Source organism: Natator depressus, chromosome 1, assembly GCF_965152275.1.
Source record: "Natator depressus isolate rNatDep1 chromosome 1, rNatDep2.hap1, whole genome shotgun sequence".
In the NCBI taxonomy this organism is placed as follows: domain Eukaryota; kingdom Metazoa; phylum Chordata; order Testudines; family Cheloniidae; genus Natator; species Natator depressus.
Window position 1 is genome coordinate 52563417 of NC_134234.1, and position 144179 is coordinate 52707595.

A 144179-nucleotide genomic window follows, 5' to 3' on the forward strand; every position below is an offset into this window, starting at 1 on the left:
TTTCAGCACTAATCCCCTCGTCGGGGGTGGAGTAAGGAAATCGATTTTAAAAGCCCTTTAAGTTGGAAAAAAAAGGCTTCATCGTGTGGATGGGTGCAGGGTTAAATAGAGGTAACGCTGCTAAATTCGACCTAAACTCGTAGTGTAGACCAGGCCTACTGAGTCAGACACCTGGTGAGACAGAAGCAGCAGGAGACAGTCAGGAGAAGGGCAGGAGATGAGAGCTGCCAGCAAATGTGTGTCTGGGACTTGGGAGAAGGCAGGAGAGCAACAAGGGGGGTGTGCTGGCTGGTATCCCTGAGCCGGGGTCAGAGGGCTGAAGGCTAGGAAGCAGCAGAGGGAGTTGCCTGCTGGCTCTCTACTGGAGAGCTAGAGCCAAGGGCAGGGGGAGCAGCAGAGGGCCTTATCTGCTGACATCTCCAGAGCTGGACCCAGGGGAAGAGTGAGAGGGCAAAGGGGAGTGTCAGATGCTCCCCTGGTGAGAATGCTTTCAGCAGAAAGGCTGTGGGAATGTGAAAGGGGAGTTTCCTGCTGGGAAGAGCAGGGTTGCACTTCAGCAGGAAGGGCTGGGCTGACTGTCCCATTTGGGGGATGGAGGAGGACTGACAGAGTCTGGGTGTGAAGGAAGGTGACTGAATATGGTATCCGCAAAAAGAAAAGGAGTACTTGTGGCACCTTAGAGATCCTTCACCTTCATCCGATGAAGTGAGCTGTAGCTCACGAAAGCTTATGCTCAAATAAATTGGTTAGTCTCTAAGGTGCCACTAGTACTCCTTTTCTTTTTGCGAATACAGACTAACACGGCTGTTACTCTGAAACCTGAATATGGTATGTGTTAGGTCAAAGGCAGAGAGGACACATGGGTGGTTTTTTTTGTTTTGTCAATGACTACTTGCCTTGGGATGATAAATGGGCTATGCCTTGGGATTCAAGATTTGGACTATTTATGCTGTGGCTTTGATGATTTCCGCAAGACAGCTTGAAATGGGGTCCTTGGCTTACCTGAGGGAAACCGAGGCAGGCACATTTGTCATGCCATGGCTTGCTACATGAGTGTGCTGAAGGCAGGGCTGTCCTATGATGGTGTCACCAGTTAGTCTGCATACAGTGAGAAACTCTAATGGACAAAACTCATGCTAAGGAGCAACAGCAACTCTCCATACCCCCCCCCCCCCCCACAGGAGCCAAGCCACGGGCGAGCTAAATACATGAAAAGGCTGATTGAAGATTCCATTCTGCAGCACTATTGTACTTGGGCATAATATCTTTAGCGCCAAAGCCCTTTTAGGGACGTGATCATGTAAAATGCTCAGCTTCCATTTACCTTGGAGGGAATTGAAGGTGTTCAGCGTCTCATGGGATAGCACCCTAAATCAATATAAAACCCTTAGCACTGCTGTTAATAAAATGTTCTTTTTCATTTAATGGTCAGCAAAACCAAGCTATTAACTTAATTTCACAGAGTTATATTACCATGTAAAAAGTACTCTACCAGGACTTAAAGTGAGCCAGTGTGCTTTGTAGTGAAAAGTGAAAATTACCAGCTTGCTAAAACGGTTAAGAAAAATATGACACAGTGCTCCCTGCTCATTTGACTGAGCAAGCAATGTTTTAATCACAATAAACAGAAGTATCTATACATATAATGTACTAAGAGCAAGAACATAAGTAAGCACCAGATGCAGTTGGAAACATGAAATATGAGGCAAAGTCTGGAAATGTACTAAAATAAGATATTGGAGTGGAGGGTGGGAGAGGAATCATAGGAACTGAAACTATAAACAACCTAGAGTATATCTGTACCAGGCTGCAAGCAGGTAACAGAACCAAGACAATCAGACTTGTCATTGCTCCAGGTTTTGCTGTCACAGAGACTGTGGTACCTACACCCTTTTCTGTTATGCGCTAATTTTCTAGTAAATCCAATCATTCTGACTCATTTGGGGTCTCTTTACTTATTTTAGGCATTCAAACCAGTCAAACATAATTAATTAACACACACATACATAACAATTATTGATTTTTTGGGGGGGCTATTGAGTATTGTCTCCTGACCTTTAAGATGTCTAGGAGAACTATGTGAAGTTTACTTCCTGTGTCTTATTCCAGTCTGGATGAAATGAGACAAATTGAAAACTGATGCCATAGAAAGGCGATAGGTTACTGAACACGAGCAGTTTCAGGGGATGGAGTGCTGGTGAAAGGAGTCTGTGCAGAACTGATCCGATGCTTTGAAAGAATGTATAGGTTGGTGAGTTTTTAAAATGGAGCTGAAAGCTTGAAGGTAAAGCCACAAGATGGTTGACACTATCGCTCCTGTCAGCCGGTCTAGCTTGTAGGGCAGGCCTAGGCCCTCTCCAGGAAATAATTCTAGTACTGGAGCTGAGGCTCCTACACTAGACAGAGCTGGATCTGGAAGCTTCGTGCGCCTCTCCAGCAGCGTGGGTGTCGGGGGGCTATCTAGGCTGGGTGGAGTGTAAGCAGGGCAGGCGTGAAACTACTCCTGAGTTATACCGATTTAAAGGAGAGGATTATTTTAGAAACATTTAGTTAAACTATTTAATGGCAAATATGACAGCATACAGTAACTTATGGGGAGCTTCTTTGTTTCACTTAGCCTTGTTATTAGAGGGTTTTTTCTTCATGAACATATGGTTTTATTTAACTATGGTAAACCAGTAATTTCAAGTGAAGGAAATACCTTCATAATGGAATATAGTTACAAATTCCCCAGCATAGAGCAGGCTAATGCTGGCTGTATCCTAGCACTGTAGAAAAGCTTTGTTCAGTTAACTTACTGATGTGAATGGGGACTGTAGCTAGTATTGGGCAATTTTAACTAATAAATCCTGTGCATATGAAGTCAAAAAGGATTTCCATGACACAGCTATGGACATAACCAAAACCTCACAATGCAGATAAGAATCAAGGAATAATTACTATGGGGTGTACAAGAGACAGTAATGGAGATGGTAGGGTAGCACTCTTTAGCACGCTGCAGATGGTGACTTAGAAAAGGCAAAACTTTGAAGTATATGGAGTTAATATTAGAGCTGCAGCAAACTGTTCACCCTAACAATAAAAGAGGGCAAACTTCTTATGTCTATCTTCCCTCACTACTCTCATTCCTGTCATAGCTGGTGTGTCACCCAACTCACTGCTTACAATTCCTCGCTGGTTTCTCGAAACTCTGATTTCCCCTTCGGTCCTCTCCTGTCTTGGCAACAGCTATGATCTCTCCTATTTGCTGTCCAGCACAAATGAGGAGCTCTAGGAATTGTTCTTTCCCTTTGAGGTGCAAAGCATCCTGAAGTTCTCGCCCTGGGGCAGTGAGAATCTGCACCACCCCAGAGAACAGGCTATGGACAGATGTCACAATCAAGTCCTATATGAACTTGTTTTGTTATGTTACAGGCAGAGTTGGTAGCTACCTAACACTTTCCATTATAACAGTGTTTTCAGTTACATTTAACCTTGCTAAACTTTAACTGTTTCACGTGAAATTTTCCATGCTGGTGTTTGCCTGAAGTTGAATAATAATGATTGTGATTTATTATTACTATGTTTCAGCTAAAATGCTTCAAATGATTCAGAGAACGAAGTTAGGGGGAAATGCACAATTGGTCTTAAATCTAGCATTTCCTAATGTTCGAGTGCTTGAGTCTACAATCTTCACAGTCTTTTAGTTACCATGCAATAAGTATGTTATAGCTATACACATACTATTTTAAAAAAAAATCCTCATGTATTCTGACTTGACCATCTTTGTAGCTGAGAGTAAAGAGAGTCTTCTGAATATAACACAGGATTTGAAGTCGGGTGTCCTGGCTTCCCAGCTCTCTACATACTTTTAGTATGACCTTCAGGACATTTTTTAGTCCACATTCCACTGAAGTCAATAGGAGTCTTTTCTTTGACTTCAGAGGAAACTGGATTGGGCCCTATATTTCTGTATGCTTTACGTTCAGTTTTCCCCATCTCACAGGTGTATTGTAAGTGTAATATTTGAAAAGCATTTCAAGATTCTCAGATGTAAGCTGCTATAGAAGTGCATGGGATATGAGACCTTTACCAGTCCTGCCTCTAATATTATTGTCCTCCCTTTCCATAGGCTCAGTAGAAATAAAGAAAAAAAATAATGCAACTAAATACAGTCTTTACAGCAGTATATGTGGCGGGCGGGGGGAGGGAGAGTCCTTTGAAATGTTTTGAGTCTCTTCCCCACATGCTTTGCAACCTAATCAGCAACTAAAGCTGACAGGGAAAACAACATTTCTGTTTAGCAAAATAATCAAAATTTCACATTTTTCTTTCAATGTGGAACAAAACTCAGATTTTTGGGGGAGGGGTGGGAAGGGGAACAAGAAAGGGTGACATTCACCACCCCGGATTAACCAGTAGCCTAGTGAGTAGCACACTCCTGTGGGAGGCTCAGGTTCAATTCCTGACCAGCTCTAGATGCAACAGGGCAATCCAGACAAAGTTAGGAAACGTGAAGCTTTGAAGAAAGTTATTTGATAGTGAACCAATACAATACACTGGAAAAGCAGCAGTGCCGGTTGGGAATCTTCTGGCAGAATGGGTTTTCATCAGAAAAGACTGATTTGTTGAATTGGAAATGGGTTTTTGCAGAAATGTTCCGGTTTCAATTAACTTTGACTGAAACACAGGCAGGGTTCTGACAGAAACCTGCCTTGCTCCCTGCCACCTTACCCTGTTGGGGAGCCTGGGATTCCAGGATCCATGTCTCTAAGGCAGCCCTGCCATTCACATTGTCCTCCCAGGGCCAGGGCTTCCAGCTCTCTGCCACCAAGCTGGGAGCCCTGGCTCCAGCAGGGGTTCTCAGGGTCTAGGCTTCCGACTCTGCAGCAGAGGCTGGGAGCACCAGCTTGAGATGGGGCTCTTGGGTCTTCTAGGCTCCCCATTATGTGGTGGTGCAGAGGGGGCTCCCTGGACTGCCACTGACTCCCGGAAAGCAATCTAGGGGGCTGCAGAAGCTGACTCCTGTTTCATTTTGGAAAAACCAAATGGAAACACTTCCATTTTTCTGAAATGGACAATTTTCAGAATTTCCTTTCCATGGGAAATCTTGAAATTTCTAATGTTTGTTCCAATTTGGATTGAGAACTGTTCAGAGTTTCCCAGAAAGTTTAGATCAATCTCATTCAGTAGTCTCTACTATCAGTCCAATATATTATGGTATGTTTCAATACATAGTTAACTGACTGGATCAAGGCCTGCTAGAGGTTTTCGTCTACATGGTTTTAGTGTTAATATTAACCCCTGTTTTCAATTCCCTTCGTCAGTTTAGAAAGCTTGTCAATAGTTTTACTTTATCCTTGATTGGGAAAAACAGGTTCTTTTGAGAGAGAGTGGTTGTTTCACTTCTGATTATTGTTCCTTGCTGTCCCTAAACTTATGTCTCAGCTTTCTACTCTATTTTCACACTTCCGGAACAAAAACATAAACGTAAGAACTGATTGTTCAGAAACTTGCGTGCAAGTTACTCACTGTTTGGAGTCCAATTGTCTGAGTGTTCCAGACAGCTAAGCATTCACTAATTTGCATGTCAAAATACACCCTCCTTCCTTTTATCTAGTAATCAGTTAAGTACTAGTTGAAAACTAAGTTCTCTATTTTCCCCAAATGTGTATAGATAATGTAGCTGTGCATTACTTTGCAAAATGTAACATCTAGAGAGGCCAGCTGCTTAAAGTACTCTCAAATCTGTACATCCCTCTCTAAGGATAACCCTGAGTTTTGGAAACCAGTGCTCTTATTTATTTTTTTAAACATTGGTTTGATTAGCTGCAGCTTTCTGAAATGCATTTCTCATGAGCCTTAGAGCTAATGTCCCACAAATTATTGGAAAGACTTATTTCTCTGTATTGCAGAGGACCTTCTCAGCTTATGCTACCAAATACATAGAGTGTGTGTTTGTAGTAAACTTGGTTACCCTTTAAAACTTGGAATGCATGTTTGGGAAAAACATGGAAAGCAGCAATATCTATCATACGTTCTCAGAACAGCCATACTATCTTGGTTAAAGCAATTGTCTATTGCTGACAAAGCAGTTGTTGGAGTTACAATATATACTAAAATTCTCCCTCCCCCCCCCCCCCCCCAAAAAAAAAAAAAGTTAATCATGGAAAAACAGGAAAAAAGAGTACCAAGGTTTTGGGTAACCACTTTAGATATAAGTGCATGTTTTCCCTTGGGTGTAATTAAGTCAAGTGATAGTACATTTTCTTGAGGAAAAAATTAGCAAAAGAAACAAATCCAAAGTTTGTTTGTTTTTTGTTTTTTTTTAAAGCCATGAGTACTTATATCATCAACTAAAACTTCTTCTACATAGCCAAATTATGTATCTTCCTGATCAAAAAGAACTCAAGCAACTTACCTGGGCCTTAGCCCTGCTAGTCCATGCTGATGCAAGTAGTCACATTGACTAGCTACCTGCTTCTCGAAGGTGTTGAGACTAAACTATTTCTATTTGTAAGACACTTTGAAAACCTCTGAAAAGTTGCTATAAACTCACCTCATTTATATGTTGGCCTAAGTAAGGCCTTCTCGTGTGATTAAGGGTTTGCAGGACCAGCCCCTCATACACTAATCAAAACCCATGAGTTCAGTACAGTTCCTAGGTTTGGTAAAAGTTCCCACAATTAATCTCTAGTTTTGACTTTGTATGACCACAAATGAGATCTTAACTTTTACTTTCCTGACTGTGGTGCTGAGAGACCTAAGCTCCCTATAAAGTTAAAGCATCAAAAGATTGAGCCGTAAATTAAAGGCCAGTTTCAGAGACGTGCATAAGGAAACCAAGGTCAGTGTTCAGGTATCCATTAAGCATTCAGTTAAATGCAATTGCACGCTCAGATAAACAGGATTACTTAAAAAAAAGGCAAATTAAACTGAATATCGGTGTTTAATAAGCAGTTGTGATGGTTCTCTGTGATTGAGTCACCTTGTTATCCCCTGCCTCTAGCACGGTAGCCTTGCCCAGGGTGACAGGGCATCAGCTCACTAACACCACCAGGCTTTCATCTGCTCAGGCGTGCTTTTCTGGGCCATGCCAGAGCTGTCTTCACCTTGCAGGTTAACAATAGGCAGTCCACAAGTCCTTTTGAATTGTTCCCTTGTGATATCCAGCCCCAGTCACAGGCTGCTCACAAAAATCCTGTATCCTCTGCCCCTAAAAGGAGCAGTGTTCCTCCGTTTACTAGTTTTACTTAAATCACCAGTCCTATATAAACACAGCACTTGTAAGCACTTAAATAAAACTGTTTTTGTTTTTTCATAAAAAAGAATGGAGAGTTAAATAGAAACACTAGAGTGATGGAAACAAATGGTCACGTTACAGAACAAAATCATAAAACGCAAACTGGGTCTACGTTTATTAATAGTTACCTTTCCTATCTACTAAAGTAGATTTTTCCCCACAAGCTCAATCTGTTGCAGAGCTGACTGGCTTCACAGGAACCAGGATCCAATTTTTAATGAATGTTCCTGGTCCCCAAAATGTCTCCCCATTGAAAGCATCCAGTCCTAGAGTGCCTTTCCTCACTCTGTTATACTAAAACAGTCTCTTGTTTTTATGCGTAGTCAGGATTGTTCTTTGTTTGTCATGTTGCTTTTTAACCTCCAAGTGGTTTGGATTATTTGCAGTTGTCTCTGATGGTTTTTCATTGAAAGTCATGATGGCGCAAGAGTAGACAACTGAGCCTTAAATTACATTGCCGGCTAACCAGGATGGGGTGAACCTCTCTCCTGCCTGAATGGGTCATCCCTGAGACACATCTTCTGAATAATTTGCAGTCCAAGTCCGTAACCCATACTCGCAATATAATTACATAATTCTGTAAATGTTACCTGTAGATGCATCTCACTAAGGTTATGAATCTTGACAAGTTACAAGCTTTCTATAGAAAACTTACGTGTTATGCTTAATGGATACATATCCTTCAGTACACTTATTTTATGTAATGAGTTTGTCAGGTCTGAGATGAGTTATTTGCAAGGAGCCTCAGTGTCACAACAGTAATAAAGCATGAACAAGAGGCTTTCATGCTTTGTTTTGTGCTTTATTCATTTAGGTCCAAAACTTGTCGTGAAATCATACAATTTCTGTTTGTTTTTTTTAAAACTGGTTAAAACTTTGTGCTTGTAAATACAGTGTTCGAACTGCCCTTGCTTACTAGCATATTGAGATTGCAACATTTAGCAACTCATTTCACTTATTAAGCTTATAATTCTTAAATACCAATGTCTCTGAAAGAACAAAAAGAAAACTTGATCTTTGCCTGTGTACTCTGTTAGCCTTTTATCTTTTTCTGGAACAGATGATGGTCATATGCTTTTGTGTGTAGTAGACCATGTGGGGTGAGGAAGAGTTTTGCAAGATAATCAAAAGTGGCTGGAAAAGTCCTATGCTAGAAAAACACAGGAATGTTGTGTATGATTGGGAATGCTGTATATGATTGTGAATGATGCCCTTCCTGTTCCAAACCCCAAAATGCAGGAGGGTGAAACATTCCCATTGCTTCTATAGATGATGAAGGAACTAGCTGAAGCAATCTTAGAATCCTTAGCAATTATCTTTTTGGAGAACTCATGGAGGATGGGTGAGGTCCCAGAAGGACAAAATGGTTCCTGTCCTTGAAAAAGGGAACAAAGAGGACGCGAGGAATTACAGACTCGTCAGCCTAACTTTGATACCCAAATAGATACTGCAACAAATTATTAAACAATCAATTTACAAGCACCTAGAGGATAATGGGATTATAAGTAATAGCTAACATGGACTTGTCAAGAACAAATCATGCTTAACCAACCTAATTTCCTTCTTTGACAGGGCTACTGGCCTAAGGAATGGGATGTAATATATGTTGGTGTTTGGTTGTTTTTTTAAGTCAGGTTTTTGACATGGTCCTCCATGACATTCTCATAAGAAATCTAGGGAAATATGGTCTATATGAAATTACTGTAAGGTAGGTCCACAACTGGTTAAAAAGCCATACTCAAACAGTTATCAATGGCTTGTTGTCAAATTGGGGAGACCTATCAACAGGGGTTTCACAGGGGTCAGTCCTGGGTCTGGTGCTAGTCAATATTTTGATAATGACTTGGATAATAGAATGGTGTGTACACTTAAAATGTGCAAAAGACACCAAGGTGAGAGGAGTTGCAAGCACTTTAGAGGACAGGATTGGAATTCAAAACAACCTTGACAAATTGAAGAACTGGTCTGATTTCAAGAATATGAAAGTCAATAAAGACAATTGTAAAGCACTATGTTTAGGAAGGAAAAAAATAAAATGCATAACTGGTTAGGTGGTAGTACACTGTAATCATCTGATCTTTTCAGTAGTATCACAATGTTGAATGAGTCAACAATGTGATGCAGCTGCAAAAAAGGCTAATATCATTTTGGAGTGTGTTAACAGGAATGATGTATGTAAGACTTAGAGGCAACTGTCCCGCTCTACTCAGCACTGGTAAAATGTTAAGAAATTGGAGGAAGTCCAGTGGACAGCAACAAAAATGATAGCTTTAGAATACCTGACCTATGAAGAAAACTTTTTTTTTTTTTTTTTTTTTTTTTAAAGGTAGGTATATTTTATCAGCTCCCCCCTGACTCATCTTTTCTCAAGATGAATCTTCAAATATGTTAAGGGCTCTTTTAAAGAAGATGGTGATCAATTTTCTCCAAGTCTCCTGAAGGTAGGACAAGAAGTAATGGGCTTAATCTGCAGCCAAGGAGGTTTAGATTAGATATTAGCAAAAGCTTTCTAACTATAAGGGCAGTTAAGCTCTGAAATAGGCTTCCAAAGGAGGTAGTAGACTCTCCATCACTGGAAGTTTTTAAGAATAGGTTGGACAAGCACCTTTAAGGGATGACCTGGATTTCCTTGGCCCTGCCACCACACAGGGGCCTGGACTTGAAGACTTCTCAAGGTCCCTTTCAGGCTTACATTTCTATGATTTTGAATGAGCTTTGAATCAGACCCTAAATATCTGATGTATCTGCTGAAGATAATCACAAAGCTCTCATTGACTGCAGTGATGCAGGATCTAGTCCTAAATGGGCAAATATGAAGGTATTTTGAAGTCGTTTAGGGTGGGATTCACAATGGAGACTTGGCCACCAAACTGCCATTTTTAGGCACCTAAAGCCAACATTTTGGTCTTACTAGCCTTCACAACCTCAATTCAGCTGCCTAACACTGTAGGCCCCTATTGAAGTCCACAAGGTGTTTAAATTTCAGCATCTGGGCTTCTGTCTTGCCACGTCAGTCTGATCACCCGCCCACAGATTGTCACCTAACTCACACCGAAGCACCAGCAGGTTTTACAGACTGGGCATTTCCTCACCCATCTTGTCACTGGGCCTTGCCCAATAGATATATTTTGAGCACACCTACCCCCCATCTCCTCAACCTTTAGTCCAGTGGATAGAGCACTCACCCAGGTTTTGGGAAATCTGGGTTTGAATCCCCTCTGCCTGATGTAGGGAAGGGACTTGAGTCTCCCACCTCACAGGAGTGCCCTAACTACTGGGCTAAAGAGTTAGTCTCATGCTGGCCCAATGGGTAATTGATTATTCATACAAAGTGAAAGAGTTCCAACAGGGGCGAGAAAGACCTGCCTCAGAATATACCTTATACTTTAGTTGTTAGGGCACAATTCTGAAAGGTGGAAGACCTAAGGTTAAGTCCCTGCTACAAATCAGCCAGAATGGGGACTCAGCGCTCCCATATTGGGGGAATGCTCTAACCACAGGGCTACATGTTGTTATAAGGGGAAACTTCCTCCACCTCCATTTTTCTTGAAAAAGGGCCAATCTTGCTTAGGTACCTAATTCCAGGAGAGGGTTCACAGCTGTGAATTCTAAGTGGTCAGAGGTCTAGGCACCTAACTTCCTTGGATGGGCAAGACTTAAGTCACACCCATCTCCTCAGCATCTCCTGTTGGCTAGCTTAGAGCCTTTTTTAGGCACCCAGCTCTCCCCATGCATTGTATAGGGACCTTGGGCATCTAACTCAGGGTTGTGAATACCACTAGGAAGCAGAGAACCTAAAAGTTAAGAGCTGCAATGCTCAGCATTGTAATGTCTAAGTCCACCATGTGAAACCCAGTCCTTATTGAATGTGAATGTGGTTCACATGTGCCCAGATTTTACACCTGGCTAACAAAATGGCAATCTCCTATAAACTGCTGTGCAACAGTGAAAGTGATACAGTTCCACATTATGAATAAAGAAGTTCATTTATTCTTTTCTTAGGGAAAATTAAAGCTGTTCTTTAAAGAGTCTATTGCAACGTCTAGCTTTTTTCCCTCTTCTGACCACCTCTGGAACTCCTCCAGCTGAACCTTATTATTTCATTGGTCTGGGGTTTTCCTCCTCATTTCCGATCTCCTTCTTAGAGATTATTAACGAGGGATAGCAAGACAAGTTGTAGCTATGTCAGAAAGAGGTCAGGTATTTTTGCTGACACAGTATTTAAAGAACAGTCTTAATCAGCTGCTTGTAGAGAGAGGGGCTCTGGGTTTTGTAAGAATGTTAAGAGTGTAAGAAATCCCCCTTTTACATGACGGAAGTGTTCTTCTGTTTTGTTTTGCTATGTGATAAATAGTTGTACTGGAAACTGGTTATAATGCTATCTGTTTGGGTTGTATTCATGAAAAAAAATGTAAGGCCTATGCAAAGTATTAATGTATTATGTCAATAGATATACATGCATCAAAGTTATAGTTAAGCTTGGCAGAATTTTTTTTTAATATAGATGTTTAAGCATAGTTTCATTTCTGTTGATGTTTTTTGGGAGTCAGACAATAATTACTCAACGACAGTGTTGTGATTCAAGCAGTTAAAGCTTTATAAACGTTAACACACATTGTCCGTATCACATGTCAAAACATGTTAAGTAAATATCCTTAAATCAAACTCTGAGTTCTCAAGCAGCATTTGCCTATCTGTAAATTTCAGTTATCATTGATGGGAATACTTTTTCATCAGTTTGAGTGTGCATGGTGAAATTGACATTTACCAAACAAAATCAGATCCTTCCAAGCCTAGTTATAGTGCACTGTACACAATACATATGCAGAGACTCTGGTAAGTGCTGCACTGAATCCAGCAACATAACACAGTTAATTCTTCCAGCATTACAACTGAATTGAAGCCTAATAATTACTAGTGAACAGTTAGGAAACCTAAGTATTCCTGAGCTAATTTAATTGATATCTTTATTTAAACTGAACAGTGTGGCACTGATCCCTTTTCAGCTGGCCTTTGGCAGCTGCCTCGCCACATCATGCACCCCCCCCCCCCCCCCCGAAAGCTGTAGGTCATATAGAGTGGCAGTAGCTCTGGTCACTTTTAGAAGACCGAGTGTGTGTGTGTGTGTGTGTGTGTGTGGGGGGGAAATATGTTGTGTCCATTCTTCCAGTCATTAGGGTACTCACCCAGGATATGAGAGACCCCTGGTTCAAGATGCCCTATTCCTGGAGAAGGGATTTCAATAGGTGTCTACCACCTCTCAAGCGAGTGCCTGAATTATTGGGCTATAGAGTCTTCTAACTCTTTCTCTGGTCCAAGTAATATTCAAGTATGTCACTGATTGTTTAAAGTGGAAAGACTTCAAAAGGAGAGTGTGAGGGAGCCCCATCAGACGATTGCCCTAGTGGTTAGGGCATTCACCTGAGACGTGGGAGATCACTATCAAATCCCTTCCCCTCACCTGCTGGGAGGAAGGGGGACTTGAACTGGTGGATCATCCACATCCTGTGTGAGTACCCTATCCACTAGACTAAAGATTATGAGAGGGCCTCTTCTTCTCCACCCCATGGCAATTTTGTTTCTCCCACTGTATTTTGCCCAGCTTCATGGCTCACTAGCAGAGCTAGGCATCTCCATGTGACTAGGATTTAAACACCTATCTGAGGGGTGAGGCTTAGCACACCCTCTCTGGTGGTGTCTCCCATTGGTTAGCTTAGGCAGCTCCCCACTTAGCCTGCTGGCTTTGTGGATCTCAGTCTAAGGAACCTGTCTCTTCCCATTCATTGTAAAGGGAGCCTTGGCACCTAACTCACGCTTCATGGATTGCTTTGTTTCTCTGAATATTTTTGAGGTACCTAAATGTTAGGTGCTCTGACACTCAGAATTGCAAGGCCTAAGTCCCTTGGAGGATCCCACCCTAGATATCACCTAACATAGCAAGGCCTTGATCCTACAACTGAGAGGGTGTGGGTGGACTGCTGTGTCCATGTAGAGCCCCACTTAAGTCAGTGAGGCTCAGCAATTTATCAGGCGCTATCAACTGAAGGACAGGGGCTCACATTTGTGTTTGTGTGCATCCAATTAAAGACCAAGAGCAGTGAGACTACTAGAGGGTCAGATAGCATGCAGAACTGAATTATGTTGCAGTGGCATAAAAGGCTGCCAGTGTGTTGTACCAATAAATTAAAAACCAGCAGGATCTTATTAAAGGGAAAAAGGCAAAATACCACATTTATTGTGAATACAGAAAGAATCATAGTAAGCAGTTAGTTACAGCTGTAACATTCCATTCAATCTCATCTTTATTCACTCATTCATTCATACAAACACACACACACACACACACAGGTTCTGCAAGGTTGTTATCATAGTAAGCAGTTAGTTATAGCTATAACATTCCATTCAATCTCATATTTATTCACACATTCACACACACACACACACACACACACACACACACAGGTTCTGCAAGGTTGTCATCATAGTTACCAGCCTTAGAGTTGCTCATGCCAAGCCACTGGCCAGGTGGCCTGGACATGAGGAGGGAGCAGGGCCTTGTCAGATGCTCATCTGATGCTCCTGGAAGTTGGTTTGCAGAATCAGACCCCAAAGTTCTCACTTTTTTAGAGTCTATTTTTATAGGAATTTCTTCCTATGCCAGTCTATGGGAATTGCTTCATCATGCTGTTGCTGAATCAATCAGCAGATAGCACATTCCTGACGGCTCCGTGCTGCTAGATGTTATCTTGTTCTTTGGTTCTCCCATTCTTGAGGCTGTTGGGTGGATTCCAGTCTGCCCTCCGGGGTCCTCTGGTTATTTCCACTTGACGCCTTCTTCAGCCGATGGACACTGGATTCTTAGGCTGGCACCTCCCTGATCATTCAGTTCTTATCCACACCAAGCATCCATCCTCTATCTCTATTTTAATCACAGTTGTTAATACAACAAAAGGGCGGGGAGTCTCTGGGTGCTGTGTCTGTTGTTAGAGTATTGCTTTGAGTCTCTCTCTGTGAATTGCTTTGAGAACAGACTCTGTCTTAGAATGTACTAACGCAATTAGCAGCTTGCAAGTTTCACATACAGAGGGAGAGAAACAGTACCAAAAACCAAGAGACCTCTTAATTAGTAATACCCTGGAATTTAAACTATGGGGAATCAAACTCATTTGTGATTTTAATACAGAACTTCTTTAATATGATCCAACAAGTGTATGTCATTTATGTTAACTGATGCATCATTAGTTCAGAGAGATTGAGCTCCTTGAGTATATCTAGTTATCTTAACACAGAGAAGCTTAAAGGGTGGCTTGATTAGTCTATAATATCTACATGGGGAACATGTATTTAATCATGGGCTCTTCAGTCTAGCAGAAAAAGATATAACATGATCCAATGGCTGGATGTTGAAGCTAGACAAATTCAGACTGGTAATTAAATTTTTAAGTGAGAGAGAACAATTTAGCAAGAATCATAGTGGAATCTCCATCACTGACAAATTTTACATCAAGGTAGAATGTTTTTTCTAAAATATACACACTAGGAATTATTTTAAGTAAGTTCTCTGGCCTGTGTCAAACAAGAGGTCACACTAGATGATCACAGTGGTCCTGCCTGGCCTTGGAATCAGTGAATCTAGTACATTTCCTTGGAATTTAGAGAGTGTTACAATGCTAGTTTTGTATCTCTTTAAATTGTAAATAAACTGATTTACTGCTTACTAATACATGGGGATTATGATGCTATTTATAAAAATATTATTTTGTGAAAGTTTTGGATTTTTCTTGTTGGGGTGCCATTAAAAGGCAATTAAATAACAAGATCCTCAAAATGCATTCACAGGAAAATTTCTAATAAAGTTTCTTTGTAATGATTTACAAACAAAGGTGGGCTTTGGATGAAAAACCAATATTTAAAGAAGATAAGCAATCCTGACATTAAAGAATCATCATGTTTTCCATAACTCACCCCCCAGCCACCCCTTCTGATAGATTAAAGGGTTGAAGGGGATAAGACACACATCTTGATTTATATGATAGAAATATAAAATGAAGGATTAAATGGTTAATTTAAAAGCTTTGTTAGCTATATTCTAATGATTGTTGTTAATGGATAGTGAATAAGTACAGATGAGGTAACACGTAGGCCAAGGCCTTGCAGGCATGAGTATGGTTTTGACAGTTCTTCTTTTATGTAGAATTGCTGATCAGCTTAACATGATGCTTTTGCTGACAGAATAAAGGTAACGTTGTTGTGTTGGAAGACGTAGGTAAGAGATACACAAACATGTAATGACAAATGAATCCTCCCTTTTTGGGGAAGCCTCAGAAACAAGGTGACCTAGGAAAACCTACCCCAGAAAAATGCAAACCCAGCAGAAAAAAAAAAATGTGGGTGAATAAAGCTTGTGCATGAGTAATGACCAGGTTACCTAAAACCCAAAGAATTGATGTGTTAACAGCCAGTAGCATAAAGATTACGTAATCAATAAGGTAGAAATGTACAAAAGACCTAAGTGACTATAGGCCCAAACGGAAGGAGAAATGGACCAGAACTTGAAGGGTGGGACTGAAGGACCAGATGAAAGGATCAGAGAAGGCGACTGTTGTGGAAGGACTTCCAGTGCCCTGGAATACGGTAACTTGGGCCCATTTACCAATTCTGTTTTGTCTGGCATAAAAGTATGACCAGACACTGTAAGTGACCATAATTCTGTCTGAAACAGTATAGGTAAAAGCCTACATTGGGTGGTCTTGTGACTCAGTTTCCTAAACTTTACCCCCACCGCTCCCTTCCCTTACAATATTGAATTAATAAATCCAGATATCTATTTAGAATTATACTTTTTCATTAAAGCTGCTGATGAATTTTAATCAGTGTTTTACAGACCATTATTTCAAACACTTATCCTGCTTTCTTTGAAGGGAACTGCAAAAAGCCCCTCATTATTGAATGGCAATGAAATATCACCAAGTAACACAAACAAATGCCAGATTATAAATAATCTGAAAAGACATAACTGGTTCAGAAATGATGCTGGTGCAAGCGTTTACCCTTAGGGCCCAATCCTGAATTCTCCACTCAGGTGAAGTATCACGTTAGACTACCATAGGACTACACATGTGTACTTGTATGCAAATGTCTGATCTAAATATCTTTTAAAATTGCATTAGGTTTATATTGCACCTTCACTTTCCTTTTTGCGGTGACTGCTGCTTAAAGTTTAGATGGAATAAATAATGAGATCCATTAGCAGGCACTTTTTTCGGTTGGGGTGGCTCTTCACACGGTCCTATGAAAACATACTCTGACTTTCATGAATGTTTGCCCTTTGAAGTTCAGAAGTTGAATCAAAAACTTCCTAGTTACTAATTGATGCAGCCACTGAAATATAGAGGACAAAAGATCAGGAGCGTCAGACTCCATCTAAGGCCTATTTTAAAATATGCCATCCAGACAGTCTTCAGCATTCCAATACATGGCCCTTTATGAAGTTCAAGACAAAATCTTTTTGCATGTCTCTGGTGGTTCTTGAGGTACCCAGGACCTTGTTACCTCCAGCATGAGGAAGTCCTGCCTGTGCCCAGCAGGCTGTCAACTGGCAAACACCACCAGCCTTTCAGACACTCAAGCATTCACCTTTGGGCTACGCCAAGCCTGTCTTTGCCTTGCAAGTTAACAATAGGTGCAACCCAGTTACAGTCCATTTGAATAGTTCCTCTGTGATATCCAGCCTCTGACACTGGCTACTCTCACAAATCCCAGATTCTCTACCCCCAAAAGGACAGTCTACCCCAGTTTTACCTTAAACCACCACTCCTGTAAGACGCATAGCACTTGTGAGCACTTATAAGAGAAAATTAGGGTTATTTAAGAAAGAATGGAGAGACCTAGAAAGAAGGGAGTGATGGAGAATAGTTACAACACAAAACAACAATAAAATATGAACCTGGATCTATACTTATTAATAGGAAAGATAATTATCTAGCAAAGTAGGTCCCCAGCCCCAAAAGTTGAGTCTGTTGAGGATCTGGCTGGCTTCACAGGAACCAGGATCCAGTTTTTCATGGAAAACATCCCAGCTCCTCATGATGTCTCCTCAATGAAAGCATCCAGAGTGCCTTTCGCCACCCTGTTTTACACTGAAACAGTCTTGTCATTATTCGGGCAGTTCTGTCTGTTATGTTTTTATTTCCTAGTGGTTTTGATTGTTTGTTTGCAGTTGTGGCTGATGGTTTTGCATTGAAAATCTTGGGATGGAGCAAGGCTAGACAATTGAGCCTTGCATTATACCACTGGCTAATCAGGGAGAAATGACAACTCCCATCTATATGAGTGGGCCATCATTGAGACATATTATCCTCTGGTGACTAACTTTTGCTCCAAATCCATAAAATATACTTTCAATATACATACATTACTCCTTAAATAATACCTGTACATACCTCTCATCATGATTATGAATCTTCACAAGTTAAGAGCTTTCTGTAGATACTTTCCATGTTCAATTTTCAGAATGGAGAGTGGAAAATAGTGGTGTCCCCCAGCAGTCTGTGCTGGGGCCAGTATGGTTCAACATATTCATAAATGATCTGGAAAAGGGGGTTAACAGTGACGTGGCAAAATTTGCAGATGATACAAAATTACTCAAGACCGTTAAATCCAAAGGAGACTGCAAAGAGTTACAAAGGAATGTCACAGAATTGGGTGACTGGGCAACAAAATGGCAGAGGAAATTCAAAGTTGATAAATGCAAAGTAATGCACATTGGAAAACATAATCCCAACTATACACACAAAATGATTGTGTTTAAATTAGCTGTTACCACTCAAGAGAGAGAGCTTGGAGTTACTGTGGATAGTTCTCTGAAAACATCAACTCAGTGTACAGCAGCAGTCAAAAAAGCTAACAATGTTAGGAACCATTAGGAAAGGGATAGATAAGACAGTAAATATCATAATGCCTTTATAAATCCATAGTACTCACACAGCTTGAATACCATGTGCAGTTCTGGGCACCCCATCTCAAAAAAGATATATTAGAATTGGGAAAGGTACAGAGAAGGGCAACAAAAATAATTAGGGGTAATCTCTCTTCTATATGAGGAGAGATTAAAAACACTGAGACTTTTCAGCTTGGAAAACAGGATACAAGTGGATATGATAGAGATCTATAAAATAGTGATTAGTGTGGAGTAAGTGAATAAGGAAGTGTTATTTACTCCTTCACATAATACAGGAACCAGAGGTCATCCAATAAAATTAATAGACAGCAGGTTTAAAACAAACAGAAGGAAGTACTTCTTCACACAACGCACAGTCAGTCTGTGGAACTCATTGCCAGGGATGTTGTGAAAGCTAAAACTATATCAGGGATCAAAAAAGAATTGGATAAGTTCATGGAGAATAGGTCCATCAATGACTATTGGCCAAGATGGTCAGGGATGAAACCCCATGCTCTGAGTGTCCTTAGCCTCTGTTTGCCAGAAGCTGGGAATGGGTCACAGGGGATGGATCACTTGCTGATTGCTTCTCCTGTTCATTCCTTCTGAAGTATCTGACATTGGCCACTGTTGGGAGACAGGGTACTGGGCTAGATGGACCGTTGGTTTCCCCCAGTATGGCTGTCCTTCTGTTGTGTTCTTAAGTTACTGTTTATGCATAAATACCCTGCAAGACATGTTTGGTGTAATGAATTTGTCAGGTCTGAGGTGAGAGTTGTTTGCAAAGAATAGATCCTTTGCTGAGGAGCTTCTATGCCACAATGTGGGACAACTATTGGTCTACTGGAGTGTGTTTGCCTCTGATCAAGAAGACAATCAGTTTTATTTCAGAGTCTTTTTCAGGAGCATGGGAATTTTTTTTTTTATCTGTGATGCATTTAATTGCATTTCACTCTGTATTTTTGTTATATCCTATGTATTTGTCAGATTGCATTTCAGACTGTTTGGCTTTATGGGCTAACTCTCTCTGTTCATGGAGAAGCGGCAACCTTCTCTGCAGAGGAAGTAGTTCAATTCTGCTGCACATAGATGCTAACTCCATGGGTGCTCTGGGGCTGGAACACCCAGGGGAAAAAAATAGTGGCTGATTGGTGGCTTGGGAAGGGGCTGGGGGAGGGTGGAGACCAGCAAATGGTGGGCAGGCGGGAAGCCTTGGGGAGGGGTGGAGCAGGGGCAGGAAGAGGTGGAGCAGGGGCAGGCCCTCAAGGGAGGGGGTAGAGCCATGGGGGAGGGTGGAGCACCCCCGTGGAAAAGTAAAAGTCAACGCCTATGCTGCTGCACATTGTGGAGACAGGATTTAGGGACCTCAACTCTGGCCCAAAGCTGTGGTAACTGCAAATCAAAGATCTTGGAGAAGGACTCAGCTGGTCGATCTACCTCAGCACAGATCTACTGGTTGGTCCCTGCTTTGTAGGTGGGCACTATTCCATGACTTAGTAGGAGAATTCCTTCCTGCCAGTTCTGTGGGGGATATAGCACTTGCCTCTTCATTTCTCAAAGCAGAAAACACTGATGTTTAGGGAGAATCCTAATGCTGATGCAACTTTTATAACTCACTTCACTTTGGGCCTGCCTGTTCCACCACCCAGCCTTGTTTACCTCTTTAGCAGCTGTCACTGTAACCCCAGGCTTGTGTTTGAGGCGCTCCAGGCTCTCTGAATGATTCGCTGAGTTGTGTGAAACTGTAAATCTTTCTCTAGTGCTAAATGGAACAAGGAAACTGTTAGTATAGTGCTTGCTTGAGCTTTGCTTGACCACATCCTAGTCAATGGTAAATTATCAAACTCATTGAGGAACTGCCAAGGAAATTGGAATGGCACCAAACTTCTAGACCACAGAATTGTGAGGTACAAATTGCATTCAATTCTGAGTCAGCTGTCATAATTTGTATAAACAGTGGCACCAGAGCTAGACTTAACCTCTAATAAAATAAACCCCAGTGTTTAAAAAAAATAAATAAAAAATAAAGCTGAAGATAGCAAATTTATTGAAAACGTAAGCAATGTCAACTTGACTATTATCTAGGGAAGAACATTTTCACTCATAAGATGAAACACATTTGACTCTTAGCCATGACTATTTTAATGTAGGCTAAAATGCTACAAAACCAAATGCACAGAAGGGTGCTGGAGAATAAGAAAGAAAGATCCTTCCCTAAACCTGTCTCTTTCTAGTAGTGACTTGAATTGAGCCCATAAGGCTTTGAAATGTTCGGACAAGATTTTTTTTCCCCACTTCTGGATTTTTGGGTTGGCCCAAACAGGAAGTGCCAAAGTACCATGACCGAAGCTTTATCTGGAGTTTTCCCAGCTGTGGTCAGAAGCAAAAGTTCCAGAAATCCTGTAAATCTTATTTGGTGAAATTTCCAGCCTAGTTATGTAAACTCAAGACATTTGGATAAATATAACCAGAGATTTAACCAAATGTTAAGAATCTCATATTTTGCCCTATGGCAGAGTGTGTGGCACACTGCATGTGTACTATGCCTGTACTTTGACATCCAGGGTCAGCTTTTCCAAGGGACCACACGCTGCCTTTGATATTTTGCCTAATTGTATGTGCAAAGGCTGGTTTTGAGGTATGAGGTTATCCCTCCAGAAATTACCTAAAAAAACTTTTCTATGCATTTAAAAAATGACATAATTAAGTCCCACAACTTGGGCCCTTCCAGAGGCAGAAGTAAGTGCTGGGTCCCACGGGGAGTCTGGGAATGTTTCCTTTCACAATGGTATCAAGTTGCCATTTCTAGTCGTACAGGATCACAAGGTAATAGAGAAAAGAGATGATTTTTCACATATACAAAACTGTGACTGCAGGAGCAAATCTTGCCTGTCCTGCTGCTTAGCAAGTCATCTCTTTTAGAGGAAATTCTACATTTATGGGGAGAAGAATGAAACACTTCTCAGACTGACTGGAAAAAAACAAAAATTGGCAGCAGTTTGAAGATTCTCAAGAGTGGAGTATTAAAATAAGTCCCTGGGGAGATGGATTAAAGTCTGAACCAGAGGCCATATAAATCAATGGGATTCTTTCAATTAACTTCAGTGGTTTTTGAATTAGGCTCAAAGGATACTATGATCAGTGGAATGGGGAGCCAGAGAGCCCGTGTATCCGGGAGGGACTGGTAGTGACAGGACACCAGAAAAACAGAGATGTGGGAGTCAGGCTGGAAGCAGCTCAACCACATGGACAGAGCAGTGAATAGGGTTTAATCAAGATCCACTTTTTCAACTTTACCTGCATTCATTCTCATTCTTTGCAATCGCAAACGAAACACACAGGTCAGGTGAACTGGTCAGATGTGCGTGATCAATGTATCACATCTGCTGTTTATTAAATGGATACTACTTCTGCTCTACTCCTGGTTTATCTCTGTCAGGGGTTCTCAAACTGAGGGTTTGTGAGGTTCTTACATGGGGCGGGGGTCGCGAGCTGTCAGCCTCCACCTCCAACCCCGCTTTGCCTCCAGCATTTATCATGGTGTTAAATATATTAAAAAGAGTTTTTAATTGATAAGGGGGGTCACACTCGGAGGCTTGCTATGTGAAAGGGGTCACCAGTACAAAAGTTTGAGAATCACTGATCTATGTAATTCATGGCCCTCACTGTGGCATCTGAGTGCATACAGGAAAACAGACCTTTCAAGATATTATCAGGAAATAGAGGCAAATAGCCTAAAGGCAATAGATTGACTTTTAGTTCAATTCTAAAATGGCCATACTGTAGGAAGCTATAAGAAATGTGAACATGTACCTTTATTTCTCCCTATCTTTCTCCCATGTATAACTGCATATTTATACTCTTTTCCTTTCGCCTTTTTTGTTGAGAATTTTTCTTTGATACAGTACTGGTGTCTTGCTATGTTTATGGCATTCTAAGGATGTGTTCATATAATAAGACAATCTAAAAAAGAGAGCACCTACCCGTAGCATCTGCAGTAAGGAATAGCAGAGGTGGGAGTTCTGAAGGAGATGGTAATGGGGGTTGCGGAGAAGGGTAATTAGTGTATAGAGGAAAACAGATACGATACCAACTTTAAAAAAAAAAAAGCCGGGGGGCGGGGAGAGAAAAAGCAACAATGTTGTAGGTAATTCCCACCCAGTAAATGTGTTCAACTCCCTAGTGAATAATGGACTAAACACTAAGGGAAAACATTTTTCAGCAAATAGGATGACAGAGCCAACAGAAGATGTTTACAAAAAACAAGCTGTGCCAGAGAAACTTCATTTCTCACTTTGATCAAGTCACAAAATGAAAGCAATGAAAGGACTGCACTGAGTCCAGTGTAATAAATTTAGACTTAAAATGGAAATCAATTGATAACGCAGTTTGGATTGGCTACAAGCACTGTCAAATGGACTGAGAACTAATTAAAGCACCATTAAGAACGGGTACTGACAAAAAGCTGTGTATCGAGTTCTGAGAGCTATGCAGAGGGAATTCACAGGAACCACTATTAAACTTGGGTTTATTTACATTTTTTATTAATTATCTTAACTTTGCAGATGATACTAAATGAGGAAGAATCTAAAATACTTATAGCGGTGCCAGTAAATTACTAAAGAAGAATACTATGGCTTAGTGCATCTGGGAGAAATAGTCCAATCATATATTCAAAAATATATGTCTGCAATACAAGATAGTGGCAAAAATCCGGTCTGATTTTTTTTGGGGGGGGTGTGATGTGGAGTGGGGCTGCATATAAAAATATTATGGAAAAAGGAGCTGATAATTCTCCTGTGTATGGATAGTTCATCTAAATGGTTGCATGTAGTTTTGGATAAATTAATGCAAGAAAAACAGGTTATCAACAAGTAAGGTTTGTCTGTGGCAAGCCAGGATATAAGTCTACCCCACACTAGCCTGCTGCGCCCTAGGTCACTGTGTGGACTTTGCTGCCACACCTTCAAAATCCTCTGATGTGCTTTATCTACTTCCATCTCAAAGTGGGGCAGAGGTGCTGGGGGTACTGCTGCACCCCTTCGTTTGAAGTGGTTTCCATCATATTCAAGGTTTACAGTTTGGTTCAATGGCTCTCAGCACCCCCACTATATAAAGTGGGGTATATCAAAGCGCACTAAGGAATTTTTAGTATGTGGCAGCAAGGTTCACAAGGATGCTTAGTGCACGGCAGGCTAGTGTGCAGGAGGTTTAAAACTGAGCTTGCCACAACCGAAGTGTTCATATAGACAAGCCCTAAGTCTCCATGTGGACAAGCCCCAAGAAGGAATTGGGAGAAGAACAATAAAAGTGACTAAGATCTGGAGTTAAGGGCCAGACTCTGCTGTTTATTTCCACCAGAATAACTAAACAGAGTTTAAAGAAAAGGAGGACTTGTGGCACCTTAGAGACTAACAAATTTATTTGAGCGTAAGCTTTCATGAGCTACATGTGAGCTGTAGCTCACGGAAGCTTATGCTCAAATAAATTTGTTAGTCTCTAAGGTGCCACAAGTCCTCCTTTTCTTTTTGAGGATACAGACTAACATGGCTGCTATTCTGAAACCTAAACAGAGTTTAGTTATTCTATCTATGATTAGACTAAGGGCCTAAAAGCTGGTGGTCCAATTTAGAATTAAGGCTTAGGCTATGTTTACGCTACAAACTACAGATGTGATTCCCCTGCTTATGTATACATTCTCATGCTAGTTCTCTTTGAGCTTGTGCAAATATAAATAGCAGTGTAGCCACGGTAGCATGGGGAGTGGCAGCAGAGACATGACTGAGCTGTGTCGAGTACAGGCCCACGGGTTTCAGATGTGTTTGTACTTGGCACGGCTCACCTGTGCCTCCACAGCTACTCCCCAGTGTTGCCGCGGCTATTCTGCTATTTATATTCAAGCTAGCTCAATGAGAGCTAGCGCGAGTATGTGTAGATAAGCGGGGGAATCACACCCCAAGCTTATTGTGCAGATGTAGCCTCGATCCTTGTCCAGTTGCAATAATGGGAGCAGGACTGTGACTGAGGGGGTGTATATGATCTGGAACAAATACTTTAATGATAAAATTCCCGTACCACTAAGGGAGTTTGTTAGATTGGTGCAAGTCTAAATAACAAATGGAACCGAATGGAGGAAATAATGGATGTAAAAGCATTTAACATTTTCAGAAAGTGATTCCTGTTATGTTGTGGAATTTCTAATGAAAGTGGTAGAAATTATATTGCTTGATAACAGTAGTGTAGACAGAATATTCTGAACAGTTAATTCAGTACTCATATAGGGACAAATAAAATTGTGCTTTATTATTTTCAATTAATTAAGATTTATTATTTTCAATATTTTCTAGGTTATCATGACAACATTTGTATCTTAAAAAAATGCACCCAGAAGTTAATTAAAATGTTCTTTTGCCTACTGAAGAAACTGAAATGCGAGGGCTTATTGTAAAGTGAGGAATGCCCTTAAATCCCACTGAAACTGACAGGAGTTTGGGTGCCCATCACACTGCAGAACTGGGCCCCCTACGAGAACTTAGGGGATGTCTACACTGCAATTAAAAACCTCCAGCTGGCCCAGGCCAACTGACTCAGACTTGCGGGGCTCAGGCTGTGGGGCTGTTCAATTGTAGTGTAGATATTTGGGTTTGGGCTGGAGCCCAGGTTCTAGGACTCTGCAATGTGGGAGGGTCCCAGAGCTCAAACTGCAGCTTCAGCCCCCAAATCTAAACTGCAATTAAACAACCCCTTAGCCCGAGCCCCACAAGCCCAAGTCAGCTGGCACAGTGTAGACATACCCTAAGAGGCCAGGTGCCAAAAGAAACAATCCAGTGATGTTTGTGGTGAAATGAATTGACAAGTATGAAGGTAGAAATTTGAGACCATTTAATTTCCTTGTGTAAGTTTTAAAGGGATAGACTGCTGGTAAACTATACAGCTGATATTGTGTGTGTTTGGTACATAATTTATTCCAGTGAAGATATTAATATGCAAATAAAAATCCACTCTCATCTTGTGTTTAATGAAAACATTTAGTATCAAGAATATGACACTGGCTGTTTCAAATCTTCATCATAATTCCATGCAGAACACAAATACATTAAAGCTAACTTTTTTTAAATGTAGATGTGGATGATGTTTTCCAAGATTTAGTAATCAGTTGCTCCTTTTAATGTAGTCCAAAAGTATATATTTAATCAAGGTAAATGGTGAAGGCTTGGAAGTGAAAATTGTGTCATGTAGAATTTAATACATTTAAAAATATTCAGAATGGAAGTATTTTTTTGCCACTAGTAGTATAAAACTGGTGTAACTGAGAGGAGGATCAAGCCCATAGTGTGTAGGTCCAAATAATTCCCGTTGTTATGGCAGAACTGATTCAGAAAAAAATAAAGCAAGCATAATTCTTTTACTAACTCACCTCTGGTTAAAGACCAGATTGTGAACCCTTCATTCCCATTGGTGGACAGTTGACTTTAGAAGGACTAATTATGCTAATAATTGCTAACCAGTGGGAGGAAGGGATTCATAATCTTCTCTTAAGGGTAAATTTCTGAGGTGGGAACATTTGTAAAAGGAGACAGTGACAGGGGAGGAAAGTGTTATTTGGGTCTGGACTACACATGGAAAAGTTAAACATTGTGTTGGTTGGGCCATCATGAAATTGTCTCTGAAAATAGGAAATGTGGACATTCAGTCGGGACATTTAGTGTTACTACTGGCATGGCATATCCCCTGCTAGAGACCCCCATCAAGGGATGTTTTCCAAAAGGCAGGGGAAAGTGGGAGGTTTTTTTTTTTAACAGAACAAGACCTTCCTGAATCTAGGTGTGCCAAATGTCTAATCACACAAACCCAAATACTCTTGCCTTGCCCACCACCTTCTCTGAGGCCCGTCTCTGCTCACTCCATCACCCCCTCCTTCCATCACCCACTCTCCCCAACTCTCACTCACTTTCACCAGGCTGGGGCAGGGGGTTGGGGTGCAGGAGGGGCTGTGGGCTCTGGGCTGGGGCTAAGGGGTTCAGAGTGTGGTAGGGGCTCAAGACTGAGCCTGGGGCAGGGGTTTGAGGTGCAGGAGTGGGTGTGGGGTGTGGGCTCTGGGAGGGAGTTTGGGTGCAGGAGGGGGCTCAGGGCTGGGGCAGGGGGTTAGGGTGTGGGAGGGGGTGAGGCTTCTGGGAGGGAGTTTGGGTGTGAGAGGGGGTTCAGGGGTGGGGCAGGGGTTGGGGTGTGGGAGAGGGTTTGGGGTGCTGGCTCCAGGAGGGGGCTCAGTGCTGGGGCAGGGGTGCGGGCTCTGGCCTGGCGGCGCTTACCTCAGGCAGCTCCCAGGCAGTGGTGCAGTGGGGCTAAGGCAGGCTCCCTGTCTGTCCTGGCCCTGCACTGCTCCCAGAAGTGGCCAGCACATCCCTGCATGGCCTCGGGAGGGGGCTCAGGGGGCTCCACGCACTGCTTAAAATCTCCCAGTGTGGGTTCAGTAGCCTCCAGGAGATAGATCCAGATTTCGGGAGACTCCCGGTAAAACCGGGAGGGTTGACAGCCCTAACTGGAACCCTGTGAGTCAACTGCAGTTGTGATGTGGAGGGAGTTTAGGAAAAATGTAGGAGAAATATCTTGGTTGACAATGGAAGTTCTACACCTAATCTGCATTTGTGTTAGATTTTCTGAGAAATTTTTCAGACTAGAAAATTGGCAAAATAATTATCTAATAGTTTAAAACTTGAAGCCTTTTTCTGTTGTTTTTTAAATTTCTGCATGCTTATAATGTCATAATACTGGTAGATAATTACTTTGTGATTAGTTATACCAAAACTTATACCAGATTTTTGTTTAATCTCTTGGGCCATATTCAATTTTCATCTCTTGCATAAACGCTACTGAAAACAACGTGGTTTTCGTGGGCTAACTGAAGGCCGACTATGTCCCTTTGTATAGATCTGGGATTTGATTCTCCTATCAATTACAGTGTTGTGGATCAGAAATAATTCCTTTGACATCAAGAGAGTTACACTGGTGTAAACCTGGTCTGAGAAGAGAGTTAGGCCTTTTTTTATCATACGGTGATATTGTTAAGATTATTAGGACTTGTTTTGTACAGATCTCACAGCACAGAAAAAGTGGTTGAATAAGAGTAAGTAAGCCAAAGGAAAGATGTTAAGAACTGAGTATCATTTAGGATTTTTCATCATAATGCTGTCTTCCACAGTCTTACAGTATCCCTTTTACAAATGAGGGGCCAACACAAACATAGCTGGGAAGGGTTGCAAGTGCTTTGGAGAATAGGATTAAAATTAAAAATGATCTGGACAAACTGGAGAAATGGTCTGAAGTAAATAGGATGACATTCAATAAGGACAAATGTAAAGTACTCCACTCAGGAAGGAACAATCAGTTGCACACATACAAAATGGGAAATGACTGCCTAGGAAGGAGTACTACAGCGTGGGATCTGGAGGTCATAGTGGATCACAAGCTAAATACGAGTCAACAGTAAAACAATGTTGCAAAAAAAGCAAACATCATTCTGGGATGTATTAGTGATTTGTGGAGGAGAAATGAATCTGGTCAGATCGATTGTTTATAAAAACAAATGTAGCTTCTCTTATAACATAGAAACAATTTCATATTTTGGAGACTTTGCAAGATGGAGGAAAATCACTAATTTTAAACAAATTGTTGTTGTACAGCACATCAAAGAACAAGGCTATGGAATTCCGAAGAGGTTCTAGTTTCCACACAAAACAATTCAGGGCAAGTAAGATCATATTTTTTTAATTAAATAAATGTTTACATTAGGTATTATCAATCTTATTCAGGCTCGCAGCTGGATGCATCTTTAAGATTTGGAGATCCCAGCAATGGTTTTTGGGAAAAAAAAAAGAGATCTGTCTTTTAATCTCTGAGCCAAATTCAGAGGAGATGTAAACAGAGATAAATTCCATGTGCATAAATCAGTACAAGTTAGTTTAACTTATGTGCCAGAGGAGTGGAAATAGGTCAAAAGTATTTAGTAGACAGGGAAATAAGAGGAGGCATAAGTTGAAGTACATGCAGGGATTTTATATATCCTATTACATTTTTATTGTTGTTTGCCATGTTGGTCCCAGGATACTAGAGAGAGAAGGTAGGTGAGGTAATATCTTTTATTGGACCAACTTCTCTTTGTGAGAGACAAGCTTTTGAGCTTACACAGAGCTCTTCTTCTTCAGATCTGGAAAAGGTACTCAGAGCGATGATTAAATACAAGGTGGAACAGATTGTTAAGCGTAAGGAGGTAACACATTGCAAGAGACCATTCAAGGTGAAATGGGCAATTAACATCTCTGAAGTTATATGATATCTGTTCCACCTTGGTTTTAGCTGTGACACTCTGAGTACCTTTTCCACATCTGAAGAAGAGCTCTGTGTAAGTGTGAAAGTTTGTCTCTTTCACCAAAATAAGTTGGTCCACTAAAAGATATTACCTCACCTATCTTGTGTCTCTGTTAAATTATTAGTTACAATTTTGTTGAAGGGCTCGTCGGCCAATCCTTGACTAGTCTGTGCTCTCCAATGCTCCAACTCCTTCCTCTTCCTCTGAGCCACCAGCAGAGATTGTGTGCAATGTGAAGCTCAGTGCTAAGCATGGTGTCTCTGCACCTGTGCAGCACTTCCCTAATCGATCCCTTTCTGTGGGAAGCAGGACTGCACCAGTTCTGATTCCAGGGGATCCTTTGTGACTGCAGAGAAGGGGTCAGGATTTCCCCCTTAATCACTAAAGCCAACAGGAAGTCTTAAATCATAGTTAGTCTCTCTAGGCCTGTGTGTAGAGCTGAGTGAAATGTGTTTGGCTGAATCTTTTTTGATTGAGAAAAAAAACATTTGGGTCAACCAAACATTTTGCAAGTTCACGTCGACTTTGCCAAATTGTGTCACTCAAACACCTACATTTTTTCCCCAAAAGCTTCATTTAAACATTTTTCGAAACAAAACATGTTTTGTTGATTTGAATGACTTAATTTGAAAACTCCAATTTTATTAATTAAAAACACTTTTGAAAAAGCTCAAACAATTCTTTTTGAACAGTTAGTGTCTGTTATTCTCTCAGCTCTACCTGTGAGTTTCAAAAGGTGGAATAAAGAGAGTCTTAAAGCATGGAAAGTAAATACAAGAATGCCATTTTGATATCCTGCTGATGGCTTTCAGGTGACAGAGGCAGGTTTTTTTCCTGAATAACTGAATTTCAATAATGGGACTCCCTGTGCCATATTTACCTATATCTAATAGTAGTAGTTCCACTCATCCACCTGTCTCTTACCCAGTATTTAATCCCAGTTGTTTTTCTTGGTCTTTTACTTTACCTACAGCATTTAAATTGTTTTAAAAAACAGTGAGAGCCACTGATATAAGATTTTAATATTGTCATGTCTTTATTTCACTCATTTTTCACTTTCTATTTGGGGGAGGGGCTAAATATTTTTTTCAACATAATAAACTAACTGACTTTATATTTTGGGGAAAATACTAATTTAGAGATCCTAGACCAAAAGCATTTGTTTTGACACCGTTCTCAGATCAAACATTAAAGTACATACCAGAGTTGTACATTTCCAGTTATTCCTGGGTTTCTCTGATTACTTCAAGCCCGACACTCCCAGTTATTCCTCCTACACTTTGCAGTTCCTTGGATGATACTGACTCTTTCCCAGTAGGGACATCACAGACCCCAGGAATAACCACAACCCTGGGTAGTGTCTGGCAGCTTGGATATTGCTTCCCAAAATGTACTGAAATGAAGGCAATGCAAAGGTAAAATGGTGCTCGATGTTCTAATGAGAAACACCAGATTAGCACAAACAGTAAATGTGTTGTATTGGTAACCTTAAATGTGACAAGAGAATGGAGGGTCTGATTTTTTTCCTCTCCCTCCATTTATTGTGGGAAAATCAGGTGAAACTCCTCTGAGGTCAGTGAAGTAACAACAGTATAAAATTAGTATACCTGACAAGAGAATCAGGCCCGTCTACTCCATGTCCAAGTCCTTTCCATTTCTGTGACAGAATTGATGATTCAGAGAAAAATAAACGAAGTATAAATCACTATTAACTAAATCACTGCTGGTTAAAATCTAGCTTGTGAGCCCTTCATTCTCACTGGTGGATAATTAACGTTAGTAGAACTAATTGTGCTAGTAATAGTTTGCCAATAGCAGTAAAGGATTCATAATGTGTCCCTGAAGGCAGGTTTCTGAGAAGAAAGGGAGCTAGTGATGAGGGAAGAAGTTATTTGGAGCTGAACTACACATGGAAGACGTTGTTCATTGTGTTGATTTGGTCAAGAGGAAGTTGTCTCCATATTAGAAAATGTGGTAATACACTCTGGATATTTAATATTTCTACATATGTAGCATTCCTCCACTGCGAGAGTCTCCCATGCCTTTGAGGAATATCATTTGTCGATGGGGGGAAGAGGGGAATTGGGAAATAAATGGTTTGAGTCCTTCTGGTAAGGACTAGTGATGAGACACTGCATCTCCACCACTAGGCCCCTCACTGGTGGGGTTCAATCCCCAGTCCTTTTTAGTTCACCTACTGGCTGCATGTAAATGCTGATCAGACAGCATGGACTCAAGTGCCTGCAATATGCAGATGACACACAGCTCTGCCTGTCCTTCACCACATATGGTCACTACCATTAAATATCCTAGTGCTAGGATGAGATCATCTCACGGATGAAGTATGGCTGGCTGAAGCAGAACCCGAACAAAATGTAGGTGATGCTGGTGGGAAGAGGAAAATATTTTGAGGGGTTTTCATGGTATAGACTCCTTTGACTGAAAGTTCACATCCACAATTGGTCAGATCAGTATATAGGCTACGAGTACTCCTAGTGTTCTTGCTGACACTGAGCTCTCAGCATTGCAATGACTTTGAATAATTCTTTCTACCATCTCTCGGTGGCTTCATCCTGGTGGATGAAGGCCTGGCCTCAGCTACTCATGCTTTCATCACCTCTCAGATGGACTACAACAAAGCACTATATCTGGGCATGAAACCTTCAGCACTTTGGAAACTCCAACTAGTACAAAATGCTACAGCTTATCTCTTCAGCAACACAGGCTTCTGTGAGCACATCATACCTGTCCTCCACTCTCTACATTGGCTTCCCTTAGAGGTTTAAATCAAGTTCAAAGTTTTGGTGCTTATCTTCAAAGCACCCCATGGACTGGACCCAGGATACCTAAACTACCGTTTACATTTCTGGTATGAAAACGATGGTTGACAACTTTTTTCCTCTGTCACTATAGAACTCTCAACAATAAGAGTAGATAAACAACTTTCTCTGTGGGTGGTCTAAGACACTGGAATGAACTCTCCCAGGAACTAAAAACTATCTGGAGCCTTAACACATTCCCCTTGAAATGCAAGGAGCACTTCTTTGACGTTTCCTTCTCTAATAAATAACAACAGCTACATGTGTTTATAACAAAGACTCTACCACAAGAAGACACTCCACTCTACATGCTTCTCCCTCGGAGGATGAGAGATACTGGTCCTGTCCTGAAGCTCTTCCACCTAATCCAACTATAGTGATTTCAGCTTCATTTAGTGGGTAGGAGAGGTCTCATCAGAATTCCATCAGCTCTGTTACTGTTTTGTGCTGCTTCATCAAAGAGTTCTCTCTACATTGCTCCCCATTGAGGAGCCATCACAGTATCCTCCAACAGAGCAGCATCCTTAGTAAAGGGGAGCCAGTAACATAGAAGACCTGAGCAAAGTCCTTGCTACTTTTTCTCCTTTGCCCTCCCAGTTCAATTCCACTACCCAGCCAATTCTGAGTTTGTGTACAGTTACTGTGATGCCCAAAGTGTCACTGGAGAAATTCTGGATGGAATATTTATGCAAATTAAGCTCTCTCTGTAGCCTTATGTGTGGTATGTGCTTTGAGAAACATTAACCCCACATTTAGTGTAAATGCCTGCCTGGTGGCCCTTAACCACACTTTTGGGAGCATGGAAGGCAAGGAGGACCTCTACTTTATGTTCTGCAATGCCAACAAGAATATGGGCGAGAAGGTCTCAGTCTATATAAAGATGTTGGAGAAATTGTTATAGCAGGGATGGGCAAACTTTTTGGCCTGAGGGCCACATCTGGGTGGAGAAATTGCATGCAGGGCCATGAATGTATGGCTGGGGCAGGGGGTTGGGGTGTGGGAGGCAGTGCGGGGTGTGGGAGGGGGTGCGGTGTGCAGGTAGGGGTTCAGGGCAAGGTGTTGGGAGAGAGGTGGGGTGTGGGCTGTATGAGGGGGCTCAGGGGAGGGGGGTTGGGTGCAGGAGGGGGTGCGGAGTGCGGGAGGGGGCTGAGGGCAGGGGTTCAGGGTGCAGGAGGGGTGCGGCAGGGGACTCAGGGTGGGGGGTGGGGGTGCAAGGTGCAGGGAGTGGGCTCTGACCTGGCACCACTTACCTGGAGCAACTCTGGGGGGACAGCAGCGCCACGCCGCTAAGGCAGGCTCCCTGCCTGCCGGGGCCCCGTGCCACTCCCGGAAGTGGCCGGCACCACGTCCCTGTGGCCCCGGGGGGCCAGAGGACTCCGCACGCTGCCCTCACCTGTTGGTTCCACACCTGAAGCTTCCATTGACTGTGCAGAGCTTCGGGTATGGAACCCACAGGTGAGGGCAGTGCGCGGAGCCCTTTGCCCCCCCCCTCCAGGGGCCACAGGGACGTGGTGCCGGCTGCTTCCAGGAGCAGTGCTGGGCCCCCAGTGCCACAGAGATGGCAATCCCCCGGGCCGGATCCAAAGCCCTGAGGGGCCAGATCCAGCCTGCGGGCCATATTTTGCCTATCCCTGTGTTACAGAATGCTGTGGTAAAGTGAACAGTGAATCCTAAGTGACTATACCATACCCAGCTGGCCCAAATTGTAAGGAGTGCTTTATATAAAAAATGGATTTTAATCAAAATTTTGGCGAACTGAGGTAGAAGAGAGTCCTCCAAGTTACCACCCAGCTAATGAAAGAAATCAGAAGAGGAAGGAAGGCAGGCAGCCAAAGAAGTTTATTGAGTGAAATCACCCAAGCCAGCTGGCACAGCACCAATACAAACACCCAAAGTACTGATGGTGAGCACTGAAAAGTAATTTACACAACAAGCTAATGCTCTGACAAATAGATAGAGGAACTAGAGAGTAATATCAACTCTTCCAAGACTTCAAGGCACAAAGAGCCATAGACTGTGGTAATCAAGAAGACAGCATTCAAAACCACTGTCCCATGACAGCGGAAGAGCTTTTCTTCTTCAGCTATAGGTGAAATGCAGTGAAATATCAAATAAAAAGAATCCCACTTTAGTGTACCAGAAGTTGAGGATCAGTTGCGGGGTAGAATCAGGAAACTAGCTAGGGGCTTGAGAAGGGAGCAACTCAGGTACCTGGAGCCTAGAGGCTCCTGCAGAAAGATTCACTAAGGCTATGTCTACACTACCACGGTAAAAAGAAAAAAGAAAAGGAGTACTTGTGGCACCTTAGAGACTAACCAGTTTATTTGAGCATGAGCTTTCGTGAGCTACAGCTCACTTCATCACAGGGCCTAACAACATCATAGGGCCTAACAACATCAGCCACACTATCAGAGGCTCGTTCACCTGCACATCCACCAATGTGATATATGCCATCATGTGCCAGCAATGCCCCTCTGCCATGTACATTGGTCAAACTGGACAGTCTCTACGTAAAAGAATAAATGGACACAAATCAGATGTTAAGAATTATAACATTCATAAACCAGTCGGAGAACACTTCAATCTCTCTGGTCACGCAATCACAGACATGAGGGTCGCTATCTTAAAGCAAAAAAACTTCAAATCCAGACTCCAGCGAGAAACTGCTGAATTGGAATTCATTTGCAAATTGGATACTATTAATTTGGGCTTGAATAGAGACTGGGAGTGGCTAAGTCATTATGCAAGGTAGCCTATCTCCCCTTGTTTTTTTTTCCTACAACCCCCCCCCCCCCAAGACGTTCTGGTTAAACTTGGATTATTGCTGTGCACATTGTAAGATGAGCTATTGCCAGCAGGAGAGTGAGTTTGTGTGTGTGGTTTTTGGAGGGGGGTGTGTGTGTGGGGGGGGGGGGGTGGCGGTGGTGAGAAAACCTGGATTAGTGCTGGAAATGACCCACCTTGATTATCATGCGCATTATAAAGAGAGGTTTCAAAGAGGGATGGGCTATTACCAGCAGGAGAGTGAGTTTGTATGTGTGTCTGTGGGGGGGGGCGGGGGGAAGGGTGAGAACCTGGATTTGTGCTGGAAATGGCCCTCCCTTGATGATCACTTTAGATAAGCTGTTACGAGCAGGACAGTGGGGTGGGAGGAAGTTTTGTTTCATGGTCTCTGTGTGTATATAATGTCTTCTGCAGTTTCCACAATATGCTATGCATCCGATGAAGTGAGCTGTAGCTCACGAAAGCTCATGCTCAAATAAACTGGTTAGTCTCTAAGGTGCCACAAGTACTCCTTTTCTTTTTTCTTTTTACGAATACAGACTAACACGGCTGTTACTCTGAAAACTACCACGGTAAGTCAACCTATGCTACACAACTCCAGCTACATGAATAATGTAGCTGGAGTCAATGTACCTTAGGTCGAGTTACCGCGGGGTCTGCACTGCGGGGGGTTGACAGCAGAAACTCTCCTGTTGACTTACCGTACTCTTCTCATCGGGAGTAGCGTATAGGCGTTGACTGGAGAGTGATCTGCTGTCGATTTGGCGGGTCTTCACTAGACCCGCTAAATCGACCACCGGTGGATCGATCACAGAGCATCGATCCCTGCTGTAGTGTAGACATATCCTAAGTTGAAATCCCATCAGGACTGATACGGCCTTGGCCAGAGGTCATTGTAAGGATTGACGGGACAGAATGTAAAGCCATACTTGACACCAGATCCCAAGTGATCATTGTGGTGCTGTAACAGATTGCCAGCTCAGGCTAGAGCAATAGGGCAATTTACTGGAGTGTGTATATTAGATAAATACTAAAAGGTCATAATGTGTTCAAGCCAGTTCACTTGTTAGAATAGAACAAAGGGGGATGTTATCACATTGTATTTACATGGCATATGCCTTGGTAATTACATTTGCTCTAAATTCATGAAAACTAGTGAAATGTTTAATGAAGACAATGCCATTATCTATAAACCTGTTGATTGCTATTTCATTACATTGTACTTAGTTAGCTCTAGATCAAATTGATGTATTAGCATTTAGATGTGAGTTCACTTAATCTGTAAAACTACCAGATAATTAATAAAAGACTGTCTGGATGGCTGTAAATAAATGCATTATCTCTAAATTCCCCATTAAATGGGATTGGAGCCTCAGAGCTGTAAATGAAGAAACATATTAACTTCAAAGTATGAGTCTTTGCATTTGTGACCAGATGCCTGGGAGAGCCAACAGAGGTCACTCAATTAGGGTGAACTGCAAAGAATGGGGCAGACAAAACCTCAAAGCTGGTGGATATTTGAATACTTAGCTTTACCAAGCCATCACTAAACAGCTGCTGTTATACCTTACTGGTCACTCAGAAGTCCAAACACAGCTCCCTTAAAGTAACCCAGCCTTGGGCTTCCACCTAGTTACCCAAATCAGATATGATGAAGATTAATGAAAATCCTATTCACCATATAAAAGAAAAGGATGTACCAATCCCAAAGGATTGGACATGTTACCTCCCAGATTAATGAATATTCCAGATCTTACCCAAATACACACTTATAGCCAATTCTTATTAACTAACCTAAAATTTATTAAAAAAGAAAAGAGAGAGAGGATAGGTTAAAAGATCAGTATACATACAGACATGAGTTCAGTTCTTGACGTTCAGATTCACAGCAGGGATGGTGAGCTTTGTAGTTGCAAAGAGTTCTTTTAAAATTTAGTCCATAGTTTATAGTTCAATGTCCAATATTATTTCAGGGCATTCCAGTTTAGCACTGGGATCTTAATCCTTATGGTTTAAGCTTCCTCTGTATGAAGCCTCAAGCAGATCTGAGATAAAAAGGATTAGGACCCAAGGATCTTTTATACAATTTCAAGCGTTCTTTGACAAGTCGGAGTACCTCGGGGAACAGTAGGTAATTAGGTTGATTTCGAAGTAGGTTCATCACCGGTACTTAGCTATATGAATTAACATAAGGCAATTGCCTGTTCCTCCACCATTCACAGATTATTATTTGCTATACATTTCAAAGAGAGATGAATATAGAGAGATCCCATGTTTACAATTCATTTAAATGCTAGGATGTTCTTTTGATCTCTGAATTATCAGAATACAGCATAGACAGGGACTGTTGATTACATTGTTGACCACTACCCATATATATGTGAATACACAAAAACACAAACATTATCTCCCCGTATGTTTTTAAGGGTTGAATTTGAGTCATTTATCCTGCAGGATGTTTAACCCTATCTGGCCATGTGTCACAGCGTTCAAAAATGGGAAATCCACAAACTTTGCCTGCATTTAGTCAACAAAGCAAGAGACCATGCTGTGCCAAGAAGACTTGCCAGACTGTTGTCAACTATAAGGAGGAACCCTGGGAGCAGTTCTGTGTCTCTGATCTATTTGGATGCTATTGGGGGCATTCCAGATACAAGACAGAGGTCCGCAAAGCTATTTTGGGCAACCCTGAGAGACTTTTGGAGAAACTAGCAGATACTACATCTCTGCTATCATTTGGTCTACTAACTTAGATTCACCTGTAATGTATTTTACCTGCTTTAACCTCTCAGTAACTCTCTTTTTTTTTCTTAGCTAATAACTCTTTAGTTAATTTACCAGAGAAATGGCTACAGCATTGTCTTTGGTGAGATCAAGTATATTCACTGACCTGGGATAAGTGACTGGCTCCTTGGGGTTGGGAGTAACCTAAAGTATGGTGAATTTTTGTTTTAATAACCTTTCATCATAAAGTCCAGTTTGTCTGGGTGGCAAAAAGGGGCTGGAGAACTTAAGCAGACTCTCTGTGGCTTCATGGCAAGACTAATGTAGTAATCCAGGAGTCACAGGTGTTACTGGCTTGGTGAAATCTAATTACCACCAGTTTGGGGTGTCTGCTCTGTTTTCTGACATTCTGAACTGAGATTGGCACTCTCAGCTAGAAACCAGACCAGACACCATGACAATTTTATATTTCAGTCTTTTTACCCAGAGATGCTTAAGCATGCAATACAACCATTGACTGGAATTGGCCTGTGTGGCCATAGTAAGGAAGAAAATTCCTACCAAAGGTATGTCATAGTGGACCTGCAATTTCCTGAGAAACTTGTTGGAGGTCAGATTCGTAAAATTTAAGGCCTTCTGTATAACATTAATTTAATCCAAATTACCCCAATATATTGAGGCCAATAACCTGTGTTTGACTAAAGCACATCTTCTGGAAAGGCATCTGGTTTTGATTTGAAGCCATCAAGAACTGGAGAATCTTCCACTTCCCTTGGTAGTTTGTTCCAAAGATTAATCACCCTCACTATTAAAAAAAATCTTTAATTCTACCACTGATTTGTGTTACCACGTGCCAAGCTAGATGCTGCAGGGCAGAGATGGGGCCAGCTCTTTTAGCTAGCTACAAGTTCAACATTCAGTATCTATTTGGGAGAAGCAGCAATATAAATGCTGATGCGTGGTCCCAGCCTTCCAAAGCTCCAGAGGCTGTTGTACTTTCTGCAATGGAGTAAGAGCTATTTGTAATACAAGTTGCCTAGGGTAACTGTTCCAAAACAATCTCCAAAGAGCTGTCAGAAAATCTTTGGGCTTGCCCCATGGAAGTGCTCCATTAGCTGCACTGAACCATGTTGTGTTTGGATTCATCTTCATTGCTTAAGTTCAGAACTGCTGACTGGCAAGGAGTCCAGTTGCAGGATAATGACATCTGTGACACTCTGATAGCTGGATTTCGCCCCTTCTTTTTAGCAGTGATTATTCCATTTACCCCAGAGGCTAAATTACTGTTGAGAAAATGGAGCAAACTTAAGATGATTAATGGATTGCTGCACTGAATATCAGCAGACCCTCTATAGAATCAGGGAAAACGCCTAGTACTGCCAAGGTTGTACACAGCCCTTGCCTTGAGAGCCCTGCATGATGACTCTGGGCACTTTTAAATGGAGATGCATCATCAATATGTTGCCCAATGGAGAGAGAAATTGAGAGATGCTTGCTACCTGGGTATGGCCCATAAGAACTTTGATAGAAATAACCCCTCACATGATGCTAGGGCATATTCTCAAGAGCCACGGGACAAAATCTAGGTGTTACAAATTCTGGGTGTTACTGGCAAATACAAGATAGCTGGCAGATAGAAAACACTGCCTTACGTAGTAATAGAAAAAACGGGACATCTTCTGGTCTACAAGATCAAATCTGAAATGGGGCTAGGTCAAATAAAAATGACGTCTGGAATCTCTTATTACCTATAGGGGAATTAACAAGCACTTCCTGAAAGATGTTGTAAGTGTGACTGGGTTATTGGGCTGGTAAAAAGATTAGCTTGCAACGCACTGCGCGTGGTTGGTGAGGATCTGGTACATATAGTTAACGGACTGTGGCGGGAGTAGTAAGCTTCTTCAGACCCTGTGGAAAAAAAGGGAGGAAAAATTGATCTGGTGTCATACTGGGAGTATGATTTGCCAGGTACTTGAAGGATATAAACCCCCAGGAAGGAAAAAATTGTGTAGGGTGGCCCATGGCAGTAAAATCTGTAATAATTGGGTTTGTTTTTCTTCTGACGTGTCCTTAAATGGTAAGCTCTTTGGGACAGGAACAGTCTTTATTATGTTTGTACAATGTCTAGTAGAATGGGTCCTTGGCCTTTCGAAGTTATTGCAATGCTGCTGCTACGAATTCTACTACTACTTCTCTGCTTGAAGGCCACTTTGTGCTATGGTTTGGGATAGTCAGTGGAAAATTCCCCATGTTAGGGACCCCTTCTTCTGCAGAAATGTCTTTGTTGCTTGCTGTACCAGCAGTCCCTGCCCCTCATGGGGTAAGTGGAAGAAGGCATGCATCTGATGTGGAGCCTGCATGTGGATGAGATTAAGAGGAGATGTGGAGGAGCAGAGCTCCACTATGCCCAATTCTCTCCTGGGAAAGATGGCACTGAATTAGGGAGTTACAATGGGCTTCTTGTGGTTCCCTATAGCCATTCCTTCTGAGCACAGCTCAGAGTGGAGAATCCAGGCTCAAATCTATACTACTTGGAGATTTGACTATCATCTAATCGTTGTGGAATGAAGTTTACCTCTGTGTAGCAAACCAATGTAAGGGCTATGAAACATTTAAGTACTATTTTGTCTGAACTATACTGTGTTTAATTAGTCTGTAAGTTTTCTCAGACCAGGGGAAATATTTTGTACCGCACCCTGCATGATTAAAGAACTCAATACAGATTAATAGTGTGGCACAATCCTGCTTTTCCCAGCTTTTGTTTCTGTGATTCTGTGATTTTGCTGCACGATCATGTTGAAGGACGAGATGAACTCTATGAATACATTTGTTTATACACAGATATATTTTGATATTTCACCAAAATGGGAAGGAATAATGAAAAGCACAAAGTATTAATACAAATTTCCCTTCTCAGCAATGACATATTTTAAAATTTTCTCCAATATAAAAATCTTTAATAAGAATTTTTTATATGGGAGACAGAATCTGCTGACATACATGCACACAAAATTAAAATACAGAAAAACTGTGGCAGACTCAGAAAGGATAACAATTCATGCTCTACAGCATAATTTGCATTAACCTCTTTGTTTCAACAGTTTCATCCAATAGAGTCATCTCAAAAAATAAAGTGAAGGTCTTTTTTAATTGCCTATTGCTACAAACTCCTCCAACATATCAATTTGATCAATGTTTAGACGGGAGGGACAGCAGGGAAAGCTACAGAAATATTGATATCCACTGACCTGTCTACCAACATAGACATACACAGTCATTTAACATGAAGATACCTGGTTGTAATTTTAGAAAGCACAGTGCTGACTGAAATTCTGTATCTGTAAGAAAGTGATTGCATTTCACATTTGATTTTGTGCAGTCTCTCTTCCCAGTAGCTTATTCCTTTGATGTTTCAACTGCTTTATTTTGGCATCTACCATATAGGTCTTCTGAGGCGCCATACAAATACAAATAACGAGTCAAATTATACTGAGAATCATGTGGCTACAAAAATATAAAGGACATGCCGTGCAATCATCTACAGACATATGTATGTTTTAATGATAACCCTTATTCCTCCTTTATTTACCCACTTCAGGCCAAATTCTGATCTTTACTCACAGTGAGTAGTATCTCACTTCACAAATAGTCCTAGTGAAACAGTGGCACTCTTCATGTGGTGTGGTACTACTCTGTATGAGTAATGGGCACAATATCTAGCTCTGCCTTAGAATGCAAAGAGGGACAATGTTTGACTAATTTAGAGCCCTGTTCTGAAACCTGAAGTAGCATTTACATGAGTAACATTGACTGTAATAGTTAGTTATTACTTGACATCAGTGAGGGGTTGTAAAAATGGGCCTTAAGACATATATGTGCACGATTAGCCTTATGTATGAGGAGTATGGTTAAATTTAATGAAATTACTCTTGAGTAAATTTAAACACATGCTTAAGTAGTTGCAGAAATAAGCCTTAGATTGTAAACTCTTCAAGTCAGACAATATCTCTATTTAATCTTTGTAAAATGCCATGTAAAACTGTGGCACTGTATAAAAGCTTAATAAAAATGATAAAGGAAAACAACATGTGACCATTTGGACTGAAATTACTCAGTTTTATACAACCATTAGATCAAACTGAAAGAGTAAAATTATAGGTAACAGTAGTAAAGGTATATTAAATATTTATTTGCCTAAAATATGAGGCAACCAATGTTACTAGATCTGGTCAGAAAATGTCTTTTGCTCGTAGAAATGTCAACTCTTCAGTGAAAAATTTAAGACCTAAAATTTCTGCAGAAAACCAAAATACTTTGGTTTGGAAATATTGCCACAGTGCCTCATGGGAGTTGTGTTCAGGTACCAAATGTACTTGTACTCCGCAATAGGCTGAGCTCCCTTGCTGGACTACATTTCCCAAGATGCATCACTGTCTCACCTCTTGGTGAGGGGAGGTAGTGCATCATGAGGGTCCCAGGGCCACAGTGCATCCCGAGACACTAGTCCAGCCCATAGAGAAGAATACGGATGTAAAGTAACCAAAGTACAACGTCCATGAGGCATTGCAGCAGCATATCCAAATCTAAATATTTTGAGTTTCCATTCAAAAAACTTTTTTTTTCAAGGCATTAGAATTTATTGATACAACTGAAATTTTCCTCAGGAGACATTTGTCTCAAAATTTTGTTTAATGAAAACCACCATTTGCTACTTTTTTAAACAGTTTTCATGGAAAATTTGTGACCAGCCCTCATGGTTACATCTACTGTACCTATTTTCTACTACGACTGGGAACATTAACTTTTATTCTTGGTCTTGCCAACTGTGGGATTCACTGCTCCCTGCATTCCATTGGCCCCCTGGGGGGTCTATCAGGCTTGCACGTGTCTGAATCAGCGCACAATTCAGTGTAAGGAAAAATTGTGTGAGGGTGGCAGACCACAGGACTGCAACTGCTTCCACCTGCACAATTACTTAATCCTGCTTCAGTACCAGGGATGGGCTGGATGACCTCCTGAGGTCCCTATCAGTTCTCCATTTCGATAAAACTGGCCCACAGGCCACATGTAGCTCCTGAAATACACCACTGCCCTTAAGAGTTTATTTTCACTCAGTTTCTTCATACGATCTAGTGAAAGTCTGCCCATTAGAAATAAAGCACTGGAAGTTTATAGTAAAAATTAATTTGTAATTCAAATTAATTGACCTCGTTTCACCTTTACATTTTTTTAAATAACATACTCTGCATAAAATGGTGTGTGGTTTTCATGGTATGATGAGGCATTATCTTGAGGGTCTGAAAGAATGTACTAGTTTGTGGTTAATTTAACCAGAGACCACATGATGCATTGCAAAATCTCACAGAAGCCAGGGAACTTTTAAAAGATGTGTTCTCGGAACAGATAAGATCAAGTAATGTAAATGAGAGTGGTAAAGGATAAAATTCCATAGAGTTGGTTAGAGAGTATTGTAATAATGGTAAAAAATAGACAGCATGACCAACACAATAGGCCTGTACTTTGAAGCAACTGCTTAACTGTCATCCAGGAAATGAACTTAATTGGGAATAAAGAGTGTACTTAAGAAAAAATAAATGACAAATCTCGGTTTGCTGAATTGCATAAAGTAACATTCTCAATCTGGTCTTCAGCGCTCCTGTATGTTGCAATAGAGGATCTGTTTGCCTGGCCCAGTTAATTCCATTGCTGAATTATGGGCTGCTAATGTTGTGAAAACTAATAGTGTGCTTCAACAAATCTGAGCGCATAATAGGTATTTATTTGGACTCATTTTATAGTACTATCACAAACATGAACATTTTTGCAGTGTCGCCTTTGTGTTGTACATTTCAGGAAAGACAGATTAGTGGCAGAAGTGTAATAAATATTCACACGCTATTTAAAGAAATAAAGCCCTTTACTGTAATTGTAATTATATATATATATATATATATACACACACTAATATTTTTTTATGTTGCATCAGCTGATTGTTAACTCGGTTACTATCAGCTTGCTTTCTACTGTATGGATGAAGCTTAAGTATTAAACTTACACCCACTTTTAATTCTTCTAAATAACTCATTTTGACTATTTTAAAATTTGCCCTTATTAGTATTCAGGTTAGAAACTTTACAGTTTATAGCATATGTACATTAAAAACATAGTTCAGAATTTCCCCCCTTGCAGAAATGCGATTCCTTTGTTTACAGAGATTGCTAGTAGTGTTAAGGTCAATACCAACAAGCCATTCTAGACATTACATTCCTAACGACTAAATTTTTTCTTGACACTAAGTATAAGGCACTGTCTTGACCCTTTTCAGACAGCCACAGTGATAGAAGTCTGCCTCTAGCTGAGTGAATAGGACTACTTTGGGACATATCAAAGCTGTTCTGAGATGGGCTGGCAGGTAGGGCTTGAGAAGAATCATCTTTAATTTCTTTCCCAAGGAATCGAGGCCCTCAAATTCCATTGGTCCTGGGAACCTCACACTTTAGGCTTCTTGCACAGGACTACACAATGCTGCCACCCAATCACAGGCTCTCCATAGGTAGGGTAAGTGTGCAGCTGAGAAAAATTGTCCCTGTAGGTGCTCACTGTTGGAACCTTCTTGTAATTCCTTGACTTAATGCTTGTGGACCCTAATTGTGATCCCATTACTGGAAAGCACTGCTGTCAAGCTGGACTTCAGTCTTCCTTCTGTGTTATCTGTTGGATGAAGACCTACATCTGGTTGATTATGGTGTATGTTGTGTATTGATAAACCTCTAAAGGTACTGAGCCCATATCACTCCCGCTGAAATCACCAAGCAGATTATGCTCATAACTTTAGCTCATTTGCAAGTCAATTATTGACACTGGTGGAAACAAAAGGGGAAAAAATTGGGTAAGAAACAAGCACATGCTGATAGAGAAGAAAGGCACCCCTATGCAAAACATTTTACAAACTTGTAGCTGCTTGAGGAAGTGGGGAGAGAGAACCACTGTTCTTAGTTCCACAGAAAGATTCATAGCAGTGTCAAAAACATTTAGAAACAAAAAGATTGCTGGAAAACAGGAAAAGCCTTGAGTATTGGAAGAATCTCCCCTGAAGTGGTTCTCTGGGAGGTTAAGGTAGTTGGCACTGAAAAACTACCAGGAAATAAATACTCATAAGAAAAATGTAATGATAATCTGATCCAAACAGTAAATGTAGGTACATTGTTTTGGCATCACTCTGCCATATGTAAAGTCTGAATAGACCTGGGGAAATTTCAGTATCTGAGGGAAGATCTACTGTAGATGGTGCAACGGTAATGCTCATTGGATTGCAGAAGCTGACCAAGGGCAAAGTTTGTGCATTTGAATGACCCAGGGGTATAAATATAACAATTAGGTTGGCTGCGTGTCATAGGATGACATTTTTTTATATTGGCTAAATTTAAGCATATTACAGTGAGATAAGCAGACTCCCACTGAATTTCAAGAGAAACTCAAGCCTGAGAAAAGTGTGGGCTGGTTCAATGAAGAGAGTGAATAAAGCAAGAGAATAGTTTTAGAGTTAGATCTAAGTCACTTTGACTCCTTTGACAATCCCAACATCTTGCATTGCAAAGCTAATGTTTGTTTGTCTCTCCCCTTTATACATACCTTCAGAGGCGGATTACGGTTTTGTGGGGCCCTCGGCCAGAGCAAGTGAGGTCCCCTCCCCACCCCTTCCACCTACAGTCCCCCCTGACCCTCACCCCAGCGCTCCTGCTGGGGAAATGGGGTTGGGGCACAGGGGCTTGCCCCCCCTCCCCCCCGATCTGGCACTCCTGTTGGGGAGTGGGGTTGGGGCACAGGGGCTTGCCCCGCTCCCCAGCAGGCATGCCGGGTGGGCAGAGTGGGTTGGGGCATGGGGGAACGCCCATTTTTCTGGGGTTCCCCAATTGGCTGGGGCCCCTGGGGATGGGCCCCGTTAGCTAATCTGCAACTGTATACCTTTGTCACTTTATAGGGCACAACGCAGCTCAGTGAGGGGATATGTCAGTCCCTACCCTGTAATCTTGAGTGCCTTAAATGCTCTGCTGCTGTGACTCAGCCTGAGCACTGACAGCAGCAGACACGGATGAACCGAGTGTCTGCGTGTTAAGAAGCTCTGACTCAGCACTTTGCTCCTACTTGTTACGCGCCGGGCACACTCTGGTATCTGCCAACTTTGGGAAGCTGACCTCAACACCACACACACCCCCAGTCCCAAATTTTGCCAAAACCGTGTGCTCTGCAATGTCCAGTCATTTTCTGGACCTTGCAGAGGAATAGTGTGGTTTGTTTGCTCCTCTAAAGAGACAAAATGCAGTTTATCACTTTATCTGGAATAAACAGTCAGTTCCGTTCACACACAGCACTGGGATGGTTTAGATTATAAGTAAAACAAGTTTAATAACACAAGAAGATAGGACTTTAAGTGAGTTCAAGGATAAAGTGTAGAGTTAGAAATGGTTATAAGAGAATAAAAGGAAAAATGCTTTCCAGAGACTAAGACTTAACAATACCGTAGTCTCGGTTCAAGGTAAGAGTCTCACCACCCTTTCCCCTAGCAATATGGCTGACATCCACCTATCCCTTGGTCAGGCTCTCTCCCCAAAGACAAAGTGCTTGGTTCCTTTGTCTTCTTAGGTGAAAGATAATTTGGGGTTCTTTGCCCCTCTCTTTTACAGTCCAATCCACCTCTGAAATGGATTCTTCTGAAGGTTACCCACCAAAGTAAAGTTCTCTCAAGCTGTGGGGAAGGAGAATGGAATCTGGTGGTGAAGGAATTTCTATGCAGGTTTCTTCCCGCATTGGAGTTTGCTAAAATGATCTGCCTCTGCAATCTCCTTCTCATGCAGTGATGCTCAGTAGTTATCTCCTCCCCTTGTTAACTTAATGATTTTGTTTACCTTCTGTGTAAATACATTCCCATAGTGTTTTAATGTACCTTCCAGAACCACATTGCTTTGTCTAAGGTGGGGTAACTTCAATCTTGCCTGGCAGATTCACTTTAAGAACATAATTTCCAATATGGTTGTAACTTAGAATTTGTCCTCCATAAATGCACCACCCGACAATATTAATGATCAGTATGCTATTAGTTTTCTATTGATATCTTACATGACACCATTTAGATACAGGTTATAACATTCGTGAATTGGGGTACACTGAACTGGTTGGGCCAGTTGAAACTCACTTTCAGATAGCAGTGAGTCCATGGCTCTCTTGCATTGGGATGCTGTTAGGATCACAACCTTAATCTCAACTTTTATTGTTTCATTGTTGTTGGTTTTTTCCTCCCCTCAGCTACACAGTGTCATTGCTTTCATTAAGGTATAAATACCCGTTTCTACTTCACAGATACATTCTGGGCATAAGCTAGTGTTTTTCAGTCCTCTCTTTCTTTCCATTAATAACGTCTAGATTTCTTTTATGCTACTTGCCTGCAGTATATATGGTCTCACTTGATGACACGTTCCATACATGTTGGGCCATTATTCATCCTTTCATTTTAATAAATTTACAAGCAATGCCTTTTTCAGCTTCTACTCCTTACAAAGCGTGCAGATGAGTAAAGCAGATATTCCTCATCTCTGTGTGTAAAGTGGGCAGCATGTACAGACCCTCCTTCTTTGATGAAAGAGTGATCTTTGATGAAATGGTGGATGGCTTTTGATTATTCTGAATGAAATAGTTCTGCCTAGAAACCCTGTTTACTCTTATCTTACCAATCCTGTACATCTTATTCTCTGGGTGCCCCTAATGCAAGTCTCTTCAGATTTGAACACTCTTTCAAACATTTTCATCCCTGCTAGTTTAAAACTGAGGTAAGCCTAAGTGAGCTGGAAGCAAAATCTAAATACTGAAGATTGATTCTGACATTAGATACCTTAAAAGATGCTGATGAAAATAGCTGGATAGTGAACACCCTGTGCAACTGGCTAATGTTCATTGCATTCTTCCTTTTTTGGGTGAAGCAGAAACACCAAGGCTCAGTGAGACAACGTAATCTCCGGATTTAGAAACATGAAATACCTTCTGGATAAGTCAAGTGTTTTCCATGTTTGTTGAAGAGAAGGCTGGACTCTCTTTAAGGAGCCTCACACCCACTCAGGTTTCAGACTGCAGTAGTCTCACAGATAAGAGTTAAAACAGCAAGGGGTTTCTTTCTGGCCTGCCTGTCTGGGGCCATAGTCAGAATACGAGGTACTCAGTGTGATTGCATTAGCATCTGCATTTGGGAAAGAAGTAGCCAGAAAGTGAGGAAGAGAGTATAAATGAGTTGAACACATCTTTGCCTCCTGATTTCTAATCATTTTCACTTTAAAAGGGCCATTCTCATCTAGGACAGCTATTATGACACATTTACAGCTGAGATAAATAGCTTGTACACTTACCTCCCCCAGCTCCCCAGTTCTCTAAACAAATATAAAATGTCCTCTGAATTTAATCAGGGTGTTAGCAAAAATAATGGCAGAAATAATCTCCATCACCTTGTGAACATGTCACAGTTGCAGGACTACCTCTGTTCCCTCTCTGATCTCTCTGGATGTGTCTAGACTGCAATAATTACTGTTGATATTGGAACACACCCTAAATGTCCTTGTTCTCGCACTGATCCTGAAGAGCCTCATGTAAGTGATGGTCATAACGGCAGTCCCTATGCTCTCCTGAATATAGTAATTGTTCCCTGCCAGTATCCTCATGAATATAGCAACCCCAAATAGAATGGGAAGGAACAAAAAGAAGCTAGGGTCGTGTTCCCAGTCTTGGAGGACAAGAACATGCTCAGCCTTGCTAGGCTGTGGCACAGTGGCTGGTCTTTAAGAGGCATAATACCCTCCAATTAGAGCTAGTTGGCTTTTCTTTCCCACTCTGGAAAATTTCAGTGACTGTGGTAGGGCTGGAGGGGAAATTTTTTTGTCAAAGTATTCCATGGAAAATTTCAACTTTTTGGTGGAAAACTGTAAGTTCTTATTGGCCAGGAATGTCTCACTCTGTGTATTTGCATCTGTAGGAGGTGATCCTTGTTAAGGCCTCTATTTATATTACAGTAATGTCTAATAATAGTATGCCAACAGAATGCAGAATACCTCCAGTGCAGACCTGTCCTGCTTTAAATGCCTATATATTTGATATATGCTAGAGAACACTAGTAATTTTAATACACAATACACTTAGTAATATATCTTAATCTGTTTTCCAATTACATATGATTTAGTACCAGTCACTGATTTTCAGATACTCCCAGACTTAATTCTTATGAAAATTCTCCATCATTTCAGTGATAGTTCAGCCATGCCCTCACCTAAGATTGCAAATCAAACTGAGCTATACAACTACCATAGAAAAGAGAACATGTGTTGGTAACGATCAAGTGTTGGGACTGAGAAATACCAAAAGCTTCACCCCTCCTCTAATACCATGTACGTAAAATTTCAGCTCAGATTCAAACTCTAATCTAATGAGGTTTTCTTTTTGCTTAGGAGAAGAGTGAAACAACTATTGAAGACTGGGCAGAGAGGAAAAAAAATCTTATTTTAAAAATAGGTTTAAAATGGATCCTAGAGAAGCTGAAAAGCAAACACTACAGGTGAAATCCCAGCCCTATTAAAGTCAATGACAAATCTCCCACTGACTTCCCTGGGGCCAAGATTTCACCCAGTACTTCTGGTCACTTACTGTCTACCATCAAACATACTAACAGCTGGTAAAATCCCATACCTACTGACACCTTTGTTTCTCCTATATTACAGTACATTGCTTAGTGACCGATCTGACACATATGGGGCTTAACTAATTAACATCTGTAAAATGCTGAGAGATTCTTGGATGAAATGGGCAGTTAAAAGTGAGTGTTGCAGTTATAAATGCATTAAAAGTAGGGCAACTAAATTAGTATAATCTATAATTACAGAAGTAAAAATCTCAGAACGGTTGACTAAAGGAGCAGATGTACATTTTGCCATCCTGCTGCATTTGTTATTCTTTGAATGTAATTTTACAGCCCAGAAGTTTATTTTTTATATATATAGCCAATCTGGTCAGTAGCCACAAAGGGCTAGATTGTTGCTTTAGAACCTGCTCTGAACCAGTGTATAGCTGCACCACTGCAAGAGGGAAAGACAAAAATCTTATAAGACTAGCTGTGTGTTGCAATCCTCTTTGCTGTTTTTTGGGTGCTGAGTAGATGGAAGCAGTTTGTCAATATTACATCTTAGGGCTTGATTAAAGGGCCCCACAATTTCAGACTACAGGGGTATGGATTGCTGCATGCACGAGTGCACTGCACAGTGGACGCTGCTGGCGTGAACAGACAGGTACCTACTTTGCATTATGTAGTGCTGGCGAAAGAGGACTATGTCAACAAGTACCTTAGTTCCTGATGACAGGTACCTTACCACAGCGGGTGAGTTACAGCACAGCGCGCTAGTTCGCACTGCAGTTCACACCCCTGTACTCTGAACTGCGGGGCCATACAGATGTAGTCTTAGTCACACATTATCATGTTTCTTAGCAGCAGGTCTAAGACCTCAACGATGGATGATTTCCACCCTTATCAAATTTCAAAACTAAACTAAAATATTAAAATTACCCCCACAATATTAAATCTTGCTGTTCTGGACCAAGACAAGAAGGGTGGAATTTGGGACAAAGGAACATACAGTTTTCTCTCAGGCCCTGAGGCAGACTGCAGTACTAGGGTTGCCCAGCAATTCCAAATATTAGGCAGGCCTGCACACGGCATCTAACACAACCCGTATAGAGGATCAGGAATTTTGTGTATTCAGCACAGCAAATTCGACGGTTACTCTCTTAGGCTTGTGTGAATCACATTTGCTATAGTTGGGCTATAATTTTAGACATTCAGGGTTAAATATTCAAAAGGTAGAGGCCAGGTACATATAAATGTTCATGAAAAAGTTCAGCTGTGTTTGTGCTCATGATCTGGTCACGCAGATGAGTTAAAGACACACATAAGATGCGTAACAAGCGATCTGTGGATGTCTTTTCCTGATTTGCAGTTAAATTGTATTAATCACGTGAGCAATCACTGATGCCCCTTTGTGAGTGGTTGTTTTGTTTTTGTTTCTGGCATGGAGCTTGGGCTGCCACAAGTAAGTTAAGTGCCTCAAAGATAAGTGACCTAAGGATGGGCTTAGTGCTTTGGAAGGACATATTGTTGAGCACCCCTAGGACCTTTATGTTACACAGGCTTTTCCCAGTATAGGTGACAGGAGAATAATTTAAGAAATGGATAAATGCATCAGTGTATCTGCTCCTAAATGACGTCTTGTAAACCCAAGCTAAGGCAGTCACAGAGAGTGTGTCACTAGGTGAAATTGACAAAAATAATTTTCTTTCCGAGGCCTGGTTGGTGGTGGTGGTGGTGTTTTCCTGATCTCCACTATACTTCCTACTTCGAAGCATGGGAAAGGAATCTTGGTACTTGGTACAACAGAAACAAATACATTGATAATGCTACATTGTTTAAAAAAAAATCCTAATCTAGGTTAGTCAGACACAAACCAAATCAGTCTATCAGTTCTACCAAACAGCTATATGCAACTAGCCTCCAAACATCCCTACATGCTGAAAACTGCAGAGGGGTGGGAACCTTGTCCACTGTTCCTCACACGTTCTTGTCACCTGCTGGAAATGGCCCACCTTGATTATCACTACAAAATGTTTTTTTCCCTCCCGCTCTCCTGCTGGTAATAGCTCACCTTACCTGATCACTTCCGTTACAGTGTGTATGGTAACACCCATTGTTTCATGTTCTCTGTGTATATAAATCTCCCCACTGTATTTTCCACTGCATGCATCTGATAAAGTGAGCTGTCGCTCATGAAAGCTTATGCTCAAATAAATTTGTTAGTCTCTAAGGTGCCACTAAGGTGCCTTTTCTTTTTGAGGATACAGACTAACACGGCTGCTACTCTGAAACTTGTCCATATATGATGATGAAGCCCAAACATAAGGATGCTTTGGGAGAATATAAATAAGGGCATCAAAGAACTGTCAGGTCTCTCCATCCCAGTAATCCCTAAAACATCTTTCTGTCATTTCTACCTATGTGACTAGAAGGAGTCCTGTATGGATTTTTGCTTGCATATACTGATGCCGCTCAGGAATTACTGACCAGCAAAGGGAAGAAAGCTATGAGGAAGAGGTCCAGGCAGAGTAGGATGGAAACGCTTCACTAGACTGGCCAAAGAATTAGTAGAGGTACAACAGGGAATAATCCTGCATTGGCAGGCAGATGGACTAGATCATCTTGTTGGATTTTTCCATCTGTAACACCTCTGATGCTTTGATTCATAGCTGCAGAAATAATAAATACCCTGACTATATGTCTGTCTGTCTGCTTTCCACACCTGTGCAGAGAGACAAATCAGCTCTTGCCAAGTTGTAGAATCTATTAAATTTCCTCCACATAAAAGGTGCAGCTCCCTCCTCCCTAAACTTAAAATTACTCTGACCCATGTCCCATAGTGAAGAAGGGAAAGAGATACACGCTGGGTAGTTAACAGGTTTCTGAGGGGTGAGGGTAGTGGGGCATTATTGTCTAATTAACGTTTTGGATTATTGTCACTGCAATAATTACAATTCCTCAAATACTACAGAATAGCTAATACTTTACTACTTCACTATAACTGTATAAGTGTTAACTAATGCTGGGATTTTCAAAGGTGCTAAAGGGAATTAGGTGTCCAACTCCTATTGAAATTCAATAGAATTTGGCTGCCTATCAGTCTATAAGGAGGAAAAGATAGGGGGAGTGTTGACTGGGTCTTTTCCACCGCCCAGAATGCAGAGTCCCAGACAGACTCTTGAGCTGAAGAAATATGTCATTTATTTGCTGCTTCAATGCATGATCAGTCCACTGAAGCAAGGTCCAACATAGGGTTAAGTGCAAGCACGCCCACATTCAGCTGCTCACCTTAAATAAACTGTTACGAAATTATTCATTGTATATTGTATAACCCCCTTATCTGCCTAGCACTAAGATTAGTTTGCTAACTCGGTTGTTTACCTGATCAGGTTACGGGCTCAGCTTTTTACCGGACTGTTCTCTTTCCTTGCCCAGACAAGCAGGCATCTTTTCACATGTCCCAACACCTAAAATATACCTTCTACATATTACATTCTACAGGGAGACTTTCAAAGGCACAAATAGCAGATAGATGCTAAACTCCCATGTAAAATCAATGGGAGTTAGGGATTTAACTGCCAGCTGTGCCTTGGAATATCTCCCTCATATTCTGTGGTTTTTATATTAATACCTTGTACCTACTTCAAATTAAAATTATTTTTAAAAATACATGTTTTACTAAGTCTACTCAATATGGCTGCAATATCATCCTAATTCAGAGTTCATGTCACGGTTGGCAAGCTGACCTGTTGAAAAAGCAGTCAAACTTCTTAAGTAAGAAAAAAAATTGGATTAGCAATTAGAGGACTATCTGATGAGACTCAACCCAGATAATACTGAGATAATGCTTAGAAAATAAACCCCAGCAATAATGGTTGAATGTATATGTGGAATGTACCCACCTATTAAGCAGTATTTCTCACAGAATACATGTGCTATTCTTTGTGATCCATTTGATTTCCATGTGAGGTTTCAGATGTTCATTTTGATCTATAAATCCTTTAATTGTTCTGGTTGTGGCTACTTGAGAGGAGAGCTAGTTGGGAATGTTTTGACTAAATGTTTTTTTGTTGGAAAATGTTGATTTGTCAAAACACAAAATATTTCCATGGGAAAAATCAGTTTTGATTAGACTTTCCTCAGGTCCAGGATGGAAATAAAAGAGAGAGAGAGTCAAGATTAGCCAATCAATCGTAACTGCTGCAGTATCGCAACAGAGAAGAGGAAATCTCTAAAGTAGAGCTGGGTGGGAAATGGGCTTTCCATCCAACAAAAAGTTAGGGATTTAAAAAAAAAAATTCACATTCTGCACTCTGCAGACATGAGCTATGAAATACTGGCCAAAGAGCTGCTCACCATAAAAACTGCATTTGAAGAATGGCGTCACCACATGATGGGAGCTTGGCATCCTTCAGTACCTCCCCAAGGCCCCAGTGTTGAAGCAGAGGCAGTTAAAGTGGGCATTGTTCTTTTCTCGGTCCAAGTTTATGATTAGATATGTCCCAGGAAGTGAAATGGGAAAGCCAATGCTCTGTAGCGGAAGGGGGAATACTCCTGGGGAAGCAAAGAACTGAATTCCAAGCCCCCAATCTCCCCAAGCCTGGTAACTTTACCAATGCCACCATTCAGCGAGACCTGCTCTCCCTCATCTGGTCTGTTTTGAAAGAAAAGCCATTTGCCCAAGGGATGCAGTCTATGCCAGTGCAGGCTAGGATGCACCATTCCATGTGGAATAGGATAACATGCATTTTTGAGCACATATATTGACCCAAGGGTGCCCCCTACTGGAGGGGTTATGGCTGTGCCGTGACATTCCATTGGCAGCCCACTGAAAGACCTCCTGTATGGTTGCCTGTTTTTTCCGGTGGCCCTGCATGTGGGCTGATGTCCAAGCATCCATGTGTTATACCAATAAAATAAAAACCAGCAGGATCTTATTAAAGGGTAAAAGGCAAAATGCCACATTTATTGTGAATACAGAAAGAATCATAGTAAGCAGTTAGTTATAGCTATAACATTCCATTCAATTTCATATTTATTCACACATTCATTCATACACACACACACACACACAGGTTCTGCAAGGTTGTTATCATAGTTACCAGCCTTAGAGTTGCTCATGCCAAGCCACTGGCCAGGTGGCCTGGACATGAGGAGGGAGCTGGGCCTTGTCAGATGCTCATCTGATGCTCTTGGAAGTTGGTTTGCAGAATCAGACCCCAAACTTCTCACTTTCTAGAGTCCATTTTTATAGGAATTTCTTCCTATGCCAGTCTATGGGAATTGCTTCATCATGTTGTTGCTGAATCAATCAGCAGATGGCACATTCCTGATGGCTCCGTGCTGCCAGATGTTATCTTGTTCTTTGGTTCTCCCATTCTTGAGGCTGTTGGGTGGATTCCAGTCTGCCCTCTGGGGATGGGTCCTCTGGTTATTTCCACCTGATGCCTTCTTCAGCCGATGGACACTGGATTCTTAGGCTGGCACTTCCCTGATCATTCAGTTATTATCCACACCAAGCATCCATCCACATACATCCTCTATCTCTATTTTAATCACAATTGTTAACAAAGCGAGATGAATACAACAAAAGGGCGGGGAATCTCTGGGTGCTGTTTCTGTTGTTACAGAGTATTGCTTTAAAGTCTCTCTCTGTGTGAGTAGTTGTTGTTACAAAGAATTGCTTTGAGAACAGACTCTGTCTTGGAATGTACTAACACAATTAGCAGCTTGTAAGTTTCACACATAGAGGGAGAGAAACAGTACCAAAACCCAAGAGACCTCTTAATTAGTAATACCCTGGAATTTAAACTATGGGGAATCAAACTCATTTGTGATTTTAATACAGAACTACTTTAATATGATCCAACACATGGACTCCTGCAAGTGCTGTGCACATACCAACCACAGCCCTTGGCTCCTTAGTATCTCTGGAGACTCTGGCTAGGCTTTGGTCTGCCATCAGGCTAGACTTTATTGAGTCTTAACATTTGTGGACTGCCTGACCAAAATGGCCTACTTCATCCTCTTCAGCCAGCTGCTGTCTGCTGACACTACTGTCCAACTCTTGCTGCACAACATGGTCCAGCTGCACAGACTCCCAGACCACATAGGCCCACAGTTCACCTCTTCCTTTGGCGCAGAGTGTTCAGGTTATTGGTCATCCAGGTATCCACCTGCACTGCATACCACCCCCAAACAGATGGTCAGATTGAACAGGGGAGATAACCGGCCACACCCCTGCCATATACAGAGTTTTCTTAAACAATGCTGACCATGCCTCCATGAGTCAGAGCCCTTTCTTTGGCAATTATGGGTTCCATCCCTGTTTCCACCTTGTGTTACCAGCAGCCTCTCCAAGCCCTGCTGCCACTGACTGGGTCCAACAGACCCATCTCATTCAAGAAGAGCTCAAGAACCACCAAGAAGAGGTGAAGAAGGCCTCAAGAAGCTTCAGTAGTTATGGTAGGCCAGAAGGTGTGAATTGCTGCCACATACCTCCAGACCTCCTGCAAATTGAACCACCAGTTCATGGGACCCTTCCCAATATGCCAGCAGTTTAACCTGGTTACCTTCAAACTCCAGCTTCCCTTGCCTCTCAGGAAGCATCCAGTTTTCCATGTTTCCTTTCTGAAGCCCTATGCTGAGAACCCTTTTCTTGACCAAACCATACCACCACCTCCAGCAGTTGAAATCCAGTGTCATAAGATATACAAAGTGTATGCCATCCTCAATTCCCAATGGACATGAAGCAGCCTGTACCATCTGTGCACTTGGGAGCCTGCCTCCCATGTCCAAGCCCTTGGCCTGGAGGAGGAATTCCACAAGGCTCACCCAGGCAAGCCTGGACCAGCACAACCCTGAAGGTGGGGATGATGTAAGAACCTGAAGGGCTGGAACCTGGGACCATGGGGGTTCTGGCCACTGGTACCTCTGCATTACCATGAGAGCCTTAGACTGTGCTCCTATTGGAGGTTTTAGGCTGGGATCCCACAGGAGGACCCTGTGAAACGCAGTTTGACAGGAAGTACCACCCAGCAGAACCCAAGTAGTTGCCCCTCACAGCCCACTGATTGGCCAGTACCAGTACTTAAACCAGGAAGCCACGAAGGGGAATTGTCTCAGCAAAAACACAGACTGACTGTCTGTCTGCTCCAGATACTGCTCGTCATTAGACCCTAGACTCCAGCTTCTGACCCTGGTTTGTCCTCAGCTTTGCTATTCAATCCCTGTCCGTAACCAGGCGCCTGACCCCGATCTCCTGGTAACCTGATTCTGCCTGCCTCCTGCTGCCTGCCTCTCAGTTTGCCCACTGTCCTGTCTGACCCCCCAGAAGCCTGAGACAGCTTGCTCCAGATGTCTGATTCTTGATCTGCCCACTGGCCTGTCTCAGACTCTGACCTCCTGGTATTAGACTTGGCCTGTCTTCTAACTCCTACTGTGACCACTATGTATGTCCTGGTCATGACTGGTGGCGATGAGGTGAAATTTGCATTGAGCTAGGGCAGATCATTTTTGGGAGCCTCTTTTAATGTCTTTTGTTTGATTGTTTCCATTTGTCAATAGTGCATATGCCCAGAGAAATATTAATAGTTAAAATCTCAATAAATAAATAATAAATCAAAGTCAAAATCAAACAATGGGATACCATAATAGCAAACAGATTTCTTAAAAGTTGGCTCATCCATGGTACATGAATGTTTCTTCATCCTCACCTCTTCATTTGACCTGCAGCCCAGGTTCATCTCTCCCACTCACCAAAATGGCCATTCACTTGCCTAGGTCTTCACCAAGTTCTGATTTCTCTGTTGCTGAGTTCCTCCTCTCCAGTCATCACCCATTTTCTTTCAGCATCGCTCTCCCCCCACATCTCATGCCCTGTCACTTGGCTGTTCTATGACTTCCAATCTGTCAGCATTGATGATTTCTTATCTTCTTTCAAACATCTCCTCCCTGCCCTTTCTTCCGTTGATATGGCTGTTGGTTCTTTCCCTGCTTCATTCTCCTCCATGCTTTGTTCTGTTGTCCCTCTTTCTTATCACAGGGGTCACCCTGACAATCCCCAGCCCTGGCTTACCCCGAACATCTGCTTCCTCTGCTCCTCCTCTCACACTGTGGAGCTACGTCCCTGAATGTAATCCCATGACCAGGCCATCTTCGTCCACTAAAATTCATTCTCCCTCCTTCAGTTCTGCCATTTTCCCAGTTAAACAATTGTACTTCTCCAGCTTAATTCAATCCACCTGTGCAATCCTAGCTGCTTTTTTGCCACCTTTGATTCAATGCTTAAACCTTCCATTCTTCCTGTCTGCACTTCTCTCTCCACACAGGATCTCGCCAATTTCTTACAAGGGAAAATTTGACAGACTATAATGTGACCTTCTGCTTCCCCTTCCCTTTCTACAACTCTCTCCTCCTTCTACCCTATCAAAATGCATAAGTTTCTCTCCTCCTCTAACCTCTCCACTTGCCCCAGCTACCCATCCCATCTCTCATCCCAATCCCTTATTCTTCTCCTTAACTTCTCACTCTCCTCTGACTCTTTCCCCTCAAAATACCAACAGGCTTTAGTCTTCTCAATTTTCTTTTTTAAAAAACCAGCCTTGACTCCACTTACCTCTCCAATGACCGCCCCATCTGCCTTCTCCCTTTAAAGCTAAACTCCTTGGTCACACTGTCTACAATTACTGTCTGTAACTCCTCTCCTCTAATTCCATCCTAGACCCTCCCCAATCTGGGTTCTAACCTTTACAGTCCACTAAAACCACTCTCACCAAAGTCTCTAATGATCTCTTCCCAGCCAAAGCTCAGAACCAATACTCCATCCTCATCCTCCTTGACATGGTAACAGCCATCATCATGCTCTTCTTGAAATTGTCTATTCCCTTGGCTTCCTGTCTGTGCTCTCCTGGTTCTCCTCCTACCCCTCGTATTGCTCCTTCTGAGTGTCCTTTGGAAGATCTTCCTCTTCCCCTTCCAACTTTCAGTGGAGGTTCCACAGGGCTCTATCCTTGGTCCCCTTCTCTTCTCCTGATCTAGCCCAAGGACTTTGTTTCTGGGTAAATCTCATCCACAAACAGAAATCCAACAACTATCTCTTGGCCTGTATCTCTGACATCTCCTTGTGGATGTCTAGCAATCAATTTAAGTTCAATATGGCTAAAAGAGAACTCAGCTCTTCAAACCTTCCCTTCACCTCCAAGCTCTCCTTATTGTCTCTTTCTCAAGCACATGTCTCACTGTGGATAACACCAGCATCCTGCCTATCACTCAGGCACAGAGCTGTCCCTTGAGTACAGTGAATTGGGGTGACCACCCCAGGCCCTGCGCTCTGGGGCACCCTGCTCTTCTATAAATTCGTAAGGAGGCAGGCAGGAAGGTGAGGCAGGAGGTGGGTGAAGTGAGGAGGCAAATGGGGAGATGAGCAGCTGGCAGCAGGCAGTCAGGCGGGGGGGTGGGGTGAGGAGGAACCCCCCTACCAGGCCCTCCCCCCAGAACCTCCTGCCCACCAGCATGCCCCACCAATCAGCACCTCCCCCTCCCTCCCATCGCCTACCGCCTTCCCCTGATCAGATGTTTTGCAGCATCAGGAGGCTCTTGTGGGGAGGGGAGAGGAGCGAGGGCACAGAACGCTCGGGGGATGGAACTGGGTGGGGAAGAGGCAGGGCAGGAAGAGGTGGGGTGGGAGTGGAGCAGGGATGGGAAGAAGTAGGGTGGGGGTGTGGCCTTGGGGAAAGGACTGGAGCGGGGGCAGGGCCTGGGTGGAGCCGGGGGGGGAGCACCCCCCGGCAAATTAGAAACTCGGAGCCTATGTCCCAGGCCCCACACCCACCCTAGGGGCAGCCCTGCTCTGGCATATAACCAGGGTATCATCTTCGATTCAGATCTCGCTCTAGGCCCTAACATATAGGCTATATAAATGAAGTTTGCAGATTTTGTCTGCATAATCTCTCTATGATATGGCCTTTTCTATCCATCCAGAACTAAAACTTTCATCCAGGTTCTCATAATCTTGCATCTCAGTTACTACAATGTCCTTCTCTCTGCACTTGACAAATGCAATCTTGCCCCATTTATATCCATTCAGAATTCTGCTGCAAATATCATTTTCCTAGCCCATCACTTTGACCTTGTCACCTCTTTTTTTGGTCCTCCACTGGCTTTCCCTTCTCTGTTGCTTATATGGCCTATACGTACCCTACCTATCATCTCATCCAGCATTGAAAGATTGATTCCCATCTCTATTAGGCCCATGATGCCAATTTGCATCAATCTGTTGTCTCGTATCCTGTTCTTAGACTGCAAGCTTTTTGGAGCAGGGACCAGCGGCTTGTTCTATAGTACATATAGCACAATAGCACAATGCGATGCTGATCCGTGACTGGAGGTGCCAGGTGCTATGGTAATAAAAAGAATAAATAATAATTGAGTCTGATGTATCTTCTCCACTAGTGGCTACAAGTGGGTGCTTCAGAGAGAGGTGTAAAACTCTAGGTCATAGGTGCCGACTCCGTGGGTGCTCCAGGGCTGGAGCACCCACAGAAAAAAACAGTGGGTGCTCAGCACCCACTAGCCACAGCTGTTTGGAGGTGCGGCCAAACAGCTGACTGGCAGCTGGGGGAGAGGCTTGTGGAGGGCGAAGAGCAGCGAGCAGGCAGGGATCTGGGGGAAGGGTAGAGCAGAGGCGGGGCCTGGAAAAGGAGGCAGAGCAGGGGCATGAAGAGGCAGGGTAAAGGCAAGGCCTCAGGGGAGGGGTGAGTGGGGGGTAGGACCTCAGGGCAGAGTGGTGGTGGAGCACCCCCTGGGCAAAAGAAAAACTCAGCGCCTCTGCTCTAGGTCACTGTGCAACATTACATTATGGAGGGAGATGTCTCTTTCTAATCCCAGCTGTCATGATCAGCTTATGCAAGAAAGCCTAAGAACTGATGGCGTTCATAGCTTGTAGTGTGAGTGCAGATGCTCTTCTTTGGAGTTATACATTCTTTTGTAAAGGTTATTTTTGTTTAATGAGTCACAAATCCATAAAATCAGCTCTGTGGTATTTAGTGGATGCCAGATAAAGCAAACAGAAAAGAAATATTGAAGTCTTTTATAGCATTATGAATAAACTATTTGACTGCAAAGGAGACCGGTAGGGATTCAGTATAATGAATCAAAGAACATATCACTGGGTTTGTTTAATTAGTATACTGAGTCCTTGGTGGTACACTCTCATCTTGCTGGGCTCTCACACAGCATTTATGTCCATCTTTGCCACAAGAAATTACGCTTTTCACTCTCCTTTAGAACTTCTATGTGAAACTTACCCATATATAGAGTGGAAGCACAAGGTCTATGCACAACTGAAATCTGATTTAGAGCTAAAATGCTCAAAAAGTTGACATTTCAACCAATGTTTTGGTCAAATTTTCAGTTTTTTGCCAAAAACCTCTTGACATTTTTTACAAGTTTTCATAGACATTTTTCATGTTTTTTGACAATTGAAAAGTTCATTGAAATTTTGACTTCTTAAAAAATTTCAAAAGTTTGAAAAAACAGTAGAAGATTTTGAAAGTTTCCAGTGAAACTTTATACTGTTGGTTTGTGTGGGGAGGAGAGAAGGGGTTTCTGACCAGTTTCAACCAGTTTTCCAGACTTAGTTTATGTATAAGTGATCTATAGGTCTGGAGCTAGCCCTGTATCAAGGTGAATTTCAGCCTGGAAGAGTATGTGGGAGAGGGTCTGGCTTATTTAAATATGCCTGTGAGGATGGGTCATACTGTACGTCACAGTTCTGTGATGAGCCATTACTATCACACAACATTTAATCTATCATTATCCTATGACTGTACTGCTTTATAACTTTGATTTCACTTCAACTGTGTGAAAATATTGAAGTAAAATAAATAAAATGTGAGGAAGGAAGAAAGCTTATGAGTCAATGTGTTCTAGTGATTGGAGTGGAGGAATGGGGATCAAGTCTTTTTTCCTTTCCATTATTGATTTGCTGTGAGATTATGGAAGTCACTTAGGCCAACCTTTACAAATGAGTATGCATGAAGTCAGTGACAAAAGGCCATGATTAGGGCTGGTCAGGTGTGTATTTGTTTCAAAGAAACTTTAATTGAAAAAGTTTTTCATGTCCAGAATGAAATCTCTAGCTGGATGGACAGATTAACGGAGTTCTCCCTGCCTCCCCTTCTCCCCCATACATACGCTTCAGTAGAACTATTCATGTGCTTAAAGCTATATAGGGTCAGGTCCCAAGCACAGCATTTGGCCTTCAGAATGGAAAATAGCTAGGGGCAGAATGCTCAAAAGGAATTAGGCTCCTAACTTCCATTTGGGAGTTACAAGGTGAAATAACTACTTCTGAGCATTCAGCCCTGGAGGATTTGCAACATATGTCAAATTTTATGACAGTGATTATGTAGTGGTCAAATGTCCACCACAGGTGAGAAAGAGATAGGGGTGGCCTAGTGGATAGCACTGGAATAGGACTTAAGTTCTACTCCTAGTTTTGCCTCTTGTTTGATGGGTGATCTAGGCAAGTCACTTCATCTCTCTGTTCCTCAGTTTCCTCATCTGAATATAGGGATAATGATACCACTCTCCTATGTGAAGTGCTTTGAGATCTGATCATGATAATATCTAGGTATTTTTACAATATTTATTATTAAACATTTTCATCTAACTAAATATTTTCAATAAGTAGAAATAGAAGACATTTTGTGACTGTTTTGTAGGGTGAATTTTTGCCATTTTCATCAAATAATTTATTAGACAATATATTTTGTAGTAGTTCACCAGCTTTATAGCTAGTCATAGCTATCATCTGGCAAATAATAGTAACATTTATTGACTAATTCATTTGCTAAATATTTTTTGAGTCTTTATCCAGTACTAATTGTATACAGCTTTGAAAAAACTGCAATAATAATAACATACATAATACTAATCTTAATTAAATTATGACGCTATACATGTTTGTTGTCTTGTTGTATAAAAAAGCAGGTATTTTTTGAAAGGGCTCTGTATAATGTCATCCTAAGAACTGCAGTAATACGTTGGCACGCTGTTAATCTTGTGAAAGTCTCTGTAATTCCCATGACACAAATAGGATTTCAATGAAATGGAATGAAAATCCAAAAAATAATGCAAACCATATTTCTTCAGAAACTGGAGGCCTAATCTCTTTAAAATAATGTTATACTATAGAATACTTTAAAAAAAAAAAGGCCATAGAGAATAACTTATGGAAAGTTTTTGATGTGATGGTGTGTTGGTCTTTATAAAATGCCAAAATGGAAAGTTCATAGTCATAGATTTTAAGACCAGAAGGGACCACGCATCATCCTGCATGGCTACGTCTACACTGCAAGCTAGGGCTGTGATTCCTCTGCTTGTGTTTACACACTTGTGCTAGCTCTCGTTAAGCTAGTGAGAATATAGGTAGTATTGTAGCATGGGTAACAGCAGCGGAGCGGAGCTGAGCTAGGCCACGTGCATGCCAGCCAGTTTAGCACGGCTCAGCCATGCCTCCACGCTAGCTCAGAGAGAGCTAGTGCAAGTATGTGTACACGAGTGGGGGGGGGGGGGCGGTCACACCCTTATCTCATAGTGTAGACATAGCCTATTAATGAAGTGACAAATACCTAGATGATCCTAGCAAGTGTCCTGTGCCCTATGCTGCAGAGGAAGCAAAAAAAGAAATAAAAATAAAAAAGAAATGGGCACTACCAATCTGACCCGGGGGGAAATCTCTTCCCATCTCCCCTTCCCCAGCATGGGGGCCAGTAGACTGCCAAAGTTTACTCTTCTCAGGCCTAACTTGGGATCTAAGGGTGGGTCTGCTAATTACTAACACCTTAACCATGCTAGCCTAGGCAGGAAGGGTGAGAGAAATGGTTGTCCGCAGACCGAGGCTGGCACGCCCATTGAACAAGACACAGAAAGCATGCTGCGGCCTCATCCTCAGATAGTGGTAACTGGGCTGAATGGAGCTCACTAAAGCTTGCAAGGAAATATTAGGCAATGGAAATATGCAGAGAGGCCTTTTTTGTTTTATGCCTTTGCTCTGCGTACTTCATACCGTTGTTGTGAAGATGTAGTTTTTGAGTCGCTTTAATCACCTAGTTGGTCCCAGGCTCCCAGAGGGCTTGCAGGTGCCAAATTCAGCTGAGCCTGTTTCATTATTATGTTGGGAAACAGGGAGGCTGGAGCCCAGAGACCCAGTCTAAGCATGGTTAATACCACATAGTTACACCCAAGGAGGTAAAGATAGCCAGAGTACCCTTGAGGGCCTAAATTGCAGCTTGCTCAGTAACCATGACAATTTTATATCAGCGTAATTATCCACATTTTTCTTTCACTGAAAACACATCTTCCTACTGACTTAAGTGAGCCAACAATCACACTTTATATCCTAGCCTTGCAGAAGGGTGTATTTGATGATCTGCCGGGTCTGTTCCAGGACCTTATTTCTGTCCTAAGTTCCTTCTTCTTTCCACATTTTCAGCTTTGTGTTTTCTTTCATGCTATTCTATATGTTCAAAAGAATATCCCCCATGCTTCCCCACAATTCCTATGTACCAATTGCCCTTTTCTTTCAAATTCTTCTCTAAAAAAAAAGTTCTTGACGCTTTCCTACGCTGATCTCAACTCTAACAACATTTTCACACTGTGTAGGGCTGAAACTATATTTTTGCTTATTTCTGTGTTTGGGCCAACACAGAAGAAGTTTCTTCTGGCTTGACATGTCAGAGGTCATTGTCCGTTGACTCCTGTGGCTATGTTACTATGATGACACCTGTTTCATGCACCGTTATCTGCTAAAGTTTGGGGTTGGGGCATACCGGCTGAACTGTTTTGTTGATCCGTCTATAGAGGCAAAGTTACCGACAGTCTAAATGAATGGACTCATTGGTGGCTAGTGGGACATCATTTTTTCCTCATGACTATCAGTAGAGTTCCCCCTCAATGCCAGCTCCCTTTTCTCATCCTCACAGATACCGTGTCATCTATAGAACAAGGTAATCTCTCAACTGAGAGTTGAGATGGGTAGAGTAATGGTTGCAAAGATTTTGTTCTGAGTCTGACAGCTTGAGACAATGAGGTCTTTGGGAGCAGTTTTTTGTGTGTGTTTTTTAATTGCGGGGTGGGAGGGGACAAGGGTTGCACATGGATGAACTTTTTCACAAGCTATATTAGGTATAGACTTACTGTCAGTCTCAAGAACTCTTGCCATTGCAACTGTTTCTCTCGCACATATGTAATATGAGCCTTGAAAAGAAGATTCCCCATACTTTCTCCCACAAAGTGCTGTGAGGTTGTGATAGTACTATAAATGATCTTTATCTACATTCTTTTGATCTCTGAGGGAGTTCCTCTGTAGACCCCAGCATCATTTGTAATAAGTGAAAATGTTATAGGAGATGTAGAGAGTTATAGGAAATGTGAGTTGTAGTGGCTAATGTTTTGGGCAAGTAGGTGCATGTGTGCACACACAGATCACATAGAGTTTGATTTTTCTTAATTTAGAAGTGTTGAGAAGAAGACAGAATCTTGCTTTGACAGCTGGAAAAAAATTCCATTGAAAGGGTGTATATAGTACAGTTGGGTATATACAGTCTGTACTAAACTAAGCATTCAAAATGAAAGGCACATTTTAGCTCCATTTAAGGAAATGAAAATGTTGAAATGAGTTCCGCTTAATATAATCCATACCATATATGTTGGTGTATTACCTAAAGTGGAAGTAAATAAAACTACATACTTTAGTGAATAGTGAAGGTATTTGCTTGAAGGCATCAAAAAAGTTTGTGAGACACAAAGAGATACAAAAAATAAACACTTCTCCAGAGTAAGACTGTTTGTTACCATTTTAAGAATTAGGTAAATTGGGGTGTGAGTCACAGAAGCAGAAAGCGGGGGGCAGCTGTGGTCTGGCTTTGCTCCTTCTCCTCCTCCCCTCTGGTGAAAAAGATATCAGTCCCTCTTCTTCAATTCCCCTGTCTGGAATCTTCTGTAAGCTCCTGTCCAGATCCCCTCTTTCCCTCACAGGTCTCTTGGAGGCAGGCAGAAGAGCAGAGGTCTCAAAGTTGCAGGCCATGAGCTCCTATCTTGCAAAACACACCAGACTATGCAGGTCAGTGTGACAGGGAGGCTGAACCAGCTGGACTGTGGAACATACAGTTGAGAGCTTAGGGGAAATGCGCTAAACCTGGCCTTTTCTTGGGCAGCCTCCACCAGCAGAGCTCATATACAGCCCTGGCAAGAGTTTAAAACTGTCCTCCTGCCAAGGCATAAAATCAGTGGAGCTATGCTGATATACAACCACTGAGGATCTGGTCCCCAGTTTTAAAGGGCACCCAACATATTAAATCACCATTTAAATTCCTAGATACTAGTAAGATACTATATTAGTCCAGTAAGACTAAATGGTCTATCAGGTGCTGACAGCATAACTACCCCTGTAAGTCACTAGTCGATTGACAAAGGACTGCTATGGAGTGTTTTAGGGCCTGATCCATAGCCCCTTGAATTCAGTGGGAGACTTTCTGTTGACTTCAAGGGGCTATGGATTATGTACTTACAGAGTTGTGCTGCTAAAACCCGATGTAAGGCTGTCAGACCCTGGTCGTTGGCGGGCAGGATTAAACCTGGGACCTCTGGAGTTTAGTGCATGAGCCTCTACTGCATGAGCTAAAAGCCAGCTGGCTGTTAGCTAAGGCTGTAGAGCAGACTTATTTAACTCTCCTAAGGGCAGGTCTTGGCGGGTAGTGATCAATCTATAGGGGATCGATTTATCGTGTCTCATCTAGACGCAATAAATCGATCCCCGAACACGCTCCCTGTTGACTCCAGAACTCCAGCTCGCGAGAGGTGGAAGTGGAGTCGACGGGGGAGCGGCAGCGGTCAACTCACCGCCGTCCTCACAGCCAGGTAAGTCAACCTAAGATACGCCGACTTCAGCTACACTATTCGCATAGCTGAAGTTGCGTATCTTAGGTCGACTCCCACCCGCCCAGTGTAGACTAGGGCTAAGTGGTCTCGGTGCCAATAGATAGGACAGAACACCACACCCAGGAGGTGTGTGGGTTACACATACACATTAAGTTTAGGATAAACTCCATATGCTAAGTGGGAAAAAGAAAAAACATACCCATTTATATGAATGCGTTTGTTTAAAAGTTACCCTGGGGAATCTTAAGAATATTTAGAATTTGCCCTGTCACAAAAGGGTTTACTTACAAATAAAAAGAAGCATAATTCAGCCAGTTTTTTAATGAGTATTTGTTTCAAAACAGAAGAATAATAGCACATCTAATGACTCCTCTTAAACCTTGGTTCTGCAGAATTAAGGCACCTTGAAGAAATGGTTTTTTTTCTTTCTTCTCAAATAGTTGCATTCCAACATTTGACATAAAAATATTGCAAAAGGCAAATGACTTAAACATTTTATGAGTACAAAACTGTAGTTATAAAAATGACATAATTTACAAACAAACCCACATTAGTACCAGACATTAGCAAAGCATGTTTGATATAAAAGCTTTCATATCAAGCCCCAATTATTGTTATGCTTGTTTCCATGCAGAGGTAACAGTTTGCATACATTTTATTTATCCCTTATGCTTTAACAATTCAAGGGCTCATTCTTACTTAAAATGTTATCCCTTTAGTATCTTAAGTTTTGTGTCTGCTATAGGATTCCTATAATAGGAATTATTTTTATTTATAGATGAAAATGTCACCAGCACAATCCTACACCAAATAAATTTTAGGAAATTCATTTGTGATTTTTTTTAGAAAATCCTTTAGCCATATTACCAGGAAATGTTTGAATATGTAATGCAGAACTAGATGATACATTTAATATATGGTATAATTGTTAATTTAAAAAAGGTAATGTTTTTGGTGTCATAATGACATTAAAAACATGATGAAGGTTGACATCAAAATGCATGATATTACTGAACCAAAAGTGCTAGGTTTATAGAGCTCGCCCTAGATTACCCATCATCAAGTCACCGAAACGATATATTTCTAGAAATGATCTAATTTCATGTATATTTCTCATTTATAAGAAATAATAAAATTTACATTCTGAAATGTTCCCTGCTCAGTTTGAGCCCAGTTCTGTAAACACTTATTACCAGGCATAGGGTGAAATCCTGGCTCCGCTGACATCAATGGGAGTTTTGCTATTGACTTCTGCGCGGCCAGCATTTCACTCTAAATAATGCTTACTACCAAGAGAGGTCTCATTTACTTTACTAGACTTCTCATGCTAGTGGGCACGAAGCCCAGTAGTGAATGTTTACACAATCAGACCCTTTGTGTGGGCTCATGGTTCAGTTTATACTTGATTAGCAAATGACACATTCCTTTTGATTTTATTTTAAAACAACTTCTTTTCCTCTCAAAGATCAGGCTATTCATTTTTAGTTCTATGGACTCTATCTCACTGGAAAGCTCTAAGGACGAACTAGCCTTGTCCTTCTCCGTGGTGTTCCTAGTGGCAAAACATAATAGGAGAAAGTTATTTGCAAATATAATGGATAGTCAATAGGTCAGTAAAGTATTAAAAAAATTAATTTGTCCTAAATCCGTCCTTGCTCCTTCAAATAGCCCAATGGAAGTCAACAGATCTGACTTTGAACTTCATGGACATCTATTCATTTGATAATAGGCTACACTAAAACCCTGGATCCAAATACCCCCAAACTTTGAGAATACTTGGAATCTAGACCCCTCTTAATCCCATATCTAGTTTTAGTGGGACAAATCCTGAGGCCCTTACACAGTAATTATTTATTCCTTATGCCAGCAAAATTCTTAATGACTTCACCATATCAGTGCTGCAGGCCAAATGCAACCCAACTATCTTCCAGTGATGCCCATCTGCTACTCCAGTAAAAGCTAACGATGTTACACAAACCCATCTGAGGACATCATTTAGAGACAATGGGCTTCCACTAGTGTAGCCAAGGGTATGACTGGCTTATCTTTGCTGCTGCTGCCAATTCATGAGAAACAAAGTATCTAGCTTGACTTTCAGATGTCACATTGAGTTGCAGGCCTGGCAGTTAGCAAAGTAAAAAGCATCCTTTTACTTATCAAGCAACCAAAGTTGATATCAAATTTGTGAAACACAATAAAGATGGAACTTCACAATGCCATTTTTATAAAGCCTGTATTCAGAGTGGAAGTACTGGTTAATACCTTTTCAATATTCAACCTTTGTTTCAATAAATGAAATGTGCAGCCCTGTTTATACAGAGCACAAAGTCCCTAGGAGTTGTTTTTCAGGCATATTAGTGTTTTAAAAAAACATTAACATTACCAACCCTTGCAAAAGAACACAGCAAAAAATGACTACCGTTCTTTTTACTGGAATGTATTTTAGTCTCAGGAAAGGTTTATTGTCTTAAAAATATCCTTAGAAAAAGTATAATATGAAAATGCTTCCTTTCCTGTACCTTGTGCCTTTTTGGGTGGTTTTGGTCTCCTTGCTGGTGCTTCTACAAAATAGAAATATTGCAGTCAGGAATGATTTATAAACAAGTATTTGAATTAGAGTTCAATTCTAATTCAAATCAACAGCTGATTTGAAACTCATAGCTTAAAAAATGAAGTCAACACTGTTGTAGGTATTTAACAAGTTTGGGATTACTGATGACCTGCAACACAAAGGCTTGTACTAAGAAACAATAATAAAACATTGTCATTTTGTTCATTCTACAAATCATAACAAAAAAACATTCTTTAAAAATACAGAATTATCCCTAACGTGAGTTAGGATGATTGTGCTGCTGACAAGCTATTTTTTCCTGGAAAGGGTAGCAAATTGATAACTTACTGATATCAGAAGATAAACATAAGACCTGTACTGTTTTTTATAGTTCTTGAAGATGAACCATCCCTGAGATGCTAGTTGGAAATTCCAAATAACCATGTACAGTGAAGTCAGTATTGTGATGTCGCAGCACCGTTGTATATACAATTTAGATTCCCAGAATTCCCTTCTTTTGAGATGAGAGGCTTACAGGTAATATGTTGCAGAGGCACTCTTAATTAATAGACGTTTTTCAAAATATCCATTTGATCTGTGACTCTACAGGCATTTGCTAAATGTTGTAACCCACATCTGTAGATTAGTGCAAGAAAGCATAAATATGAGACAAATTCCAGAGCAAGAAAAACAAATATTCTCTGACATCCTCACTGCAGATCTTGCCACTGATATTACATGCATGGAATGCCTGTTAATGTCAATAGGAGTTCTGAACATGTAAGGGAGACCAAAATATTAGAGTCAAGATCCATTGATCTGAGTGGAGAGTTTTCCCCTTAGAATCCATCAGCCGACTAAGGCTCTATTTACTAACACATGCAGTTAACTAGCTTTGCACTTTACTTTGTTTACCTTAACACTTTGATTTTGCAAGTCCTTTCACAATGAACAGCAGGCTACACTAGTTTCTCGCACCTATCTACAGTCTTCACTTCTATTTTCACTGGATTACAAGCAAAGTTTTGAAGTTCTGCACTGGGGAGTAGTGAGTCTCAAGCTCCCTACGTCACTTGAAAGTGTGGAAGATGTGTGCAGAAAATGGCTGATTCAGACACATGGTCTTAAGTGCAAGCCTCACCATGCTAATCAGGTCCCCTTTTAGGGACATATCCTCCCAGCTGAGGTTGCTCACTGAATTAAGTTACATGAGCTATTAGGCTCAAAGCTACTGGGCATCTCTCTCACTGATGGAAGATCAGACTTCTCTGCCTTCCCTTTCCTGTCCTGCTTATCACTGAAGTTATATATACAATGCTCCACATCTTCTTTGTATATGATCAAACCCGGAGTTTACTGCGCACCATTATGCAGTATATGTCCTATAAGTATCTATACCGGGGTGGCCAAACTTACTGACCTGCTGAACCACATATGACAATCTTCACATGTTTGAGAGCTGGGACGTGCCTGCCAGGGCTCAGGGCTGTGGGTAGGCGAGTGTTGGGACTCCAGCCCCACGGGAGGTGCCTGCCAGGGCTTGGAGCTTCAACCCTGCTTCTGATAAAGCCCTGAGCCCCTTCTCCTTGCTGGGCAGAAGCCCAAAACTCCTCCAGCCCCAAGTTTGGTAGGGGGAGAATGGGGAGAGGAGTATGGGGAGTTTTGCAAGCCACACTTTAACTGTAAAAGAGCCACATGCAACTCGCGAGCCATGGTTTGGCCACCCCTAATCTATACAGATGTATCATGAGTCCTGTAAACACAAATACGGCACTTCATTTTGAACAATTAAAATGTGACTATTTATGTAAAAAACAACCAACCAACCAAATCCTCTGGTATATTGTAAATTTATCCTCTGAATTTCTTTCACGTTTGCAAAATCCATTAAGTTAACATAAGTTGAAAATATAGTTGAAACAAATTAATTTCTTGGTACTTCAGATAACATGAGAAACTTCCTTCACCAGAAACTATATTTGTTTCTATGTATCCTATATCTGGAATGTGAACAGTTAAGAAATAGATACACTTTAGCAATGGATCTTGAATGATTAGAAATGCTAATTCAAAGAGGACACACACAAATATCATAAGAAATCACTGCTTTGTTTTAACTCACAGTAGGTACTGTTAGATGAGCAACTTACAAGTAACTGCAAGTTAAACTAGAACATCTAAATTCAGCCCAGGCATAAGCCAGGAATGAATGTGGTCCCTAAGAATTTCATTGCATAGTCCGGTGATTCTCAACCTTTTTAGTACTGGGATCCCACTGGAACCACAGGTGCTGGAACTAGGAGTCCTGCCGCATCCCCTGGCTTGTAGTGGTTTCCATCATATACAGGGTTTACAGTTTGGTTCAATGGCTCTCAGCACCCCCGTTATACAGATTGTTCCAGAACACCTAACTGGAACCTCCTTCCCATTTAACAATATGAGAAGGGAAGAATGGTTGCAACCCACCACCTGTTTATGTCCCTTCTCTTCCCCCCCTCCCCGCCCCGGGATTGTGACCCCGCAGTTGAGAACTCCTAGCATAATGGATGGACACTGAAACAGGAAACAAACTAAAGTTACTGAGAACTTACATATTCTTCTCATAGTGCTGCTCACAAAAAAGGCAGTAAGTTTATTATGCTCATTTTCCAGTATTCTTGCCTAGATTTTGCAGCTAGACCTTTTTCTTTGCCTACTACACATGGCAATTAATTTATTTAGGATAAGCCTCAAAATAAACTTTGAAATGACTCTCTGCAATGTCAGCGTATGATCAAATCCTTTAAAAAAATTGTCAAAACTCTTCCTGCTAAAACTGTAGTTTCGGAGCTAAACAACTTATGTGCACAGACACTATAAAACCCCACCTGGGATGATCACTGCAGATGAAGATGGTCTCAGTGCTTTTGCATTATTAGACAAACTAACCTTCCAGATGGACTTCCTTGATTTCTCTCTCGATAATCTGTGGCTCTCCCTCAATTACTTTAGTAACCTTGGTGTACTCAGTTCCAGCTATGATAAGCATTAAAAACAAATGAGTTAAATCTGGGATAGCATTTTTCAATATGAAGGGTGCCTGGTCAGGACACATTTCATTCTGGGGGCATAGTGGTGAGCAGGATGCCATGTTATAAGCATCATACAATCCTGCCAATTTTCTCAACCCTGACACTGGGGAGTCTCCTTCTCTAGGGCTGAACTGGGGCTTTGTTTCAGCAAAGCCTGCCAAGTGCAGAAAGCTCTGCTGGATTATATATAATTTTATAACAGCCCATTAGAGAGCGTGTTCCTTTGCACAAAGGCAAGACATACATTTGTGACTGGACTCAGGTTTGTTCAAGTGCTTGGGGAATTCTCTGTTGTAAAACAGAAGTGCTCTGATGCAGTCGGAGGGAGCAGGGAGCCATCACCACCATTATTACAGAAGCCACAATGCAGCATGTGTAGCTGTTCTTCTTGGCTAGAACTACTGTACTGTGGTGTAAAAGACTTGATTAAAACATGGAGAAGTGTAGAGAAGACTGAAGAAAAACAGATAATCCGCTCATTTGCTCCATTACATAAAGCAAGAGGCTTTTACTAACCACCTTATGATAGCAAGGAGAAGAAAAGAATTCAAGAGACTATGTTGTATTACCCAATTTATTACTAATACTCAATGTATCACCATTATATAAATCTGTAGAGTCATATAGCTTTAGAGATTAATTGTATTTAATTGCAGAGCTTGATAATTTAGGGCAATAGCTAGATACCGAAGAGATCCAAGGTGTCAGGCCACTCTAATTCACAACTTTAGAGCTTTGCACACCCCTAGGGCATAAATTCAGCATTTTTGACTTCTGCACCCCCACTGTAGACAATGGAATTTAGTCCAGTGCTTCTAATTTGTCTGCTATATCTTTTGTAATTTTTCAATTTAATTTTAAAATAGCTTTAACTGAATTTAGTGCAGGTAAAAGATAAAAGATGGGTAGCCCTGGAGACTTTACTGCTAATATGTGTACACTATATTCAGCAGTAATGCACGCTTTCCCACACTGCCCTAATCACAGTTCCTTAAATCCTTACCTAGAGAAGCTTATGAGTAAAGATAATGCAGCAGTTCAGGCTCTATGACCAGTCCTTTGCTTGCCTGCTGAGTCTACCAGTTAAGATAAGGTAGACCAATGAGTGTTTACTGTGATGGTTTTACTTTCTAAAAGAGCTAAGGGCTATATCCTGAAGCCTTTTCTAAATCCTTACTTAGGCAAATGTTTAAGGCCCAGACTTCAAAGGTATTTAGGTGCCTAATTCCAATGGGAAGTTAGGCGTCTAAATGCCTTTGAGAATCTGAGCCTACTTGAATTTGTCCGTAGGATTAGGTCCAGGGTTGTTTGTGACCTACTTCACTGACTTCCAAACTTGTCATTAATAAAAAGATGACAAGAAGAAATGGATTCAATTAATCTAAATCAGAGGTTTTACTGTATGACTCGAGAAATAGACAAATATCCTTTCGAGTTTATTAGTCAGGCCAATACTAAATTTCCCCAGAATACTTGAATTCTTTTTCACTGTCACCTTTGCTACTACAGGTAGTTGTTCTAATCTATGCAGTAAGCAGAATACATTCCGTATTTATAGATAAAGAAATAATTTCATATGCACACATTTTTCTACTTTTTTTCTACATCCACTGGTTATTTATTGCTAAAACTGTTAGAATTGAGAGAGAGAGGGAGAGAGAGAGAATCATTACCAGGAATGCTATACTTGAAGAGAATTAAAGTTAATATTTTGACCCACATTACCTGTCAGTATTCAAAGAGAGATGCTAAACATGCCTTTGATTGTTAACTTGAGGGCAATGAATATTCATTTCTGGATAACAGAAAAGCATAATGGATTTGTCCTCTTGTAACACTTTCCATTTCATTAGTGTTTCTAAAAGTTAACGATTTCCTGGAAAAAAGTTTGCAGCTAATGGAATAAATCTTCATTGCTCCCGTAGGTTTGAATTAGGTAACATTTTAAAGACTAAAAAACAAACAAGCTTCTATTTGTTCATTATCAATGTGAGCATGAAAATTGGCTGTTCAAAGTTTGCCATTTTATAGTTCAGGAGGCCTTTTTCTTCTTTTTTTTTGGTAGATTTATATTTAAACTAGATCAGCTAGGTCAATCTTTAAAATGTTAAGAGATCAAATTGTCTGAGAGAGGTTTCAATCACCAGAACCTGTTATGTAGAGGTTAGTTGTCATACACTCACTAACCTCCCTGCAGGAGTCTTTTGATTTCTTCATCTTCAAGTAAATGACCATCCCCTTCAATGAATTTGGTCACCTTGGTAACCTCTGAGAGGATACATGTTTACGGCATAAAGTTGATTTACATAAGACATTCAGAATTCTAAATTACATTACATTACATTAACGAACCAAACTGAATAACTACAAAATCCATTTATTACAAGAAGTTCCATGCCAAACATCTGGTTATCATCATGACAGAAAAGCAATCATTTTGATCAGTTCTCGGTATACAGTATACATGAGCAGTTCCACTTAAAATGAATTGCTAATGAAGTACATATTGAGACAGGTACCAATGATGGGTCATTTGTAGTATGTCTTTCACAGCTGCTTCTGGGACTTCTTTTCTTGTCTTGATGTGGAACTCAACATGTTGAAAAATAAAGCTCTCTACTGCATTTCAAGCACATGTTTATATAGATCCAAACAAGCCTCAACTTTGAGGTTCAGATTTCAAGGAACCCTACATCTTTATAATAGATCAAATAATAGATCAGATCTCAGCACTCCTAAACTTTGGATTGTTTAATCTCTAGCTCTGAACTTGTGGCTTGGGCCCACCTTGTATATGTATATCTATTAAAATTATAAGATGCATAATTTCCAATAATTAAATACCTGGGTGGATCTCATGGTGCCTACATTTTTCTTTGAGAAGAAAAATACTAACCTTCTTCAAGCAATTTCTTCAAATTTTCCTCCGTATCTCCTCTACCACCCGCAGTAATTCGGGTATATTTAATTTCAGGACCTGCAACAAAGTTTAAAAGAGGCAGCATTGAAACAAAGACTACATTGTTGCATTTTAATGTATTTTCTCCTATGAAACATCTAGTAAGTTTTTTGTCTTTAACAGAAGCATCATGTTCAAAATTATAATTAAAGATGACCCCAGAATGCAATATTGAGATCTCCACCCACTCTCCCAAGGTACTTAGTTAGATTCCAAAGAGCTTAAGTTCCATTTTCAAAATGGGAATTAGAAGCCTAATTCACATAAGTGCTTTTGAAAATTTTACCCACCATGCCTATATTTTTTTCTTAATTAATGATTTATTATACATTAATTTATTTTAAATGCTAGTAATACATTAATTGCTAATATTAAAATTTTAAATTTAATTTTGGAGATATTGCCACCTTCCCAAATTTTGCTTTATTTGAAATACTGATAAAATTGTCCTTTCCATAGCATCAATGTGAACTTTTTTTATCCTTTTTCCTCAGAAATCTTCTTATCTTGAAAATGGGCCCATTTTTAAAAAACTAAAAAATAATACTAATAATTAATAATAAAAACCCACCGTGGCATACATTAGTGAAATGTTTGCAAAAGACAGTCCTTTTTGAAATATAGAAACATGCTGACTTTTGATACTTCTACATTGTGTTAAAAATATTGCAGACACATCTGTGTACAACCCACAGCCAGGAGCTGGCCTTCCCTAGGAGTAGTGGGAAGGGCTTAAGAATTTTGGATGGCATTCACCTTTCTGCACAGTGCACCACAAGAGCCAGAGTGGGACCTCAGAAATGCATAGATTGGCCTGGCGCAGAAAGGTAAATTTCAGCCAGTGTGACTAGAAAGGTGCTTCATATAGTTTACCTTGAATAATTCTCTCTTCTGTCACTTCTTTTTCAGTCACTTCCACAGGATGTCCATCAATGATTTTGGTGTATGTTTTAATAATAGGCTCTGTAATGATATTTTAAAAATTCAAAGAGACATTACCTCTCTGTACTTATATTGCCTCTCTTCTACCCTTTATTTGTCTTTTCTATTTAGATAGTAAACTCTTCAGGCAGGAACTGTTTCTTACTATGCACCTAGCACCGTGGGGACATGATCTGGATTGGGACCCCTAAGTGATACTGTAATACAAATTAATAATACTGAGAAGAATGGCTCTATGGAGTTGGCCTCAGTGCTTGGATCTGGATCAGGACCTAAGCTTCCCTCAAGTCCAGGGATGGTCATATCCGAAGTTTTGGTTGAGGCCCATATTAGTTAGAAACAATTCAAGGATCTGGGAAAGTGGGCGGAAATGCCAATGTCCACGTGGAAAGTGGAAGTGGATGAAAGTGATCTTGAAATGACAGAGATCATGATTCTAAGGAATGTTAGGAGGGAAAACTGTAGCATAAAGATAATGGATTTCAAGAAAACAGACTTTAGCAAACTCAAGGAGATGGTAGATAAGCTCCCATGGGAAGCAAGTCTAAGGGAAAAACAGTTTGAGAGAGTTGGCTGTTTTTCAAAGAGACGTTAGTAAGGGCACAAAAGCAAACTATCCCACAGCATTGGAAAGATAGGAAGTATGGCAAGAGACCACCCTGGCTTAACCAGGAGATTTTCAATTATCTTAAACTTTAAAAAGTCCTACAAAAAGTGGAAACTAGGTCTAATTATGAAGGATGAATATAAACAAACAACACAAACATGTAAGGACAAAATTAGAAAGGTCAAGGCACAAAATGAGATTAAACTAGCTAGAGACACAAAGGGTACCAAGAAAACATTCTACAAATACATTGGAAGCAAGAGGTAGACCAAGGACAGGATAGGCCCATTACTCAATGATGGGGGTGGGAAACAATAACAGAAAATGTGGAAATGAAAGAAGTCCTAAATGACATTTTTTGTTTCAGTTTTCACCAAAAAAGGTTAGTGGCACTTGGACGTCGAACATAGTGGAAATGAGGGAGGATCTGAGGGTAAAATAGCGAAAGAACAAGTTAAAAAGTACTTAGACAAGCTAGATGTCTTCAAGTCAGCATGGCCTGATGAAATATACCCTACAGTATTCAAGGAACTGACTGAGGAGATATCTGAGCCGCTAGTGATTATCTTCAAAAGATCATGGAAGACGGGAGAGATTCCAGAGGATGAGAAGAGGGTGAATATAGTGCCAGTCTATAAAAAAGGGGAATAAAGACAACCTGGGGAATTACAGACCAGTCAGCTTAACTTCAGTACCCAGAAAGATAATGGCGCAAATAATTAAGCAATCAATTTGCAAACATCTCTAGAAGATAATAAGGTGACAAGTACATGGATATGTCAAGAACAAGTCATGTCAAACCAACCTAATAGCTTTCTTTGACAGAGTAATAAGCCTTGTGAATAGGGAAGAAGTGGTAGATGTAATATATCTTGACTTTAGTAAGGCTTTTGATACTGTGTCACATGACCTTCACATAAACGAACAAGGGAAATATAGCCAAGATGGAGCTACTGTAAGGTGGGTGCATAACTGGTTGGAAAACCATTCCTAGAGAGTAGTTATTAATGGTTCACAGTCAAGCTGGAGGGCATATAGAGTGGGGTCCCACAGGGATCAGTCCTGGTTCTGGTTATGTTAAATATCTTCATAAATTATTGAGGTAATGGCTTAGAGAGTACACTTATACATTTTGCAGATTATACCAAGCTAGGAGGGGTTGCAAGTGCTTTGGAGGATACGATTACAATTCAAAATGATCTGGATGAACTGGAGAAATTGTCTGAAGTAAACAGGATGAAATTCAATAAAGACAAATGCACAGTACTCCACTTAGGAAGGAACACATACAAAATGGGAAATGACTGCTTAGAAAGGAGTACTGCGGAAAGGGATTTGAGAATTATAGTGGATTGCAGGATAAATATGAGTCAACAGTGTAACACTGTTGCAAAAAAACAAACATCATTCTGGGGTGTATTAGCAAGAATGTTGTAAACAAGTCATGAGAAGTAATTCTTCTACTCTCTTCCATGCTGATAAGACCTCATCTAGAGTATTGTACCCAGTTCTGTGCACCATCAAGAAAGATGTGGAAAAATTGGAGAAAGTCCAGAGGAGAGCAACACAAATGATTAAAGGTCTAGAAAACATGACCTATGAGGAAAGACTGAAAAAACTGGGTTTGTTTGGCTGGAGAAGAGGTGACTGAGTTGGACATGATAACAGTTTTCAAGTACATAAAAGTTTGTTACAAGGAGGAGGGTGAAAAAATTGTTCTTGTTAATCTCTGAGGATAGAAGAAGAAGCAATGGGCTTCAATTGCAGCAAGGGCAGTCAGGTTGGACATTAGGAGAATCTTCCTAACTGTCTGGGTAATTAAGTACTGGAAGAAATTGCCAAGGGAGATTGTGGAATCACCATCATTGGAAGTTTTTAAGAACAGGTTAGATGAACACCCGTCAGGAACTGTCTAGTTATTACTTCTGCTTTGAATGCAGGGGGTGGACTAGATGACCTATTGAGGTCCTTTCCAGTCCTACGCTTCTAAGATTCACTTCTATATCAAAACATATTCACTTTCTATCACTTCTACCTACTGCACTTTAGAAGGCAGGACAACAGCCACCAAACACAATTAAATTGAGACAGATGGCAACCCAGCACGTAAAGTGCTGGAAACATAACATCAGATACAGAATGGAGTCTGGTGGCACCTTAAAGACTAACAGATTTATTTTGGCATAAGCCTTCACGGGCTAGAACCCACTTCATCGGATGCATGGAGTGAAAATTACACATGCAGGCATTATTATACTGACACATGAAGAGAAGGGAGTTACCTCACAAGTGGTTCTCCACTTCTATTCCCCTCTCTTCATGTGTCAGTATAATAATGCCTGCATGTGTAATTTTCACTCCATGCATCCAATGAAGTGGGTTCTAGCCCGTGAAAGCTTATGCCCAAATAAATCTGTTAGTCTTTAAGGTGCCACCGGACTCCTTCCTGTTTTTGTGGATACAGACTAACATGGCTACCCCCTGATTCTTGATCAGATACAGTGTATTTGGGAAGAGTTAGGCAAAATCTGTAACAAGTAGGAATTAAATGCTACTATATTTCCTGAATGAAATAATAAAAGCAAATCCGATGACTCATAAAAACCCACATGGCTCTTAATTGAAATAAAACCTGACTTGGAACTATAAAGCTTTCATAAGTACTCTGGCTAATAAAGTCTAGCCGCAGAAAGTTTATTTACCTCCATGAATCACTTTAGTTATTGTCTCGCCTTCTCTGAACAATTTTAATTCTGGTTCCCCTTCGAGCATTTTCGTGCCTGGAAAAAAATATATAATATTCAAAACAGCTAAGGTAGAAGAGGCATTAACACCCTCCACACAAAAACCATAACATATAATATTCCATTTTGATTATTTATTGTTATAATAATACATTTGGATAATGCCAGAGATTTATATGAGAAAATAAAACTAAGCGTATCCATTCATGAGAACAACTGTATAACCCTGCATTTTCTCATACCAGTTGGAGTCATAATATCCCTCACCCTGTTGTATATTGGGAGTTTAAAGATTTGTTGACTAGCCTCTGTCCCGTCTATGGCAAAATCATCTCCTCGGGATCTGCCTTCCTGGGTATAAGTTGGGACACATCTCCTCTTTGGCATTGTCTCCACTCCTTGGAACCCTACAGATGCTTCTGCACCAGAGCTCTGCATGGAACGAGCTCTGTGGAGATTTGGGAGGTGGGCTGGGGCAGAGGAGGACTCCTGACTCTCTTCATGGCACTGTCTCCTGCTAACCATTCAGATACCCAGTTAGTTCTGCTTCAATCAACCTTACCTCCTTGTCAGATCTCTCTGCAGCTACCACTGTGCAGCCAATGGTAGCATATCTCAAGCAGAGCCATACTGGAGGCCAATGGAGCAGCCTGTAGGGACTGGTGTGGTAGGGACACCTGTCAGTGCAGGTGGCTATTGTCTTTGATCCCCATCCCAATCAGTTAGTATTTTAAAGCCATTTTATACTGACTACAGTAACTACACATGATTTAAGACAGCAAAGAACCAGGCCCCAAAGTCTGATTGAGGGAGGCAGAGTTTGAAAGTCTGGCTCAGACTCATCTATAACTGTAAGGCAGCAGTTGAGTAATGCATGACTAAGTTTAAAACACAACATCAGTGCAGTTTCTTTACAGAGTATTATGGTGTTCTCAAAAGGGAGATGTGTTTTTGCACCTCCCCTTACTCTGTTTTTGGTGCTAAGAGCATGATATAGTCAACCTTATTAGTTGACATTTATTGTACAATTCCTCTCTTCGTAACAGATATCAGAGGGGTAGCCGTGTTAGTCTGTATCCACAAAAACAAAGAGGAATCCGGTGGCACCTTAAAGACTAACAAGCTTATGCCCAAATAAATCTTGTTAGTCTTTAAGGTGCCCCCAGACTCCTCGTTGGTTTAATAACAGATAATCACCGTCTTTTTTTAAAAAGTTGACCTTCCATAAAAGTTGATTCTATAAGAAGGTTTTTTATGATTATTAATCAGGATTCACCTGACATTGTGTTTTCATACAGGTTGGTTTATTGTCAAGTGGTTAAAACAATACAGTCCAGACTTGCTGGACCTCCTATATGTTTGTAATAGGAGGTGATGCACAGGGTCCTAGATTAGCTTTTAGCTAGTTAAATAACTAGCTAAATGAACCTCAATCTAGAGCACACTGGTGCATCACAAAACATATAGCTCTGTTAATAAATCCTACCTTGAGTAACTTTTCGAATTGTTGCACCACCAACTACTTTCGTGATTTTTCTACCTGGTTTTTCTGACAAACATACATACATATTTTAGTGACCACATCAATAACAGCTATGCTCAGTTGTTGCTGCTTTAAATTTAGAGGAATTTTTGCATTTTAATTGCGGGCATATTAAGCAGGTACATAATAACACAATGTAATAGAATTTAATCACACAACTCAATACAATTATTCATAAAGTTATGTGGTGGTTTTTAAAACTCTGCTCCTTTTAACCTTAATCTGCTTTGTTTTTTGTCAGACTAGTGCAATCAAAATATGTGGCACATAGAGGGTTGCATAAAGCAGTACTTTTCTGCTTAGTTCAGGATGGGTAGCCCACCCTACCCTCTGAAGAGACTTTGGAAGAGTATTTATTTTCACTAAATCCTCCTCTAGCACTATGATCTGTCTAAGACTTCCTGCCAGAGCTAGAAAAAGTAACATTTTGGCAACTTTGGGACATTTTTTTAATGACAGTTGCAGGCATTTGTGTCTTTTGGGGACTGCTGCAGCTGCTGCTGCTGGCAAGCCATGAGAGCCAAAACTGGCTTCACCAGGAGTGAGACTCAATGGTGAGATTATGGGAGGAGTCAGAATACTGGCAAACAAAAAGCATGCACTGGGGTATAGCCAGAGGTAGGATTACTGCTTTGCCACCCAGTGATAGCTGGCTGGATGAAGTGACTAGTCAATGCTCACTATTTGTACTGTTATTTCATCTTGCTTTGGTGAATGGTTCTGACCTGTGCATCAGACAGTACCAACTCACACTATTTCACATTGTCATTAACTGTGGAATAAGCAAGATCACGACCTTCATGTGGGGAAGAAACTCCCTCAACAACAACAGATAATAACCTTGATAGAAACTTTACAAGCATTTATTTAATCCTTTCTTTGCTGGGTTTGACTTCAGCAAATTCCCTTTGGAACATTCCAGTGGGACATGGGGGCTTCCAAGTGATTTGCTGGGTGCCTAAGGAAGCAGCGGAGGTGTGTTCTGCCTTATGTACCGAGTTCATGAGGCAGCATTTAAATGACTGAAGATTTTTTATTCCTTCATAGAATTTATCCAGTAGGGATGAGAGTCATGAGACTTTCAAGAGCACTCAGTGTTGGCTTCATTCTGCTTCCAATGAACTCAATGGGAGTTTTACCTTGGAGTTCCGTAGTAGCGGTATTAGGTCAACACTGAATGCTTTTGAAAATCCCTTCCAAGATTTCTATCCCACTTTCTTTGGTCCCACCATCCATAGGTGCTGACTTCCTCTCTGCCCGGGGGTACTCGATTGCCCCTCTGCCCAGGCTCGGCCTTCCCCCAAGCCTCCAATCCCACCATGCCTCTTCCCACCCCCACTCCACCTCTTCCCCCAAGGCCCCACTGCCTCTTCCCACCCCACCCCACCTCTTTCCACCACCTCCATGGAGTGCTCCCCGTCCCCGCTCCTCTCCCTCCCTCCCAGCTATTCCGTGGTGTGCAGGAGGCACGGGGAGGGAGGGGGAGGAGTTGATGAGTGGGGCCAGCAGTGGGCAGGAGGCACTTGGTGGGGAGGAGGGGAGCTTGGCTGTCGGTGTGTGCTAAGCACCCACTAATTGTTTTCTGTGGGTGCTCCAGCCCTGGATCACCCATGGAGTTGGCTCCTATGCCAGCACCACTCCCACAGCCTGCAGCACAGGAAAGGAGATCACTCCTGAGAAACAGGGAGAGAAGAGTCCTCCTAAAATGTCCATACCAAATGGCTAGGACCAACATTGTTATTAGTTGAAAAATGGACATCTATTTTTATTGAAAATGCTGATGTTTTCACTTCAAACTGTTTGGAACAAATCCATTTTTTGTTCAATGTCCCATTTTTAAAAATGCTAAACAAAACATTATCGAAAACGTCATTTGATTTTTTTTCATTTACTAAAAACTGAGTAATGTTTTTGGTACTTAAAATAACCCAACAAATCTTTAAAACAAGATACAATTTGTTTTGTTTTTGAAATTAAAATGCCAGCCATTTCCCATGACAAAAATTACTTTAGAAAACAGGCCTTTTAAGAAAGATCTTTTTGTTCAGAAAAGTTTGGCCACTTCTAGTTGTTATCTCTGCTTTTGAAGCAACATGTGAAAACCTGGATTTGTTCTGTTCCAAAATTAATCCTATTACATCAATGTATTTCAAGCTGAAAAGGAGCCAGTTTTACCCTCTTTTCTGGTGATGGGCTGGAGGCTGCCTTCAATCACTTTAATATTTGGCTCCACTATAAATTTAGATGCTGAAAGTACAGAAAGTGGAACATGAAGCACGGTTACATAAGAGTATCCAAACAAAGTTGTTCCTTTCTTATGATCTCTTTATAGTATGGCTCTTTCAGATTAGGTGTGGCTATAAGGAATGAGGTACAATCAGTGTGAAGTACTGTATGCAAAAAAGGACTTTTTTAGAGATCTAGAGTAAGAACCTAATCAGTTCTAGTTTTAGACATTATACACGTTATGCACAGAAGGAAACTATTCAACAGAAAAATCAACTACATATATTATTAATAGGTTTTATTGTTTGTGTAGGACCAATAGTGTTCAAGGCTTGAGGCTTATAGTGTTGGACTACACAACTATGCTATTTATCTTTGTTTGTATCTCCTGAAAAGATCAGCTCCATGACAACAGAAGATAAACAAAGGAAAGCAGAGACTCCTACAATTCTCTAACATTTTTTTAAAATTTGAGTTTCACATTTTTTTTTCAAGAGACAGCACAGGTGATAGGGAGACAAAAAACAAACAGCGTCGACCCATGTCATTCTGAGAACTGAATCTAAACTTCAGCTTATCAGTTCTGAATTCTCTAATGCCCAATGCAGTGTTCTCTATATCTATCTAGAGTCTTAGGCTCCAGTCCTGCAAAGACATAGGCATGTGCCAAAGTCTGATGTGCATAAGCCTTTGCGGCACCAGAGTCTTGGGCTATGGCTACACTAGAGAGCTCACAGGTCAATGCTGTCTCCTGCCGCTTCTTTGAAGCAATATGGCTCTGCACTGCCCCTAATCCTGGGCTATTGCTGAAAGCTAAATGAGGACTTTTTTTTCCACCACCCTAGCCTGAGGAATTTAAACTGCTTCCTTCAGCATTGCTTCCCCATCACAGATGTGAAATATGAAAATACTGCATTGGGTATCATGATAAAGGCAAATCTGTGTCTTTGTACTACTTCGTACTACTTCATCCATACGCCATTAGAATGGCCTAATTTCATAGAGATGACATTCTTTTTAATTGAAAAATGCTTTTCAAGCTGCACTGGCAACAATTTTTAGAAGCAATATCACCAACGGTATCTGGAAATATTCCAAATTAACTTACTGAAAAATGTCAGGGGGATCTCTTGGAAGCGGCTGCCACGAACAAACTATAAATAAAAAACAAATCCAGAAAACATGTAAGGACTTTTACAATAAAAACTCACTTTTTAATGTATTAAATATTATATGAACCAGATCCAAAGCCCACTGACACCATGGGCAAGAGCCACATTGAATTTCCTTAGGCATTGGATCAGACCCTATGCCACAGTAGTATCAGAGACATGAGGGTGTGCAAGGCTCTAGCCCCTGGCTGTACAGACCATGAGGGATGTTGGCAGAGGACACACAAGAGTGACAATTGCTACACCCTCTAAAAATTCTACAGCTTAGGGCACCATAATGGTCTGCTCATTTCTGCCCACCTGTGCGGAAGGGCCAAACCTCTGAGCTCCCTTCTAGTGGTGCCTCGACTGTGCCTCCTTTTGCCCCCGATTCATGCTGGGGGCTGGTGTGTGTGGTGACATAGGTGACGGCAATTCCTTTGCCACTCAAGGTTTCTCCCAGCGAGGCAGAGGCAGATAAGGTTTATTGGGGCCCTGGGCACAAAGAACATCTGGGCCCCCCACATCCTGGGGGCCCCGGGGTGCCAGAACCGGGCAGGCCAGGTGGGCCATGGCCCCTCCACAGTTTTGAAAATGGGAGGGGCATGCCTGCCCACTTTTTAAAATGGGCATAGTGGCCTTGGGCAGGCACAAGGTGGCAGTAGTTTTGAAGAGTGGCAGGGGAGCGTTGCTCCTCCCCAAACAGCAAGCCTCGAGCCTGAGGTGACAGGAGGAGCATTGCCGCATATGAGTGCTGCCTTGGGCACAAAGCCCAGGCAGCAGAAAGGGCAGTCTATCACCGGGGGCAGGAGGGACCTGGCAGGGGCAGCCTAGCAGCAGGAACTGGGCTCAGGCACCGAGAGAGCCCAGGCAGAGTGTGGCGGCTGCTTAGCCAGGCCAGTAGGAACGGGAGCTGTGCTATAGGAGCCCTCCCTGCCTGGCTCCTCACTGCCTGTGACCTTCCCGGGGCTCCCTGCAGTGCCTCTCAGTCAGGGCAGGGCCTATTCTCCCTGCAGAGTCTGTCTGCAGGTCCCAGGAAGAGGGCAGGAGGCCCAACCAGAGCCCCCACCCGTGGGTCCCACCCGTGGGGGATGGGAACACAGGTTGGGGCTGCTCTTTGGCACCCTGGCCCCTGCCTAGGGCAGGTGGAGGGTCCAGGGCTCCCCACGGCGGCCCTAGCTCCCTGGGAGGCTCTTACCATGGCCCAGCTTCGGCTTCTGTCCTGGCCAGGTGGTGGGGTTCTGGGGGGAAGAAAAGGAGCAAGGGGCGGGGCCACAGTTCCAGCATTGGAAGAGCCCCCCCCCCCGACTTCTACCCAGGTTCTGGAGCTCCTGAGGAGGCCCCCATCTTTGCCAGGGGCCCTGGGCATGAGCCCCATGGGCCCAGGCATTAATCCACTATTGCAGAGAAGGGAATCCTCAAGGGTTTAGAGCCATCTGGCTTTAGAACTGGTTTATGCTGCTGGAGGGGTGGAATATAACCACAGCAGGAATCTGAATCTGGCCCAGAATGTGTCAGAGACTTCAGTGTGTTCAAATGTACTGTAACCAAAGATCCTTGGCAGGATATTTGTTTAATCTGATATTTACGAGTTTCATTTGACAGTGAATATAATGGCTTATGTGATGACTCTATGGAAAGTGGATCCTTGTTCTACGACAAACAGGGCTCTATCAATCAGATTAAAGTGTTGTTCATTGAAGAAATACTTGTGGAGGGAACCCTTCTGTTTGCATATATATGGCTAAAAGCATAAACAATCAAACCTTTATTTAAAAAAGTACCTTAATCTGAATGTATTTAATCATTTTATTAAGGATGGTGAGCAACTGATCATTTCCAACAGGTACATCTGCAAAAAAGAATGCAAATATTTTGGGAAAAGGAAACAGTTGTAAAGATCTTCCATTGATCAGCTGTCAAGGACTGCACTGTTCTGAACTGCAGGCATTTCTTGAGGTTCAGAATAAGCATTCAGATTTGAATTTATAATTACATGACACAATCTGAAGTCCAGTAATGAATAAAAATATATCAGTTTAAATAATGGTAAAGGCAGCTTGCCATTAGTAAGACTAGAAACCCTGTGAAGAAACAGTAGTCATGTATATCTGACATCTGTAACTGTAACTATTTCCTTCTGCCATTGTTCTTAGCAATCAGAAGGGATTGTGATTACAACATGGAGTCCAAATCTCTCTTCTATTGGGTACACAGCCTGTATCATCTTGTATCCTACCATAAGCCTGAGCAGTGTTTAATTTGTGCCAGGGCTTGCCAAAGCTGAGCCCCAGCACTTCTAGGCGTGGCAGTTCATAGCCCCAGCACCTCTGGCCTTGCTGCATCAGTTATGAATGCAAAAAAAAAACTTGCTTGAACCCCAGCATCTAATTGCTTGAACTCTGGCACTTCTTTCATTACAAATTAAGCACTGAGCCTGAGGTATTCTCACAATTAAGAAAATATCACAGCACCAGGCAAGGGTTGTCCAGGAACCAATTCTTATTTGCTTTTCTGCATTGTGTAATTATAAAAGTAGTGATTTTTTTAAAAAAACACAAAACATAGAGTACTGCTAACTCTTTGCATATGCTTAGACATGTCTGAGACGAGGCAGACAGAGGTTTTCTATATATTTATTCCCTGCAATAAGTCAATACTCACCTACTGGATACAAGAGTTTATCTATAACATGAATAACACCATTAGTTGTCATGAGATCAGATTCTTGTGATTTCAGTTCATTCACCAGAAGTGTGTCATTTACCTAACAAACAATGAGAAAAGAACTCAAGATACTGAACATGTATATTTCTAAAAAATTTTAGTCTTACTACGGCAGTTTATACTGTTCAAGTACACATCTTTCTGTAATATATACTATTTAATATATGGACCTGATATGCCAATCCCTATTAGAGGGAGTATCATAAGTTTTTTTTAGTACTTACTGTTTTCAAGAACAGTTTGCTTCCTTGGATAGTTTTGAGAATGTTCGTTACGCCAGGTTCAAAACCGCTTCCAATGTAAATTCCTCTTGTTATGTGATAAAGAAGAATGTTCCTGAGAGCGTTTTTGTCCCCTATAAAAATAGCCATTAAATAGTACTGCTTAGTTCATTTGTAAAGATACCAAGGACTCATGGAATGATGCTTGAATAAGATCACTGCTTAAACAGTCACACAACATGGCATATTCAAAAGCACATGCCATTCTTTCCCTAGGAAGAGGGTGAGAGAGAGCACGAACCAGATGTGACCAAGTGTTAGTCACATTGCTTAATGAGAATGCACTAAGAAAATACAGTGATGAGGGTGGTATTAGAGCCTATATAGAATAAACCAGAAAAGCATTCAGCATTTTGCTCCTATTCATTTGCTTTGAAAAATCACAGCTATGAATTCTCCAGTCTTTAAATACTTGTCTGATCTCCTCTTACTTAAATCCCATAAATAAGCATCTACCAGACAACAGTGTAATGGTGTGCCAAGCCCACTATGGATAGAATGAGATCATATTAAACAGTCTGCAATTTTTTAAACAAATTCAGAAAGCTAAGCCATTTAAAAAATCCAATGGGATCCAGGCTTTATATGAATTCTCAGAGTGAAAATAATGGCAGAAGATAGGAGAAGTAAATTCTGGGTGAAAAGTTAAGTAGTGAATTAAAGAGAGTGATAATGGGCTTAGGTGATAATGGGTTATATGCAGTGTTGCTGTAGCCATGTTGATCCCAGCATATTAGAGAGACAAGGTAGTTGAGTTAATATCTTTTATTGGACCAGTTTCTGTTGGTGAGAGAGACAAGCTTTTGAGCTTAGGCCTGGTCTACTGTAGGAAATTAGGTTGGTATAACTATATCACTCAGGAGTGTGAAAAATCTACACCCCTGAGCAGTGCAAATAAATTGACCTAAACCCTGGGAAAATGCTCCCTTCAACCTAGCTACTGCCTCTCGGGGAGGTGGATTAACTAAGCTGACAGGAGAGCCGCTCCCATCAATAGGTAGCATCTTCACTGAAGTGCTCAAGTGGAGAAGTTGCACTGTTGCAGCATTTTAAGTGTAGACAAGACCTTACACAGAGCTCTTCTTCAGATCTGAGACATGTACTCAGAGTGTGACAGCTAAACACAAGGTGGAACAGATTGTTTAGCATAAGTTGTTAACAGAGAAAAATGATAAAAGACAAAAACAGCATCTCACGTTTGAGGATAGGTGCTGCGTAGGAGGGGTATGTGGGGTTAAGTGCCCCCCCCCAGATTTCTGTTTGACCTGTGGGGAGCTGAAGGGGTGGGACCAGCTGCTTCTCACGCTGGCCGCTTTGGTTGCTGCTCTATGCAGTGTGGCGGATGCCTGAGAGACAGCCTGGATGGGGTAGTGGCCCACCTCACCCCCTCTACTCCCTGCCCATGCCCAGCTGCCAGGGATAGGGGGGAGGTGGAGCTCTGACTCGCTCTGCTGCTGTCCCCGGCAGCCACGCTGGGGAGGGGAGCAGAGAGGGTGGAGCAGGGCAAGCCACCACCCCAGCCAGGCTCTCTCTCAGGCAGCTGCTGCGCTGCACAGTCAGCAACCCAGAGAGGCCAATTTCAGCCAGCGTGAGAAGCGGCTCCCTCCTGCTCCCCACCTGGACCCAGCTGCCAGCAGGAGAACGGCCAAATGTACGGGGGAGGGGAGGCACAGCGGGAGAAGGACAGCGCTCCCCCTCTCCCTGCAGGTAAGTCTGGTGGGGCGGAGAGAGCGCAGCAGCCTCAGGCTGGGCACAGGACGGGGAGGTCACTGGGCAGAGGAGACAAGTGGGGTGGTCATGTGTCCTCCCCTTTAGATTGTGCCCCCCCCCCCGTATCAGGAGGCACACGCACTGACTCCATGGGTGCTTTGGGGATGGAGCACCCCCGGGGAAAAATTGGTGGGTGCTCTGCACCCACTGGCAGCCAGCTCCCCATACCCTCCACCCCATCTCCTCCTCTATCGCCTCCTCTCCCCCCTAAATGCGCCGCGTCCCCGCTCCTCTGCCTACCTCCAAACAGCTGTTGGCAGCATTAGCATGCTCCCGGAGAGAGGGGGAGGAGCGGGAACATGGGTGTTCAGGGGAGGAGGTAGGGAAGAGGCTGGGCCAGGGTGGGGATTTGGGGAAGGAGTTGGAATAGGGGCAGGGAGGGGGTGGAGTTGGGGTTGGGACTTTGGAGAAGGGGTTGGAATGGGGGCGGGACAAGGGTGGGAAGAGGCAGGGCAGGGGCGGGGCCTCATTGACAGGGCGGAGTGGGGGCGGGGTGCATGGGGATCAAGCCCCCGTGGAAAAGCGGGGAAGTCGGTGCCTATGTCAAGAGGCACGAGTTGTCTATGCCTTGGATGATCACTTTTCACGAAGTGATCACTGTGTATCTGACATTTCAGTCCTCATCCTCAAAGGAAACCTGCACAACACCTTCAAAAGACGAGCCCGGGAGTTTAAATTAATAACTTTGCTAGACTCTAATGGACTGAACTGAGACACTGGATTTAAGACTTATTACAACAATGTATAACCCAGTTAACCTCCCTCCTACTCACCAGGTTTTTTTTCCTTCCTCCCTATGACTAGGAGAGGTGTTAATGGGCCACTTAACCTTGAATGGCCACTTAACCTTGAATGGGCCACTTGAACCCTTGCAATATGTGTTAACTGCTTATGCTAAACAATCTGTGTAGCTAGAAAGCTCCCCTCTCACCAACAGAAGTTGGTCCAGTAAAAGATATTACCTCACCCACTTTATCTCTCTAATGAACTTAGAGGGCCATGACAAAGTGGATTTGTTCCTGTGGAATAGTTCAGCCTTTGAGACAAATAATAATAAGTTATGATGTAGCTCTTACCTGAAGCAACTGGATAAGTAAGTGACAGAATAATTGGAGATGTAGGATAGGGTGTAATTAATTGACACAGCTTTACACTATGGCTCTGATATTTACTCTTTTCACTCATTAAAGATCCTCTGGAACTTTCCACAGGATCTGAGGTATTAACCCTAGCATCATTGCTGAATTCCAGTATGTAAAGTGAGGAGACTGGAACTGTTTCTGGCCTTTGCCCAGGGACATAAAAAGTGGTCAAAGCCTTTGTACCTTGCCACAACTTACCTGACTGCAGTAGTGTTTGAATTGAGCAGTGTATATCCCTTGCCTATTTCAAAGGGAAGTTGTGGGGTTAAAAAGGGACTGAGAGTGCTAACTTGTTTGAAAGTCGTTATATAAATGCAAAGTATTGTGGTGTAAGTAGCAAAAGTAGCAAGGATCCAGTGAAGGGGAGCTTTTCTAATAGCGGGGTGAGGGCAGCGATGGCTGTGCTGGAGGCAGGGGAAGAGAAAGGAAAGAAAAGGAGGGATGCCAGCTTATAAACTCTGATCCCATTGCCTGGGGGTACCCAGAGTTCCTAGCAGGGATGGGGTGTTAGGTGGATCCTAGGCACTGATGAGCTGCCAAAATCTTAACAACTAGTTCCCTGCCCACCCCCGCCCCCCGGGACTCCTGCCCCATCCAACCCCCCACGTTCCTTGATGCCCCCCCCCAAAGGATCCCTGCCCCATCCACCCCCCCTCCCGGGTCCCCTGACTGCCCCCAGAACCGGGCAGGAGGGTCTCGTGGGCCACCGTAGTGGGTGCCCACCACGCCCCTAAGAGCCACAGGGACCTGCTGGGGGGCGAGGTGGGGAGTCCCGGCGGGGCTCACCTGGGGCGGCTCCCAGGAAGTATCCGGCAGGTCCCTCTGGCTCCTAGGGGCGGGGGAGCATAGCTGGGGGGGAGCAGGGGGAGCGGCCACTCCCCCCACTGATCACATCAAAAGTGGCACCTTAGGCGCCGACTCCGTGGGTGCTCCGGGGCTGGAGCACCCATGGGGAAAATTTGGTGGGTGCAGAGCACCCACTGGCAGCTCCCCGCCCTGTGCCCAGCCCCAGCTCACCTCCGCTCCGCCTCCTCCTCCGCCCCTGAACGCGCAGCCCCCTCTACTTCTTCGCCCCCCCGCCCCCCGGCTTCCTGCGAATCAGCTGTTCGGCGGGAAGCCTGGGAGGGCTGAGAAGCAGGCGGCGGCTTCCCGCTCAGGCCAAGGGTGGCGGAGGTGAGCTGGGGTGGGGATCGGTTCCCCTGTGCACCCCCCAGGTTACCTGCTGCGGCGTGGGTGGCCCTCCTCGCGCCCCCCTACCCCAGCTCACCTCCGCCTCCCTGGGCCTGAGTGCAAAGCCGCCGCCTGCTTCTCAGCCCGCCCTGGCTTCCCGCGCGAACAGCTGATTCGCGGGAAGCCTGGGTGGGGGGCGGAGAAGCAGAGCGGGGTGGTGCGTTCAGGGGAGGAGGTGGAGGCAGAACGGAGGTGAGCTGGGGCCGGGGGTGGGGCGGGGAGGTGCCGGTGGGTGCTCTGCACCCACCAAATTTTCCCCTTGGGTGCTCCAGGCCTGGAGCACCCGTGGAGTTGGCACTAAGGCGCTACTCTTGGCCGGTTAAATTTAGAAGCCCTTTTAGAACCAGTTGTCCCTCGCATAACAACCGGTTCTAGCAAACGGGTGCGAACTGGCTCCAGCTCCTAGGAGTATGAAGCACGCAGGTTTCAGGCACATTAAACATTTAGGGTGAAATCCTGCCCCACTGATCTTTGCCATAGACTTCAGTGGATTTCACCCCTAGTTAATTACATTTCTAATATTCTTGTGCGACTTACTTCTCAGTATTTCCTTTTCTTCATCAGTCAAGCCTTTAAAGGCCTCATTGGTGGGGACAAACAAAGTCCATTCTCCAGGTTGTGATAGAATATCATCTAAATCGGCATCTTTCACCAAATTAAGGAATATGCTAATCAGAAATAAAAATAGCACACATTAAATTATGGTCCAGTTCCCAAAGATTTGTTTACACAAGGAATTTTGAAGGCAACATCAGCACACAAAAGTCTGCTTAATTAAGACAGTTCCTGTCACTCCTAAGCATCAATGTAGTATCTTACTCTGCAATTATTCCCAATGATTTCAAGGTTGAGGGAGAATGGAGGAGATGGTAAGTCACTGAATGTGTCAAAAGTAATGGCTAGACTGAAGAGGAAGGGAGTAGAAGGAGAGGAGGATGTTGGTGACTTTGATACAAGCAATGTTCATGCAGTGGAGCAGTCAGAAATGAGATTGCACAGAATCCATTGGGAAGTAGAGGAGAGAAAGGCAAGCCAAGACTGTATGCTCCTGGGGCAGGAGATAAAAGGGAAGAGAAGATAATAGTAAGATAAGTGAGTTCAAGGGAGTAGTACTTCATTAAATGGGATACTAGAGCATGTACTCAGGCTACCCTGTGTACAAGCAAGTTGTGTACAGAGATTAGGGTTTGAGCAAAATTAAGGCCCCAGGCTATCACCACACTTACTCATGAGAAGTAGTCCTAGTGAAAACACTCTAGACCACAGGTTCTTAACCTGGGGTGCACGCACCCCATGGGGGTGCGAGATGCCCTTTCTGGTGGTGCAACACATGCCAGATTTTTTTGACGATAAATCATCAAAAACACGAATTAAGCAAAAAGAACAGAAGTACTTGTGGATACAGACTAACACGGCTGCTGCTCTGAAACAAATTAAGCACAGCCACGTAAGTACAACTACTTTGTTTCATCAAACCTATGTATTTATTAACATTATACATTTTTTAACCATTACCATTTGTAATATACAAACAAAAATATATGTAGGTTTAAAGAACTGACCTACTTCAATGATTTTGATAAGGGGTGCGAGAACATATTTTGAGAACCAAAGGGGTGCAGGCTGCAGTAAAGGTTCAGAACCACTGTTCTAGATACATCCTCTCTGCTCCCCTACTGTCCCAGCCCTTCTGAAATACCTTGCCAGCAGCTGAGCGGGTGTGGCCATGTAAAGCTATTACACCAGCCATACACTGCCCTAGTGCTGGGGGACTTACCAGCAGGGAAAGAGGTCTAGGTTCTGGACCTTATTGTCTCTGGAATGGCATGAAAGAGCTAGAATGCTGACCAGAATGGGAGCCTATAGCTTCACTGTGTCACTCTGGTATTATAAAATATACCTGCATGGAAAATGGGGAAAGAAATCCATTTCCCCCCCTCCCATTTTTTGTCAAAATTAAATTTTTCAGAGCAGCTCTACTCTATATTGATCAAGGGCTGGTCTAGACTACAAAGTTAGGTCATTTTAACTACATTGCTCAGGGCAAAATGTCATGTGCTGAAAGATGTAATTAAGCTGACCTAAGCCTGATATAGAAACCACGAGGTCAATAGAAGAATTCTTTCATTGACCTAACTACCACCTCTCATAGAAGTGGATTGACTACAGTGACCGAAGAACCCATCACTGTAATATGTGTAGTGCCGCTGTAGCATTTCTTGTGTAGACATACCCACAGTCTATAGAGAGATTTCTATGCTGTGAAAACCTTTTGCTTACCTAAAGCGCTTATCATTCTTCAACACTTCACGCAGTGACTTTTCGGCTGGTTTGATGATCTGTCTGAAAATGTGAATGACACCATTCCTTCCCTCTTTGCTTCCTCTTACCATGCATGAATTTTCAATACATACAGCCTGGTTGAAAAGAAAAAACAAGACAGACCACCTAAGATTATAGTCACAGCATCCATGCCACAGCCACGGCAACATTAGTGAAGCATATTTTTTTGTAATCAGCCTGAAACATGAACTCCTCTGTAGCCTCTATAATTTAAAAATAGAATTTCTCCAACTTCTCATTGGCAAGTTATTTGTTCCTCCTTTTTAAAATAAAATGTGCAAAAGGAAGCAAATGATGTGGTAAATAAATACGTAATTAGATTGAAACTTGATTACTTGTGTCACATGAAAAAATTGTTAGCTGTTTTGAAACTAGAAATTTTTATTATTAATCTCAAGCCAAATCCTGAAGCTGTCTTCTAGTTTTCCACTCATTCATCTATTTCAGCCAAAGTTTAATTTAATTTAATTGCATTATACGTCAAAATCAAAGATCTCTCTCCTGTACAGTGGTGTGGTAAATGTTGGTAATTTTGACTTTCAATGGTGAGCTCTTTTATAACACCAATAGTATTGTCTTCTACAGTGAGCTCCATCCTTCCCCGGCTTCAGGTGTTGGATAGATTTTATTTGTCACTGCCCCAGGATTTGGAAATCTTCATTCACTTACTGTGCGGTATACAAAGACTCTGAGTTGTTTTCCTCCCAAGGTCTCCACGTTCTGTCCATTGTAGAGCTCATTGAGGCTGATTTTCACTTTCAAAATGTGGTTTTGCATGATCAGTTTAAGAAGCCGTTGGTCCATCCTCAAAGTGTCATCTACCAAATCATTTAGACAATAATGTATAAATGATTCCTTCATTCAGGTAAGGTTCACTGCACACACTATGTTTTAGAATCATGAAAATACTTGTTCTTTTTGCACTGTTTACATTTTAGATCAATCATTTTAGAGTTAATAAAACTGGGAACACTATTCACAGAAATTAAATTTATTAGAGCATAAGCTTTCATGAGCTACAGCTCACTTCATCGGATGCATACGGTGGAAAAAACTGTATGCATCCGATGAAGTAAGCTGTAGCTCATGAAAGCTTATGCTCTAATAAATTTGTTAGTCTCTAAGGTGCCACAAGTACTCCTTTTCTTTTTGCAGATACAGACTAACATGACTGCTACTCTGAAACCAGAAATTAAATTGATTAACTCATTTTTATTATTACAATTATCTGTAAACAGGCTTCTAATTCTTTAGTAGACATTTGGTAGATGATTTATGTATAGGCATGCTTTAACCTCTAGATTACTTGTAAAATATTTCTGGTAACTATTGCTTTGAGTATTCACCATTTGAAATCCACTCTGTGTTGTGACATCTAGGTCACATGGAGATGCTTCTTATCTCTGATTGGATGACTACCAAATCCACAAAGAGCTTTGAGAAGGGCCATGTGGCCACTCCTAGTGCAAATACTAATTCAAATGTGTATTGGCACATACATATGCGACACTGTCTCTTTGCTCCATCATCCTGGTAAATAAAAATGTGCTTGTGTGAAGGTACTTTAACAGTAAATAAAGGGGGTTCTGATGACAACTCAAGTGAATTTAAAGGGATTTATTGTAAATATATTATTGCATTATTCATCCAGCTCTTCTGCTAAGCATTAGGGTATATTTTGCATCTTATTTTAACTTTACTTTTCCCATCAAATAAAGAGGTTCTCTATATACTGAATAAAATAAATTGTGTAGGCTTAAGTAAGACTCAAGTGGCATATAGGTCTTTTGCGGACTCTCTGCACAGTGGTAAATTTTACCCACTATGCATACTGAAAAGGACAAAGCATCTCTTATTCCTAGTTGTGCCAATTCTTTGCAGTCTCAGAACATAGACTGGGGAAAAAATTGGTTTTAGAAAACCATGATGGCAGAAAATGCTTTTGACACTGCCTCAGAGGTAGGGAATATTCCCCTCCAAGGCCACCTACCTGAGAAAGCACCATTCAGAGGAGCCAGCAGAGTGTATTGTCCCTCTGGCCTTAGAGAAGAAGCCAATCCCAGCTGTGCTAAAAGGTCTGTGAAGGTGGTCTGCTGGTCGCCTGCAAGTTCAATAACTTGCTTGGCTGCAATTGATAAAGGAAAAGATAATTAATTGTAGCCTGTTAATTAGTTTTCTTGCTTCAGCCACTTCCCTCCCTACAAATTAGAATTCAATAGAAGAGGGTTTAGAGGGTCTGGATAAGGACAGAGGAGGTGTGCACACAGATCCTCTCAATAAACAGGCTTGTATAGATTTTGCAGGTGGAGAATGTCTTATAGTCAACATTCCTTATCTCTGTGATACATACATGAAACTATGTCAGTCACTCACCAGAGTTAGGAATCAGCACATGGTCAATGAGGTGGATAACACCGTTGCTTGTCACAATGTCTTTGCGGTTTACCATCTTGACTCCATTTACAGTCAGACTTTCACCATCACAACCTACTTCAACTGTACTCCCTTCCAAGGTCTCATAGACTGCTCCACCCATGATGGCTTCAGAGCATTGAAGAGTATTTAAAATATGGAACTTCATGAGAGCTGTGGAGAAAAGAAGAGACAGGTCCATGTATAGGTACTTGATTGGAACAGGATTGCTTAAGACAATTTAATGCATTGACTCAATTAGTGTTGTTACAAAATAATTTTGAATAACTATCTTTATTTCCCATAATTTCTCATACCAAGTTTGACAAATACAAAATATAATATTCTTTTAATGACTGTACAGATAACTCCTTTTTCTGGTCTCTGAAAATAGGGTTATTTGTACAACAACTCATAAGTGCAGACTGCTATAGTACATTATGTTTAAGAAATGTTTTTAGTGATTCCCATAATATCATTAAATACATCCTAGTCTGTTAATTAGCTCTGTGTAAGCCAGAGCATATAGTTTAATGGCCATGGGTAATATTAGGTTGCCAGTGGATCTCAACATACACCTTTCGGTATTGAGTGTTCAGAACCAAGCCTCAGCTTTTAATTACTATTGTTCATTATTTGTTTCTAGTAGCTCCCATAGGGTTTTTTAAAAAAAAGATGGGAAAAAAGGCACCTCCGAGAAATATTCTCCTGCTAGTGATCCAGTGAGAGGATTTTCTAGCTGGTGGCCTTACCCCTTCAGATACACCAGTGTCATTAGTTGCCAGTCACTAAACATCTGCAACTAGTCTGTGGAGAGGCTGGTAGTAGACACAGATGTTTGCTCTTCCCTGTAAAATGAAGGGAGCGTGAAATGTGGTTACTTGCTGGCCGTGGGGAGCGTCTGTTAGACATGTGGTGCTGAGGACAACCTGGGTGGTCTGAACTTTGTGGAGGAATTTAAAGAAGGTGTTACAGGACTGTCTGCTGGTTTGAATTCTTTACTTTTTTCAGATACTGAAAACACTGTGGGCCATATTCTGTCCATGGGCAACCCTGCTGCCTTTATTGTATGATGAAGGACAGAATTCAGCTCACAGGTGTGTAGCCCCAGCAGAGCTGTCTCTTCCTCTTTTGTTGTCAAATATACAAGAGGGGGTTCTGTTGCATTTGACTGTATCAGAGAAGTGAGATTCAGAGTCCAGTCTTCCGGGTGTGGTGCCCAGAAGACAAGATGAAATTCTTATAGGTGAACTTAAAAGCAAAACAAATTTTTAAAAAAATCACATTTTACTTTTTTATGATGTATAAAGAAGTTCTATGAGATTTCAAAAAATTCTCTTTTCTTGGTTATTTTTTTTACATTACAAGTATCAGCCCAGATTTCCCCCCTCCAGCGTTTGCCACTTTATGCCACTCAGATGATGGCAAGTTTCCTGATCTGGCCCTAATGAGAATTCTCCAAGAGTAGGGGAGTTTGCAGATTGTGTAACATGACACAGAGTATTCCCAACCCAATTCCTTACCCCCAGCAGACTGCACGCATTCTGGTGGGGTCATAACAAGAGTCAGCTGGAGCTCTGCCAATTCGTAACTGGCATATGTTCCCTTCAGGACCATAGCTAGCTAGCACAAGATAGAGCAATCCTTAGGCTACTCTAAATTATGTGGGTCGAGGACAAGAACAAATCTGCCCTGATCCACTCAGTGTGCAGTGGCAGTCAAAAAAGTGAACAGAATGTTGGGAATCATTAAGAAAGGGATAGATACTAAGACAGAAAATATCATATTGCCTCTATAAAAATCCATGGTATGCCCACACCTTGAATACTGCATGCAGACATGGTCACCCCATCTCAAAAAAGACATATTGGAATTAGAAAAGTTTCAGAAAAGGGCAACAAAAATTATTAGGAGTATGGAACAGATTCCACAGGAGGAGAGATTAATAAGGCTGGGACTTTTCAGCTTGGAAAAGAGACGACTAAGGTGATATATGATAGAGGTCTATAAAATCATGATTGGTATGGAGTAAGTAAATAAGAAAGTGTTATTTACTCCTCACAACACAAGAACTAGGGGTCACCAAATGAAATTAATAGGCAGCAGATTTAAAACAAACAAAAGGAAATATTTCTTCATACAGCGCACAGTCAACCTGTGGAACTCTTTGCTAGAGGATGTTGTGAAGGCCAAGACTATAATAGGGTTCAAAAAGGAACTAGATGAATTCATGGAGGATAGGTCCATCAATGGCTATTAGCTAGGATTGGCAGGGATGGTGTCCCTAGCCTCTGTTTGCCAGCAGCTGGGAATGAGTAACAGAGGATAGGTCACTTGATGATTACCTGTTCTGTTCATTCCCTCTGAAGCACCTGGAATTGGCCACTGTCTGAAGACAGGATACTGGGCTAGATGGACCTTTGGTCTGACCCTGTATGGCTATTCTCATGTTCTTATGTTCTGAGAATCAGGTGACTGTTACAGTCCCTAGACTGCCTCCCTCATCCTCATCAGGCCCCGATTTACTTCTTTTTGCTGGAGGACTTCTTGGAGAATTGGATAACTAAACTAGCTTACTGCTTTAATATGTAATTCCTGATAAACAGTTGGAAGAAAACCTGTGTTTTTGAAAGATTACCCCCCCGCACAAGCTTCAATACATTTTTAGGAAACATCCCACAAATTCCAATACTCCAAGGAATTCTCCAGAAGAAAAGAAGAAATCAAAACTTGCTATTTCTAAACTCCCCCCAAAAACACTTTTTTTTTTTAGTTTGGGAAGAAAACTTTGAAGCCATCTTTACTCTTTGCAAAGAAGCACTTACTAAAAAGGCAGAAAAGTGCCTTTTGCAGTTCACCTTTAAAATGCCTTAAATATGCAGCGCAGTGCATGCAGAAACTGCAGTCTCAGTCTTTACGACATAGTTTCCATAGATTGCTTTCAGACATCCTGCTTATAATGATTATTCTGAATCCCTTGGCTTTTTTTTTTTTTTTTTTTTTTTTTTGGTAATTTAAAGCACGACAGAAACTCTGACTCCTACAGTACAGTATGTAGCAATTGCCCTTTCTTAATGAGAAGGACAGATGTTAGCTGTAACTTACAACTATAATGATTCTAATGGGACTTCCTTTTCCATTCTGTGGAAAGTAAATTTTATGAGCTATGCATGCATTTAATCAATGCTGATTGCATTAGATGCATAGCCTTTCATTTGACAGCTTGATTGTTAAAGGATTCTTATCCCCAGGCATCAGACCACTGCACATAAATGTGCTGGAAAGGGATGTAATAGCTATACAATCTGCTTAAGGACTGGGGTTCAGTGACTGGTAACATCTTTTTCAAGGATTAAAATTAGATTGTCTCGAAACCATTGTTGCACAATCTTCCTCTTGACCTTCATTTACACACTACAGACATAGGTAGGACAAGAAAATTGGCATCTGCTCCATTATTTAAAATGCACTGTACAGCCACCATTAAATGATTCTTCTTCATTAATATATGATGGGTCAGATCCTCCACCGGCGTAAGTCAATTTAGCTACACCACTTTACACCACCTGTAGATCTAGCCCAGCACATTCTGCTCTCTTTTCCAATTGATGCCTGTCAGTAAAGAGCCTGCAGGCATAGCTTCTATAAACTTCAATGGGAATTCTGCCTGCATGAGAATAGGAATATCCAGTTTAAAGCATGTAGGGCAAACATTTTAAAAGCACCTCTGTGACTCATCTAGGTCTCCATGAAAATCCATGGGAAGTAGGCTTCTAGAGTTAATTAGGTGCATTGGAAAATTTTACCCATAAACAACATGTTGGATCCCTTTGGGATTGGGAACAACTGTACATTTTTGTGGAATTAAAATCAAATTGATTTGAGTACCCTTCTCAGATGAACTGAAGGTTATTTTATTGGTAATTATTATTATTTTTAACACAGCACATAGATGTGCATAGCATTTCACAGACCAAATTGTCTGTGCTTTTTATTTCTTTGTGTTACAGTAGCGCCCAGAAGGCTGAATTAGGATTGCAGCCCCATTGTGCACTGTACAAAAATAAGACAATCCCTTGAAAAGTTTACACAGTAGAATTTGGCCCATAGAATACATATACTCTTACTATGAAACAGCTATAGTTGAGATGGCGTTTGAGGCAAAAGCCCGGATCCAGATGCCCCGGAATATAAAGCTGAGATCCATTTCCATTAAATAAATACAAGCAGTTATAATTTTCTGCTCACTCTTTTGAGATATTTGTATGGCTTTATAATCCCTTTGTTGCTAATTCCTGATTTGATTATGTTTGAAATATATTTTCACATTTTCCCATATACAGAATCACTGATATACCTTCAGAGGCCACCTTGTCACCCATGATCCTTTCCAAGACTCCCCTTGGAAGTTTCTCAAAAGCTTCATTAGTAGGAGCAAAGAGTGTGTAATGGCCGGGCTTTCCAAGAGTGTCCAATACACCAGATGTAATGGCAGCAGCCTAGAAAAGAAATATATTACTTACTGAGAGCATTGTTCAAATACATTAAACTTATGGGTACAGAAAAACAAAACCCTTAATTTTGAAACCTCAGAGGGTCAAATCCTGCACTTGAATGCTCACATTCATCTCTTATTGAGAACAGTGGAAGTTGTTGCATGTGAATCTGTAGGCAGAATTTGGCACGTAGTTTCTGTGCAACTGATACTATATTATGATTTAGCACTTTAGGATTTGTATCCAGATATTTTAATGGTATGTTGAAATGAATTATAATATTCTTCAGAGAAAAGCCTGTTTACATAAGTAAACTTACAGAATCAAAATGTAGAAAACTAAATGCTCTAGGGAAACATCTTGGGTCAGTCTTCTGAGTTTCTTTGACAATTTAGCAGATATTAAGAAAGAGCCCAATTCTGATACAATTTATAATGATTCAAATGTAGCATAACTCTGTTGATTTCAGTTGAGATAGATTGGATTTACTCCAGTCCAAACTGTATTAGAATGTAGTTCATTAGATTCATCTACCACACGAAAACACTCAGTATCAAATTTAAATAAAGCTGGGTAAGTGAAATTCTATACACAAACCTTTAGGTTAAATGAATACAAAGAATCCTGAAAAAGCTCATTGCATTGAAGACCATATGCACATAGGTTTTGCCAGATAAAACCAACAGTCTATCTAATCCACTCTTTTGCCTTTGGAATAGTAGCCAAGACCTGATACTTCTGAAGAAGGTGAAAAATCTTTCATAATACAGCTAGTGAATTATGTGTTGTTGTACAGTACATTGTTTCCTAACCCTTCCTAAGCCATAGGAAGGCATTTAGCCATAATGTTTACATGGTTTAATTCCTTCAATTTTGTTCAGATTGGCTAATGAACATTAGTGATAAAAGTTATCCCAATAGATATGAAGTAGGATTGAAAGAACTAACCTCAATAGGGGTTCACCTTTACTTCCTGGAAACTAGGTATGTAAGAATCAATCTGAATGAAATATGAACTAACTCAATCCCTGTCCCAAAAGTGTAATCAAGCAACCCTTTTCTGATTAAAGAAAAACATTTTCTTAATTTGCTTACTTTAAGTTCTCCCCTTGCCCCTATGCTTGTCCATGCTCAGATAAACAAGTATAATGAAAAAAATATATATTGAGAGGCTGTTTTATAGGTAGTTTTAGTCTAGTCAATACCAGGAGGATTAGGAGTCTTTCAAGAAAGCATGAACTCTTCAGATTTTCACACCATTTGTTCAGATACAAAGGTTTGGCTACATCCAGACAAGTGCAGATAAACATCAGGGTGAAATCCTTGCTGCATTGAGGTTGATAGGGGGTGTGCCGTTTGACTTCAGTGGGTTTGGGATTTACTCCAGAACTTTTGGAGGCGTAGCTGAATTGAGCCACTAACATTTTTGATATTTGATTTGCCCTGTTGAAAACCTGCCCTAAGCTGGAACTCATCAGACCAATGGGGTTATCATGTTTTGATTTCATAGAATCACAGAAGATTAGGGTTGGAAGAGACCTCAAAGGGTCATCTAGTCCAACCCCCTACTCAAAGCAGGACCAACCCCAACTAAATCATCCCAGCCAGCGCTTTGTCAAGTAGGGCCTTAAAAACCTCTAAGGATGGAGATTCCACCACCTCCCTTGGTAACCCATTCCAGTGCTTCACCACCCTCCTAGTGAAAAAGTTTTTCTAATATCCAATCTAGACCTCCCACACTGCAACTTGAGACCATTGCTCCTTGGTCTGTCATCTGCCACCACTAAGAACAGCCTAGCTCCATCCTCTTTGGGACCCCCTTCAGGTAGTTGAAGGCTGCTATCAAATCCCCCCTCACTCTTCTCTTCTGCAGCCTAAATAAGCCCATTCGTGCAGCATCCACTACTTCCAGTGTCACAACGTAAAACATTGAAATAAATTATCTAGATTAATATAGTTATTTACAGAACAGTGTAAGTGTACTTGAAATACATTGCTGAACAGATGGGAACATCTCTAAGCCAATTTATCTTTAATATTAAGATGTCTGGGCTTATATAAGAATTATAGTTACATCTTGTCATGAATGTCTCCCCTTGAGCATAACAGCACAATTATATTTTGACATTGTATATGACTCCACCGACCAGGAAATAAGAAAAGCAGCCCTATATGAGTGTTGACTTCCCACACCTTCCATAGTTTTTCTCACCTCCTCATCCTACAAAGAGGGAGCCTGCTGGGCCCTCTGTTCTTCGCTGCTTCTAACTTTTCTCTTTTTTCCACAGAAGGAAGAAAAGATGAGAGAAATCAGAGGAAAGGAAGGCAAATGAGAGAGTCTTTCAGTTCGGGAAGAGCTTGGAAAGATTCCATAATATCCTGGTGCCCCAGCCCAAGCCAGCGAGTAAATATCCTTCTCACCACACTCTAACCCCAATTTCTGAAACCAACTGGATCACTTAAGCTTTCATGATGCCATCTCCATTACTTCCATTACTTTTAATTATTTTCCCCATTTTGGATCTAATTCTGATCACACAGGACCAGATTCTGTGATCTGTACTCACACTGAGTGATACCTTACTCTCTGAACAGCCCCAGGACTCAAGGAGTAAGGACTACTCACTGCGAATAAGGGTGCCAGAATCTGGCCTTGTGACATCAATTACAAGACTGTCACAAAAGCAGGACTAGGCACTTATGAAAAAATATACAGCTCTTCTACCTTGTATCATTTGGTGGACTAGTCCTTGATTTGGTTCATTTCACTTCCCTAACAATGTGTTAATAATCTTTTCTTACATCTAAGACAACAAAAAAAGAAAGGAAAATTACAAGGCCAAAGAAGCTTGTTAGCATTTTATTTCCCCCCACTCACTCTAAGAGATGAGACATCATCCTCAGCTTCAAGGAACTCTTGAATGGTATTTCCAACAGGGGTCAGGACACGGTCAATGACATGAACGACACCGTTTGTAGCAATCTGGTTGCCATGGATGATTCTGGCACAGTTAACAGTAACAACCTATGTTTAAAGAATTGAACAGTAGAATATTCAGCATTGACTTGGCATCCTATCTCTTATAATTTATTTTTAAGGAGGACAGCTACCTAGCCTTAGATGCCGACTCTGTGGGTGTTGTGGGGCTCAAGCACCCACTGAAAAAAATTGGGGTGCTCAGCACTTGCAGGGCTGGATTAATCTTCTGTAGGCCACAGCGTCCAGACCATGCGCCCACCCATTGCTCTGCCCAAGCTCTGCCTGAGGTCCTGCCCCCACTCGGCCTCTTTGCCCCAAGGCCCTGCCCCCGCTACACCCCAAGGTCCTGCCCCCACTCAGCCTTCTGCCCCCTCAGGCCCCGTCCCTGCTTGGCCTCTTTCCCCTCAGGACCGGCCCATGTTCTGCCCCAAGGCCCCACCCCGCTCAGCCTCTTCCCTCCAACAACCTGCCCACTGCTCACAAAGGGGGAGGGGCAAGAGGAGCAAACCAACTGGCAAAAACAAAAGTCAGCACCTGTGCACCTAGATTTACCAATACAGCAACTTGTGCAGGTCATCTTGATTTCCAACCATATGACAGTTGTTTAGCGTTCCATATCCCTGAATAGTTAAAATGGTTCTTGCTTTTGTTTTACACTAATTTAAGTGCCAACCTAACATGCAGTTTCTATGAATTTAAGAAAATAAATACTAGTGACGTTACTTTGGGAATCCTGGTTTATAAAAATTAAATCCCATCTAGGAAGATAATATAAGTGTTTCTTCTATGACTAAATATTTCTGTCACATGCTGCAATTGGAATAAAAATCTTATTAAAATGTATTTAGTAATATATGAAAAAAGTGTGTAATAAATCTAACTGCTGATATTTAGCAGGATAATAATCTGTGCTATGCATCAAAGGCTACCTCTTTAGAGGAAAGTTCATTCCGTGTTTTTACAACTTTCTTAAAATAAAAAATAGCTCTTGTTACCCAGTCCTTTCTTAGCAATTAGCCTTCAGTCTATGAAAGAGTCCTTTAATGGACAGATTTATTCTGTATTCCTAGCATTTGTAAGGTAAGATGTATAACTGACATGCCAAGTGATAATCTCGTTATGACTTTCTCAATTCTTCATTAGATAAATAAAAAAAAAATGCACAGAGTTAATGAAAATGACCACTCTGAAATACGGTATAAAAGAAGCTTATGGAAATAAACTTACCCCATTAGGATAATGATTAATAAGCAGTTGCTGATCATTGTACATGGATACAAGAGTCAGGCCATTCTTAAGATCCTTTGTCAACATACGCTTGTTTACCATATGGTTGTGGAGGGCATTGTACAGTTCAATATTTACATTGTCAATTAAATTACTATGAATTTCCTGAGGAAGAAGATTCAGTTAGACATTTCCTGGACAATCTTAATCAGTTAGTTATACAGATTTCTTTGCCACAAAATATGCTTTCAATATATTTTTGAATGTGTATTTCATTTGACTATGTAAATTACTTCAGTTACATACTTTTTTGGTATGCAGCTGGCTAGAGGATTCCCTAGACTGATTCAGTATCAAAGACAGCAGGCCTCATTACATAAGCAAGGCATTCAAGCTTTTTTTTTGGTTCAGTACTGGATTAACATTGTAGTTCTAGGGAAAGTACCCTACAGTCACCCACAAAAGTGTCTGTCACCCTCCCTTACTGGAATTGCTTCAGTTTTCAAAACTATTCCCAAAGCTATGCTGACAAGACTAATAATGATAATTGTATTTATAAAGCATCCAACCATGAAAATACTCAGGGTGCTGAGCAACAAAAAACAATTTCTCTTTGACGGTGCTCAAACAGATATCCTTTGCAGCTGTTCATTGTTTCTAGAATTTTTTTTAAAAATGTAAAATATCTGTGTTCCTTAAGCATAGTTTAGTTTAGAATAATATAGTAATTGAGTTTCAATATTTATCTCTGATATATAAAAAAATCTTCATTGTTTCTAATGTGGTTTAAAACACAGCTATTGTAGATACAAAAATAAGTACTCATAACATTAATATATATATGTGTGTGTGTGTATATAGAGATATATAGTTACTCGATCCAACAGCTCCCAAGCTTCATTGCTTGGTGCAAAGAATGTGAATGATCCCCGTCCTTCAATCTCTTCTCTCAGCTTTGATATGTCAGAATAACGTTGAGTAGAGGTTGCTCCCACAATGCCCAGGGTACCATAAACATGATCAATAGGAGCAACTAAAATACACAAGACAAGAGTACTGTAAATTCTTTGACAGGTCAGTCTCTCAAAATCATTACCTATTACCACTGTTTTAACGGGAGGAGAGAATCATCTTATTAAAATCCTTTTAACTAAACATTGCTTTTAAAATTCCATAATTTGGGTTGAAATTAAGTAGAATTTGCAATATATGTCAAATCCTCATTGCAGATAGTGCCCAGAACAAACAACTCGACAAATATCCAGATGGGAGGAATTCTCCACCCCAAGATGTGGAGAAGTGAAGGTCTGAAACTTTTGTTTAGAAAAAATGTAAATGACATTCTGATTTGATTTTTTCTAAACGAAATCCCCGAGCTGCCTGGAGCCCCGGCTGCCCATCTGATAGGCTATTGAGAAGTCTAGAAGTCTCGACAACTCTGACTTGAGTTAGGGCTCCCAGGGCTTCCAGAATCCTGGCAGCCCATGAGACAAGTGAGCTGGCAGAAAACCAAGTAGTTTTCTCTTTGAAAATCTGCTTGGTTTCTATAGGAAAATTGGACAAAATTGAAAAGTTCCTGCAAAAGTTTTGATTTTGACACCAGCATTTTCCCATGAAAAAATGTTCCACTGGAAAACGTATGACCAGCCAATTCTACTGAGTAGCCCTTGGTACCTGTTATGCACCCCTAATACCCATCCCTCCCCTTGTCTCTGGTGCCATCTCACCTCCAATACCTGTTTTTGCACCATCCTTCCCCCTACCCAATGCTGCTTGGTCCACTGCAAGCAACTACATAAGTGACACAGCAGGGAACTCCACACTGCACAAGACATGCATGCCTCCTGTACAGTTCCCCAAATCCTGTCGCCTTACACAGTGGGACTGCGGTATTTCCATTGCCAGGGAACCCATCATATCAGCAGGGCAAAGACTTGCCAGGATTATCCATAGTGGGCAGGTTCGTATTTTAAGGGTTTGGGCTTTAATTTTCAAAAGTGGCCTCTAATTATGAATGTCTCAGTGTTCGGTGTCCAACGTCAAACACCTTGCAGATGATTTCCAGTGGTGCTGCCCACACTTAGGGACATCAAATGAAGTTGTGGATGCTCAGTCAGCCCCTCTGAGAAATAAGCTTTAGATGTCTCAGGTTGGGCACCCAAAATTACAGACCACTTCTGAAAATCTCCTGTGTTAGAATGGGTCCCATATGTAAAGATCATGTGCATCTAAGACTGTACCTGCCGGGCAACCTCTCATTCCATCCATCTTCATGTAGCCAGGGCAACATTCATACAAGACAGTTCTGTAGGGTATAGATAAAAGCTAGATTAAATAAAGTACAAACGAAATGACACCAATTTCAGTTAATTATCTTAGTTTTACTTTTTTACAAATTATCTACTTCTATTCAGTTTCTATGGCTAGAGTTATCTAATCATCTTTTTTTTTTTAACATTCAGCAATGTTGGTATCAAATCAGACAATGTTGGTATCAAATCTATTTTCTGTTGGTATCAAATTAGACACTATTAACTGGTTCCACTGTACTGTATTCTGTAGCTACGTAGCATTTTAAATACTCAACACATCCACAGTCATGAAGGTTGACAAACAGCTTGGAATAGATGTGGGGGAGGAAGTGGAGCTAGTGAAGGGACTCGTAAAGGGGAATGATGTGATTGCAATAACAGGTGCAGAAAATGAATCTGATGGTGACATTTTGGCTAGGAGAGAAGGGATTGGAAAACCAAAGAGAAGATTACAGGAGGGATCAAAAGAACCAAGGATGGAAGGGATAGGGAGGATTATCAAAGCATGGACAAGCTTTTGACAGCGTGGATGTAAAGGAAAAAAGTGGCAAGTTTTGGCAATAGTCTAAATGCGAAGGGTAACTTGATGGGAATTAGAGTCATGAAGGCAAATAAGACCACCCAGGGATAATGTGAAGGAATGAAGGCAGGGGGTTAGGAATAGGCCCTGTGGGAAGCTGACAGAAAGTGGGAGGAGGTGGAGCCACTGAGGATGACACTGAAAGAGAAATGCAAGAGGTAAAAAGGAAAACTATTCAAGAACAGTGTTGTAAAAGCCAATAAAGAAGAGAATCAATAAAGATTGCCTGATTATGCTGAAAGTAGTGGAAAAAACAAGGAATATGGAGAAGACAAGGGAAAGGGCATTGGTAACTTTAGTGAGAGCAGTCTCATTAGTTAGAGTAGAGAGGGTGAAAGCCAGATTGTAACAAACTAAGGAAAGAGCTAGCAGAGAGGAAGTGAAGGCGGCAGGAGTAAGAGCATAGCCATGAAGGGGAGGATGGAGTTGAGCTGGAAATTGGATAGTGCCTGATGTATAGTTGTTCAAGGAAATCGCCTCACCTTTGTATGTACAAACTGTACTCAGAAGCGGGTTGGTGCTAAATGTAGTGTTTCATTCAGCATTATGGATTGCTTTTTATTGTACCTTATTGATTTGAAGGAAGTAACAGCTTTAAAATAGACATCTTTAACCAAATTCAGCCCTGCTGTAAATAAGCACAACTCTACTGAAGTCAATGGAGTTATGGCAAGGATGAATGTGGTTGCTAGAGGATAAAGAAACCCAGGAAATTATATGGACTTACTGAAACGGAAAGGTAACATAAACCTTTAAACTCTTTCTTTTGCAGTTATTGCTTTTCAAAGTAATTACTGCAGACTGAATTACTAGAAAAACATGCAATCAGAGCTTTACATGATGTCTTTTTAATGCATGTGGCTCAATGATGTCAGTTTTGAAGCTGGAAGTTTCCTAGAGGCAGCTATGTGGGGTTTTGTAGGTTGTTGTAATGAGTTAGAGCTGACAAAGTATTAGCAACAAATACATTAAACTAAATGGCTTGCTCAAATTACTTGAAAGTTGGAATTTTCAGAATTCCGGGATAAAAATCTATTTGAAGACACTTAAAAATGAAAGCAGACTGGAATAAAAACTACATTACAAAGCATGAGTTTAAAATGAGACTCTGAGCTACATAATTTATTGCAAAGTGAGAGCTGATAAAGAACAAAGAGCTTTTCATTATAGAGAGTTTGCTCTGCCATGTTAGATTTGTTTGTGCTATGAATGTAGGTTGTTTGACTCCCTATTTTCTCTTTTTAATCTGATTTTTAAATGAATCTATTTATTTTTCAGCTGGCTAAACCAGTGTTTTCCAAACTATTTTGGCCACGGAACATCTGGTATATATTTACAGAAGACTTATAATATTATTTTGTAGTCGTTAGGTTTTCAAATAAAAAATTGCTTTATTTATGCTCAAATATATTTTATTTTATAAAACAAAGCAAAAATACAAATTTAAAATAACTTGAACTAACAATTTCTAACTGGAAAGCATGTATAAAGTAGTACAAAAATCAAGTGCAAGACCCTTTATTTTAATTACAATTCTTTCACAGAACACCTATTCACATCGTGCGGAACACCAGTGTTCCGCGGAACACAGTTTGGGAAACGCTGGGCTAAACCTTACACAAGACAATTCTAACTAAGCTTCAAAAAAGTTTTGTGCAACAGTCTGTAATATACTTCTCTGTGGAGGATGACAATTCACTTTACGCCCATCTCCCAGAATGATACATTGTGGGCAACATATTCTAACAGGTAGGTGAGCGTGCAAACCTTGCATGGGTAGGACTAGATTTAGTTTGGAGAAGGATTGTGCCTTCCCCTGACTCCCGAGCAAGCAGCAATAGTGAAACCCGCTCTCTCACTGTGGGTGCAACAATCGTCCTTCTTACTCCCACCCTGTGCACCCAAAGATACACTTTTGGAGTGATTCCTAGCCCTTTCACAAGGCACACAAGTGTGAGGAGAGGGCTCCTTGCACCATTCCTCCCATGCCTCCTGCTCACCCATGCTAGAGTCAGACAAAAGCTGGCTCTTGTGGAATCTCTGTCCCAAACCAGCAATTAGTATGCATCTGCCATCCAGGGAATTGCTTTGTTATAAGAAAATATACTTCTTTCAGAGAGAAAATATTCCAAAAGGAAACCGGAAAATATCCTGTGTGTTTTGACATCTCACTTAGGTTTTGATAACAGGAAAAGGGGGACTAAGCACCAATCAGACATTGCATGTTTACTCTTCTTCGCCATATTCAGCAGAGAAAAGACTGAGTCTGATATGAGTACAATTTATGTGAGGCAGAAAACTGGCTAAAGAGCACAATGGACAAAGGGAATGCTTCTCTGGCAATACCTTTGGGCTATCGTATTCCTTTTAACTTACAGCATGCTTCCTCTGAGGACTGCTAGTAATTCAAATCTGGCAAGTTCTGACTTTTAGTATCCAAAGCCATATGTTCCCTCATGATTGATTGCAACTAGAAAGCTGATGTATCAAATGTCTATGAAATGTCGGTAGATGTGATAGAGTGAGGGTTGTCAATAAGCCGGATGCTGAGGTAGGAGGAACGTGCAGCTTCTCTTGAAATCAATGTAAGATGCAGTTGCTCAGCACCTTTCAGGTTGAAGGACAATTTAGAGGGGGAAAAAAGAACACAGCCCCCTTGCCCCCCACCATAGAGAGAGATTGTATAAAATCCAAAGCAAAGTTGCCTTTACACTAATATTGCACTCCAAAAAACTTTCAGCTACGTAATTCTGCAAATTCAGCACATGATGTGATGTTACTGAAGAGAAGTGACTCTTCAGATAATGATGTAATGCTGCGTTCCTAAGTAAAGAAAACCAGCTCTATGCCACTCCCATCTCAGCCCCAGGGATAAAAGGCATTCCCAAGGAAAAAGGGGGCATGGCCAGGGCATATCTATGGATAGTCAAGCATCCTCTTGGGGCTGTTGGCAGCTGGAATAGCTCAGAGTGGCCCTGAGGCTTGTTTGCAAATGATCCGTCTTGTTAGCAGGCATAATATACTATTAAAACTACAAACATCTTTATGATCCAGTAGGGCCGCTGTTTCTACAGAGCCCTCAGGTCAGTAGTTCAGCTGGGGAGTTTGTAAATACAGTTGTAAATGGGAAATGATAGAATGTAGATCCTTTTGGTATCGTCTGTACATTTTCTGGATCAGTATATACAATCTGAAGGGAGTTACCATGGAAGTGTTATAACTATAAGAAATAACGTTGTTTTTTAAAATGAGAAGGAAGCAAATTAATCTGTTTAGGAATGGTGGTGGTTCTGTTTTTGGCGTTGTTCAAAATCTCCTGTTAATAATTACATTACTTTAGGCACATCTAAATTATACCAAATGTTCTACTGTTACCACACAAAGAGTGCCAGTATGCCTATCATTTAATCCAAATCCAGTCCACAGTCTTCCTCAAATCTACTCTTTCTAGTGTTTGCACAACTCAGAAAGTGCCAAAGCAGAGCTCAGAATGTATGTGATACCTTTGTGTAACCTCACTGTCAATGAGTCCAAACTACACTAAAGGAATCTTATTTTGAGTACTGTAAAATCTCTTCATGGCCTCAAAATATTTCTTCTGTCACATCATGATGTCTCTGGCCACAAAAAAAAAAAAACCAAACAAAAACTCAGGCTACCACTGTGGCTCAGCTGAATAACGATTCTCTATGTCATCTTAATGCACTCAGCAGTCTTTCACTTAGAGGGTATTGGCAAGACATGACATAAATGAAGCAGTTAGTCTGCAGAGGCAGCTAACGTTCCAAAATCAGCTTTGAAAATGTCCAAAGAAGTTCAGTCTAAAGCATTTTCAGGAAGCATCCTTCTCCCTAATGTGTCACTAGTGAAAGAAAGTGCTCTGCTAAGAAGACAGTGATAAGGCAGGCTTTACATAAATGGTGAATAAATATCTTGGACAATTTACAGCATGTGCTCTGAAGAAAATGGATGTCAGTATTGCATTACAATGTCGTCAGGAAGAGAAGGAAAGACTGGAAGGGAGAAAGACCACAAAACAAAATAAAGTGCCTGGGAAACCCAGGTTCGTAGTTGGAAGGATGATCAAACACAACTTCTATAGCACCAGTCTGAGTCGTGGAAATTAAACTACATTGTCTCCACAGAATCCCCCAATCTTATGCATAACTGAGCTGATCAAATTGCATAAAGGGGAGACAGATCCTGACTCAGCTGCAGAAATAAAAAACCTTGCGAAAACATCAGTCTAACTCAAAATGGGAGGGTTAGAATTCTAGATGCTAAATTATATTCCAGAGAAGCTTCTGGAGATTCAAAGAGGTATCTGTGCCCATTCTGATGAGAATGTCATTGTATCCTTCATAATAATGTTAATATAATACAGGTGTTAATCCGTGGCTCTTGGAGCAAAGATGAAGTTTACAATAACAGAAAGCACAGGGTGAAATCCTAGCCCGATTAAAGTCAATTGGAGTTTTGCCTTGGACTTCAGTGGGGCCCAGATTTTAGCCCTGATATCTCAACTGACCTTAGAGATCAGAATTATTAGAATATATCCACCACAAGACTCGATGTTATAAACTTTGCTTGATTAGTGTATCAAAAACATAACTGGCCCCATAATTCTATGCTATGCTGACACATTGCTGAAAAATATTTTCTGATAAAGAAAAAGCTGGAAGCCATATCCTCCTCCTCCATCTCTTCCCACTCTTTTTTCCTCAGGGGCCATTCCAGTATTGTGTCACAAGACGGGATGAGAATCTGTCAGGAATCTCAAGAAATGCAAAACTGTCTCATGAACTTCTAACAGCACCAGTAGCAACCATAACACCAGGTTGCTTCAGGTCTGCTGAGCTACTGTGAATTCACAAATCTATTTTGTAACACTGAGAAGAACATTTGTGTAGGCATTTATATCATGGACATCACCAGGATATCTAAGCTCCTGAAGGGTTACACTTCTCTTAATGTGTGCACAATGTCCAATAGCAACAATGTAGGTTGTGAGTACTTACTGAAGTCCAAATAAATTGATTAATGGGTGTTTGAGGCTTTGGGGGCTTACTTAGGAATTCTGGTTTAAGCTGAAAGCAAAGGCTAAAAATGGATTCTAATGTTTAATTGGTTTTGAACATAGCCATTAAGTAAAGGAAAGTGACAATATTTCTTTAAATGGCTTGGAAAATGTCAGTCACTTCCTGTTCTGGGTGTTTGCTATCGTTATTTTTTTTAATGCAATGGCTAAAATTTTCAACAGCATCTAAGTGACTTACTGAATGAATCCCATTTTCAAAAGTATTTTAGGCATTTAGGAGACCATGTCCCATGGACTTTCAATAAGATGAAGACTCCTAAGTGCCCAAATCACTTTTGAAAATGGAACGTAGATGCCTAAGTCACTTAGGCGCATTTGAAAATTTTATCTTCGATCTGCCTGACAAAGATGAATAGTCAAATAACATATTTAATTATTTTTGCCATAGTTGCTGAATAAATTATCCAACCAATAGTAGTTCAGCAGCTAAAGAAAAGGTGGGTTGTTGTAAAAATACTAATGGAATCGTTTAGTGCCTCTACAGTGCCAGAATGTGTTAAATACCTTTTTCTAAGGATACTGATTTAACCAGCTGTACTAGTCACTCATGGCCGCAGCCCCAAGAAAAGCAGTGCAGGAAGAGTTCTGCACTGGCTTTTCGGTGCTTGGGTGAGTATGTCCCAAAGATAGGGCATGGCCAGAAGTGGAGTAATTAATGACTCTGATGTTACGTCCTGGAAGTGAAATTTGTTAACACCATCATGGGATAATGAAACAACTGATTTCATCTTGAAATTATGAGGTCACAATTACAATAAACGTAAAGAAACAAATTTATCTAAGGTACTAAAAAAACACCAAAATCACTTAGACTTAGTAAACAACAGACAGAATAACTTCCGCAAATCCTTAGGAATATTCTATTCTTGTTCCATGTACATAGATAAAGGTGTGGTCTGAGCACAGGACTGGAGCCACGAAATACTGATTTCTGTCCCCAGCCTGGATAGTTGCTCCCTTTGTATAACTGGACAAGTCACTTCCGCCCTCTGTCTCAGTTCTACCATCTTTCAATGTGTGTTGTGAGGATTAATTAATGTGTGTTGAGGGGATTATTTGGAAAGCACTTGGAATTTTAAGTGCTTTGTATTGTGATGTCATTTTCCAAATTGCCATTGCTAGCAATGGGAGATCTGCATTTGAAGCAAGTATGTAATATGCCTCTAAGGAAGAAGAGTTCTGTAATTATTCCATTTCCGTAAATAATGGATAGTCAGGTAACAAATAGCACTTACGCTTTCTTCCCACAGATAGCTCCCTGATACCAGTTTCTGCAGGTGCTGAAATATTTCTTTTTGGTGCCCATAACTTGCTGAAGAGCACAGACATTTGGACTGGAAAAAAAAAACACATAAAGTTGTTGTACATATTTGAAAAAGTGTGATTAACAATAGTTTTGAATACAGTATTCAATGGACAAGAGCCAGAAATGAACATCTGGTCCTGATTCCCAGAGCAGGTGTGATTTCAGTCAACCACCATCCAAGCTCCTGACACCGCCCTGCTGAGTTCTTTGGAAAGATCACACTCCCCAGAAGCAAGAGGTGATTCCCCCTGTCTGCCAGCTCAGCCCTGTATGTCTAGTGAACAGTCACTGCCAGCTGTGCCTAATTAAGCTTTATTATGCATTGCATTTTTTTTTCCCGAAGTGAATTACCATCCGCTAGGGACTGAACTGTGACTATTGCTGAGCTCTTTTCATCAAAGTTCAGCTTGTGCACAGCTGTGTGGCTGTATGTCATGGAGAGGGGGAAGGGCAGAAAGCCTACTTTTTCTTTATCCGGTAAGGAACCCCATCTTCAGTAACTCTATCAGCTATTTGGATTGCCACTGTCTGGAATGCCAAGAGCACCTAAATAAACAGTCTAGTAATTACACAGGACTAAAGGGTAAACTGCCATATACAAAAAAACCAGAAAATTCAAATAAGGAAAACTTTGTAACGTAGTTGTGTGCAAAAGAGAAATTTCCTCAAAAGCAAATTTCCATTTTGTCTCTAATTTATATATTACAGTAATTTATCTGTTGGAGTATTAGAACAGAAGATTTTTCAAAAGAGGAAACCATTAAACCCTTATTTTACAAAGTCCAGTTCATCTTGTAAGTGTGTGTGTGTGTTGGGGGGGGAATCCTTTTGATTATTAAAAAAACAAACAAACCCACAGAGCTAAACTATCTTTTACTAATAAATCTTAAAACAGATATATGTAGACTGCTTAATATTTACCCTGAGACAATTTGTTAAAATAAATAAATTCTGATCACTGCATTTCAGTGTCTTACTCTGCAACATTATTATAAAGCTTAAGTGGGAACTGAACTTTTGAAAAATACTCTGTGCATTTACAAATGACCAGAGAATTAGGTAGAGTTCATACTTCTCACTATGAGAAAAAAAGAAAAGTACATGTTGTGGAATATACACTAATGCTGGTAAAATATTTGATGGGCCATGTTAAACATAGCTGATCACACATTATATCTGTTGTAAACTATAATGATCTTCAATGATACTGAAACACATGCATTTTGCTTCTCTTCAGATATAATCTTTAGCTTTCAAACAGTTCATAAAGTTTAACAATATTTAATTTTATTTTGCATGGTTTTTCCACAAAAAATAATTTGGAAATATATTTCATAACACATGCATTTTAGAAAGAATATATTTGACTCACACTCAGTAAGAACTTACCGTGCACAAATCTCATTTTAATATTCTGGCTAATCTTGAGATCGGTGTGGGGGAGAGAACTTTAAAACACTCCTGTTAAGGTATTCTAAAAGAGAAAACCTGTACTTACCCCTGCTCACGTGCCCTGATTCGACTGTGGGACAAAATCTTGTCATAATGAGCAGAAGAGTCTGCTGGGTCAAAAGCAGACAACAAAAAAATGGAGAAGGTGGATAAAAAAAGGATCTTCATCCTTAGTTCCTCCTGCCTAGTCTAACGAGAGAACTGGCAAAAAGTTCTGGAGAGCTCACAGTTTATATACATGCTACAGGGTTGTGGGAGGGAACGTTGTATCAACCTGAGACTCTTCCAGGAATAGCAACTTCAAACTGCCAGCTTCGATGAGTTGAATTAATACCATTCACAAAACATGCAAAGCATGCGTCGTCCCCCTCTCCCACCACTGTGACTAATTTTCTTTATTCTGTAAAGAGCTGATGTTTATAATTTTGTTCAGTTGACACTTAAAACAGCAGAGTAGTTAGAAGAATTTTAGACCATGATTTATGATTTGATATTTAGAATACAGAAGCATCCAGCTGCCTCAGATGGGATCAGAGTTCCATTGTGTTAGGTAAAAAAAAAAAAAAAACGAGGAGGACTTGTGGCACCTTAGAGACTAACAAATTTATTTGGGCATAAGCTTTTGTGGGCTAAAACCCACTTCATTGGATAGAGCAGGAAGCTATATATACACAGAGAACATGAAAAAATGGGTGTTGCCATACCATACCGTTACAGTTGGTATGGCAACACCCATTTTGTCATGTTCTCTGTGTGTATATATAGCTTCCTGCTGTATCTGATGAAGTGGGTTTTAGCCCACGAAAGCTTATGCCCAAATAAATTTGTTAGTCTCTAAGGTGCCACAAGTCCTCCTCATTTTTGTTTTTGTTTTTTTGCTGACACAGACTAACACAGCTACCACTCTGAAACCTGTCACTGTGCTCGGTGTGGCACAAACACAGAAGGAGATACTGTCTCTGCCTCACAGAGCTATACCTTGCTTTTTTACTGTGTTTTGTGTGTTCACTATTGTAACCTGAGTTCAGTCATCTTATCAGTGAAACTGATTAACGTCACTATCAATACTTGTCAATAACACTAGCGTGAGATAGTGTTTGTGTGATCAGAAAAAGTGATATTAACACACTTATTAATTAGTAATATAATTTAATAATAGCTTAACTAGTGAATTCATTTAATAATAATAATACTTAGTATTTACATTGAGCATTGTACAGACATTAATTGAGGCCTGGTCTACACTTAAAACTTAGGCTGATATAGCTACAGTGCTCAGGGTGTGAAAAATCCACCATTCCCTCCCCTCTCCACCGGAGTGCCATAGCCATGCCAACCTACCCCCCAGTGCAGATACAGTGGAGTCAATGGAAGAATGCTTCCATCAACCTAGCTTCTGTTGCTCAGGGAGATGGACTTCCTACCGTGACAGAAATACGCACCTTGCATTGCTGTAGTCTGCATCTACACTACGGGGTAACAGTAGCACAGTTACAGCACCATATCTATGGTGCTATAGCATCCATAGTGTAAATATGGCCTTAGTAATTCTCACAAGCCTCCTATGAGGCAGATGGGGGAGGCCACACCAATCTATTAAGATTCTTTGAGGGTGCTAGCAAGCATGTGGACAAGGGTGATCCAGCTGAGATAGTGTACTTGGACTTTCAGAAAGCTTTCAACACGATCCCTCACCAAAGGTTCTTAAGCAAAGTAGTCAGTTATGGGATAAGAGGGGAGGTCTGCTCATGGATCAGTAAGTGGTTAAAAGACAGGAAACAAAGGTAGGAATAAATGGCCAGTTTTCACAATGGAGAGAGGTAAATAGCAGGGTGCCTTAGGGATCTGTGCTGGGACCAGTGCTGTTCAACATATTCATAAATGAGCTGGAAAAAGGGGGTAAACACTGAGGTAGCAAAGTTTCCAGATGATATGAAGTTACTTAAGACAGTTAAGTCCAAAGGTGACTGGGATGAGTTACGAAGGGATCACACAAGGGATCTGGCAGTCAAAAAACCAGAATGTTAGGAATCATTATAAAAGGGATAGATAATAAGACAGACAAATATCATAATGCCACTATATGACTCCTTCAATACTGCATGCCGTTCTGGTTGCCCCATCACAAAAAATAAATATTAGAATTGGACAAAGTACAGATAAGGGCAACAAAAATAATTAGGGGCTATGGAACAGCTTCCATATTATGAGAGATTATTAAGATTGGGACTCTTCAGTTTAGAAAATAGGGAGGTATGACAGAGGTCTATGAAATCACGAATGGTGTGGAGAAAGTGAATAGAGAAGTGTTATTTACCCCTGCACATAACACAAGAACCAGGGGGTCACCCAATGAAATTATTGGGCATCAGGTTTAAGAATTGGATAAGTTAATGGAAGATAAGTTAAGAGGTCTATCAAGGGTTATTAGCCAAGATGGTTATGGACACAATGCCATGCACTGGGTGTCCCAGAAGCTGGGACTCAATGACAGGAGATAGATCACTCAATAATTGCCCGATTCTGTTCATTGCCTCTGAAACATCTGGCACTGGCTACTGTTGGAAGACAGGATATTGGGCTAGATGGACCATTGGTCTGACCCAGTATGGCCGTTCTTATGTTCTTAAGTGTCAATCTTATTTGATAAATGAAGGAACTGAGGCAGAAAGGTGAAGTGACATGATTGAGGGCACATTGTGAGTCAGTGTCAGAAGACTTGACTGGAATACCGGAGTTTCTGACCCCCAGATCAGTGCAAATTTCTCCATTTCAACACAGAAATGTTTTTAGAATATTTTAAACAAATATATGCATACAGTTTTAATTAATAATCCATCATTTATGAAAATCGGTAAATTCTTAACCCTAAGTTCAAAAGACCTACCATCCTGCTGTTAAAGTGAAATAAAAATAGGTAGTTATCACATTTTGAAATTAAACAAACAGGTGTGTATCTGTGTGGTGCAGGAGAGTGCAGTGCTCATGAAAAATGTTGGATTGACATTCCTGTGACTGAAGCCCTCTGTTTCACTATAGAACAGGTACAGCTTGGGCAGAGACAGTGGGATTTTCCCTAGGCATAAGTACAAGGAGGGACCATATCTAAAAAGGAGAAGATAGTTCAGGATTATAATAATACATTGAACCAATATAGCACTTTATGTCTTCAAAGGACCAGATTCTGGATGACACCATGCAGGTACATAAAGTGCAGGGAGAAAGTATAGAGAGCCCTTCTCTAGTGCAGACAGAATTTCAATGCTTGTCATATCTGCAAGTTTCATAGTACCATCAGTATCCCTAGTCCCTCCAAAGGGGAAGAGCGAAGGCCATGAACTCGCCTCTTCCATACCAGCTGGTGGTCCAGGGACAGTGATGGGGCAAGCATATGGTACAACTCTAAAACAGAAAGTGTAGGAACTTCTCCTTGGCATGCTCCCTCTAGTGCCTTGGAAACCTTCTATCACCCTCTGGTCTCTGGGAAAAGTCCCAGTTGCAAGGCCTCTCCATTGCAATCCACAACTCTGACTGTGCCTACCAGAGCCACTATATATAAAACCTTAATTAATTAACCTTTGTAGGTAAGTGATATTAATGTTCCCACCTGTCAGGGATGGTCTAGATAATACTTAATCCTGCCTCAGTGTAATGGAATGGACTAGACGATCTACCAAGGTCCCTTCCACTCCTACAATTCTATGATTTTATAGATGGGCAAACTATGAGATATGAAGGTTAAGTGAGTCTTCTATGCCCATTCTGCCTTGGCTTTCTAGACTTCCAAAAAGGTTGCCAATTAGTGCAACATACGATTTTGTGACTCAGAACTAAAGTGAGTTCACCAAATTAATTTACCATAGAACAGCCATAAAGTGCCAATGCCTTTTGTTCATTATTGAATTGGGCTGAATTTGCACTTAGAATTTGGTTTTTAACTTCTTATGCATTTCCTGTTCCACAGTGGGCTGTACTTTTAAACTGCAGTCGGTATCATGATCACACGAATGTGTAACTTTCGAGTCTCATTTAAAATAAAAACAAACCCAAACCTTAAATATTAAGGTCAACAGAAATGAGATTCAAACCTTGATTTAAAAGAGATGCAGATTTAACGAGTTCAAGGATGCTAAGGACTTCAGGGAAATCTAATTCCATCCCTGCAGCAAGCTCGTCAGAGTTGCTCTCCAACTTCCCCTCCCAGTTGGTAGCAGGGCCCAACTTAGAAGTCATTTTCTCCTTGTTCCCTTCCTGCTTATACTGTGACAACTTCAGTGGGGCTCAGTGAGCGTGAGGTGGAAGTCAATGCTGCTCCAAGCAACATTGGCTTCCATGCATTTAGAGGAACATCCTCCAGGTTTGGAGGAGGAGTATGCTGGAAAGGGCAACTATTTTCAGGCTCTTCCTCACATCTGGCTAGACAGATTCTCCTCCCCCCCGCTTCCCATAGAACCCCAGCTGAATGGACTTTGTATGGATGGCTTTCTGCTGGCTTGCAGGGAAAGTATTGGGCCTTGACTCATAGGCAGAAATCCCTTTCTAACATCTATTGCTGGTTTGCAGTTCTCACTGATGCTAATGGGAGCTGCACAAATGTACCAATGGGAGTGTAGACCCCATATTAAGCATTAAATCACAGCAATCCCAGGACCTTTTTAGCTTTCCATTCATATGTAAAGAGTAAAGATCAGTGTTAAGTAACTCTCATTTCCATTTCAAATGCTTAAAATGAATTTAAAATGAATATTACATGCCTCACTTTTAGTATATAGCTGCTTTAATATCAGAGGAGGCTCCCAAAGGTGGTAAGACAGCACGGCAAATGGTGGTGAAAAACATAAATATTAATTGAGTCAGATTAATCAGTTCCATTTAGAAAAAAATCAACCTTAATGTGTAGCATCCCTAGTGACATGTCATTTTACTGTTCATTTGCTGGATAAGTAATATGGACAAAGGTTATATTAAAAATAAAGCAACAGAGATGTAAAGTTTTGGGAGAAAAACTTACACTCCTGTAAAAATCCGAATAATGCAGGTCACCCTTCTGTTCATCTCTTCATGGGAGCAAAGTGTGGAATACTGAATTTCATATATCGTGTGGCTGCATGAGGTTCCACAAACACTGTTCAAGGAAGCTGTTGACATGGTGACAGACACAGATTTAGCCATGTCTAATAATGGTTTTGTGCAGTCCTGGAAAGATTTATACATACACCTAACTGTAAGCACATGAATAATCCCATGGCAAAGTAGCCATGTGTTTGGTTTTTTTATATAGTCACTCTTTCCTGACAAAGCTTACCTCAGGCAATCTTAGGAGAACAGTTAGGAACATTACAGAAATAGTATGGTTGTGATTGACATGTGTAAGAATGTGCAGAATTGAGGCCTTTGTGAGCCAAATGAAAACATAATTAAAAGGGATGAATAACTTTGACCTCCAACCCTAATATTCCTATAATGTTCATAAGCCATTGGCCTAATATTGCTTGTATTAAGCATTGTTGGGAAAGTGTGACTACAAATACACATGATCTCCAAGGGTAGGTCTACATTGCAGTTAAATACCAATTCCTGACCTGTGTCAGCTGACTCACACTCACAGTGCTCAGGGCTAAGGGGCTGTTTAATTGCTGCATAGAAATGCGGGCTTGGACTGGAGCCTGAGTTCTAGGACTCGCCCCGCTCACAGGGTCCCAGATCCTGGGCTACAGCTTGAGCCCGAACATCTACACCACAGTTAAACAGCCCCTTATCCTGGGCCCTGTGAACCTGAGTCAGCTGACATGGGTCTGTTGCAGGTTTTTAACTGCAGTGTAGATGTACCTCAAGGGTTGGTGTGGATTCACCATCACTGGTAATTTTAAAGTCAAGATGAGATATTTTTGTCTACAGGATATGCTCTAGTTCAAACAGAAATTAATTAAGCGAGTTCTATGAACTGTGTTACACAGGAGGTCCAGCTAGATGATCACAATGGTCCCTTCTGGCCTTATTATCTATGACTCTATGGCTAAAGAAATTCTGTAAATACTGGAAATAGTCATTTTATAATTGATCAAACTGACAGAAATTGTGCAATCTTACCAGTTAGCAAGCATATGTTAAAAAAACATAAATCGCCATGAATCTAGAAAAGAAAAAAGGAAATAGGCTTCATGAATCAAATTCCAGGTGAATAATTGTGCCCTATAAAATATAGAGAATTATATGATTAAAATAAATAACCTACCCACACCCTCGGGCCCATATACATACCATAAGGTATCACAAAAAATGAGATGTATGGCACACCAAAGTACTAAAGGAAACTATTATATGTTCAGTTTGTAATTCATAAACCAAACTACTATGCTGGTTAACCAATCCTGGGTTTATTCACCTGTAATTATTAGCATTATTTTTATTTTAATCTATTCTTTATTTTTTTAGCAATGTTGTTGCCTGATCCCTTTGTTTATTTTGGCTGGGCTTATTACTTTTTGGAATATTGTACTTCCCAAGGTATATGATCCTGAAAATCTGATTAAAAATACATTAAAAATACTTTTAAAGTAAATAAGAGATGAAATTCCTTTGTTTTAGTGAGGATTGCAAAGATTACATACTATCCACCTTAAGAGAAAAGTATCAGACCAAATACAGAGATAGATCACAAAATTCATTCTTTTAACAAAATGTAGAGATTGGTTTCTGTCTTTAAAATCATTTGAACAGTGTCAAGATAAAAATGTTAATGCATCTGTAGTAATTGTGACTAGTGCTACTTGTATTTCTCTGGAGACCTCTAGTGGAGAAAACCCAGTAATATTTATTTTTCCCTAAACACTTTGAATGTTCATGCTAAATAATTTGTTGACTGAATAAAAAGTGTTTAACTGCAAACAATTAGTTTAATTATTTCATCAAAGGTTTAATTTTATTCCCTGACAGGAAAATCCTTGAATTCAAATATTTAAGAGTTTGGCTAAGCAAACATTTAAGGCATGTCTACAAGCCTTTCAGACCTCGTCAACCTTGAGGGGCTCAGGCTAGCACGCTAAAAATAGCTGCATAGAAAGTGCTTTGAAGTTGCAGCTCAGTTTGGAGCTCAGGCTCTGAAGCCCACCCCGCCTCCCTAGGCTTCAGAGCCTGAGCTGCAGCCACAGCTAGCATGGGTATGTATCCTGGAGATGTACCCTAAGGGGCTCTAAGAAGAAGCCACCAAAAGGAGAATATCTGTGCAAAGTGGGTGTTGAACATGGCCAGCTTTACTCAGTCATGATTTGCACCTACTTTATATTCACATTCTACAGTTGAAAATGACTACACAAGGCAGTGGAGAATCAGGCCAAGAGAGCTGTACTGCCATGAGAAGGGAGATCCATGAAAGCAACGCAGAGGGACCTAGAAAGGCCCAGACCCAGGGATGGAGCCTGGCTTCCACAGAAAGTCTAAGGCTCCCCTGGGTTTCGAGGATTCAAAAAGGGACTGGACATTTACATGGATAACACAAATATCCAGAGTCATGACAATAAATACTAAAGAAAAAGTAAACAAGAGTGTGGAGAGGGATATGACCCTCATACTTCAAGATTAAGCCAATCTCTAATAACTGGGGGTTAGAGGGATGGTTTCCCTAGGGACAGGTTGTCCCATAACTCACTAGTGCAGGGTTTCTTGTGCCTTCTTTTGAAGGATCAGGTGACAGCTGGCTGGATGATAGCCTGGTCCTCATCAAAGCCAGCAAGTACCTTAGTTAGACAGAGAAGCAGACATATATCTGTCCCTGTGTTAGGAGCAAGATCCCAGTTGATGTATGAGCCTCAGGCAGGTGGCCTGCAAAGTATAATCCTGCAGGTGTAGATGGGCCGCTGCAGAAGACCCTGGGTTGGGGGAAAAGATGTGATGGATATGTTGAATTTACGTTATTTTGAAGAAATAAAACAGAAGCTCTAAAGCCTGGAATCCTGAAGAGGTTCTTGTGTGAAGGGGCCACTGAGTTAGCCCACCAGTGTAAGTGCATGTTACTCTTTGAATTATTCTATTTATTTCACAAACCACGTGAGGAATACCAGCTGAAGAAAGAGGAAGTTTTCAGTGAGCAGAACATTGCCCAAACTGGAATTTGGCAAGGACTCCAGAGTTAATATTCTGACACTTGCAAAGGTCCCATAAAATCTTTAATAACAATAAACTGTAAGGCGGCTGTTTTTTGATACTTCCATCAGCACAGCACCCATTAGCACGAGGCTGGTTTACTGGTTCAGTAATAATTCATTGAGAAAAACACCACCTGCTGAATTACCAACATGTCTTTCAACAACACTGGAGTTTTCCATAGGTCTCCCATCCTGACATTGCTTAGTTTATGATTTCTGGTAAGATCACTACTCAAGGAAATATTGCTATAGGCTTTGATGCTGGGAGTGGTGGGTTCGTGGAGGGGTGAGGGTTAGACTCATAGATGTTAGAGATGGAGAAAACCTATCATGTTACGTCAACGCAGTATTGTTCTCTGTAATACGTGTTCCAGTGGGCAATGGGGCCTCCACTTCTTTCCTAAGGCATTTATTTCACAGCCTAATGGATCTGGCCCTCAAGACGCTTTCCTGGCATTCTGCCTGCATTTTCCTGTTTATTAATTTCATTCCATTAATCCTAGCTATACCACACCTGTACAAAGCTACTTAATTTCCTAATATCTTGGTCTACACGTATTCAGATATTTGCAGACTGCTCTCAGAAATCCCCTTAGCTGTCTTCTAGCCAAGCTGCACAAATACAGATCTTATAACCATTCCTCAGCACTGAACTGCCCCAGCCCCTACTTGTTTATTTTGCTCTTCTGTGAACTTCCTCAGATTCGTCAATATCTTTCTAGCAATGGAATGCCCAGACATGAAAACAACATTTCTATGTGATTGCACTGTTGTCTGAGGAGCCACTGTTGATTTCAATGGAAGCTAATCATATGAAGTGGCTGCATAATTAGCTCCCATAGACTATTGGTCTGCTCTGCCATAATGCAATGTCATTGTGTATACAGCCTATTGTATTTCATAGACTATCAGGGTTGGAAGGGACCTCAGGAGGTCATCTAGTCCAACCGCCTGCTCAAAACAGGACCAATCCCCAATTTTTGGTCCAGATCCCCAAATAGCCCCCTCAAGGATTGAACTCACAACCCTGGGTTTAGCAGGTCAATGCTCAAACCACTGAGCTATCCCTCCCCCCGCTTTATAAAGATCCCTTGGGATCGTCTTATAAATCAGCAACCAACTGTTCCAGTGTCATAAACAGAATGTTTGAATATAAATCACATCAGATGCAGATACATTTACCCCAGTGCAGGTATTTTCTTTCGTGCTTATGCTTTCTTTCGACAAACCCCAGTCATCGGCAGGCAGGATCAAACCTGGAGCCTCTGGAGCTTAGAGCATGAGCCTCTACCACATGAGCTAAAAGCCTTTTTTTTGCCTGGATGCATTGGCTTGAAATTAATCTCAGCTGATAATTTTCTCTCCCAGTTTCTTATTCATCTGTGTTATTTCTCTGCTCTCATTGGTATTTGAGACACCTTCCATATTGTATTATTGTGGGGCTACATTCACAAAGGGGCTTAGGCATTGTGATGCTGAGGGTGGCAATGCTTAATTTTTAGACATTTTGGAAATCACAGGAACAAAATTGCAAATCACAAAGCCTGACTTTGGCACTAGGCTCCCTATACAATGAATGGAGAAAGAGAGGCGCCTTGGACTGTGATTTGCAAAAGTCACCACACTGGGCAGGGAGCTGCCTAAGATAGTTAATGGGAGATGCCAACAACAGGAATGTGTCTTAATCCCTGGCGTCTAGAGATAGGCACCTATCTCCTCTAGGGATTCACAAGTGGTAACCCTTCTCCTTTAATCACATGGCTTAGACACCTAAGGCACTTCTTGTGAGAATGAGTTAGGCACCCAATTTATTGGAGGAGGGGGCCTTGGGTCTCTCACCTTCCAGACGGTACCGTAACTATCAGATTAAAGAGTCCCTCTCTTGCTCACTCTTTCTGTCCCAATGACTCCACGTTTTTATCCACAATGGAACAGCTTCAAGCAGAGACTGAAGGAATCCCACATCAGAGTATCCCATGGCTCAAATTACTCTTCCCCCTTCATCGGGGACAATTCAACCTGGGTCTCCCACATCCCAATTATCCAAACAATGGGCTAAAAGTTATAAGGTAAGCACTACCACCTCCCTCTGCTCCTCTGTCCAGATTTTAAATGGGACCCAATCCAGTAGGTGGCCTCGGAGCATGCCTATCACATTGGGTCCTGTACTTGAGATAGATGGAGGGGTGTCTATCTTCTCCCAGTATGTGAATCACACTGAAGGCTGAGGTGGGAGATAGGCAATTGGATGCTTAGAGTGAGAAGGCAGTGTGCTTACCCAGAGCCAGATTAACTCTCCTGTGGGCCCGGGGCTATTAGATTTTGTGGGGTCCCTGTATACAAGTCCTTTTCCTGGGAGGGAATTTGGTGCAGGAGGGGGCTGGGGCAGGGGATTGGGGTGCAGGAGGGGGTGTGAGGTCTGGAAGGGAGTTTAGGAGGTGATTCTGGCGCAGAGGGTTGGGGTGGAGGAGGGGGTGAGAGGTGCAGGCTCCAGCCGGGATGTACTTACCACAGGCGGCTCCTGGACAGCAGCGCAGCAGGGCTCAGGCTGTCTGCCTGCCTGCCATAGCCCCATGCTGCTCGTGGAAGCAGCTGGCTGCTGGCACGTCTCTGAGAGCCCCTTAGGGGGAGGGGGGCAGCAGGTCTCCATGAACTGCCCACGTCCACAAGCGCCACCCCCGTAGCTCCCATTGGCCGGAAACTGGCCAATGGGAGCTACGGGGACGGTGCTGTGGGTGGGGGCAGATGCAGAGCCGCCTCTCTCCCCCTCGCCAGGGTCTGCAGAGACATGCCAGCAGCTAGCCACTTCTGGGAGTGGCATGGGGCCACGGCATGCAGATAGTCTTCTTGAGATCCCCTTTTAGCAGCCTGGAGATTGCTGTCTGTGATTTATTTTTGAGGGCCCCCCCCTTGCAGGGCCCTGGCTGGCAGCCCCTAAAGCCCCTGCCTTAATCCGGCCCTGTGCATACCCGGAGGTAGGAATGTAAACACCTAGGGAACTTTTATCCTGAAAATTTAGGTGCCAAGTGAGTTTAGGCACCTACAGAATTCAGCAGGAGTTTTGTGAATTACAGTGGAGCCTAAAACTAGGACTTAGGTGCCTAAACCCAGACTTAGGCACCCAGCTCCTTGCCTAGTGTGGTGACTTAGGCACCAAAGTCTGGGCTGTAGGAACTCAAGTACCTTTGTGAATCCCACCAATACTGTTTAATCCCTCTCCAAGGACATTAATCAAGATATTAAATGTGGCCAGCCCTAAAACGTCTCTGTGGTATTCCATTGATTCATTCAAAAGCCCAGATTCTGTGCGGTCCTTCTAGGAGATGCAGCAAAAAAGATCCAGCCTACAGGGAGGAGAACAAAGGTGGTTTTAACCCATCCCAATTCTAGGCTGATCTGGGAGCTAAAAAAGCCCTAGACATAACTTAAGCAGCCTGGAAGGAAGCCTTTGTTATGATAGCATCACTGGTACTGCCCATCATTGACGGGGCAAACCACAATAGGACTGTAGCAGCATCCCTTATGGCACTGCACCTTTCCACCTCCCCAACTCCACCCTTGGCTTGCCTTTTATGTCAGTCCGTGGAGGAGTCAAATGTAGGGCCACAGAGGGGGTTATTGGGGTTGTAGAGATAAACCCTCCAATACAAACTACAATGGAAAAGAATAAACATCTGTTAGGTAGTCCAGCACATCATCCTGCCAATGCGGAATTGTTCACTGTTGTACATTTATTCAAATCTAGTCCAGTTTTTAAAAAGTCTAAAGTGATGAAACCTTCACTAGTTTTCTTATTGGTTTCTACATCTCATGTTTTCTGCTTCCTTGTTTTCTTTGTAAGCGTTGAATTTAGTAACATTTTTTCAAGAAAAAGCATATGATACCATTTGATTACCCGTGTCATAAATAAGCTATGTACATTTTTAAAACTATGATAAAACATACTCTGAATATGAAGACAAAGACAGATAGAGTATATTCTGATAAATAGATAACATTAGATGTCAAAATGGGGTGGGCCTGAAGTTGATAAGAGATTGGAAGACTAACGTTACATGAGGCCATGATCTAGTACTTAAGCATGTGTGTAACTTTAAGCACATGAATAGCCCCCCTGCTTCAATGGGACTACTGGTGTGTTTAAAGTGTCATAAATGCTTATGTGCTTTATTGGATTGGGGTTACAGACCATAAAACAGGAGACTGACAATAAAAGAACTATAAAAGAAAGAAAAAGGTAATGGACCTGTATAAGAAAGGAGGTATATCGGGGGGAGGGGAGTATATTTCGAATGGAAGTGCTGGATTTGAGGGGTATAAAGCTGAGACTGGGTTAGATGCAAGAATATATTTTGTTTTAATAATTTGACCCAAAATATTTGACACAATATTTGACACAAAATAAGGACTCTCTTCCCTCCAGTATGGATTCATGCATTAGCATAAACCTTATAGAAACAGCTTCTGCACTTGTGTGTCTAAGATCTATAACCGATTTTACAATGTACACTCAGAGTTTGGAAGGTTCTGTTGAGCCCAGACTCACCACAGGTAAAATTTTCAAAAGTGCTTAAATGACTTAGGTGCCCAACTCCACTGAAGGTCAATGGGATTTAAGCGCCTAAATCACTCAGCCATTTTTGAAAATTTTACCTTATTCTTATTTTGATGGGAGAAAGGAGTTATGCTTAAAAACTCACTACATCAAGATACATATGATAGTCCTTGATTTTTACAAAATAGTCCTTATTTATTTAAGTGGAATATACTCCTTGATTTAAGAAGACAGTACTCTTAAATATTTATAATTCTAAACCAAGAGGTACAGTAATCCAATATTCCAATAAATTATTCCTAATTGTAGAATTCTGCAGGAGTCTGATAGTAAAACTGATGTACAAAAAACAAGAATTCACTCTATTATTTATCCTTCCTGGTGAGACAGTGTCTTCTTCTCTGTTTTGTATAATGTAAAATATCTAAAAGAATACAACATCCAGATTACAGTTTTCTCCACAGTAGGGTTTCTGTATCTCTTTCACATGAGCTGTCATCTTACCGACAATGTTATGTGAAAACCCAGCCAGGGGTGAAAGTAAGTCGAGTGACTTACTGGTACTCTGGGGCCAGCTCTGGCCCCCGGAAGGGGCAGGGCCTAGGGTGGATGGGAGGGGTTGAGGGGGTCAGAGCCAGCCCCAGTCCACCCTGTAAGGTAAGTGCCCCCCCCCACCGGTGTAGCACCAGCAGTCTGGGGCTCCGGGGGCTATTTAAAGGACCCGGGGCTCCCCTCTTCTACCACCCTGGCCCTTTAAATAGCCGCCAGAGACCTGGGGAAGCGGCGGGGCTTCAGCGGCTATTTAAGGGACCAGGGCCGCGGAGGCAGCTGGAGCCGCAGCCCTTTAAATAGCCCCTGGAGCTCCCGCTACCCCGTGGCCCCCCTGCTTCTACCGCCCCGGTCCTTTAAATAGCCGCCGGAGCCCTGGAGTAGTGGTGGTGGGGCTCCAGTGGCTTTTAAAGGGCCCGGGCGGTAGAAGCAGGGGAGCCCCAGGCCCTTTAAATAGCTGCCGGAGCCCTGAAGCTGCTGACCCAGGACTCCAGCAGCGGGGCTCTGGAGGCAATTTAAAGGGCCTGGGGCTCCAGCCACTGCTGGGAGCCCCAGGCCCTTTAAATTGCCCCCTGGGGAAGCCGGGCTGCCCCAGTACAGTGCACCGGCTCTTGCCGGTATGCTGTACTGGGGCGTACCGGCTTACTTTCACCTCTGAACCCAGCACATATAAATCTACCTATCTATCTATCTACAGAGCACCAATAACCCTTCCTTCTATCCCAAACCTGGCTTCCTCTTTCAGCTAAAATAGACCTAAAAAGAATAAAACAGACACACATCAGCATCCTCAGTAATTACTAATGTTAATTCTTAATCTGACAGCAGGTGATGCTCTTGCAGTAATTCTACCTCCAAGAATTAGTACTTGAGAGAAGATCTATACTATTATCGACTTCTTTTGCCACATTGTAAATACCAGTGTAACAGTGTGATAAATGTAGATTGAACCAATCAATAGAAGTTAATAAGTGATTCAGTCAACCAGCAGTAGAATGTAACGCACAGTGATGCTCAGGAAGCAGCAGGGGTATGAGTCAGCAATCAAGTGTTTTCTCCCAGGAATATTTCTAGGCTGGCCTGACATTAGACAGTGCCCTAGGCAGTCTAAATTATGTGCCTATACTTCCCATACTTCTATCCTAAAGTTAAAAAAACCCAAGCAAACAAACAACAATATATAGTTTTTAAATGTGAAAGTATTTTTTTCCCTAACGTATACCCTTGTGTCTGGTTAAGGTATCAAGATTTAAATGCAGCAGAGAAGTCTTGTGATAAACTAATGCCAGATTCCAATGTTCATTAACTTCAGTGCAAAGGTTTCCACTGATTTCAATAAGCATTAGATCAGGCTAACAGACGATGAGGAAATGATCACAGAACTAAAAATTAATGGTAGCTTGGGTACAAGTGATCATGACTTGATCACATTTATAATGTGCAAGCAGAATAAAGTCCAGACCAGTAATATATATATATATATATATATATATATATATATATATATATATATATATATATATATAGTTGGTGCTGTAATAGGGCCAATTTCACAAAGCTGAAAACAATTATGAGCCAAATCAGCTGGGAAGAAGAATTTAATCAGAAAAATGTGAATGATAATTGGGAATCATTTTTATTAGATCACACTTTACTAGATGCCCCAAAAGTCACAATCCCACAACTGAGGAAGAAGGATGTGCTGGTTAAAAAACCAACCTAGTCTAGAGGGGAAGTGAAGGCAACGGTAAAAAATAATGTATTTATATCTATCTATACACACACAGACACACAAATGGAAGAAAGGGGAAATTGCTGGTAACAAATCAGAAGTTAGGAATTGAAGGGCTATTGATAAGGGAATCCAACGGACACAAGGAGAAATCTATGGCCAGCAGCATTAAGGACAATAAAAAAGAACTTTTTAAAAAATATACCAGGAACAAAAAGAATCCTGACAATGGTGTTGGTCCATGACAAGTTGGAAATTCGAGATTTATCAGTAATAATGGAAAAAATGCAGAAGTACTCAATAAATCTTTCTGTTCTCTATTTGGGAACAAACAGATGATACAGTCTCACCACATGGTGATGATAACATTTTTTCCTTTCTACTAGTATCTCTGGAGGATGTTAAACAGAAGTTACAGAAGTAAGACACTTTTAATTTAGCAGATCTAGATAACTTGCATCCAAGAGTGTTTAAAAAGCTGACTGAAGAGCTTGCTGGACCATTAATGTTGATTTTCAGTAAATCTTGGAGTCCTGTGGAAGTTCCAGAAGACTGGAAGAAAGCTAATATTGTGCCAATTTTAAAAAGGGTAAATGGGATGACCTGGATAATTATAGGCCTCTCAGGCTTACATTGATCTTGGGCTATATAATGAAGCGGCTGATATGGGACTTGATTTATTTAATAAAGAATTAAAGGAGGATAATGAAATGAATGCAAATTAAAATGGATTTATGGACAATAGGTCCTGTCAAGCTAACTTGATATAATTTTTGATGAGATTACAAATTTGGTTGATAAAGACAACAGTGTTGTCATAATATACTTAGACATCAGTAAGGCATTTGACTTGGTATCACACAACATTCTGATTAAAAATCTAGAATGATATAAAATTAACATGGCACATATTACATGGATTAAACAGTGGCTACCTGATAGGTTTCAAAATGTAATTGTAAATGGGGAATCATCATTGTGCAGGTCTGTTTCCAGTAGAATCGGTTCTTGGCCTTAAACTAGTTAACATTTTTATCAATGACCTAAAGAAAACATAAAATCATCACTGATCAAGTATGCAGATGCAAAAATTGGAGGAATGGTAAATAATGAAGAAGACAGGTCAGAGTGATGTAGATTGCTTGATGTAGATTAGGTGCAAGCAAACAATATGTGTTTTAATATGGCTAAATGTTCTAGTAACAAAGAATATACACGATACTTACAGGTTGGGGGACTCTACCCTGGCAACTAGTGACTGAAAAAAATTTGAGGGTTGTGGTGGATAATCAGCTGAACAAGAGCTCCCAGGGTGGTGCTGTGGCCAAAAGAGCAGATGCGATCCTGGGATGCATACATAGGGGAATCTCATGTAGGAGGAGAGAGGTTATTTTACCTCAATATTTGGCACTGGTGTGACTACTGCTGGAATACTGTGTCCAGTTCTGGTGCCCATAATTCAAGAAGGATGTTGATAAATTGGAGAGGGTTCAGAGAAGAGCCATGGGAATGATTAAAGGATGAGAAAACCTGCCTTATAGTGATAGACCCAAGGCATTCAATCTATTTAGCTTAGAAAAGAGAAGGTTAAGGGTTGACTTGATTTCAGTCCATAGGTATCTACATGGGAAATAAATTTTTAATAATGGGCTCTTCAGTCTAGCTGAGAGAGGTGTAATATGATCCAATGGCTGGAAGTTGAAGCTAGATGACTTCAGAGTTGGAAATAAGGTGTCAATTTTTAACCATGAGGGTAATTAACCATTGGAGCAATTTACTAAGGTTTGTGATGAATTTGCCATCATGACCATTTTTAAATCAAGATTGGATGTTATTCTAAAAGGTATACTCTAGGAATAATTTTGGGGAAGTTCAGTGGCCTGTGTTTTGACAGAACATCAGACTGGATGATCACAATGGTCCCTTCTGGCCCTAAAATCTATGAATCGATGAAAAATGTGAGACTCTTGCAACTGTATTTGACCCGAATTCACAAACAATTGCCCCAAAACTGCATTTTTCAGTGAATAAACTATTTGCCAAAAAAAAAAAAAAATCACCCAGCTCTACTTTTAGCACTGTTAATGCATCTTCCTACATCTTTGCAGTTAAACAGCTCTGCCTCTGTTACAGACACTGTTACTGTCTCTCTCCCATGTCCCTTTAAGTCTTTTGCAGTATAGCACTTCACTTCCTTGGAGGCTCCTACAGTTCTTTAATGCTCTGAGCAGGGCCTCATCCTTTATCTATTACCATAGTGTACTTTTTCTCTGCTTTATTCCTTTTTTTCTAACTTTTGCTTCATGATTCTGCCTTTTGTTCCTCTCCTGGCTTCATGGGGAAGGGAAAGAAAGGACAAGCTTTCCCCTTCCCACTCCCTGGGGTAGATCAGTTAAGAATCCCCGCAATTCATTTGATGGAGATCTTTGATGAGGGAATATTAATATCTATGTAAGCTGGGTCTGAATGAACTCTCACCTGACAGCTAGCTTGGAGTGGGGGAGACTTCAGGAGCAAACTGTATTTACATGAACACACCTACTCTGCTTAGATATCCGGCAGATGGAGCTGTGTTGCTCAAAGTGATCAACTTTGGCTGGTGTTGTGTTACAAATCACTTTAGTACTGAATGCAGGAGTAGTGAAATGCTGTTATCAATATTGTTGTCTTTATTGTATGAATAAAGAGAAGCAGAACTATCCCCAAATGATGGGGTCATCCTCAGCTGAAAGGACAATCTTAAGCTAGGGGCTTGAATGCCAGAACCCTGTGAAGGTAAGAGGGAAGGGGACAAATGTTCTAGTCAGGAGATGTGACCTCTTCCTATGGCTCCCTGCTCTAGTTTAAGTTATTCCTCCCTGCTGTTCAAAGATAGAGTTAAATAGATTCTATTAGGAGCTTTTGTTATTTTAAGTGCATAAATGAGAGCTAAAATCACTTGTGGCAGGACAGCATTTTTGCCTAGGCTGCTAAAAGCTGACAATCACTAAGAGACTGACCTGCAGAGGTCACAGCAAAGAGCCAAGTGACAGCAGAAGGTAACTGTCAGCCAGCGGGAGCGGCCAGCAGGAGCGGGCAAGCAGTCCTCTGGTGGGAGTGGAACGAGCAGGTGGCAGGGTGGCCAGTGAATAGGAACTGCAGCTGCCGGGGTGGCCAGCCAGAGCAAGTTGGAGGAGCAAGCAAGGTGCCTTCTTTCCTGGTCGGAGGTGAACTCACACAGATGCGCCTCTGAACCCTGGGTTCTCTCTGACCAAGGACAACCACTGTGAGTGGGGTATGGGGAAAGAGCAGAGGGAGGCACAGAAAAGGAACTGGTTGTAGAACTCAAGAACATGAGGCAGAAGACACTGCCCCACGCACTCTGGGGTGGGTGTCCTGCTCACAGTTTTATGATTCTGAATCCTGCTTGTGGCATTTTCCCTAATTAATGTCAGATGACTTCCCTCCTTTCATTAAAAGTTTCTTTTCTACACTCAGACTCTGTGCTTGCGAGTGGGGAAGTATGGCCTCTCAGAGGTGCCCAGAGGTGTTAAGGGGGCTTATTCCTTCACCCACTTACTTCCCTGGTCCTTCTCGCATGAACAGAGAGCAACAATACCCAAAGTCCAAAGGTGCAAACAATTTGATGTTTATTGGGGTGAACTTCCAGCAAGCATAATTCCAGTTTCCTTCCTTAGTGTCCCCCTTCCCAGCTCTGACACCACAGAGCCTTACACCTGTGTCCCTGTTCCCAATCCCCTCCCTTAGCAAAACATGATTCCAATTCCCCACTCCCATTCCCTGTTCCCATTCCCCCCCCTTCTTCCTGATTGACTGCAGACTATATAGTAAAACCTGAGTTCTGCTTAGCTATACCTTAACCTATCATTTTACTGAAATTTAACTAACCAATCCGAACATATTGTAACATGATTATTTAACCAATTATATCCCACCACCTTAATTAGTTTACACCCAGCAAAATTAATTATGCAGCAGACAGGAACAATCACAGTACCAGACAGAGATTATGCAGACAAACAATAGGGAAATGGGGACTACAGTGATAGAACAAACACAGAAATGAGGATTTCACATCCCAGCTATTGATAAGTGAGTTCTTGCCAGACAGGATGCTATCAAACTAAGTTTCCTTTTACATCTTCTAGGCACTTCCCTTTCTCTGCAGGCGATAGCCACTATCCGGACAGGATTGTATTCCTAACAGCCCAATAGCACCTTATTTCAATGTGACTAGTTTGGAATGAGAGGATGTGACCAGTCGCTTCCCAGCTTATGGCTGCCTCTGCTGCTTAGCCAAAGATCTTAGCCTAAGCACAGAGCCTCAGACTGTCACAGTGAGAGAAGGCTCTTACACCGGCAGACAGTGATTTTGATTCTTTCTTTTATACCTCTATAGCTAGCTAAGTGATAAGAATACACCTAAATTCTTAGAGTATAGGCCTTTACAGACAGGCCTGAATATCTATATCCTAACAAGAGGTAGTGTGTAATTTTCCCAGGTTACTGGGTGGGGGCTCGAGCCAGTTCTTTGTTGTATTGTTGAAGAGGAACCCCTAGATATTGAACCTGGCCTTGATTGCTGCCGGCTCCAGCTAACAGAAGGGTTACATCTATGTCACAGAGAAATCAAAACTATGATATTCCAAGAAGTTATTTCTGCCAACTTTTGTCGCCCAGACCTTCTTTGAATGCTGTTTTCTGGACATCATTCAAATATTTCGGAATGTAGAATGATTAATACTCCCTGCAAGGTCTAAAAGTATTTCTAATTTCTATAGTTTTTCAGATTGCCAGTGATGAGGGTTAGTTTCAGAGGTCACTGCAGAAGTGGAATGCAAGATTAATTACAGATAATTCTGGCTAAAGGCTGGAGTTTGTTATGTGAGCAGGTGACATTTGCTGCAATAAATACTAAATGTAAGATCACATAATTATCAGGACAGATTATATATCACTCCCAAACAAATTAATGTGATATATAATTACACTTCAGAGCTGAAAATTAAATTAGAAATACAGATTAAAAGCCTGATTTTTTCAGAAGTGCTGAGTAAGCACAACTCCCCCTGAAGCCAATGGGAGATGGCGATGCTCAGCAACTTTGGAAACCAGAACTCAGCAATTTAGTGCTCGATCCTATGAAGTGCTGACAATCTCCTATGAGGTGTCCAGCACCCTCAACTCCCATCAAAGTCAGTGGGCACTCCTCACCTTTCCGGAGATTCTCAGCACCATCTTGGATCAGACTCATAGATTGGAAATGCGGAAAAATTGTAACATTCCGGTTAGAAATTAGGGCTTGATTGTGCAAACCCTTATCTCATGAGTAGTTTTCCCCTGACTTGAGAGAGAGCTGTGGGTGCCTGGCACTTCTGAAAATCAGGCCACTTTTATTTAGGTGCCTAAACATGAAATTAGGCTCCTACCTTTAAACTTCCATCGCACGTGTCTAGTAAGGGGATCTTCTAGCAATGAGCCTGCACCCATACAGAGTCTGATAATGCCAATGACACTGCATGGGTGTGGGCCACTTTAGCAGATCTCATTGAAGGACTGGGGTAAAAAATTGTGTAAAAGATATGGACATCTTACCATCCTGTGGACATCTTACCATCTGAACCTCAAGAATGTATGTGGTCTGGCTTCTGGCAAGCTGCTATGAGGCCAGGTAAGCTGTGTTCTGGGCTCCCACTCTGGCACAGGACTTATAGGCTTGCTTTAAAGAGGCCAAGTTCCTGACTATAGTAAAGAAATTGGCTCCATATACATTCAGAGTAGGATTCACAAGGAGAATTTAGGAGCTTCAGTCCAACAGATGCCACAAAACCCCTACTCAGCTGCGACCTAAACTTGTAGGTGCCTAAATCCCTTAGGTGTCTAAATTTCCATGTTAAAGTTCCTGGGATACCTGAATTTTTATGTTGGGCATGTGCACATCTGCTTCAGCCCTGACATAGCACAGAAGCTCAGCACCTTACTCACACGTAAGCCCCAGTGCTATTCACAAACTAGGTGCTCCCCCGTCTTTCTTACCTTTGGGGCCCAATTCGATCGACAAGCTCAGAGCACATCTAAACCCACATAAAACATACAGTGAAGGCAATGCCCTCCCCTTATAACTTTCAGACCAATGATTAGGACCCCCGCCCAGGATTGGGAGATCTAGGTTCAAATCTCTCCTCTGCTTCTTGTGGAGCAGAGATCTGAGCTTGAGCCCCCACCTCCCATAGTGAGGAATTGAACCTGGGTCTCCCACATCCTGGGTAAGTGGCCTAACCTTTGGGCTAAAACTTATAAACTGTGGCAGCAGCTCCTCCGCCTCAGTTTTTCATCAAAAATAGCTGACAAGGCTGACATGCCTAACTCCGGGAAAGGATTCATGGCTGTGAATCCCGAGTGCAGATAGAAGCACCATGTCAGCCCAGACTTAGGTGAACATAAGAACATAAGAATGGCCATACTGGGTCAGATCAAATCAAAGGTCCATCTAGCCCATTCTTCTGACTGTAGCCAATGCAAGGTGCCCCAGAGGGAATGAACAGAACAGGTAATCATCAAGTGATCCATCCCCTGTCGCCCATTCCTAGCTTCTGGCAAACAGAGGCTAGGGACACTATTCCTGCCCATTCTGGCTAATAGCCATTATGAACCTATCCTCCATGAACCTATCTAGTTCTTTTTTTAACCCTCTTATAGTCTTTGCCTTCACAACATCCTCTGGCAAAGAGTTCCACAGGTTGACTGTGCATTGTGTGAAAAAATACCTCCTTTTGTTTGTTTTAAACCTCCTACCTATTAATTTCATTTGGTGTCCCCAAGTTCTTGTGTTATAAGAAGGAGTAAATAATACTTCCTTATTTACTTTCTCCACACCAGTCATGATTTTATAGACCTCTATCATATCCCCCCTTAGTCGTCTCTTTTCCAAGCTGAAAAGTCCTGGTCTTATTAATTGCTCCTGCCAAGGTTCCTTCCCCACTCTGAACTCTGGGGTACAGATGTGGGGACCTGCATGAAAGACCCCCTAAGCTTATTTCTACCAGCTTAGGTTAAAACTTTCCCAAGACACAAAAGTCCCTGTATCTGGGATTCAGTATGCTGCCACCACCAAGTGATTTAACAAAGAATCAGGGAAAGGACCACTTGGAGTTCCTGTTCCTCCAAAACATTCCCCCAAGCCTTACACCCCCTTTCCTGGGGAGGCTTGAGAATAATATCCTAATCAATTGGTTACAAAGTGATCACAGACCCAAATCCCTGGGTCTTAGGATCATGGAGAAATCAGTCAGGCGCTTAAAAAAACAGAACTTTATTAGAAAGAAAAAAAGGTAAAAGAAGCACCTCTGTGAAATTAGAATGGAAGATAATCTCACATGCAGTCAGATTCAAAACATAGAGAATCCCTCTAGGCAAAACCTTAAGTTACAAAAAGACACAAAACCAGGAAAACACATTCCCTCCAGCACAGTGAATTTAACAAGCAAAAAAACAAAAGAAAATCAAAAGCATTTTCTAGCTAGATTACTTACTAACTTTATAGGAGTTGAATTGCTCACTTTCTTGATCTGTCCCCGGCAGAGGCATCACACAGACAGACAGACAAAGCCTTCCCCGCCACACACCCAGATTTGAAAGTATCTTGTCCCCTTATTGGTCAGGTGCCAGCTAGGTTACGTGAGCTTCTTAACCCTTTACAGGTAAGAGGATTTTGCCTCTGGCCAGGAGGGATTTTATAGCACTGTATACAGAAAGGTGGTTACCCTTCCCTTTATATTTATGACACGCCCCCCAAATCACAGATAGGGTGAAACACAGACACCTTCAGGCCAGACCAAACGGGCATACCACTCCATTGACACAGGTAATGCTCACCCAGTTAGGGCCCAACCTTACCGGGTGTCTCCTCAAGCTAAAACTGCTATAGAATGGGAGATACAAGATATGCTACAGATGGGTGTAATCTGCCCCTCTGGCAGTGCATGGCCATCTCCAGTGGTTCTAGTTCCCAAACCAGATGGGGAGATACATTTTTGCATGGACTACCATAAGCTAAATGCTGTAACTCACCCAGACAACTATCCAATGCCACACACAGATGAACTATCGGAGAAACTGGGAGGGCCCAGTTCATCTCTACCTTGGACTTAACCAAGGGGTACTGGCAGGTACAGCTAGACGAATCCGCCAAGGAAAGGTCAGCCTTCATCACCTATGTCGGGCTGTATGAATTTAATGTGCTCCCTTTCAGGCTTCGGAATGCATCCGCCACCTTCCAAAAACTTGTAGATGGTCTCCTAGCTGGATTGAGAGAATATGCAGTCACCTATCTGGACCATGTGGCCATATTTTCTGATTTGTGGGCAGAACACCTGGAGCATCTACAACAAGTTTTTAAATGCATAAGGGAGGCAGGACTAACTGTTAAGGCTAGGAAGTGTCAAATAGGCCTAAACAGAGTGACTTACCTTGGACACCAGGTGGGTCAAGGAACTATCAACCCCCTATAGGCCAAGGTGGATGCTATCCAAAAGTGGCCTGTCCGAAAGTCAAAGAAACTGGTCCAATCCTTCTTAGGCTTGGCCGGATATTACAAGTGATTTGTACCGCACTACAGCCAAATTGCCGCCCCACTGACAGACCTAACCAAAAAGAAACAGCCAAATGCCATTCAGTGGACTGAAGAGTGTCAGAAGGCCTTTAACCAGCTTAAAGCGACATTCATGTCTGACCCTGTGCTAAGGGCCCAGACTTTGACAAACTGTTCCTAGTAACCACAGAAGCGTCTGAGCATGGGAGCAGTTTTAATGCAAGAAGGACTGAATCAAGAATTCTATCCTGTCGTGTTTCTCAGCAAGAAGTTGTCTGAGATGGAAAGCCACTGGTCAATCAGTGAAAAGGAATGTTACGCCATTGTCTATGCTCTGGAAAAGCTACTCCCATACGTTTGGGGACAGCATTTCAACCTGCAAACGGACCATGCTGCGCTACAGTGGCTTCATACCGCCACGGGAAATAACAAAAAACTTCTTCGGTGGAGTTTAGCTCTCCAAGATTTTGATTTTGAAATACAACACATTTCAGGAACTTCTAACAAAGTGGCTGATGCACTCTCCCATGAAAGTTTCCCAGAATCAACTGGTTAAAATCGTCCCTGAGATGTGGAAAATATTGTTAGTCTTTATACAGTTAGTAGTATATCTAGAGATCCATGGGTCTTATTAATTCTGTTTTCTTCTAGAGCTCCAGGAAGAAATCACGGCCAGTGTTTCACCCTATCTATGATTTGGGGGGCATGTCATAAATATAAAGGGAAGGGTAACCACCTTTCTGTATACAGTAAGGTGGTTACCCTTCCCTTTATATTTATGACAGCTCCTCATGTGGAAGCCGTTCCAAACACCTAATAATTTTTGTTGCTCTTTTCTGAACCTTTTCCAATTCCAATATATCTTTTTTGAGATGGGGTGACCACATCTGTATGCAGTATTCAAGATGTGGCTATACCATGGATTTATACAGGGGCAATATGATATTTTATGTCTTAGTATCTATCCCTTTCTTAATGACTCCCAACATTCTGTTCGCTTTTTTGGCTGCCGCTGCACATTGCGTGGATGTTTTCAGAGAACTACCCACAACAACTCCAAGATCTAATGACTCCAATGCCTAAACATTTTTGAGGGTCAAGGCTTAGGTCATGTCCCTCTACTTGGCATTTCCTATTAGCTAATTTAGGTGTCTCTGTGCTCAATTTGCTGGCTTTTGTGGATCCCATTCTTAGGCGCCTACATTGTATAGGGACCCTAAGCACCTAACTCGGGATTGGGAATTCCACGAGTTGGCAGGGCACCTAAAAGCTGCGGCAATGCTGAGCATTGAAATGCCTCATTCCCCTTTGTGAATCCCACCCTCAGGGTAATGGAACGTAAGCAAGAGACCTGGGTTAGGCCCTGGCAGAAGAGCAATGGTTGGAGATTTGGGATTTGAGATTACAGCATGTATTGACATACCCGAGCTATCTTTAATCTAGCTAGTGCAGTACCAATAGCAGTGAAGCCACTGCAGCTTGGGCTGTATAAGTCCTCCTGGGACCCTGGGCACCTACTCGGGCAACTAGCCCACACTGAAATCTGTGCTGCCCTGGCTGCACTGCTCTTGGCACCTGAGCTAGCTACATGTGTTGCAATCATGCCTCTGACTTCAGTGTAAACTTAGGAAATGGCGTATGCACACGCACCCATTGTGTTTCAGAGCTTTGCTGGGCATGTGCAGTTAGTCTTGATGTACACTGAATTTACCATGACCAAATTATTTTCAATTATTGTTAGGTGTAGTGGTTTGCCACAGGAGGAGGAGAGGTTTATTGTAGCTTTTACCTTGTTTTAATAGTAAATTGTGACTCTTGCCTTTTTTCCAATGTGCTGAGCATTCCTAGTATAATAATGTGACAAGCCGCTACACATAATTATAGCTACGGTCCCATTTCTTTGCAAATTGCCAGCTTATAGAAACTGTAGTTTAGTTTTTTTCCTTGGTGGCTAGGCAGTTTAAATATATTAGTGTTGGCTTTCAGAGGGAAAAATGAAACCTTTTTGTGGAATATCAGGAGCACAACTGCTGTTTCAGTGGTTGATTGAGTTGACATAGTAATGCAACCATGTGGCTTTTGAAAGCCTTGCTTCACTTAATAACCATTTTTTATTTTATTCACAATCAGATATGGTCAAAAGAACAGACATAATTTATTTCTGTAACTGTGGTAAAAACCCAGAGCCCGATAAAGTTTTCTTTTGACCTATTTGTGGTCCTATCACAGCTTAACCTTGCATTTAAAAACAAACTCTTATTGGTCCAAAGTAAATCTTTTGAATTGAACCAATGCTACCTACCTCGTAGTAGCAAATTTTCACTTCAAGGACCATATCCGTGGTCCTGCCTAAGTCCTACCCCTTTGCATTGCTCCCACAATAGAGAGAATTAAAGTTCCTTCAACAGGCAGCTAAGCAGTTCCCTAGTATGGGTATTACTAATGGAAATAAATACCATACCTTGTGAATAAGGGTTGCAGGATCAGGTCTTCCCCCTGGTTCCGGGGAAGATGTGCTACAAGGAATTTAAATGATGATCTTCAGGTTTTAAAGTGTGTGTTGTGAAACTAATCTCACATACAAAGGCTTGTGTTTAAAGATATTTGTAATCCTCTTTTGAGTATAAAAAGGATACAGAGTAATTAAAACCCATCTAACTTTTCTGACTTTGAACAATAGAAAAGGAGTAGTTGTGGCACCTTAGAGACTAACAAACAATAGAGTTTCCTAATTTCTTGTTCCTAGTTCTCTTATTTTTCATGAATAATGTGGTGTAATTCTTGTGATCCAAACAATACAGTACATGCTCTCATTCTTAGATTCTCACAGAGGGCAGGCTGGTGCAAAAGAGGCTGAATTTTCTGTGCAAAGGATAGTTTTTACTTTTTGAAGCGAGGCGCAACACTTGATACCAGATTGTTTGAATGATTTTGTATATTTATAATTTCTACAATACAGATGATGCCATTGTAGCATTAAAAATATACCAGAGGTGGTACAAATCTGATTGGCCATTAAGTCAACTTAAATACTATTGAATATACAGAATTTTAATCAAATTATTGCTAATAAACCATGGTTAGAGATGCCAGCAAATTGCCTCAACAGCCAGACTGTGACTTAATCATCACATGCTGATCTGACAGCTGTGGCCCATGTCTTTGTGACAGTTAGGTTAAATGGCTTCAATGCCTTTGATGTGGGGTGATCTTAGTGACTGACTGATCACCTTCAGCTAATAGAAAATGCCACAGCTTGATAAACATAAGGGTTGTAAAAAGGGAATGCCTCCTAGCACCTGTCCATATGGCCAGAATTAAATTTAAGAAGGTGGTTATAACTTTTAAGGCTGAAAATAGACAGAGGGTAAAATTTGAAAAAGCACCTATGTGATTTAGGCGCCTAAGGCCCATTGATTTTCAATAGGAATTTGGGTCTAAGTCAATTTTCAAAATGGGACTTAGAGTCCAGATCTAAAAGGTATTTAGACACCTAATTCCCATTGATTTCAGTCAGAGTTAGGTGCCTAAATACCTCTTGCCTAGGCTCCTAAGTCACTTAGGGCAAGATTTTTAAGGAGGTTTGGAGGACTATGGATGTCAATAGGCACCTGTGCAATTTTCAAAAGCCTAGGTGCGAGGCACCTAGGTACTTTTGAAAATCCCACAGAAGCCTAGCTGCATGTTTAGGTCCCTAAATACTTCTAAAAATCTGGCTCATAGGTAGCTTTGAAAATTTTACCCTGAGTCCCAGATACCTCTCTGAGCTTCTAGCTGCCTGTGTGCTGAATGCCACACTATAGGATTTGAGGGGAGCTTTTTGAGTCTCTTTCGAAGGTCTTTGAGACACCACAAAAGCAGCCATTTTAAAAGTTGTTTTAAAAACATTTCTGTTTCAAGAGGAGTTTGTCATGGTGCATTAGTTTTATTTCTATCTTTGTTCCTATTTGGGGCAAAATTCTGCCATCAGATGCAGGAGTGAAACTCTCAGTGATTTACCTGGGAGCTGAGTGTACCTACCTGGAAGCAGAATGTAACACTTTTTAATGACAGGTTTCAGAGTAGCAGCTGTGTTAGTCTGTATCCGCAAAAAGAAAAGGAGTACGGAGCTGTAGCTCATGAAAGCTTATGCTCAAATAAATTTGTTAGTTTCTAAGGTGCCACAAGTACTCCTTTTCTTTTTACACTTTTTAATGTAAAGCACCCATAATCCTTCTTTATGAAGGCCCTAATATATAAAACATTATCTACTGCCTATTTGTTCATTTGCTTAAAGCTAAGCACATGCATGAGTGATTGCAGATTGGGGCCTTATTTGTGTTCCTGAGGAAAGGAAGGCAGTTAGGCACATTGGGTCATGTTATATCACATGGTACAAGAGAATGGCATGCATTGCTGAGCAGACATGGTAAACATGAATAGTGACTATGGGTAGTAGGTACCATAACTATACTGAACTTACAAATAGTGCCATTTTTCTGTGCTGGAGGGGAAGTTTAGTTGGGTTGTGACCAACAAGTCAGCATTTTCTGTGTAAATGTGAAGGATTCTTTATTTCAGCTGTTTTCTAAAGCAGGGAATGAAAATACATTTATTTTGTTACTCCACACCTGTTATTTTTTTAATATGTGATGACCACATGCTGGCCTGGACAAGAACTGCTGCCATTTGCATGGCACACCTTGGCTTTTTCAGGTAAGGGAGTGTCCATGTTTGGTTCCTTTGCATGGCTGATAACTTAAAGTCTAACTGATTGAGTGAAGCGTAGACAGTAAAGGATACAATTCACTCTTAATACTGAAAGATATTATGACAAATATTAGTCTGTTCCAAATTTACATCACAAGGCTAAATTTCCCCTATACTTAACTGATATTTTTGTGTAGCTTGGGTGTGTTAAAGAAAGAGAGAAATAGTTCTGAGACTTCTAATAAGCAGTTTCCCTTACGTGATGCAAATGACATTCCAGCAGCAATGTGTCTCCAGGGTGCAAACATTATGGACTTGTTTTTATGGAGACAGGGTAGTGACTTTACAGTTAAGGCTGTGTGGAGGTTCTGTCATACTGCAGAACTAAAATCCTTCTGTTTTGCTCTTTAATGATTGAATTCAGTCCCCAAATCTGTCACCGGATCCCTTCAAGGAACAACTGAATTTGCAGAACAGCCCTTTGCACAGTCACCATTTAAAAACGCTCCCTTTCCAAAATGTTGATTGGGTTCCTCCACATTTCTTTAGGTTCCTCTAACGTAAAATACAAATGTTGTACAGGTTTCACATTTCACGCAGTAATTCATCTTTACGCTCTTTCTGACAACCAAAATCTTTACAGTCTCTTAGATTTGTATATGCTAGATCTGCATGCTGCATTTTGCCCTATCCCAAACCTGCCTGGTAGGACAGCAGTTCATTAGGACACTTTTGCCAGGGAGAAGTCAGCAGGAGGCTAGGAGTTGTGGTTCAGCTTTGTATTGGGTTATATAGTTTGTCATGCCTGGAATCATAAGGAGGCTTCTGATTGGCTGAGATGGGGGGACACTCTCCACAGCTTGACACTGGGGAAGTTATGAGGCCTGTTTTGTGTCCTGGCAGTTGTATGCTGCATGGAAGAGTTAGATGGGATTGTGTGACTGTCCATGCCACACAGTTGTTCCACTCATATGTTGTGTAACTTTTTACATTCAATAAACAAAACTCAGTATTTTCATTAATGATTTGGATAATGGAGTAGAGAGTGCAATTATGAACTGTGTGGATAACACCAAGCTGGGAGGGGTTGCAAACACACTGGAGGACAAACTGGAAAATTGATCTTATATCAACAAGATGAAATTCAGTAAAGACAAGTGCAAAGTACTATACTTAGGAAGGACAAATCAGATGCAGAACTGCAAAGTGGTGACTAATTGATGGGGGTAGTACTTCTGATAAGGATCTGGGGGTTTAGT

At 41.5% G+C, this 144179-nt stretch overlaps 1 protein-coding gene across 6 annotated transcripts; it reads right to left on the bottom strand.

Moving 5' to 3' along the window:
* Positions 1–65801: 65801 nt before the first annotated feature.
* On the bottom strand, positions 65802–114926 carry POSTN (periostin). Of its 6 annotated transcripts, XM_074959889.1 has the most exons (25): positions 114708–114922; positions 113139–113237; positions 106154–106218; positions 104789–104946; positions 103914–104078; positions 102585–102731; positions 99568–99709; positions 95172–95384; positions 94789–94923; positions 93468–93616; positions 92736–92872; positions 90993–91123; positions 86257–86387; positions 85970–86072; positions 85090–85157; positions 83263–83308; positions 82104–82175; positions 79872–79934; positions 78344–78421; positions 74966–75055; positions 74030–74110; positions 73321–73401; positions 70991–71077; positions 68031–68072; positions 65802–67063 (listed from the first exon to the last, which is right to left on the bottom strand). In XM_074959889.1, exons 1-25 carry the CDS (start codon positions 114827–114829, stop codon positions 67026–67028), a joined length of 2643 nt encoding a protein of 880 aa, XP_074815990.1. In that variant the 5' UTR covers positions 114830–114922; the 3' UTR covers positions 65802–67025. The 6 variants fall into 6 exon arrangements, with proteins under 6 accessions (XP_074815990.1, XP_074816014.1, XP_074815997.1 ...); XM_074959913.1 differs by lacking the exon at positions 70991–71077 and having other exon boundaries at positions 114708–114926; XM_074959896.1 differs by lacking the exon at positions 79872–79934 and having other exon boundaries at positions 114708–114921.
* Positions 114927–144179: the final 29253 nt, after the last annotated feature.

What these genes read in the sequence shown, in the direction of transcription:
- POSTN (XM_074959889.1), bottom strand. Translation starts at nt 114,829, where the DNA reads ATGAAGATCCTTTTTTTATCCACCTTCTCCATTTTTTTGTTGTCTGCT. An exon ending in TGACAAGGTGGCCTCTGAAG is followed by an intron (nt 95,385 to 99,567) that starts GTATATCAGTGA and finishes TTTTCTCCACAG; the next exon opens with CTCTCATGAAGTTCCATATT. An exon ending in CAAGGAAGTCCATCTGGAAG is followed by an intron (nt 68,073 to 70,990) that starts GTTAGTTTGTCT and finishes TCTATTTTGTAG; the next exon opens with AAGCACCAGCAAGGAGACCA.